The sequence below is a fragment of the Colossoma macropomum genome, unplaced genomic scaffold, assembly GCF_904425465.1.
Source record: "Colossoma macropomum unplaced genomic scaffold, Colossoma_macropomum, whole genome shotgun sequence".
Classification (NCBI taxonomy): domain Eukaryota; kingdom Metazoa; phylum Chordata; class Actinopteri; order Characiformes; family Serrasalmidae; genus Colossoma; species Colossoma macropomum.
In genome coordinates this window covers 40,371,961-40,516,139 of record NW_023494784.1, presented here as the reverse complement: position 1 = coordinate 40,516,139, position 144,179 = coordinate 40,371,961, and the positions used below count along the sequence as shown (strand labels likewise).

General features: G+C 39.8%; 5 protein-coding genes across 7 annotated transcripts in view; 3 read left to right on the top strand and 2 right to left on the bottom strand.

Moving 5' to 3' along the window:
* arhgap20 (Rho GTPase activating protein 20) overlaps positions 1 to 19,247 on the bottom strand; it is a 24,349-nt gene extending 5,102 nt beyond the window's left edge. The window contains exons 1-13 of the mRNA XM_036574395.1: positions 19,175 to 19,247; positions 15,337 to 15,425; positions 13,962 to 14,132; positions 11,532 to 11,681; positions 10,019 to 10,060; positions 9,334 to 9,418; positions 9,160 to 9,237; positions 6,316 to 6,382; positions 5,934 to 6,092; positions 4,809 to 4,987; positions 3,361 to 3,525; positions 2,926 to 3,044; positions 1,144 to 1,324 (exon numbers count right to left, since the gene is read on the bottom strand). Of these exons, the coding sequence (XP_036430288.1) occupies positions 1,144 to 1,324; positions 2,926 to 3,044; positions 3,361 to 3,525; positions 4,809 to 4,987; positions 5,934 to 6,092; positions 6,316 to 6,382; positions 9,160 to 9,237; positions 9,334 to 9,418; positions 10,019 to 10,060; positions 11,532 to 11,681; positions 13,962 to 14,132; positions 15,337 to 15,425; positions 19,175 to 19,225 (1,536 nt within the window). The 5' untranslated portion in view covers positions 19,226 to 19,247. The remainder of the gene's footprint in view (positions 1 to 1,143; positions 1,325 to 2,925; positions 3,045 to 3,360; positions 3,526 to 4,808; positions 4,988 to 5,933; positions 6,093 to 6,315; positions 6,383 to 9,159; positions 9,238 to 9,333; positions 9,419 to 10,018; positions 10,061 to 11,531; positions 11,682 to 13,961; positions 14,133 to 15,336; positions 15,426 to 19,174) is intronic.
* Positions 19,248 to 33,068: 13,821 nt separating this feature from the next.
* rnf17 (ring finger protein 17) lies at positions 33,069 to 69,257 on the top strand. Its single transcript, XM_036575065.1, has 35 exons — positions 33,069 to 33,123; positions 36,057 to 36,172; positions 37,484 to 37,581; positions 38,016 to 38,103; positions 38,227 to 38,307; positions 38,427 to 38,530; positions 40,589 to 40,757; positions 41,300 to 41,376; positions 45,612 to 45,880; positions 46,134 to 46,223; positions 46,791 to 46,952; positions 48,339 to 48,510; positions 49,176 to 49,302; positions 50,215 to 50,393; positions 51,241 to 51,376; positions 51,684 to 51,840; positions 51,935 to 52,050; positions 52,578 to 52,692; positions 52,862 to 52,985; positions 55,526 to 55,756; positions 55,958 to 56,102; positions 56,260 to 56,372; positions 57,604 to 57,694; positions 57,776 to 57,889; positions 59,569 to 59,767; positions 60,718 to 60,881; positions 60,999 to 61,118; positions 61,211 to 61,291; positions 62,599 to 62,721; positions 62,817 to 62,873; positions 63,383 to 63,490; positions 63,582 to 63,702; positions 65,592 to 65,730; positions 66,205 to 66,391; positions 69,080 to 69,257. The coding sequence occupies exons 1-35, from the start codon at positions 33,069 to 33,071 to the stop codon at positions 69,173 to 69,175; spliced, it is 4,524 nt and encodes a 1,507-aa protein (XP_036430958.1). The 3' UTR covers positions 69,176 to 69,257.
* Positions 69,258 to 69,746: 489 nt separating this feature from the next.
* Positions 69,747 to 84,401, bottom strand: cenpj (centromere protein J). 3 transcript variants are annotated; one of them, XM_036571497.1, is made up of 17 exons: positions 84,292 to 84,401; positions 82,621 to 82,971; positions 79,982 to 80,096; positions 79,681 to 79,824; positions 78,802 to 78,952; positions 78,621 to 78,705; positions 76,224 to 77,586; positions 75,044 to 75,167; positions 73,718 to 73,883; positions 72,950 to 73,213; positions 72,741 to 72,849; positions 72,508 to 72,638; positions 71,507 to 71,575; positions 71,286 to 71,426; positions 71,058 to 71,142; positions 70,853 to 70,973; positions 69,747 to 70,162 (listed from the first exon to the last, which is right to left on the bottom strand). In XM_036571497.1, the coding sequence occupies exons 2-17, from the start codon at positions 82,957 to 82,959 to the stop codon at positions 69,970 to 69,972; spliced, it is 3,600 nt and encodes a 1,199-aa protein (XP_036427390.1). In that variant the 5' UTR covers positions 82,960 to 82,971; positions 84,292 to 84,401; the 3' UTR covers positions 69,747 to 69,969. The 3 variants fall into 3 exon arrangements, with proteins under 3 accessions (XP_036427390.1, XP_036427397.1, XP_036427407.1); XM_036571504.1 differs by having other exon boundaries at positions 79,681 to 79,821; XM_036571514.1 differs by lacking the exons at positions 69,747 to 70,162; positions 70,853 to 70,973; positions 71,058 to 71,142; positions 71,286 to 71,426 and adding an exon at positions 72,077 to 72,167 and having other exon boundaries at positions 71,547 to 71,575.
* Positions 84,402 to 87,498: 3,097 nt separating this feature from the next.
* Positions 87,499 to 90,050, top strand: LOC118810902 (serine/threonine-protein kinase pim-1-like). The gene is made up of 8 exons (XM_036575053.1): positions 87,499 to 87,526; positions 87,731 to 87,898; positions 88,351 to 88,512; positions 88,665 to 88,759; positions 88,855 to 88,905; positions 89,013 to 89,391; positions 89,560 to 89,742; positions 89,944 to 90,050. The coding sequence occupies exons 1-8, from the start codon at positions 87,499 to 87,501 to the stop codon at positions 90,048 to 90,050; spliced, it is 1,173 nt and encodes a 390-aa protein (XP_036430946.1).
* Positions 90,051 to 94,108: 4,058 nt separating this feature from the next.
* Positions 94,109 to 143,607, top strand: mcf2lb (mcf.2 cell line derived transforming sequence-like b). Its single transcript, XM_036571486.1, has 31 exons — positions 94,109 to 94,187; positions 105,383 to 105,466; positions 106,523 to 106,637; positions 107,789 to 107,879; positions 110,144 to 110,263; positions 111,542 to 111,658; positions 112,931 to 113,080; positions 114,491 to 114,615; positions 115,667 to 115,781; positions 115,892 to 116,011; positions 118,259 to 118,450; positions 119,364 to 119,555; positions 122,442 to 122,598; positions 124,081 to 124,145; positions 124,740 to 124,819; positions 125,970 to 126,036; positions 126,391 to 126,506; positions 127,353 to 127,422; positions 127,530 to 127,622; positions 129,212 to 129,304; positions 129,959 to 130,084; positions 131,542 to 131,763; positions 132,466 to 132,558; positions 133,632 to 133,710; positions 133,872 to 133,929; positions 135,038 to 135,150; positions 135,860 to 135,925; positions 137,747 to 137,821; positions 139,677 to 139,786; positions 141,164 to 141,258; positions 143,190 to 143,607. The coding sequence occupies exons 1-30, from the start codon at positions 94,112 to 94,114 to the stop codon at positions 141,239 to 141,241; spliced, it is 3,258 nt and encodes a 1,085-aa protein (XP_036427379.1). The 5' UTR covers positions 94,109 to 94,111; the 3' UTR covers positions 141,242 to 141,258; positions 143,190 to 143,607.
* The last annotated feature ends 572 nt before the right edge of the window (positions 143,608 to 144,179 follow it).

The following is a 144,179-nucleotide window of genomic DNA, read 5'->3' as shown; positions in this document are numbered from 1 at the left end:
ATAGTACGATGCTGATAGACACTTATAGTACGTAATAAACCTTTACAACAAGCAGCGTTAACAAATTTGGAAAGGCTGAAATAACTGACTTCCTAGGAGTTTTGTCTGGGATTTGGAGCAGCGGTTGAGCAGTTACTTCGTGTGAGGAAGAGGAACCAAGTAGCTGACATACACATAAATCTGACATATACATCTGATTGGTACTACTGGCAGATCTGACATCACCTGCACCAAATAAAGTCTCACCCAACTCAAATCAAACTGAAGAAAACAAAAGAAAAAAGTCATTTAAAAAAAGTAATTAAGATCTCTCAGATTTTTCATCTAATGATATAAAATGATATAAATGACAGTGATGATATGACGATACAATATAAAACAATGATATAAAAAAAATTATCCCTTCTCTGGCAGTTCATTAGGAAAACATTACAAAACTATAGACAATAGTTAGAACAAAATCATGAAAGTGAGTAGATGATCTTTAAATCCACTCATGGCAGAGAGATAGCTGCAGTGTAATGTGCCAGAAGGTTTCAGATGTTCGCGGTTAAAAGGAGAAAAAGGGGCTTTACTGTTAGAATCACAATCCAGGTTTGTGGTCAATAAACAGGTGTAGGTCAGTTCCAATACTTCGCAACTACACTATGCTAAAGCCCGGGATTAAACCGTCATGGTCATATGACAGACAAGACAGGTGAATCAAGTTAGTATTCTGGTGAAGGAGAGCGCTGATTAGAGTGTGAGGAAAGTTCAGGAGTCACTTGGGTCATGTGATCTCCCAGAGGATTCTGGGAGACGGAGTCCGAGTGTGTCTCAGAGCCGGAGGGATGCGTGACATGCAGGGCTTACTGAGTCAAAGAAAACCTCAGAACTGTTATGTGCAAAAACACAAGAGGACATTAGGTCACTGACACTTCTGATAGCAAATAAAATATCTATTTTAATGTTATGGCTGTATTAGACATTACGACTCCCGGTTCCCATCAGCACCACTGTAAAGAAATCAGAGCTAGTAAGTTTCTCTATGCATCATTTCACTTCAAACCGCTTTGAATGACTTTCTTTCCATCTCAACGAATGAACTAAGCAGAAAAAACCTCCTGCCATTAAGAACAACTTCTCAAGACTCAGCAGGTCTACCTTCTTGGTGTCCTCTTGCAGAGTGAGCAAAGAGCTGCTCCACAGCAGACTCGGGGCGATGCACACAGCCAGGTTAGAAGAGTTCATCTGGTTGTGGTCAGCGCGGCTCTGGACGCAGTGAAGCATTGCTATCACGTGTTTCAGCAACAGACAGTGCTCCTCAGGTAAGAGCTGGATCAGCCTGAGAATAGATAAACAGTCAGGCTTTATGAAGAAAACCCAGCCTTTAAATAATGGGGAGTTGGAAGGAGGGTTGTGGATACAGATAGCAGTGACCAACTGTGAGTATTAGAGCTAAGCCTTTTCAATTCAAGCCATAAATGTCAAAACTCGACCAAAACAACAGGAAATAAACCACCTCTACAACAATGCTAATTTCTGCTAGTGTCCCTAGTAGTTTGTTAGCACTAAGCTAATGTTGTATAGCTAAAGCCTATGATTTATAGGCTCACCCTGCACGAAAATGACCGGTCCAACTGACATGCTGTGACATGGATGCTCACGCTACACGTTAAACGTTAAAGCTCTGTTTGTGACAAAGCAAAAGTACTGAGAAACTGAGCTACAACAGCTTTGCTAACTTGTGCCACACTAAAACCACTGAAACTAAAACCAGGTGTCGATGTCCATGCCAGTCTCGCTACAGCCTATTTCACAAAGATGGTTTTAAAAATCATTCGATTAACCCCTTAAATGGCTATGGCCCAAAGTTTTATTACACATTTCTATAACCTAAGAATAGCTCAACAACATCTGTAGCTGGGAGTCCAAGAGAACACAATTGGCCTCGCTTTCTCTGGCTGGGTAGGGTAGCCCTTTCTGTCCCCTCATCACTCCGCCATGCTAGCCAGCGCAGCGTTTGTTAGCTGATGTAACAGAACTAGCAGTTAGCATTCACCTTCAAGCACGTTCAGCAGTTCGAAAAAATGGTGTGGCTGGCTTCACATGACTTAGAGGAAGCTTGTGTTTGCCGTCACCCTCCTAGCGCTGGTGGTATGGTGTGATTGAGGGAGTCCTAACTACTGGGTGGAATTGGAAATGACTAAATTGGGAAGAAAATTGGAAAAAGTAATAATAAAAGAATAGCTCAGTTTGCATTGAAGTCTCTGTAGTTATTGAATAATAAGCCTTAGTATGCACTAAGCCTGGGATTTTAAGGGGTTAACATTCATTTCAATCAGTCAAACAGAGCAAAATGGGCATATACTTCCTCTGGCACCAACTTTTTTGCCTCTGTTTTGTTAGCCTACATGTGTTTCCCAGAATTGGGGCAGTGGTTGAGTTTGTGTGTGTGGTTTGCCCATGACTTCAAGAAATCAGTTTGTGTGATCTGCTCTTACTGCAAAGCAAGCGATGAACATTTCTGACGTTAGAAATCTATCCAGTGGTCCAACTTCTCAGTCCGAGCTCATTTGGACAGCTAATCTGGCATCTCTTCCCTCCTCACATCGGCAAATAACTGCCGATCAAACTGAAATTCAGCCCAATGCTAAAATTCAGTCAGCTCTGACTAAATAGGGCCTAAAAATAGCCTATAATCGCACAGTGTATGCCTGGCTTAACAGATCTGGACAGATGGAGAGACACCCTCCCCTATGGCTAGAATGTAATCCGAACATTGGGCAAACTTTACTGTGAATATACTCCGGGCACTTTTACAGCAAATGTCTTGAGTAATACCCTAAAAGGCCCATATTCTACAATTCCCTAATATATTATTTTTTCCCCCTGAAATTTGTTTGCATGTTGGTGCAGTTGAGAAAGGACGCTTTCAGAGCTCACCTCTGCACTTCCTGTACACTGCTCTCGTTTCCTCTTTCTGCATTGCACTCCACTGCTTTGAGCCACTGGTCATAGAGATCTTCACACAGCAGACTGCCTGGAATATTCCGCAGGAACTCCTAGTAAACAAATGCACAGTGAGTTAAGGATCAGACTGTCATCAGAGAATCTGGTAGGTTTTATCGCTCAATGTGGCCAAGAACCACCTGCTTTGACAAGAAGAGGCAATGTGACTGATAGTCAAAACCACTAATCACAAATTACTGTTTTGGTGTGACGGCCGAAATGGTCCTACAACAAAAACACATCCGCATAAAACAAAGTGAGAAATGCCTGCCAGCAAACATATGGGGATAAATCATCTACTAGATACTAAATGCTTCTAACAAAATATGAGAATAGCTTTCAAAGACAGGATTCAAAAGCACTGTGTACCTTAAAAACAGCAGCAGTCACAAATACAGATTCTTCGCTCAGGCAGTGGTTGTTGTTACCGGAGTCCAGTTTCATTCTTAATTCCCGGCAAGCCTTGACCCCAGCAGAGCGCCGGAATATTCCACAGGTTGCAGCCCCCTCGATACACAAATACAGCAGCATATCCTGGAATACAGACAGTAGTTTATTACCAATGAGATATGCAGAGGGTGGGCGATGGGTAACATTGTGACACATGGAGACGTTCTGATGATACATCATATGTACCAGCTGTATTTATGTCACTTCCAATCAAAACGGCCACTACATAGAAGTTATCTCTGAAGAGATTAGATATAAGATAATCCACTTGTGCAAGGTAGGAGAAAGTCCAAGGAAATTACGTGAAAAAAACAGGAATTTCTAAAACTGGAGTTCAAAAACCCCTAACAACCATGCAAGACCTGGCAGACCACCAAAACTGTCAGATAAACAGCACTTTCATTTCTGAGAGAGAGGAGAAAATCAAGCTGCTTCAGATCTGAAAACATCCACAGGTGTTTCTGTCCATCCTTCCACTGTGAGAAGACGACTCAGCGCTATGGGTCTGAAAGGATGTGTGGCTGTTCAAGAAGCTCTTACTGAGAAAAGGAAATAGACACATCAAACAAAGAAGCTGCTGGTGTTCTCAGAACAATGGACTGACCACCCCAGAGTCCAGACCTCAACATCAATGAATGTGTTTGGGATTACTTGGATCGTTATAAGCAGGAAGTTCAACCAACTTCTAAGACTGAACTTTGGAAGTGTGGAAAAACATCCCTGCAGATTTCTTTGAAAAACTGAAGGTGAGTCTTCTGAAAAGAATGGAAGCTGTAATAAAGATGAAGAGTAGCCACGACAAATACTGAAAATTGTAATATTTTATTTAGTTATTGCTTCTGTGTAATTTCTGTTAAATACCCTCCAATCGTCCACTTCATTAACTACACCTCATTGTCCATTTTATCAGCTCCACTTTCTATATAGGTGCACTTTGTAGTTCTACAGTTACAGACTGTAGTCCATCTGTTTCTCTGAATACTTTGCTATCCTGTTGTTCAGTGGTCAGGACCCCCCACAGGACCTCCACAGAGCAGGTATTATTTGGGTGGTGGATCATTCTCAGCACTGCAGTAACACTGATGTGGTGGTGGTGTGTTAGTGTGTGTTGTGCTGGTCTGAGTGGATCAGACACAGCAGTGCTGCTGCAGTTCTTAAACACATCAGTGTCACTGCTGGACTGAGAATAGTCCACCAACCAAAAATATCCAGCCGACAACGTCGTGTAGGCAGCGTCCTGTGACCACTAATGAAGAACTAGAGGATGACCAACACAAACTGTGCAGCAGCAGATGAGCTATCGTCTCTGATAAATAATAATAGAGCAAAAAACTGATGTACAAAGTCATATTTATGTTGCTCCTCACCTTGACGGGTGGAGGAAGGGTGTGGTCAACGATTACATCACTGAGTGGCCGTCCAAACAGACATCCAGGAGCGAAGTCAGGAGGGGTTGATGATTGTAGTTGGCTGTCCAGGTCTGTGGTGGAGCTTCGTCTGAATGGCCAAGTAAACAGTGGCACCTTTCTCTTAATCCTGGGTTCATCTGAGAGAAGGAAAAAAGAGAGAGAGATCAAGCAGTGAAGAGAATGAGGAGCAGTCACACACACTACCTTTACTTGTCATATAATAACATTTGTTATTTTAAATATAATAATGACTTACAACTAGAAACTATACTTTGTTAGCCTCCTTTTACCCTGTTCTTCAGTGGTCAGGACCCCCATGGACCCTCACAGAGCGGGTACTATTTGGGTGGTGGATCATTCTCAGCCCTGCAGTAACACTGACGTGGTGGTGGTGTGTTAGTGTGTGTTGCGCTGATCTGAGTGGATCAGACACAGCAGTGCTTCTGGAGTTTTTAAACACCTCAGTGTCACTGCTGGACTGAGAATAGTCCACCAACCAAAATATCCAATATAATACTGTCCTGTGGGCAGCGTCCTGTGACCACTGATGAAGGACTAGGGGATGACCAACACAAACTGTGCAGCAGCAGATGAGCTATCGTCTCTGACTTTACATCTACAAGGTGGACTGACAAGGTAGGAGTGTCTAATAGAGTGGACAGTGAGTGGACTCTGTGAAAAACTCTGCTGTGTCTGATCCACTCGTACCAGCACAACACACACTAACACACCACCACATCAGTGTTACTGCAGTGCTAGGAATGATCCACTACCCAAATAGTACCACCCTGCTCTGTGAGGGTCCATGGGGGTCCTGACCACTGAAGAACAGGGTGAAAGGGGGCTAACAAAGTATGCAGAGAAACAGATGGACTACAGTCTGTAACTGCAGAACTACAAAGTGAACCTATATAGTAAGTGGAGCTGATAAAATGGACAATGAGCGTAGAAACAAACAAAGGTCATAATGTTATGCCTGATCGGTGTGTGTATATATATATATATATATATATATATATGTATATATATATATATATATATATATATACACACACACCAATCATATATATTTTGTGGTGTCACCTGTTACAGTGTGGTTGCAGTTCATTCTACAAGGCCTCAGGATGAACTGACAGCGTGTATCATCAGACAACAGCGCCACCTGGTGGTGAGGAAGCGTCTCTCCGTCTTGCTGCAGCGCCCGTAAGTGGTTCATCTTTATACTGTATGGGAACTCATGACCTAAAGGGGGTCAAATTTCAAATGTCTTACACAAATTTCCCCAAATATTTTGAACCTTACAATGATCTTTAGCTAGTGTTATATGTACTGAAATAGGGTTAAATGCATTATATTCCACTTAATGTTTCTAATTACACTATTTATTACACTATTTATACCATTTATATTGAATTATACTGAATATTTGGTGGAGTATAACTTGTAGTGACTTTGTCGTCCTCACCAATCAGAGGGTACGGAGCCTCATCCTTACTGGAGCTCACCCACAACTGATAGTCCTTCACGGTTCCCTGAATGTGGGCACATAAGGTGAAATCATCAACACTTGTACAACATTTCTGTGCGGTTCCAACCTCTCTTTATCCTTTATAGTTGTTTTTTGCTACTGTGCCTTTAAATATATGGAAATAACCTCTGTTCTAATTGGCTGTATTCAAAAAGCAGTCCGGCCTGAAACACTTCTTATAACTTCAATGTGAATGAGCAGCTAAACTGCCATAGGCTGAACAGGCAGATATGTAAATGTGTTGATTTTTGTGACATCACAAAAGCAATTCATTCGAAAACGGGCTGTTTTACGGCTTAAAGAGACACCAGGCCAGCCTAGGTTTTAAAACTCTTTATGATGATGCAGCTTGAAGGTGAGAGTAACTTCAAAAAAGAGAGAAACTATTTCGGGGTGGATTCTCGGGGGGCCATACAGGAAGCCATTCCCACCTTCTGATACGTCAGTAGAAAGGTATTTTTCTAGTCCGGCTGCAAATGTATATATATGCTGCGTTCCAAAGCCAAGGCTGCATTTCTCGGCCGCTATGTCATAGAAGGCCGTTCCAAAGTGAAGCATCCTTCGTATACAGCCTAGAAATGCAGCCTACGTTCTGAGTGGTTTTGAGGACGCGACAGATGTATCCTTCTAGACTTCCGGTTACCCACAGTTCTCTGCGCACGAACGACGTGAAGAAAAAAAAACACCATGAAAATGGTGGAAAACAAAGCCATTGGAGCAGCTTGTTTTAAAATGTAAGTTGGTCACATTCTTGAATTTGTCTTCATTACGTTATAAAGTGTATAATGAAGAATTTGTCCATATATTGTGTATCATCCACATATCGTATGCCATCCATACATCAGATACTTAAAAGTATTTGTATATATGTAGTTTATCATACTACATAAGAACATTGCGACTAACACAATGCAACTCTATGCTCCATTTTCTCTCACCAGTTCCCTCACAAGTTTCGCGCTGCAATTGCAAGAGATGGGACCTTTCTGGTGACGTCACCACGCAGCCTCGTTAGGACTGTTCCATTTGTGTGACCTAGGGGTGGGAATCTTTAGGCACCTCACGATTCGATTCGATTACGATTCAGAGGCTGCGATGCGATTATAAAACGATTATCGATGCATCTCGATGCATCTTTTTTCTCTACACAGGATTTCTATCTTCCTACTGTCTGAGGACTTGGTAGTTTTAAAGCAAAGTATTTGTAATGATCCATAATGTAAATGCATTACGGATCATTACAAATACTTTGCTTTAAATATCTAAAATATCTTTTATTAATAAATCAAATGGAAGTGATGTGGCAAGTGAACTAGAAGGCTCTCATTCAGAGACGCTGCTGCCACTCATCTGCGATAAAATGCGCTGTTACCCTGAAATAAGATCCAGTGGTAACAGGTGTCCACGTAGTACGTTACAGTACGTTTTTTAGTGATTTTATAACTTTGGTTTTGGTCTCGTTGTAGAGAGTGTGGGTCACATAGGACCGAAAAAACAGAGAACATTGGACTGAAAAAACAGAGATTAAGACGAACATTTGGAGGACTTATTCGCATTTATAAGCAGCGCGGTTGGTTAAATCTGCAACGAGAGACTGTATTTCTCTAAAAAGTCGCGAAAATGAACTCGCTTCTCTTTCGAATTTTCCCGTTCCACCTTAAATGGTACAGCAGTTACATTCGGCGCCTAAGGCAGAACTTAAGGTGGAATGGGAAAATTAGAACGAGAAGCTGGCGAATGAGAAGCGACTTCAGCCTCGTAAAACAGCCGGACGCTGAGACATTTTACAAGAAACTCTTCTAGTTTTGAGGAAAGGTTTTCTGGCGGAGATGGGAGGAAAGCGGCTAAAGCTTAAAGTAGAGCGAAGTAAATCTGCGCTCTCGTTTATATTGTTTAGCCCATACTAGGACATTAACACATACTGAGACATAGTGGACATTAAATGTTGTGGCTCCTAAGGTGGTTTGACTTTGTTGAAAGGACAAAATGGCTCTTCTCATCATTTGTGTTGTGACTCCTGACCTAACCTGGCTTTAATGCAGAGGGAGCCGGTCGGATTTCTCGCTCATCCAGTTGTTTTGTTGTTATGTGCCACCACAGACTGTCCGGGCGCTGCACTTTCCCACTTCCAGTTCCGCCTTTTGCGTTCCGTCAACATTACGCCATAAATTAAATATTTAGAAAATCGATTTTTGACGTTTTTTAATCGATTCAGAATCGTTCACGTCCGCGTCGCGATGCATCTAAGAATCGAGTTTTTCCCGCACCCCTAGTGTGACCAATAAGCTACTAAGGAGGAGTCTTCATAGGACAGTCCTACCGAGAACCCGCACTACCTTGGCTGCAGCCTAGACCCTGGAATGCAGCTATGGACAATATACACTATTGAGTTCTTCATTTATTTCACTTCCAGTCAAAACGGCCATTAAGTACAGGGCAAAAAGCAGAAAAGAAGCAGAAAACATTTACAAGATTTTAGTTTTCAGTATTTAATGTGTCCACTCTTCACCTTTATTACAGCTTCTTTTCAGGAGACTCGTTTTCAGTTTTTCAGAGAAATCTGCAGGGATATTTTTCCACATATTTTCCGAAGTTCAGTCTTAGAAGTTGGTTTAGCATTTTCTGCATCTCACAATCCAAATAATCCCAAACACTTTAGGTGATATTGAGCGGAAATCAAATAAATGAAAGGCAGTCTCTGACTTTTGCACAGCATTGTAGTACGTCAAACTTTTTTCCTAAAAAAATTAAGGAGAATTCAGTTTCCAGTGATATACTTACCTGCAGTCCAAACTGCTGGAGCGCTGTGTTGATAACGTCAGAGGTGCAGTCCGTATTTCTGACAGAGAGAGCTTTTGTCTAACAATTAGAAAAGTACATTTACACACTCATATCACCAATACAGACACACTGTATTCAGAAAAATGCACATAAGACATAAAATCTCCGCCTTACGTAGGCACAGTTCCCAGTATCCTTCACATATATCTTGAGTGGGATGACTTTTGGGTCATCATGCTCTTTCTCCTCTTGTATACAGCTGGATTGAGAGGATTGAGGGAGAAAATGTGGAAAAACAAGTAGAAAGAAGAAGTGACAGAAAGAAACGTTAGAGGAATTTGGTTTCTTTCTATGTTTCTGTGGTTTCTTTGAACACTGTATGTCCAAAAGTCTCCAACAGCCCTTCTAAAAGTACATTCAGCTACTTTATGGTGCACCTATTGCTGACACATGAACTTAAGATCACCTTGCCCAATGCCAGGTGTCAGCTTTAAAGCCCCCAGTATTGGGCTGTGAATCAGTGAAACTGTGTTCTCTGGGGTGATAGAACTGATCATCCAACATCAGTACCTGACCTCACTAATGCTCTTGTGGCTGAATGCAATCAAATCCTCACAGAAATGTTGTTCCAGTATACAGCCTACCCAGAAGAGTAGAGGCTGTTACTGCAGCAAAGCAGAACAAACTCCCTATTAATACCCTTCATTTCAGAAGAAACGTTGGATGAGCAGGTGTCTACAAACTTTTGGACAAATAGGGTTGGTTTCCTGAACATGATTCAAGCTTAGTCTTGGACTAAGCTGCAGTGCCAATCTGAGTCTGACTAACTGGCCCATAGTGCCGTATGAGACTTCATTACCTTTCAAGTAGGGAGAGCCACCTCTCTTTCTGGTAAGCCGTGCTAGAGAGAGAGAAAATAGAGAAACCCCATATCAAACAATCACAAATACATATTCGTCCCATTATTAGTGCAGTTGTGGGTTACACTTTGTTTGGATAGCCCAAAAAAGATGCTTTGTAGATGCTTAAAGGGGAATTCCACTGACTTTTTTTAATTTCTGTGTGATTTGATTATTGAGACATAAACAAACTCATTCAGAGTGGTTTGATACGAAATGCTTCATTGTAGAGAAACAATGTAGTGGTGGTGATGGGAACCAGACATCTGAAGCGTCCACTGACTCTAAAAGCTCCTTCACAGAAAGTTGTCACATGAAGTAGTATTGAATACACTGCCTGCTGCCTGAGACATGGTTTTATGATAGTTTTGAGAAGGTTTTGGCCTAAAATGTATTTTTAAACTCACACTTCATGGTGAAGAGGTACATGCAGGGAGTTGTAAGCAGAGTAGTATCCAATGAAAACATATTTTTTCTGATTTACCAGTATTTAATCATTATCAACATTGCATATAAAAACTTAAAAGACACACAGATTCACTGGTGATGCGGGATAGTAAATAAAATGGCTATCTTCGGGTTGTAGACATCTGCTTCCTATCACCACTATTAAATACATTTCTTTATAATATACAGTCTCACAGCAAGCCACTCTAAATGACCTTGTTTACACCTCAATGACTGAATTCTGCAGTGATATTTTAGAAAATTGGTGGAATTCCCCTTCAACTTGCCTTTAACTTGCGTTTCTAAATTTCTATCAAATCCACCTTTATTTTACCTAACACTCACTCTAACTCTACTCTTAGCCTCCACTTAGAACCGAATTTTAACCCTAACCTTGGTGTTAATCCTAATCCTAACCCTAACACTAATGATAACCACCAGATAATTTGAACATCTGTAGAGCAGCGGCCATCAAAATACAGTGGGACCCCAGCATGTCAGTATTAAAGGGCCAATATCATGCAGAACTAAACGTTCCTCACTTTTCTATGACATACTATGCAAACTTCAACACACGTGCTGTTTACTCATCCATCCATACACTAAGCTGCAAAAACAGGCTGTTTTTGCAATCACTGTATTTGTGATGTCATGAACGTCAACACATTTACATAAAACCGCCTATTCAGCCTGCAGCTTACAGCCATTTAGCCATGTCTATTTAGTCTACAGCAGTTTAGCCCAGCCCACTTAAGCTGAATATATAATGAGTGTTTCAGCTCAGACTGCTTTTTGAATTAGGCCCAATAAAGCATAGTACGTTTACATGTATCAGTCTTAAAAGCACATTAATAAAAACAGGGATAAAGAGAGGTCATGTAAAACGTATTATGACTGTTTGGGTATATAAAAACACAGAAAAATATCATACAAGAAAAATGTAGCATATGTGCCCTTTAATATAATTTATATTATCAAACCTTTAATCCACCTCCACCTGTCATATGTGTTGATGTTGACATGTACCTGAAAGTAGCCACACAGTTGTATGTGGGCCAGCCGATGACAAAGCTCGTGTCTGGACTGGTGGTGCTCTCACACACCTCGTCCAGGCAGCTGGCCGTCCACATCTCACACACACGCACACACGCCTTCTGCTTGACCTGAGAACAGGACCTGAAAGAACACAGGAACAGTGTCAAACACACACACATATAAAAACATAGAATATGACACAGTGTTTATCCAGAGCATTCAAGACATCCGGCATAAACACAACAGTACTGCACAGAGATATTAACATCATGTTAATGAGCCTGAGGCTACTCCTGAGAAAAAGGTCACGTGAGGGTTTTAATACATCATTACTGTAAAATACAAGTCACACAAATTTGTGCACCCCTGTCAAATTACATGTGAAAATAAGTTAACACATCCTTCACAGAGAACACACTTAAATATGGCATTTTCTGATAATTATAGTTTTCTATTTATATTTTTCAGTTTAACATTGAGTGTGTTTACATGCACTCAATAATCTGATCATAATCAGATTTCTGCAGTTATCTGATTAGTTAAATTGTCATGTAAACAGCATACTCCAATTTCTTAGATCAGAGTAATGTCTAGAAATCCAATTAAGAAATATGATAAAGAGAGCTGAATTTTAGCTCAGTAATCAGTGCATGTAGACTCTTACTCTGATTTCTTTCGGATTCCTCAGTCTGAGCATGTGTGAAAACAGCAAGCAGCGTTGCCGCGAGATGCAGCAAAACACTTTTGGAGCGACGCTGAAACCGATTACATTCTCTTCTGACTATCTTGGTGCAATGTAAAAAGTGTGTGGCATGAAGTTTGAGTTTACATTACGTCGCGTCTTTTTCAGTGAGTTTATTGGCTGGTTGCAAAGCAGATATCCGATTACTGCCCGACTCATGTAGACCCGGAGTTTCCCCATTATCTGATTACTCAAGTGCATGTACATGCGATGATCAGATTACTGACAAAATCGGATTTTCTGCAGTTATTGGATTATTAAATGCACGGAATGCATTCACTTTAGGAAAGAATCAGATATTAAAATGTGCCAAAACCTTTGCACAGGCCCTCTCCAATATGTGCAACTCTGAAAATAAACAGTGGTTGTGCATTAAAATGTGCAGAAGTGTGTTCTGTGTAGAGGATGCATTTGTTTATTTTCACTTAGAAAATCAACAAAATGTGAAAAAAAAAACAATTGACCAGTGGCGCACAAACGTTTGCATACGACTGTATACTCAAATGCTTTTGAGTTTTCATCTGACCAAATGTCCTCGTTCAACTCTTCGAATTCATACAAAATATGGTTGCGTTGTCATATTATCACCCTTTTAGTCTACAGCACTTTAGCTCCGCCCATTCCCACTAAAGTGATGTGGAGTGTTGTTACTGCAGGCAAACTCCCTAATAACACCCATGTTTTTAGAAGACATGCTGGATGAGCAGGTGTTGAAAAACTTTTCAACATGTAGTGCCGGCTTCCAGGACATGGACTAAGCCTAACACTGGAAATTCTTTTTAAATCTTGGATTAGTCATAATCTGTTTCGGGGGAAACTACCACATGGTGTACAAATGCCTGTCCATTCAGTCGATGGCAATTTATCGCCCGCCTATTCACATTAAAGTGATGTACAGTGTTGTTCCTGCGGACAGTCTGCAGCAGAGATATTGAATGGAAGATATGAGGAAAATGATGAAACATTGTGCTGTTCCTGGCTGTCAGGAAGCAAGTGGATTACTGCAGCCTTCTAAAGCATCCACATATCTCAAACATAAATGAAAACAACAGTTTGTTCTGTACATTTCAGCCTGGAATGCTATGGAAAGAGGCTCAATACAGGGCAGCTGACCAGGACATAGATTGTTTATACATAATCGTATGCAAAAGTTTGGGCACCCCTGGTTAATTTGCATGTTTTGTTAAAGTGAAAAGAAGTAAGATACTCTACAGAGAACGCACTTCCGCACATTTTAATAAACAAGCATTTATTCGCTCAATTTCAAATAATGGAAAAAAATTACATAAAATGTGGCTGTGCAAAAGTTTAGGCACCTTTAATAATTCATATTTTTTTATGTTAAACTCTTGAAATGGTGCAAAAAAGTGCCATACTTGAGTTTGTTCCCTGTAGAAGATGAACTGATTTTTACAAAATGAGTAATTCGGCCAGGGATGTTCAAACTTTCGCAGGCAATCCTACATCAATCTTAAAGGGATAGTAATAAAAAGTTTATGTGTAAGGAATAAAAAGAGGTTGGAAAATGGCAATATAAAAATAAATTATGAATTATGTTTTTTGTACAAACAAATTTTATAAGCAGACAAAATCTGGGCTCTTTAAAATAAAGTTGTCATCTTTAACTCTATTGCCATTTGCCCGGTTTCCCACACCTCCCTCAATCTCTCTCTGCTTACTTGGCCTTGCCGATGATGAAGACATCGCTGAAGAGGAAGAGGTAGCGCTCCTGAGTCTGAAGCCCCGCCTGCAGCCGCGCGACGCCATGACAAACCAGCGTCCGCCTGGGGCCCAGCAGGGACTGCACCAGGTCACAGGAGGCGGGGCTAACGTCAGACACACACTCACTGCTACACACACACACATGCATGCATAAATACACACAGACATGCGGTCAGACTTTTTCCCGTAAATACTCGCATAATGAACCAAAGAATTCCTCCACTGGTTTTAAATCAGTCCAGCGCTGTGACGCGTCTCCTCTCACACAATTCACTGATTAATTAGTTCCTGTGTTAAACCTAACAAAACCCAGACCCCACAAACACACAGTCTTTGTCTGTTTCTCCCTCACAGATGGATGCACAAGCATTGTGCATACACACAGACGTGCACAGAGACCCCCACCCACCCACCCACCCTGAATCATGAACAGTGAGCTGAAATGTTTCTCATTTACATGATAAAAATTGGTTTAAAGTTAAAAGTTTAGCATTTACACACATACATTAAAACACTTACATTCAGGGAACTGTTCATAGAAAAATTTAACTATTTAAAGGGGAATTACACCACATTTTCTAAATTTCAGTACAGTTAAATCATTAGGATATAAATATTTTTTTCCAGAGCATTTTGGTGTGAAATGCTCCATTTTACAGAAACCTCCTAATTAGGAATTGTTCACAGTGACGGTGAAAGGAAGAAGAGTAGAACATGTAGTGCCATATATAAAAATACTGTAATAATAATACAAATAATAACAGTAATAATAATAAGCAACTACAATAATAAACAACTACAATGACTTTTATTCCTATTTTATAAACTGCAATGCACTATATCAAATTAAACAGGTCTAATTATGCTCACTTTGTAATGAAATACATAGTGAGGGCTCTGTAAGTACTGATGACATCAACAATACGCTCAAAAAAAACATACTGTGAGATAATTTAACATGATAACACTAAAAAATTAGATACATCATTTTTTTAGATATACATGATACATCTATCTATGTCTTTACATATATATATATATATATATATATATATATATATATATATATAAAAAATATATTTTTTGTGTTATTGTGGCACAAACTGAAAATGCCTACTGCTCTTTACATTTCATGATTGCTCTAAATTACTTGGAAAAAAGTCTAGTTACATAGACTTTAAATGCATTCAATAGTACAGCTAAACATCCAATATCTCAGTATACAATGTAAAATAAATGCATAGCAAGACGGCAATAATAGCTCAAGACTTCTAAGGTCTATGAGTGAAAGCCTTTTTATCTGTCGTACTGGAAAAGAAAAGGTCATCATACCTGGCAGTGCTGGCCTTTGTCCTGCTCAGTGCTTTACTGACAATGAGTGAGGGAGCAGACAGCCTGCGCTGAAAGCAGGGCTTCACTTTCTACAGAGAGAGAGAGAGAGAGAGAGAGAGAGAGAGAGAGAGAGAGAGAGAAAGAGTAATTTACTGGGCCCTGCCATTAAACTTCAAAAAAACAAATGTAATGATATTTCAAAACGGTCCAGATCAAGGATCTCAGGGAAAACAACATTCCTTTAGGTTAGGTATGAATAATACTGAATATTCAAACTGTTATAATTATTTAAGTATAAATATAATATAGCATAATCAGTTCTTCTGGAAATTTTAACCTGGCAGTGAATGAACTGAGAGACTAGGCTCACATGGCTTTCTGTGCCATAAAACAACAAACTCCGTTGGAAATTCCAATCAGAATTTGTTAAAAACATTTCCATCAGTCACTGAACCAGTTGCCGTTTATGGTAGTGAAGTGTGGGGCCTGCATACTAATCAGGAATTTAACGAACGGGACAAACGTTCAAATGAGCCGCTGCATGCAGAGCTGTGTAAAATTATTTAAAGGTGCACAAGAATGACAAAAACAATGTATGCAGGGCAGAATTAGGCCGATTTCCATTAGTTATAAAAATACTACAAAGGCCAGTCCAACTGTGGACACATTAACAACACAGTGACCCCCATTCATATCATTAAAAAGCTCTGCAGTACCAAAACAACAGTCCCTTCACTCAGCTGACCCTGAGGCACAGTGCTACACCTACACACACTAACGCCCTACTACCACCCCACTAACACACACTAACACCCCACTGACACTCACTAACACTCTCTAACACACCACTACCACCCCACTAACACTCACTAACACACCTCTACCACCCCACTAACACTCACTAACACTCACTACCACCCCACTAACACACACTAACACTCACTAACACACCACTACCACCCCACTAACACACACTAACACCCCACTAACACTCACTAACACACCACTAACACACTAACACTCACTAACACACCACTACCACCCCACTAACACACACTAACACCCCACTGACACTCACTAATACACCACTACCACCCCACTAACACTCACTAACACACCACTAATACACTAACACTCACTAACACACCACTACCACCCCACTAATACTCACTAACACTCACTAACACACACTAACACTCACTAACACACCTCTACCACCCCACTAACACTCACTAACACTCACTACCACCCCACTAACACACACTAACACTCACTAACACACCACTACCACCCCACTAACACACACTAACACCCCACTAACACTCACTAACACACCACTAACACACTAACACTCACTAACACACCACTACCACCCCACTAACACACACTAACACCCCACTGACACTCACTAACACACCACTACCACCCCACTAACACTCACTAACACACCACTAATACACTAACACTCACTAACACACCACTACCACCCCACTAACACTCACTAACACTCACTAACACACACTAACACTCACTAACACACCACTACCACCCCACTAACACTCACTAACACTCACTACCACCCCACTAACACTCACTAACACACCACTACCACCCCACTAACACCCCACTAACACTCACTACCACCCCACTAACACTCACTAACACACCACTACCACCCCACTAACACACACTAACACTCACTAACACACCACTACCACCCCACTAACACACTCTAACACTCACTAACACACACTAACACTCACTAACACATACTTCAACCCCACTAACACACACTAACACACACTACCACCCCACTAACACTCACTAACACACCACTACCACCCCACTAACACACACTAACACTCACTAACACACACTAACACTCACTAACACATACTACAACCCCACTAACACACACTAACACCCCACTAACACACTCTAACACACACTAACACATACTACAACCCCACCAACACACACCAACACCTTACTAATACTCACTAACACACCACTACCACCCCACTAACACACACTAACACCCCACTAACACTCACCAACACTCACTAACACACCACTACCACCCCACTAACACACACTAACACCCCACTAACACTCACCAACACACCACTACCACCCCACTAACACACACTAACACCCCACTAACACTCACCAACACTCACTAACACACCACTACCACCCCACTAACACTCACTAACACACCACTAACACACCACTAACACCCCACTAACACAAACTAACACTCACTAACACAAACTAACACCCCACTAACACTCTAACACTCACTAACACACAATAACATTCACTAACACACACTAACACATACTACAACCTAACACTCACCAATACCTTACTAACACACACTAACACCCCACTAACACTCACTAACTCTCATTAACACACACTCCAACACACTAACACACCACTACCACCCCACTAACACACACTAACACACCACTACCACCCCATTAACACACACTAACACCCCACTACCTCCCCACTAACACACCACTACCACCCCACTAACACACACTAACACACACTAACAACCCACTAATAACCCACTAACACTCACTAGCACACACTAACACACACTAACACCCCACTAACACACCACTACCTCCCCACTAACACTCACTAACAACCCACTAACACCCCACTAACACTCACTAACACACACTAACACACCACTAACACACTCTAACACTCACTAACACACTCTAACACTCACTAACAACCCACTAACACCCACTAACACTCACTAACAACCCACTAACACCCCACTAACACTCACTAACACACACTAACACTCACTAACACACTCTAACACTCACTAACAACCCACTAACACCCCACTAACACTCACTAACACACACTAACACCCCACTAACACCCCACTAACACTCACTAACAACCCACTAACACCCACTAACACTCACTAACAACCCACTAACACCCCACTAACACTCACTAACACACACTAACACCCCACTAACACCCCACTAACACTCACTAACAACCCACTAACACCCACTAACACTCACTAACAACGCACTAACACCCCACTAACACTCACTAACACACACTAACACCCCACTAACACACTCTAACACTCACTAACACATACTAACACCCCACTAACACTCACTAACAACCCACTAACACCCCACTAACACACTCTAACACTCACCAACACCCCACTAACACACACTAAAACTCCTTCTCTAAGTCTTTAAGTCTTTAAAAAAGCTCTGGCCATAGAAGTGTTAAGATTTGCCATGACAATAAAGCAAACCTTAAATTGAACTAACCTGAAATAAGAGAGAGAGAAACAGAGAAAGAGACAAAGAGAGAGAGAGTGACAGAGAAATAGAGACAAAGAGAGAGAGAGAGAGAGAGAGAGAGAGAGAGAGAGAGAAAGAGAGACAGAGAGAGAGAGAGAGAGAGAGAGAGAGAGAGAGATAAAGAGAGAGATATGGACAGATAATGACGGAAAGAGATAGAGAGACATATTTACAAACTTTAGCTCTAACAAGGAGAGAGAGAAAGTGAAAGAGAGACAGAGGAGGGAACACAGCTGTCTCTCTACACAGTCTGACATCCCTTCTAATGAGGTCCACCTTAAACTGTGCAGCAGTTACTTTCTGGCGCTGACCATTTAAGGTGGAACATTATTATTATTCGTCAAAGAGAAGCCAAACTCCTTGATATGAGAAGAGGAAACGCGGGTGTCAAGCTGGACGTATGAGGTCCTAAAACTGACTGAGTTCTCTAAACCTCGCTATCGCGCCGCTGTCATTAGTCACAGACTCTGCAGTACCGTTAGCTCCGCCCGCCGGTCACCGCTGACCGGCTCTCCGAAGACCTTCATCTCACGCGCCCCTCACACCGTGTGGCTGATAAACGGGTCCTGATGCGAAGCTGCAGTGCGGAGAGGTCCATCTCTGTGTCCAGCCTGAGCTTCACTGAAGCAGCAGCCGCTCAGCAGAGCTCTTTCAGTGAGGAACCTGGAGGAGGAGCCGGCGTGACTGTAATACCGCACAGCGCCTCTAGAGGGCGGAGCTAAACCTCCCCCTCCCCAAACCGCTTACATACACTAAAAGGGGAATTCCACCGATTTTTCAAAATTTCTGCACAATTCAATCGTTGAGATGTAAAGAGTTTTTTTTAAAGCGGTTTTATTCGAAATGCTTCTTTCTAAAGAAACAATCAGTCGACTTTCTTTACAGTGGTGGTGATAGGAACCAGGGGTCACAATGTCTACAACACAAATATAGCCATTTTATTTACTACCCAAAACAGCCAGTGAACCTACAGATGTCTTCTGAGTTTTCATATGTATTGTTGATCATGGAAATATGACAATAAATCTGGCAATAAATCCTTTTGTTTAATAGAAGTACAACTGTGTTATTTGTATTTATCTTTTTTCGTTTGTTTGTTTTTTACAACTAAAGGCAGCTTACTAACTTAATGGTATCCCTTGATTGTACAGCACTTTAACCTGTTGCGTGTATGAAACGTAAATAAAGCACATTATTATTATTATTATTATTATTATTATTATTATTACTACTACTACTACTACTACTACTACTAGTGATGTTTCATTTTATCATGTGGTATCTGGTGCTGGCATTCAATTGAATTCATGCATCCTACATATCATACTTCTGCTCTAATTTATGTTGCCAAAATAGAAGTTGAGAAAGATCAGTGCAGGGGAACCCAGCTTTGGTTCTGAAAGGCCTCAGTGCAGCACAGTTTGGCATGAACGAATGTGGCCCTAACCCCAGTGTGCACTGTCCGGACGCCATGGTAGATTTGGTTGAAAAGGTTAATATTTGCATAGCCTAAAAGGTCACACACAAACAGATGCATGTTCAACTCAACACCCACATGAATGTGAACATGGCCTTTGCTGACTCTGACATCACAGTGAGCTGCCATCACTACAGACTTTAAGATAATGATAATTCTTTCATTGATTAATTCATCAGTTGTTTAATTGACATCCTCATCAGCTAAACCAAACCGTTTTAGGTTTACTGACTGATAACCTGAAATGGCAGGCACCCGGACCCCCGGACCCCTATGATGGCCGTGAGAGCCGGCAGACTTGTGTGCCGTCCCCCTCTCACTCGTGATTCTCTTCTCTTTGACCTCTCTTGGAGTTCAGGCCCCGCCTTCCTGCCGGCTCTCGCGGCCGTCAACAGTGCACGGGGGACGGACGCATGCCATACCTGACTACACAATGACCGACTACAACCTGACTCACAGACTGACTTCTTCCTGACTATTTGAATACAACCTGATGGACTGATTACACCCTGACTGATAGCCTGACCATAAACCGACTGACCGACGAGTGACCGCATCCTGGCTGAAAGACTGACTACACCACGACTGACGGACTACACCATGACTGACGGACTACACCCTGAGTGACCACATCCTGGCTGAGAGACTGACTACTGACTATTGACTACACTTATTTCCATGGTTACACTACACCCATGTCTGTGGTTATGGAACACTCAATTCTATAGTTAAGCTGTATGAACTTCCATGGTTACACTACAACAATTTTCATGATTATATTTCACTCACTTCCATAATTATGTTTCCACAGTTACACCACACCCATTTCTATATTTATGCTACACCCATTTCCATGGTTACTCTACAAACACTTCCATGGTTATACTTCAGCTATTTCCATGGTTATGCAACTCCCATTTCAATCGTTACGCTAGATTAATTTCCATGGTTACTCTATAGACATTTCCATGGTTACACTACACCCAGTTCTATAATTACACTACACCCATTTCCATGGATACTCTACAGATACTTCTGTGGTTATGCTTCAGCTATTTCCATGGTTATGCTACTCCCATTTCAACCGTTATGCTACACTAATTTCCATGGTTACTCTACAGACATTTCCATGGTTACACTACACCCAGTTCTATAGTTACGCTACACCCATTTCCATGGTTATGCTACTCCTATTTCCATCATCGTGCTACACTCATTTCCATGGTTACATTACACTCATTTCCATGGTTACTTTACACTCATTTCCATGGCTACTCTGCAGACATTTCCATGGTTACGCTACACCCTTTTCCATGGTTACTTTACATTACTGTCCATGGTTACTCTGCAGACATTTTCATTGTCATACTTCATCCATTTCAATGATTGTGCTACAACCATTTCCAAGGTTACATTACATTTGTTTCCATGGTTACTTTACACCAATTTCCGTGGTTACTCTGCAGACATTTCCGTGGTTATGCTTTACCTATTCTGAAAACACAAACAGGCGTAACAGTGACTCACACTAGAACTGCAGAATTCTCCACAGCTTCGGGCTCGACTCCTGCGTCCATATACAGGCTCCATGACCAGCAGAACGGTTTTGTCTGTATGGGCGTCCGTCCGTATCGTTTGAATGATCAGATGAGTCCTTCCACAGTCCAGCATCTCTCGTAAGGCCCCCCCTTCTGAAACATGGAAGATTATGTCTGTGTCCCAGGCTGTCCAGGGGAGGGGTGAGGGGTCAGGAGTTCACAAAACAACGGAGTGATATCTGCTGTATGCTCTATGATACTGTACATTGGTTAATGAGCAATTTGATGCACCTGCTAATATAAACATGACCTATTATATGGGTTCATTTCCATAATCCCCTGCTGATATGATGTATCTTACATCTCATATGTGTCCTTAACACTAATAGCACCACCCCCTTTATCCCTCCCTCTCCCCCTCCCTGAGGTGAGTAGATGGTCAGACAAACTTAAGCCTCTTTTCTCACCAGACAGATCACTTTGGCAGACTGACCGTACAGTTTACTCAATCAGACAGCCCGTGATAGAGTAAATTACCACTTATAGGTTTGAAGAAACCTATAATGAAAGTTTTTCATGGTAATCAGTGCTTTGCTGGTCTATAAGAATGTAATATTTCGCCAATAAATAAACATTAATATTAGCAATTAAAGGATCAGTTTAGCAGAAAACTAGAAAACCTGACCACTGAAGAACAGGGTGAAAGGGGGCTAACAAAGTATGCAGAGAAACAGATGGACTACAGTCTGTAACTGTAGAACTACAAAGTGCACCTATATAGTAAGTGGAGCTGATAAAATGGACAATGAGCGTAGAAACAAGGAGGTGGTTTTAATGAAGTGTCTGGTCAGTGTACACCGATCAGGCATAACATTATGACCACCTCTTTGTTTTTATTATCCATTTTATCAGCTCCACTTACTATATAGATGCACTTTGTAGTTCTACAGTTACAGACTGTAGTCCATCTGTTTCTCTGCATACTTTGTTAGCCCCCTTTTACCCTGTTCGTCAGCGGTCAGGACCCCCATGGACCCTCACAGAGCAGGTAGTATTTGGGTGGTGGATCATTCTCAGCACTGCAGTAACACTGATGTGGTGGTGGTGTGTTAGTGTGTGTTGCGCTGGTACGAGTGGATCAGACACAGCAATGCTGCTGGAGTTTTTAAACACTGTGTCCACTCACTGTCCACTCTATTAGACACTCCTACCTTGTCAGTCCACCTTGTAGATGTAAAGTGAGAGACGATAGCTCATCTGCTGCTGCACAGTTTGTGTTGGTCATCCTCTAGTCCTTCATCAGTGGTCACAGGACGCTGCCCACAGGCCGCAGTTGGCTGGATATTTTTGGTTGGTGGACTATTCTCAGTCCAGCAGTGACACTGAGGTCATAATGTTATGCCTGATCTGTGTATAATAGGCTTATCTAATAAATAACTATAAAATATATTGTGTCATTCTTGCTCTATGCAACTTGTTTGTCCATAAGAAGGAAAAAAGAAAATCTAGTTTTAAGAATCATTTAGACAAAGTTGCAAAATGAGAGCAAAATGTCCCACCATGCTGTGCTTAAATAGTAAAAATGTGTTCACTTTACTTTACTATGCCAAATAATTCAGAAATCTTCTGTGCATCTTCTGCACAATATGGGATTTGAGTATGAGAGAAAACAGATGCAGCCCAGCTCAGTGTAACACAGCCCAGCACAGTGCAGATGGAGGAGACCTAAAGGCAGCTGGGTCTGGGGTGGAGCACAGAGAAATAGAGCACATGTAATTCAGCTTCTGAAGACATACACACTGACCTACAAAACACCCTGACTTCTGAGACATTCTGACTGTTAATGAATAGTTATTTCCTTACTCATAAAGTATTTTGATAGTGCGCAATATATGCCTGGTTTGCATACGTACTGTGCAAAAGTCATTCACTATTTAGTATCAGACATTTAACATAAAATTGTACAGTAGCAACAACTAAACAACTAAATATAATAGCATTTTTTTCAGTATTCAGTCCACTTTTCGTCTTTATTACAGCTTCCATTCTTTTCAGGGAACCCGCTTTCAGTTTTTCAAATAAATGTCCATAATTTAAAATAATTTCCAGTCAAAGCAGCCATTAAGTACAAATTATTCATGTTCCAGAGTCAGGAAAAAAGCTTAAAACCAGCATTTAGTGTGTCCACTCTTTGTCTTTATTACAGCTTGCATTCTTTTCAGGAAACTTGCTTTCAGTTTTTCAAAGAATTCTACAGGGATATTTTTCCACACCTCCAAAGTTCAGTCTTAGAAGTTGGTTTCTGTGTCTCATGATCCAAGTAGGCCTAAACACATTTAGTGATGTTGAGGTCTGGACTCTTAGGTGGTCAGTCCATTGTTCTGAGAACACCAGCAGCATTTTACAGATCATCTAATCTTCTCAGAAATATCTCTTGAAAAATCAGTAACTTGTACTTAATGGCTGTTTTGATTAGAAATTAAATAGATGAAGGGGGGTCTTTGGGTTCAAGTACTGTATATATAAGACATACTACACAAGGATAAACATTCTCAACTGTTAATGGAGAAATTATGAATTCCAAGTATTTTTGGATCATTTCTATTAGTGAATTCATCATGAAATTTTGACATGATGTAAAGGACAGCTGGCGATTTCAAACTGTGTCCAAAAAACAACAAAATTGGAGGTACAAGGTTTTGTCCCAATAGTGACGATATCTGGACAAGTGACAAATAAGGCTTTTCTAAAAGACCATGTTTTAAAATCTTATTTAAAGGGGTGTGACATGCATTTTTATTTTTTGTGCATTTTATATCTCAATTATAGTTAGTGTTAAGCCTTTAATTCCTAATTTCAGTTATTAAAACTGTGCTGGTCTGAATGCACCATTTGACCTATCTGGTTGTGCCACCTGACTTTTCAGACTAATTTCAAATTAAACAGGCATCTACTTAGACACCAGTAGAAACCTTTGTCCTTTTTCTCAAGTTTATACTTACATTTTTATAATAACTACGCATTTTCATGGTTCTCCTGAGGTCACACCACCTGACATGGTAAATTGAACCATTCACGACTCAAAAATTATGTTTTTCAAAATCTGAGAAAGGTCTACTGGCCTTGGCATTGCACCATGCAGGTCACTAGGGGTCTTCTTTATGTTGCAATATTCTGGCCCCTTTTTCATAAAAGCAGGTAAAAATAGAATTTTGGAGGCAAAAAGAACCTAGAATGAATTTTATATGGATGCATTTTCACAATTGTTTCATATGAAAAAGGCACAATTGTTTCACATAGAAGAGATATTGTTGAATAATTTGATGTGATATTTGTTAAATTATTTTTTGGAAAAATAATGTACACAAAAATGCATGTCAATGACCTCTGACGTGTGTGTATATATACATATATATATATATATATTTATGTATGTATTTTTTGACTAAAAAATAAAAACATTGAAGTGAAGAATGTGTCTATAAATGTGGCATCTTGGACATACGTGGCTTTATTATGACAGCACATATGCTGTATATACAAATAATTGTATGTTTTTATATGCTATACTTTTATATTCGAATTGTCCTCATGACAAAAATGCGCTCTAAACACAGCTCTCTATTACTGTGATGTAGCTTTTGATGATAAAATCTACACAGCCACACCGAGTTTACAATCAGCTACAAACACACACACCCACACAGATAATACACGCGAATGTTTCTCTTTGCTATTATGTTACATAAAGTATTTTGCTACATAATCATGTAATTATGTTATTTCAAACACAAACATCCTCTCATTTTCATTCCTTATTCAGCCAGCGACCCACTCTGCCCTCTCAGATATGCCCTGATAAAAGGTTTATCTATAAATAGGCAGAGAGGCTGGCATGTGTCTATGTGGGAACGGAAGGGCACCAGTGGAATGTTAATCCTGCTAAATAAATCAGTGATTGAATAAATACAAAACATCCTGATGTGTGTTTAAAACTTTTTTTTGTTTTTTTTTAAATCTTCATTGCATTTCCTTGGACACATACACTAAAAGCCCCGACGTTATTTATACTTAAATATTCACATTATAATGACTTATTTTCTTGCAGTTAGTTGTTTTCACTCAACGCAGGCCGGTTGTTCGGACTGTCTGGCTGAAAACTCAGGTGTACTTATTTTTGTGAGAAGAACAAACTTAACAAGACGAGCAATAAGAGAGTACAGGGCAGAGTTACCCAGAATTCTATCAATTATAAACACTATTAATATCCGACAGTAAGTTTTAATGTTATTATTATTCCTCCCATTTTTTGTCTGGCCTTCTTGTCCTGTAGTTTTCAAGATATCGACTCCAAACCACGTTTGATTCGTGCGCCCTGCTCCTGAATGGTGTGCTTCTATACCCCTTCTGGAAATGTGCACTCCTCCATTCATAGAATCCCATTCATTTTTTTTACAGCATGCCCATCTACTGTACTTCTGCTCAACTGAAAGACACTGTTTCGCATAGACTATCTCAGGATGGGCCCCTGAGCACGAATTCAATATTGTTCTGACCTGCACTCATCTGTTTGTTCTTTTTCTCACCCCTTTTTCCTCCCATAGAGTCCCATTTTCACCCCCACACTAGTCCTATTCTTTTTTTGCACCAAACTGCACATGCACTTAGACAGAGCAGGTCCCCAAGCTCTAATCCAAAGCCATGCTAGCCTGCACTCTTCTATATGTTGTTTTTTCATCTCTCATTCCCATTGGCTCTCAATTTTATTTTTGTAATAGTCTTTCCTCAGTACTTCAGAGTGAGGAGGAGTAATTTTACTTTCATATTTGTGCTATTGAAGTGACCTCGGTGAAGCAGTAAGATGTAAATGGGAGCAGAGAGAATATAAATGTGACCTCAAATGTCAAAGCCTGCCATGGAAATACTGGAATGTATATGCAAATGAGCAGACTGTCACTGAATTAACACACAGAGCTTGTTTGCGTTTATGTGTGACCACAGCATGTAAATATCACAGTATTCAATGTCTCAGATCACACTGCTTATTAAAAAGTACCTTTTATTACATTTCTTTAAAGCAAAATACACATATAGAAAGTAAATTTGGACACTCTGTACTACACTGACTTTAAAATGTATTATAAGCTAGATTGACACTTAAGTCTGCATGACAATAAAGTCAAATAAAACAGACACCTGCATTTTGTTCATATCATTGATCGGGTTGACATATGCTGTCACTCAGCATGGTCAAGGAGTAAGCTTACAGAAAGCACTATTAAAGGAGAATTTCACCAATTTTTCAAAATTTCTATTCAGTTCAGTGGTTGAGGTGTAAACAAAGTCATCCAGAGTGGTTTTGTGTGAAATAGTTCATTGTAGAGACTCAGATATCTGTACAGTGGTGGTGATAGGAACCAGGAGTCACCACAACAGAAATATAGCCACCAGTGAACCCACATATATCTTCTTATTTGGGTACAATATTCCATTACAATGCCCTTAAAAATGCATTTTGGTTAAATCTATTCTCAAATCTCAAAACTGTATGTCTGTATATTAAACTCTTTAGATGTCTGTTCCCATCACTACTGTGAACAATTCTGAGTATGTTTCTTTCAAGCAGAACATTTTACATTAAACCACTCAGAATGACTTTGTTTACATTTTAACCTATTTATACAGAAATTTTGAAAAATCTGTGGAAATCCCCTTTAACTTCACAGGCCCTATATCCCACATTTGCCTTGTATTTTGTATTTGTCCACTAATAAGTCCACCTATAATGTTTGTGTGATTTTATGCACCAAAAACAGTCAAGACCGTTTTTAACCTCTCTTTGTCTTTTAAAATTAAAAATTAATTAACTGCTTTTGTTGCCTTCAATGGCACGGTGGCGCAGTGGGTAGCGCTGTTGCGTCACAGCAAGAAGGGCCTGGGTTCGATTCCCGGCCGGGCGACCAGGGTCGTTTCTGTGTGGAGTTTGCCTGTTCTCCCCGTGTCTGCGTGGGTTTCCTCCGGGTACTCCGGTTTCCTCCCACAGTCCAAAAACATGCAGTCAGGCTGATTGGACATGCTGAATTGCCTCTAGGTGTGAATGTGTATGTCTGTCTGTCTGTCTGCTCTGCGATGGACTGGCAACCTGTCCAGGGTGTATCCTGCCTTCCGCCCAATGACAGCTGGGATAGACTCCAGCACCCCACCGCAACCCAGAAGGATAAGCGGTTTAGATGATGTATGTATGTATGTATGTTGCCTTCAAGACTAATATATGTAAATGAGCTATATTCTGATTGGCTGCCCTGTATTGTGTCTCATTCAAAAAAGCAGCCTGTGGTTAAACACCCCTTATAGCTTTAGCATTAATAGACAAGGTTAAACTGCTCTAGGCTGAATATATGAACATATGTAAGTGTGTTGTTTTTCTCGTGACATCACAAAAACAATTCATTCAAAAGTTGTTTTGAATTGTATTGTATTGTGCACTCATATCTGTATACTTTCATATTAGGTAGAGAGAAACTGGACTACGCTGCTGCGGTAACATGCCCTCTGTAAGGTTCGTCCACTCCCAACACCCCTCAACCCCCAAGCTGCCACAGATTAAAGAGCTCAGTGTTCAGGTCAGTGGGTGTTTCTAAACCTGGGGCACTGCAGAGTGTGATATGGTGATTAACCTGGGATAATCTCAAAACTCCACCCCCACCTTACAATACTGTCCAAAATTTAGACTCTCCTGTCAAATTAAAGGGCCCATATCATGGAAAACTGAACATTCCTCACTTTTTTTTACATAAAAGAGCTTGAAGTAGACTGTAAACATTGTTTCATCTGTGGAAACTAAGCTGCAAAAACAGCCTGTTTTGAAAGTACTGTTTTTGTGATATCACAGAAACCACAGCATTCACATATATCAGCTTATTTATTCCTGTCCACACTGAAATTGTTGCGAATATTTTAGTCTGGACTGCTTTTTGAATGAGATTCAATACAGTTCAGCCAAACAGAACAGAGCTTATTTACATATATCAGTCTTAAAGGATAAAAGCAGCCTGTTTAAAGGGCCCACATCCTACATTTTTATTGGATTTGTTTTTTTTCCCTTATACACTCATGACTTATGAAGTCAAAATATTTTTTTACATAAACATTTTTTACCGTCCTTTCAAATCAAACAGGCTGTTTTTTACCTTGTCTGACATATGTAAATGAGCTCTGCTCTGATTGGCTGCCATGTATTGTGTCTGAGTTAAAAAAGCAGCCTGGGTTGAAACACTCTGTATAACTTCAATGCGAATGGGCGGAGCTAAACTGATGTAGGCTGAATTGGTGGATATACATACATTATAAAAAAAACAATACATTCAAAACAGGTCATTTTTGCAGCTTAATTTCCATGTATGGACTGTTGGGGGTGAACAACATGATTTGAAACTTTAATAGTGTTTACACTATTTTATTAAATAAAAAAGTGATAGAAATTTGTTTTTCAATGATATGGGCCCTTTAATTCTAAGACATAAAGAGAGTTTGGAAAAAGGGGTCATGTAAAAATGACTAGATAAGTTGTAAAGGGATCTCAATAGGAAAAAATAAAATAGCAGAAACACATAGGATGTGGGCTCTTTAATACAAGCAGGATAAACAGAAACCTAGTTAAACTGACCAGCAGTGCTGTGTTGAACACTTGTAACAGTGCGGTAGAGCTGAAGGATGTGAATGAGGCTAAGACTGTATGCACTGTTTATGGTTTAATGAGGCTTCATCAGGACACTCCCTGGGGTGCAGTTGACAATGGGGTGAGGGGAGACCCATATCTTTCGGCTGAAATGTAGGTCAGTAGCCTTCCTCAGGTCAACTCAGTCACATTCCTCCTTTTCCTCAACCACACACACAGGTTACAGGGAATAGAGCTGCTTTCATGACTGTTTATGTCATTCTATCTGGACACTGGGAGAGTCAGAGTGCCGGACTGCGCTTGTTTGGCCCTCAGGCAATATGTCTGGCTGTAAAAGAGCAAATGAACAAAGGGTGGTCCCTCTACCTTTTCTTTGCCCCCCACAAACAAGCAGAAGAAAGAGAACATGCACAATATGAGTGCACATGTATGTTGATGTATGACCTATAAAACATATTAATTTTTATGTTTTATTTATATTTTATTTATTAATCTAGTACAGAAATGCACAGTATTTGCACATATTTATTGTGCTTATACATATAAGTGATGCTATTCAGAAATGAGCAGCTTTTATTCCATTTTATTTACAGTGCAAATGTTTAGGCACTGTTTACAGTGCAAATGTTTAGTCCAATTACATAATTTTTTGAAACACATTAATTCAGCCTCTATAGGGAATAAAAAATAATTATATTTAATTGCTGTATTTAATATACTGGAAATAATATAAAAAAAAACAATAAAACATAAATGCAGTTTGGGCACATGCAAATAAATTAATATTGAGCACTAACATTTGCAGAAATATGCCATATTTAAATTTAGTCACTGTAGAACACGTGTGAACATATTTGCACCTAGAGAAGCAATAAAACAAGTTATTTGACCGGGGTGCCAAAACTTTTGCACAAACTCCTCTCAGCAAGGGGACTTCACCTGTAGTGTACACTAATGTATGTATACATTAACAAACTTACACTAACAACATTCCAAACTTGCCATATTTATATACAGTATTATAAATATATATATTATATCGTGTATAAAATAGCCTAATTTTTGCTACATTGTATGTAGTATATATATAAAATAGCTTCATTTTTGCTAGTTTATATACAATAATAACTTATACAATGTGGATTTAAATTCTACAAACTATCCACCAAAAGACATTTTAGATGCTTTTTGTAGCATTTCTAAAATTCTCTGAACTATAAGTGAATAAGATGAATAATATAGTCATTATCTATGTTTACGGCATTTGGCAGACACTCCTATCCAGAGTGACTTACAATTTGATCATTTCTACACAGGTAGGTGAAGGTAGTGTTAGGAGTCTTGCCCAAGGACTCTTATTGGTATAGTGTAGGGTGTTCTTGGACCCCAGTCTACAGCATAGAAGGCTGAGGTGTTACCCACTTCACTGTACCAACCACAAATATCTATTAACATTCATTTTTTGTCAAGTTATCTGGTTTGACTTTTGAATTCTTTTTTTAGAACTTTCTACAGCTCTGGTCATCATTCTGGACATATCTAACATTTCTTCATGTTTATATTTTCATAGTGACCATTTTCACTTCATAACAATAGCACTTACAGTTGGCTGAGGCAGCTCTAGCAGGGCAGGAATTTGATGCATGCCAGTGTTTGTCTATGGCGACTGCATTGCTGTATGCTTGATTTGATGCAGGCTAAAACAGTTAAACACCAGAGCATCAGTGAGGTCACTTCTGCTGGCATTTTAAAGGTGGATTCTGGCCTAAAACTAGCTTTTAATATGTTGTTGGTCATTTCATGTAACATTCTGTAGTGCAGCGTCATATCCCTCAGCCTCATGGATTTGACAGACATGGTTTGACATTGGGAATGCCCCCCACTATGCTAAAGAATCCTGACTGCTAGTGTAGCCATTGATGCAGAGGCTAATACAGATGTGATATTTGACTTCTAAGTGGTAAAGTTAGTTATTTGGCTTCCTTCTGCATTAACCAGCTAACATTTCAAGCATCCCACCCTCATGTGTCCACCCTAAAAACAGCTGTAGTTTTTGAAAAGTTACTCCCACTTTCAAGATACATCATTAGCTGTATTGTTAGAGTTTAGATCTAGAGACTTTTGGGGCAGCACTGTAGGAGGCAAGTGGGCATGTTTACAACAGATGAAGCAAGGGTTAAATTTTTTTATTTTAGCTGGAGTGCCCCTTTAAATGTTGCCTGCTAAGTAATTAAACCTGCATTAACACCAAAAGCGAGGATGTAGGTCTATTGGTCACTCAGTAAACTGGACGAAATGTGTTTTTTTCCTCTTGGCAAGTGTTCTTTGTCTTTTTTCATTATATCTGCTCAGAAAGTAGCCCAGGAACGGCGTGTCTGAAAGGTGTTAAAGGTGCTGTGCGCTGCATGTTCAGAGCTCAGCTGACTTTATTCTGATTTAGCCTGTCAGGCTGGGTGCTCTGAGCTTGAGGGGAGATCACTCTGTCCAGCAGTGTTACGTGGCATTGGTATCACCTAACAAAATAAATAAATAAAAGAAATAACAGTCAGGTCGGCTTAAAATCATAAGGCAACTTACTTCACAGTTTTTTTTTTTGTTTTTTTTTACGAGATCTCAGCTTCAGGAAAACAATAAATCTTCTTTTTCAATGTAACTGTTACAACATTTTGGAGGTCTTAGATCTTATATGAATAATGGACTTTTGGATAGTAAATAAAACAGCTATCTTGGTTTTGTATACATGGTGACCCCGGTTCCTATCACCACCACTGTAAAGAAATCTGAGTGTCTACAATGAACCATGTCACATCAAACCATTCTAAGATGAAACGATTAGTTATGCAGAGATTTTGAAAAATGGGTGGAGTTCTCCTTTAATCTTCATGATGGGACCAGTTTGAGGTTTAAAAGTGTAAAAACGTAGCCTAATAATAATAATGCTATTTGTATAGTCATTCGAAGTGATTTACAGACAATGTACACAAATGAAAACAATCAAACTGAAAACTAAACTTTGCCTTTTTAATTGTCAGACATATCCATCGTGAGACCTGGTAATTCATTTTTGTCCTCTGTGGTGGACATGAGTCCCCAAAGGATATTTCAAAAACCATATAAGCTACAGTGCTGAAACCTGGTGTGCCATGTAGAGACATCCTGGCCTTTCCAATGATATATCATTTGTTGGGGTCTGTCATTCACAACAGGAGTTCTGCCTTTGCAGAATGGCTGCCATCTCAGCAACCACATTTTATGGGTGCAAGAGAAGTAAGCAGTTGAAAAATATGCATTTATGATGAGATGATTAAGTCGTGGCCACAACTTAGTAAGGCGTGGGGACGAGATCACGGCCACGCATTAGGATCTCGTCCCCACGCTTTACTAAGTCGTGGCCACGACTTAATCATCTCATTCCCACACCTTACTAAGTCGTGGACGCGCATTATTTTTATTTATACAGGATGTCACCAGCGGGGCTCCGCATATTTTACCCTAAAATTACCGAAAATCTCAAACTTACATGTTTCTGGGTCTCAGGAGGTTGTGGGGATTTTTTTGGAGGGAAATCCACAACCTCTTCAGCGAGGGCAGCTCTGATTGGATGATTTGTATCACCCAATTAACCAATGAGAGCAAAGCTTTCACCCGGCTGTGAACGGTGAGGGAGAAGAGAGAAAATGACGGACGCGGCGGTGACCTGCAATAACTGCGGCTTACCTTACACTTTACCCGGTAAACTCGGGGAAAACGGGCACAGCTGTTATCGGGGTGACTTACTGTTAGTTGTAGCTTCACTTTAGAGCGAATTTAGAGAGAAAACGTTGCTAGCCGGATACACGAACTTAACCGTTATGATAGCTGATGCTGGAAGCATTAGCTCTGCTAATGTTAGCCGGGACCAAGCTAAAAGTTGGCTTCATGTTCGAATTTTACCGTTCCACCTTAAATGGTGCAGCAGGTAGTATAACGCCTCAGATGCTAGAATGTAACTGCTGCACCATTTAAGGTGGAACGGAAAAATTCGAACGAGAAGCTGACTTCAGCCTCGTGTAGCGCGGTGACCTAGCTGGTGAGTTAGGAAAAGTCTAACGGTACATTTCTTAGGAAAGGTCTACGTTTCTGGACATATTTCCATATTTATTTCGACAGAAATAAATGTATTTAACGTCAAATGCACAGAAATCACTGGATTGAGGTTGGCTGAGAACACAAGTGGCGAAATTTGTCGTCTCTGTGGTTTTGTCTGCGTAAGTTGATCGTCAAAGCTAACGCTACCGTAACTGTCGACTTCTTTCAACGGTTCAGTTAGACGATAAAAACGGAGATATTAGCAACCGTAAACTTTAAAAGGGGAACCTCACCGATTTTCAAAAATTCTGCATGATTAAATGGTTGAGATGAAAACAAAGTAATTCAGAGTGGTTTGGTGTGAAATGCTCTGTTGTAGAGAAAGAGTCAGAATTGTTCACAGTGGTGGTGATAGGAACCAGACGTCCACCTCTAAAAGCTCCCTCACAGGAAGTTATTACGTAAAATGATTAGATATATGCTTTCTGATGTCTGATACACTGTTTTACGGTAGTTTTGTGATGATTAAAATGTATTTGAATCCATTTCACTTGATGAAATCTTTGCGGACAGATACATGCAGGGCTTTTTAAGGCAAAATGGTCCCCAAAGAAAGCTTATTTTTTCACATTTGTGACTATTTTACCATCGTCAATGTTGCATATATTAAAAAGGTTTTGGATAGTAATTAAAATGGCTATATTAGTGTTGGAGACAGGGCGAACCCTGGTTCCTATCACCACCACTGTAAAGTTAAAAATTCTGTCAGTTTCTCTACAAATGAAGTATTTCACATCAAACCACTCTGAATGACTCTTGTTTACGTCTCAAGGACTGAGTTATTCACAAAAATTGGTGGAATTCCCATTTAAGACTGGGTCCCTGACAAGACCTAATAAATGCAGTCAGTTATATTGTTTTTCTCTGTTAAAGAGGAATTCCACTGATTTTATCAGTTTTTCGGCCCATACTGTCCTCTTCATGACACCCAGGAAGGGCTCCACAATTGCTATTCCTTTCTTTTTCTTTTCGTAACACAAACCTGCCCACATCACACACAACGCTTCTGATTGACAGTTTCTTGACCCTCCCCCCCGACCACCTGTGAACTCATGCAAGAACGTGAACGATGGTTGGTCCGCATCAAACTTGTAGTGTTGCCAGTCTCTTGACCAAGACACGGCACAGATTTATGCCACTATGATTGCCTAATCTGACTTGGTGACCTTCGTATAAGACAAAAATATTGTGTGATCCTGCCATTAGACACATTAAGTGCTTTGGATGTCTGGTTCCTATCACCACACTTAATGATGAAATTATGCAGAAATTTGGAAAAATCAGTGGAATCTCCTCTGTAACTCAGGTGTAGATACTACAGGATACTAGGATTTAACCTTTATTTGTCAGGAACAGAAAACTTACAGATATTGCTATGGGTACAAAAAACACACATTGTTCACACGGCATTAAATTCTTTGATTTTGTTAAGTGTCTTTAGTGCTTTCTGGGTTTTTGAATATGGTATAAGCATAACATATTACTTGAAATCTTCCAAAAAGTGCTTGATGATACGTTTAAAGAGACCGTTTTGCTTGATGAATATTATGCTTAGATTAATTCTTGTGTGTGCGGCACAGGAAAGCCTGACATATATGATGAACAGCCAGTTATGTGAAACATTAGAAGCCTATAAAAGAAATCATGCTTCGTAACTATGTAAGCAGCAAAACATTTATAATGGTAAAAGCAACACTGTCAGCACTGACACTGTTAGTGCTTATCAGTGTTGTAAATGCTTTTTGTATTATATTTTTGCATGATTTGTCTTCTGAAAAGAGAGATTTTCATGCGATTATTGCCACAGAGAAAAAAAGTGACCCCAAAAGCACTGTCAGAAGGCTGTCTGATTGGTTCAAGAGCTGTTGACTATCCATATTCCTGAACTTAACCTGCCTTAAAGCAGTTTAAGTGTGCAGCATAAGTTGCCATGACACTGTAGCTGTTAAAAAGAGATCTACCATCGTGAGACAGAAAATCCGGGGTAAGATTGGGACTAAGCTTAAAGTTAGCTGACCAAGCAAGAAATCCTGCTTTGTTAGATGGGCCCCAGGTGTGCTCCTGCTTTGTTAGAATGAAAATCTGCAATCATCAGCCCTTTGTGCGTTGGCTCTTTGTAAGATTGGATACCTCTGTTTTAGTGTTTTCCCTGCTTCAAAATACCTGATTCAACCAATCAGCTAATTAACAACGCCCGTCCTGAGCTGAAGGGTGTGTTAACTGAAATGTTTAGGAGAAGGACCCTTCAGGACTAGGATTGCTGTCATAACTTGATATTTCTTCTAAAATAAGAATTAGTTTTGCTTGGTTTAATGTTAAAATAATACATTATATATTGTGGAAATCTTGTTCCTTGCTTACAAGGTCACGCTAAATATGTTTCAGTAATAATAGGAATAATAAAAATATCTGATGAATATTCACAGATGATTGAGATTTCTGAGTGCTGGATTTCTATGAAGTTAGATTCTACTGTATTTGAAATTATATGTCTGTGTGTGTGAACTCTTACTACTTTTCTATGTCTTTGTGTTCAGAGGATGAAGTGGTGGGAAATGTTCCCCATGTCCTGCATTGTGGTCACATCTTCTGCACAGTGTGCCTTCGTACGCTGGAGTCTCCACGTGGCTTCATCGCCTGCCCTGAGTGCAAGGTGACTAATAAAGAGACTGTTCATGCACAGTAATCCCCTGATTACAAATCAATAAGGCAGTAATTTGATGTGTTTGCATGCACAGCAAAAACACATGAAATCCCCTCTTTCCACGGCATTGGCAGATATAGTTATAGTCTGCATTGTTTTGTTTGATCTAGAGTGATTGGCCAGTGCTGTTTGTATGTATGTACATAAATGCCTTTTTTCATGCTGATTACGAGTAATTTTTTTAGTACTTGCTGATCTAGAGTCGGATACCATATCATAACCTTCATAGAATTAAGCCACTGTTAGTGTGAGTTCAACATACCTTAACATTTAACTCATCTGATTTTAAATGACGTGCATTAGGTAGCTATGCTACATGATAAACTTGGATTGAGTAGTGCTGCAGTGGAGAACAGCGGGTTTTGTTCGACATCAGAAAAGCACTTCTGCACAGCTGTATGTAAAGTATGTTTCATAGTTCTGATGGTCATCTGTCTCTTTCAACAACACAGTGTAGCAGTGTGTCAGCAGGAATCACGTGAGGCTAATCTGAGGAGCCCTCTTGTTTAGTTTGTCTTGAAGTTTTTGATTGGCTGTTTGAGCTGTACTGTGTGTAAATATAGAGGTTTGTGTATTTTTACGTGGTGGTGTGTTAGTTTGTGTTGTGCTGGTCTGAGTGGATCAGACACAGCAGGGCTGCTGGAGTTATTAAACACCTCAGTGTCACTGCTGGACTGAGAATAGTCCACCAACCAAAAATATCCAGCCAACAGCGTCCTGTGGGCAGTGATGAAGGACTAGAGGATGACCAACACAAACTGTGCAGCAGCAGATGAGCTATCGTCTCTGACTTTACATCTACAGGGTGGACTAACAAGGTAGGAGTGTCTAACAGAGTGGACAGTGAGTGGACACAGTGTTTAAAAACTCCAGCAGCACTGCTGTGTCTGATCCACTCGTACCAGCGCAACACACACTGAACAGGGTACAAGGGGGCTAACAAAGTATGCAGAGAAACAGATGGACTACAGTCTGTAATTGTAGAACTACAAAGTGCACCTATATAGTAAGTGGAGCTGATCAAATGGACAACGAGCATAGAAACAAGGAGGTGGTCATAATGTTATGCCTGATCGTTGTGTGTATGTATATATATATATTAGAGTGAATGTTGAAACTTAAACCATGTTTACATATTACCTCAGTTATTTCAAAAATGTTATTTGTCTTTGCATGATATGGTCCTTTAAATTAATACGCTGACATTCATTCCTACCCACTATTTGCTATTTTTTAAAGTTTTTAAATTCATTTTTGCAGATGGGTACCAACGTTGGTGAGGAAGGGGTGGATGGCCTGCAGGTGGACAGCAGAATAATAGGACTTATCTATACTGCCAAGATGAACACCAAGAAAAGGTAGTGACACTAGTAACAGTGGTCTGTGACATTAACACACAGTGATCCTGCTTTTAAGTTTCAGCAATATATTTGATACACAGTGGGCATGAATTGTTGTCTGTTGGTATGTTGTGATATTGACAGACCATGATATTGTGCTTAAATTTGAGCAGTTTTTGTGATATATTTTGCTTGATAATGAGCATTATGTAAATGTACCCATAAAATGGTGGTGTCCCAGTTGCTAGGTAGGACGGTAAACTGCAGTGTAATTTGAATTTTTGATATTGAATTGTCCCCAGTACTGCCCAGCACTAATCACACACTTTCATCACTCACTAAATATTAAAGTAACTTTGTTTTTTTTTTTAAAAAAAAGGTATAAATGTTATTTAATTAAATGATTTAAAGAAATTGTCTAACTTTTAAATGCGCGCACACACCCTCTGCAGACACCGTGAAGGAGATAAGCAGAGAGCTCGCCGATTTAGGAGTCCTTCAGCATCTCCACCTGACCAGAAGCAGCAGAGCACTGAAGTGGTACAGATCCAGTTCACAAATAATCGTTTATAAGGCCAAATCATGGCATTAGTGCTATGATCTGACTGAAAAATCACTTTTATTCAGCTGACAGCATAATACTGGAGATGTATGTGTGTCTAGAGTCCGGATGTGTTGGAGGTTCTAGATGAAGCTCTGTCTAAAGCAACAGAAAACCTTAATACTCTAGATAGCCTGCACCAGGTAAGAGGCCTAGATTACAACCACTACATTATATTGTCTCTCTAGGTGGTCTTACCTAATGTACCTGATGCTTGCATTGATCAAAAGTGTTGTTTTAATTTTTTTTTCCTTTCTACAAGACTTTTGTTACAGGCATACAGGCTCAGATGACAAAGGAGAAGTCTCGGATCACAAAGGAAATTGAGGATTGCGTAGAAAAGGCAGTTGGCGTACTACATAGAAGGTGGGCACAAAAAGACTACTAAGCAAGCAAAGTTTATTTATACAGCGCTTTTTACAACAGGTGTTGTCACAAAGCAGCTTTACAAGGAAGTCAGCATTACAGAAAGAAATCCGGGTCCCAGCCCCCATGAGCAAGCCAGAGGCGACAGTGGCAAGGAAAAACTCACTAAGTGAAACAGGAAGAAACCTTAAGAATAGAGCAGATATGATGAATGATAATAAATACCTTGTAGTAAAAATTGATATGAGCAACTGATCATTTTCCTTTTTTTTTTTTTTATTTTAAAACAAATTCATGCTGTAATGCATGTTTGTTTGGTGTGCCTAAACAGGTTAAATATGTGTCATTTGTTGATTTTACGTAGCCATGACAGCAAAATTAGATATGATTATTACAAACATGTATATGATTTAATGCAAATTGCTGTTGTCGGAAGAAAACCTCCAAAATGGTAACTTTACAGGAGAAGGAAAAAACATACTTTACATTAAATGTAGGTCAAAGGAACCAAACTTTTTTCCAAGTGATTTTGGGTCTTTTTTTTTGTTCCATTCGTCATGAAATTTACAAACAGTGTAAACAGCAACAGGTAATTTCAAATGATGTCAAAAACAGAAAAAGGATAAAAATGGAGATACGACAGCAGCAAAATAATCTACATTGTTTATCAGATTTCTAGAGTTTCAGTCTTCAGTACTTGGTTATCGTTCAAAGTGCCAGTATGTGAGTACTGAAATCACAATTCGGGTATTCGTTACATTTCGTCCCAGGAAGACAGAGAAAATATACAGACCAACAATTCAGTGATGCTGAATTTATGTTTTTACAAAACTGCAAAATGTTTTGTGCGTGTTTGTGAGTAAACATGTTATGTTACGCTTTTCTGAAACCTGAGTGCCTGAATGTAGCTGTGTTAGGCAAGGACACATTGTTAAGGACAGAAAGCAGAAACAGTGTAGCTTTTATTGCTAAATAGGCTACGCTGATATTGCGTCCAGAAACAGTTTAAAAAAAGTTCTGACAAACGTCCGCTGAAGAGAAAAAACGTATGTAGAAGATGACAATTCCTTGTCAGCATCCAGTGCTTATACCTGTCAGCTGTATTTTTAGCTTATTAGCTCGTCTGATAAGCCTAGTTTACTTCACCAACACAGAAACCTGCACATTTTACTTTGGCTATTTTTGTATAATGAAAATTTTAAGTATATTCTTGCGTGCAATGCCAGTGCCGGCCCCCCAGAACGGTATGCAACCGTTAACCTCAGATGAAATAGATTTTTACCTTTTTTTTTCTATTAGTTTTTTTAATATGGTTACCCAGATATATGTTTGTGAATACTTTTTAAAACGACTGGCGAATTTAGCGTGATTAGTGATTATTATTGGTATAGCAGTGTGTGTATACAGTGTTTTCTCTAGATTTTTTTCCAGGATGGGTGGTAGATCCATCCAATCTGTCAGAGCTGGTTAAGCTTGAGTTTAACGTAATTTATTACCATTTATTGAACATCTTGTTTCAATAAACCCACCTGTAATAAAATGCAGAGAAGCTTTGCTTATTTAAGGATCAAGAAATGTATGATCAAAGCTTACTGTGACTAACTTAGACGGTAGAAGACTATAGTTAGATGAGGCATCTCCAGCACAAGACAGGTCCTCTCTGCCACACACAAACCAAGCGATGTGCAGTTGGGCAGGCTGTTCGGCTTATTTTACACTCGGGAAAACACTGGTATAAACACACATTGGCATATTGGATATTTTTATCGTGGTCATGAACACAACGTTAAGTGCTTAGCATGTGATGACTCTTCTCACTCAGTGTTGTGTGTAAAATGCATAGACTGTGTTGCAAAATGTATGAAGCAGTAACGGCAACAGATCTGCATTAAAATGAGCCTTCTAACTAATTCCATGTATAATTATTCATTTTTGCATTATTTTTAACCTCTTTGGTATAGATGTGTATGTGATTGTCGACCGCCTATACACTGTGCACCCCTGGTATAGAAGTGTGATGTAATAATCTATGGGATCTGTGTATGAATGGATGTGAAGGCGCGGCATGCTGATGTCCGAACTGGGCTCTCTGGAGCAGCTCTTCTCGGCCGGATGGGATGAGTGTCAGAGAGTGGAGGACAGACGGAAGGAGCTGCACACAGCCATCCAGAAAGCTAGACATGTTCGTCAAGTCCCTTCGCTAGGAACTTACTGCCATCTGGACGAGGTACGTCTGCGAAGTATCAGTATTTCACTGCTTATAGTCGACCTGCATGGTTAACTGTGTTTATAATATTATTTATGTTTTTATTCTTGTCACAGTGTCCTAGCCAAAACATTGAGACATAGAACAGCTTATGAATTGAAATAAAGGAAACCCAAGTAAAAGATATTATGTCCTCGCTTCTTATTTACTAAAATAACTACCCATTGCTTATTGACACATTTGAGCAATTTACAGTGATGGAAAGATTACATTTGTCTCTGTAACCAGATAATGTTTCTCTTGAATGTTGCACATTCTGGTGACCAAGAAAAAAGATTTATTTTGTATTTGATCAAAATGTGTTCAGACTGCCTTGGAACAGCCCCAAGGAGATAAAGTAACATCTTAAATGATTGTTACAGTACGTAAACAAGTTGAATGTACAGTGTGCAAAACTTCATTTGTAAATTGCAGTATGTGTATGTGCATCATTTGTTTATATTTAAAGTATGAACCTTTATTACATAGAACTAAATGTTGTTTGTCTGCATGTGTAATTTTAGATTCTGAAGACTTTGCAGACTCCAGTAGATGCTGAATCGTATGATATGAGCTGCCTGACTTTGTGTTCAGAACTAAGGTAAGATTGTTAATAAGCTGAAAGAGGTGCAAAAAATGAAATTAATAGGGGTGCAAGAATATTTAAGTATTTACTGAAATTCATTAGATCCAGAGTTTAATGTCTAAAATGGTAAAATCATCCAAATAATTAATACTTTTACAAAGAATGAAGTATATGTTGATTTCTATCTGTTTTAGAGCTCTAATTTGAAGCTTTAATATCGGTATTAAGTTTCAGTCCAGAGCGGTTTCGTACCTTTAGTTAGCCAGGATGGTCTGAGCTGCCTTTATTTCTGAGAATAAGGACATGCTAGCTAAGCTGTTCGGAGCAGAAAGAAAGACCGACACTGAGTTTAACTTATGCTTTGTTAGAAAGGAGGTTTTGGCTGATGTAAACTTTGATTGTATGTACAAAGGTAATTAGTAGCAATGAATTTGATTTGCTTTTTTCAGCTATTAAAACAAACCAGTGTTAGACAGTTGTAAATGTATGTTTACAGTTTTGCAGTTTATACTAGTTTAAATAATAATTAGAACATATTTCTGTGTTTTCTATAGACATATATAAGAAATGCTTATAACTCTTTAAAGAGTAACTGCACCCCACTACTTTCAGCAACTCCACCCCTGGCTTAACTTTGAAAAATGCTCAAAAATGGGAGGGGCACGTTGAGAGGGGCACTGCAATGATCTACGGGTTTGGAGGTGGGGCTGCGAGGGAAACCGGGTGGGCTGGGCTGCTGTGTTTTTAGATCTAGCGTATGTTAGCTACCAGAAAATATGGAGAGAGACAGAATCAAATGGCACTTTTGCAACTGAGAGGTTTTACGAGGTTGACTGACTCAAGCCACTGACTCCAGCCGCCAAAGAGGTAACATAGTGCAGAGGCGTCCGATGGTAAAACATTCTCTAAAACCGTGACAGCTTGCTTCTAATTATCTGTTCAGCAGCTCCATATTCGACATAACCTGATACCTGATTTCTTAGACGCACTGAATTCGGAATGAATAAAGTGGACTTCTTTGAACACTGTCTGAGTTTCATTCAGTGTGACATCAAGATTGCAGACTGCATCACCGGTCAGTCAGTGTTTGCTGCAGTGGCCCTAAATCCTTTCGTTCTGCAAGCTGTTCATGCCACGGTGTTACATGCGATTCAGTTCCCACTCAAAATGACGTTCCCCTGTATAAACCGAACACTGGGCGCACTCACTGAACAGAAATCAATGGCAAGCAACACTGGAACTCCGGAAAGCAGGAAAACAGTTTGAGAAAACCTTTGACCCGTACAGCCTGACACAGTCGGTAACAATGGCCATTTAAGGTTAACCTTTCCTGAACTGTTTTGCTTTCCGTAGTTCCAGTGTTGCTTGCCGTTGATGTCTGTTCAGCGAGTACGGCGCCCGAGGGTCCGAGTTGTGAAGGGAAACATGAATTGGACGCAAGACCGGCAGCTTTATGGAGACTCGCAAGAACCCTCACTTAATCAGTCCAACATCTTTATTATAAACTAAGCTTAGATTAACTGGGTTATTTACAGTCACTACAGACAGCACGAGTAGGGCGTCAACAGGGGCGCGATAATGCTGGTTGACTGATTTGCGTAGTGTGACGTGTCTTTGTACTTCAGTACGAAGACACGTCATCCGCGCCTGTAGCAGAGTTGAACCGCAGGGGCGCTGCAGAGGCGTGACTGACCACGATAAAAATTATATTTTTACAGTTTGGAAAGATGTGTTCACATTTTAAGCAAGGCTCATATATTTTATTATTACAGGGCAGTGCATTTCAGCTGTTAATGAAAGAAAAAAGGGCTTGGGGTGAAGTTACTCTTTAAACCAACACTAAATATTGTTTGGACTGTCAAGACCCAAGGTCCAAATACTGAATAACTGCGTTTGATTATTATGACTTGAAGAATACTATAGGGAGTTAATTGCTTATGTCTTCAGACACTCAGGAGGGAGAGCTCTCGCTGGTTTTACTTGCCGATAAAAGAGCAAAGAACGCGTGACACACAAAAACCAAAATCTGTGAAGCAAGTATTAGCCTGACTGCCAGGGGCATCCTAATGTCTGTATCTCGTCCAAGCTGGGCAGCACGAGTGTTTAGTCCAGTAGGCAACGTGCCTTATTTGATGGTAGTAAAAACATTAAATGTTCTAATATTTAAAATATTTGAAAAAGTTTAGTCATTAAAGCAGTAAATTAATGTAACTTGAGAGCCCTTTTCTCTTAGTGCTGCAAACTCCGTTCTCCTTTAACGGAAAAAAACATATTTTTAATGTTTGTTTGTGTGTAGGTGCGTTTTCCATATGGACCGTCTGACTGAAGGTGTGAAAAACTTTCTCTATATCATGGATGGCAACGTTAAGCTGTGAGTCCTAAAAATTATTTCAGTGTATGGAACAGTGTGATGTTTTGCGTGTACATTTATTGTTCCCACGTATCCATAAAAAGGCTTTTAAAGTCTTAAAATAGATATTGAAAATGTAAGGTTATAAAATGTCTGAATTTTTTTATTTATTTATTTTTTTTTTACTATTAAAAGAATAAAATTTAGGGATGTCCTATGTATTTTAATGGATTGGATATTGGCTAAAATAAACTAGATACAGTTCTGTTTTGGCAGTCTGTTTACTCCAGTAAAGCAAAGAGCAAATAGCCTTCCAAACACAGTATTCAGCAGACAGCAACCCTGTGGTTGGAAGACATTTAAGTCATGCCATTTTTGTCCGTGTGCCTTATGTAGTGGAAATGGTATTAATTTTGCTATGTTGAGGTTTTAAAAAGCATTGAACTGGATTTGCTGTATCCTTTTGGAAACCTAGATTTGGTCTATTAGAGAGGGTACATCATCTTTTTTATTAAATGTAACACCTGACCTATACAGTGTGGTCAGACAAGCAGCCTATGAGTGATTTTTAAAGACAGTGTTCATTAAATCGCTTGCCAAACTTGAGTGTATGGAATTTGCTTGAGATAATCATGCACTTTAGACAGCTGTACTGTCTGACACAAAGATTTTGAAAAAGTCAATCTGAATAAATTTAAAATTAATGTGAAATGACATATGAAAATCATTGCTGCAAAGTGAGCGCAGTATGTCTTAGTGTATTAGTGTAGTGTAGACCTTCAGCACTGATGAAACATGACAAATTTAGTATTACATGGTTCCAGAATGTTTGTATCTTAGCTTATTGCAGCAAGTTTTGTTGATATTTGTGAAATATTACATATAATTACACTCTCCAGGTACTTGAATCAGTCTTAATCAGTAGGGTCTTTATCTTCTAAAGCAGTAGGGTGACGTGTTAAGGCTACATGGCCCTCCAAACAGAGGTTTCTCAGAGGCACACTCCAAACAGTGCTATAAGGAAACAAAGAAAAACAGGCAAGATGGCTGTGCAAGCGACCAAAGAAACCAACAAATGTAAGTATTTTCTCAGTTAAAAATCATGATAACCATTGGTTTATCTTAATGTCGTTTCAGTGTATTATGGTCCTTTTCGTAACACGCATAAAAAATCACTAGTAGTATGCTGATGTCTCGGTAGCTGGCTAGCTAAATTTCACATTTCATCTTAAATGGTGCAGCAGTTACATTCGGGCACCTCAAATTTAGCTAGCTACCGAGACATCAGCATACCGCCAGCAAATTTTTATGCTTGTTATGAAGAAAAAGACCATAATACACTGAAATGACATTAAACTAAGATAATATAATGGTTATCGTAATTTTTTAACAGAGAAAATATCCCCCCTCTTTGAAATCATAAGATGCCCTAAATGTAACTAAAGCCCAGCAGTGAGGAGCTGAACTTTACCCTCCTCTGCTGTCACTGCAGACTGGCAGGGTCGCCTACAGAGCAGCGCTAGTAGCTGTTAATGAAGTAATGCTCTTTTTTACTTGAGGGTCCCATTTTGTAGGGATTTCAACCACTACCCTTTCTTACTCGGTTCCAAAGGGGCAAAGTGACACTCGAAAACAAGGGGTAGAGGTAAAAATAAGAAATGGGATTGGGCCTTAATATATCGGTCTTAAAGGCATTATAACGAAAACACCCTGCTTAATTCTAAGGGAAAAAAGGAAGTTGAAAAAACATGTAAAGTTGCTTTAGAACTGGTTTTTGGTATGTAAGCCAACAAAAATGTCATGACTGAACCTCAGGGGAAAAAAATGTCTGACATGGACTCTTTGAAGGAAACGTGCAGATGTAGTAAGTTGTAAGAGATGGTGTGATGATTTATTTCAGTATGTCTAAGGAGATGCCGGGGCCTCCACCAGCAGAGCGGGTATGTAGACGGCCGGTGAGAGGGGGAGGGGAGAGATCCGGGGAGCGTAGAGGTGGCCGGTCCAGCCTTCGAGCACCCGGCTCCCATCGAACAGCTCGGGCTTCATCAGGCCTGCTGAAGCTGCCTGGTGCAGGATCCACCCCAAAACAGTACAGCGCCTTTAGCCCAAATGTTATTATAGAGGAAATCATTGAGGAGTCGGACAGTGGTGCAGAGAGAGACGGAATGGGTGGGTACACACTCACTTAACTCTGAGTCTCTTGCAACTGTTTATTGGCATGAATGGTATTATGAAAGAGGATGGTCATTTGAACCTTCTTCACAATAACCAGTTTCATTTTATTTTTTTAGTGTTAAACTGCACATGCCTAATTCAAAAGGCTGATTAAGTACATGAAAACTGGGCTGAGTTAGTGTATCTGTGTATAAGAAAAACCATACCCATCCTTACTTCTTACTGATGTTTCTATTGTGGTTCTCAGCTCTGGAGCTCAAGCACACACAGAGACAGAAGGTGCAGCGGAGGAACCGCAAGACAGTACAGGACAGGACACCTGTTCCACAACCAAAAGGTAGCTTAGTGTGTGCAGCTAATAAACAACACATTCATACAGACTGTCACTAGGCTGTTACGCTGGTATCAAACCACAATATTGTTTTTATGTTTTTAATGTGTATGTCTCTGTCACATTCAGTTATCCCTGCAAATTGCTCAGTTTGTTAAATGTAGCCTGTTTAGTAAAGTCTCTTGTAAAAGTTTGTCTACTTCACATCTACCAAATATATAAAAATGAAAGGACAGTGTTTTTTTGGATGTTGATTTTCTACTTCAATTCTGTTACGCTTACTTTGAGGAATAATTTGCAGTCAGACCTCATATATTAAAATACTTATGTTACATCTTATAATGTCAAAGTAGAATTTTATCATGACTCAAATGTGATACTGTATCCTGGGTACTGTGATTCCCTTCACTGTGATATACTGTTACATTTACAAAATATCATAATATTGAGTTATTAATACCTCCCAGCACTAAGGCTCTGCCTAAAAAGAAGGGTCGAGCATTTCTTTAGTCCGTTGTTTCACCCGAGAATAACCATTGTTTTGACTGTTTGTGTGTGTGTTGGGGGATACAGCGCTGCAGGAGTGGGTTGTGCTGACCCACGTAATCAACCCAACACACTTCTATGTGCGACATGTCTCAGAGCACAAAGCTGGAACGGTGCTGGCCAGAAAGATCAACAGACTGTGCTCTGGAGAGCAAAGCCACTTCACTGTTGAAGACGAAATCAAGACAGGTGAGAGTGTGGAGAATCGCCACACATAAGATTAAGAATGTTTTTTTGTTTTTTTTTTATTGCCACAGGTAGTGTCACTTCAGCTGAGTGCACACTACATGATTTTAACCCAATTTTTCTCAGGTATAGACACTTTTTTTTGGGATCAGCAACAAACCACCCTGCTTGGTGCCATATTATTGCACTCCCCTGTAACAACTGCTTGTGTAGAGTTAACGAGTCAACAGCACGTTTTTCTCAGTCTCCGAGCATGTTTGTAATTATCTGTCATGAATCTAGTACTGTGACCAACACGTACTAGGTGCAGAGATGAGTGGTAGCCAGTGACTGCATGAGAAACTCGGGAAGTGAGGGCAAGGAACTAAAACATGGAGAAGATTCGCAGATATTGACTCAGGCTGCTGCTAATTGCTGCCGCAGTTACATTTGGAGCATCCTCTAGGTTAAAATTCATTGCAGCTTTTTCCTCTTATGAAGCGGCGAAAGCTATTTTACTGCTAATGGCGCACCTGGTAGAGAACTCGTCGTGTCCAAAACGTGAGTTCCGTGAGGTGCTTCAGTTTGAAAACAGTCAGGATTCACTGATCAGCTTTTTCTATTAATGTTTGCAGTTAGGCTACAAATAGGAATCATATATGTTTTCATTTTTAATGTAGGCCTACAAAAGTGTGTGTGTATATGTATAGTGTGCACACCACATGTCAACTTACTACAGGTCTGTAGTAAAGACACACAGTCTCTGCTATCTCTGCTAATATGCTATTTTTAAAAATATGTATTTGTATTATCTGTAAATACATAAAATATTCTAAATAAGACAAACTATGTGGTATTTCTTTTACTTTGGCTATTGCAAGATTTATCTAATGCCTGTCCAATGTGGAGCCCCAAGTTGTGTCTCTGCTGCTTGGGGAGTTTTTGCTGCATACCTGTGCTTGGATAGCATACGATGATTCACTTACAGCAAACCATTTTCAGTTTTGAATTTTGACTCCTGCCTCACACATCTAGCATTGTTGCATAGCAACATGTCATAATTTTTTTCGGTTAAATTTTGTTCACAATGTCACAAGTATATCAAATCAGAAGCCTGTTATCATGAATTGTGTTGTAATACTCCCAAGTAATTTTCAGCTTGAATGTCAACAAGTGGGCGTTAGAGCATTAATATTCAAGCGCGCTTGATTGAATTGAATTGTTGAAATTGTAAGTCAGCTTTGAGTCTCATGTCTGCCCAGGGTGGAGTCCTAGATTGTCTCTCCTGCCTATCTGGGAAGTGTTTGCTGCCTATCTGTGCTTGGATAGCATGCAGCAATTCACCTACAACAAACCAGCTGTTTTTAATTTGAATTTGGACCCTGTCTAACTGTTTTTGTGTGTATGTAGGTGTGCTGGTGTTTGTGAGGTGGAAAGATGATGCCTGGTGCAGGGCGATGGTGTGTGAGCTGTTCCAGAAGGGCTGTTTGGAGAGTGTGAGTCAGTGTCCTGCTGCTGAGGTTGCTCGCCTGCGAGTTTTCTTCCAGGATTATGGTTTCTCTAAAGGACTTACCTTCTCAGGGTGAGGACAGAATGTGTATGTGTGTGTGTGTGTGTGTACTTATTTTCATTTTCAAGACAAAAATATCCTGACTTTGTTGGAAAGCTAGTGAAATAACAGGACTTATGTACAGGACCAAGAAAATGGTCCTGACTTTTCGCTTTTTATAAAATCTCTTCTTCTTTTCATTGAAAAGGGGCAATGCATCACCGAGAATGGACATATAATAATTTTGCCATTTAAACACTGTTTTTCAGTCAGCCAGCATCTGCATATTCATATGCCACATTCCTGCCTCGCAGCTCTAGCATTGTAAGTTGCACAGCAACATAACGGTCATAATTTTTCTTCATTCAGTTTTTGTTCAGAATGTCACAAGCATATCAAGTCAGGAAGCTGGTATCATGAATTGAGTGTGTTGTAATACTCCAAGTAATCTTCAGCTTGAGTGCCAAAAAATGTTAGAGCTTTGATATTCAAGCATACTTGATTGAATTGTTGAAACTGTTAAAGTATTTTGCAGTCAGCGTTGTCACGTCTGTTCAAGGTGGAGCCCTAAGTTGCGTGTCTCTGCTGCCTATCTGGGAAGTGTTTGAGATTGAAATGTAGTAAATACTTTCTCCCCAAAGAGCCATAACAAGAAAGTTGTTTTTTCCTCCCTCCCTCTCTGTCTGTCTGTCTCTCAGTGAAGGAGGTCTGAGTGGGCTGAATGAGTGTTTGCGGAAGGCTGATGTTGCTACCAAGGCAGAGCTGCATCGCTGGGCCCCTCAGGCCATCAAGTGTTCCCTCAAAGATATCATTCCCTCAGACCTGGTGCGAATTCATACTGTGAACATAGCAATAGCTCACTCTAGGTTGTACGTTACATTGATTTTACCATGGTTAAGGCACTGGACAAACCTCCCTAACCTTGTGAAATTACTGCAACTCTCAACCTGTGTGGCTTTTATAAAACTGACTGTTCAATAAATGGTTTCATTTATTATTAATAACCACAATTAACAGTTTTTTGCCAAGCTGTGTAGTTTGTTAACAGTGAAGGGGTGCACTGATATGAGAGTTGCGGACTGGTGCCAGTATCCAGTATTTTCCATGTATACCTCTGTCAATGCTGATACCAGTCCCATACATAAATTTCTAAAAAATCTGTAAATATAAATATGGGATTGAAATGTTGGTCAAATCTAAACATCTGTTTAATGCTGAATGCAAGTATTTGTCAGTACCGTATTAGTCTGATATTATTGTGCATCCCTAGTTGCCAAGCAACATGAGACAGAGATTATTTAATGAAACCACAGTGATTTTCAGTAACTAATAATGTGCACTAACACGATTGGTTTGAACGCAGTATTTGACATTTGGCTTAGAATGGCTCTGCTTACTTTTGGTTTTTGGAATTCCTGTTATAATAAACAATATAATGCAGAGTATCAGTAATCAGGTAAACTTCACTGTGCTTTGATAACATTGTTTATGGTAATGTCAGCGAACTGTTAAGTTGTATTAAGTTGAAAAAAATGATTACGCTCTTTTATGTAGTCTAGATTTGCTGTTTAGACATTTTGTGGTGTTTATGACATTTATCATCTAAACAGACTTGCATTGTGTGTTATTTTTGACCACATTAGCCCATCAGAGATTCATTTTAGTCGTCCGACATTAAATAAAAGTCCAGTTCCATAAATTATGGATTTATGATTATGGTGTTTATATGTGTATCAGGTGAACGGCTGGAGCAGGGAGGCGTGTGACGAGATGAGGCGTGTGATTGGCTCGAGTGCTGTGGAGATGCAGGTGTTTGGTGAGGACAGAGACACTCTGCTGGTGGATCTGAAGAAAGCGTCCGTAGACGACACTCTGCTTTCTCTAAGAGAACATCTTGTGTTCATGGAGCTTGCCAGGTACGATGTGCGACCATTGTTATCTAGGGCTGTCACTGCTGATTATATTCTGCCAGTTAGGGATGTGCGTTCCAAATTTGATATTGAAGTATCTATAAGAGGAAGAAAAAGAAGGGAAAGTTGTGCAGTCGTGCTATGGGGTCGCCTCAGAGCAGTGGCACTAACCATTCTCCTAGATATTTCCTTCTAAAGAGTTCACTCTAACTTTTAACAAACTCAAGTCAAATTTATTTATATAGCGCCTTTTACAACAGATGTTGTCACAAAGCAGCTTTACAAAGAATCCGGGTCCACGCCCCCAGTGAGCAAGCCTTGGCAACAGTGGCAAGGAAAAACTCCCTCAACAGGAGGAAGAAACCTTGAGAGGTTTCTGATCCAGATTATCAGTACATTTAATAAGCTGGGCTGGAGCTGAGTTCTGCAGGAACATGATCTCCAGGAACCCGGTTGGTGACCACTGCCTTAGAGAGAAGGGTAAATCAATGCAAAGAAACCTTTTCTGAGGGTTTTCTCTTGTAATAGCCAGACCTAATTAAACATAAAACCTCTAATCCATATACCGTTTATGTACACACAGTCTGTAACTGCAAACATAAATTTGTGAGACCTTGCCAGTGTGAGTTTCTTTCCCTTGAGTGAAACTGAAAGGGAAAGAAAGTGATGAGTTTTAAAAGTGATGAGTTTTAATAGCTCATTCCCCTTGTGGATTGTTTTTGCTTGCAGCTTTTTTATAACTTACAGGTACCCCAGTTATCCTTCATGTAAAATGTGGTTTGTGTGTGTGTGTGTGTGTGTGTGTGTGTGTGTGCGCATGTGTGCGCGTGTTTGTGTGGATGCACATGGGCAGGTTCTATTCCCCTCTGGCGGCCCCCGGAGGCAGTAAACCACTACAGTTTTATCCGCCTGTGTATCCCAAACTGAACACAGAACTGCCTGCTGTGGTTTCCCATGTCAACACACCATCAGACTTCTACATACAGCTAGTGAGTTCACTGCACTTTTGCAATATTATTTCAAATGTAATAAATGTTCGCCTGGTATAGAGATAATTTCTATGTTTTAAGGTGTGCATAACATATTGGTGGCCAATGTAATATTTAAAATAATGTAAAAAAAAAAAAAGTGTACACATACTCAGCACTTTATCAGGACCACTATACTAATATTGGATAGGGCCTCCCTCTCAAAACAGCCTCAATTCTTTGTGGATTCTACAAGATGGAAATTTTGAGTATAGTTCATAGTGTAGTTTATTTATAGTATAATTATTTTGTGCTTCTTTTCATGCAGGTGGACAATATGGAGTTCCTGCTTCTGAACTCAAAACTGCAAGACTGTTATGGGTCTCCTGGGAGCGATAGTGAGCTGCAGATTTACTGTCCCGTTCAGGGCCAGGCCTGCGTTGCCCTCTACGACGACAAAGACTGGTGCAGGGCTCAAGTCACTGGTGTGTGTGTGTGGGTTGTGCATGTATTGTGTTGTGTTGGCCTGAAGTGTCTTGTAGAGGTCACTCTGTCACTCTGAGTGTGTGTCTCTCTCAGGTTTTCCTGGTGGACGAATGGTGGAGGTCCAATATGTAGATTTTGGCAACAGAAAAACTATCTCTGTGAACGACCTCAGACAGATAAAGGATGAGTTCTTTGCCTTGCCGGCCATGGTAAGAGTCCTGTATGCACTGGTGTCACAACTCTGTAACTAGGGCCCAATTGGTATGAAACTTTTGTGGCTGATATGGATTTAAGGGTCTAATAATAATTTTAAAGAAAATAATAATAAAATCTGCCAATAGTTTCTGTTAAACAGTGCTTTGCTGACTGGTATAACTGTCATTTCTTAGTGGTCATGCTTACAAACTGTTATACCAGGGAATCTCACAGTCTTAAATAATATATTGGTTTTGGTTTCTGTTAATCACCTTTTATTGTTTCATTTTTCATTAGTTCTCTTTATTAAACAAAGTTTTTCTCTGTGTATTATGACACATTATTCTGATATTAAAGGTATCATCTGAAGTTCAAATCATCCTATCAGTGGCTCCACCAAAAAGAAAAAAAAAAACAATAGAAAAGACCAAAAGTCACTAATACAGGCCGATATTAATGGCCAGCAGATTTATCGAGCAGACCTGTAACTTCAAGTTGGCTATGTCTTTCTATCTCCTAAACTCTTTTCCCCCCTCTTCAGGCAGTGTGGTGTTCTCTGGCAGAGGTGTTGAGTGCGGGAGACACCTGGAGTGACGAAAGCATTCAGGTGTTCAGCAAACTGACAGAACAGAAGTTGGTCACTGTGGTGGTAACAAGTGAGAGCATACAGTCTTGACCAATAGCACTGGTTTCAAAAATACCTGTAATAGTTAAGAACTTTTTTTCCTCCTATACACGTCCCATTTTAGAAATACAAGGTTTTGTTGCACCAGCATGTCTTAAATCCATATGATATTGCAGCATTGTTTGTGTTTTCCCCTGCAGAGCTTGTGCCTCAATCCACAGCCTTACCTGTTCGTCTGTTTGAGGTCAGCGAGAGTTTCCCTGAGCTTCAGGCCAGCATTGGAGAGATCCTGGTCAGACAAGGACTGGCGTCTTTAAGTAAACAGTATGTGCATAATATTACATCTTCTAGGAGAAATCTGTCTCTCTCTGAAGATTTGTAACATTTAGACAGAGGGCTGCGTCTAACCACGTCTTCCAGCACAGGCACAGTGCAAAATACACCTTGATGCAGCCGCAGTGTGCACTTGTATGCAGCCCTACCTGTACTATGCCTATGAGGCACAGCCTTCAGTATTCTACACTATATTCAGTAACATAGTGGTGATGTCAGCAAACAAAAGACAAAGGCAAAATACAAGTTAAGCGATAACAGTATTAATAAATAAAATACTTTCCCAGCAAAATAAGGAAACAAGAACAGGGAACGTCAAAGCCATAGGAGTCACAAGGCAAACTCTGGAGAAGTCCTGAGAGTTAAAATAGTGTTATTGTGTTGTGTTAATGTTATTGTGTTGTAAAAGTGTTATTCTGTTGGTAAATATTGTTTCAGCATGTTTTAAAGGCCTTTGCCTGCATCTAGCCATGGTATCAGGAAGTCTCCCAAAAATACAGATTGGAATCTAATGTACATACTTCTAGTTTGTGCCTGATTTTAAAAGGAGGAAAAATTGCATGCCATTCTGGCCAGCAGTAGTTGAAAAAACTTAAATAAATCATAATTAAATAAAATTAGAATATTTAATCAGCTGCATTATCACTACTCCACTACTAATCTCCACCCTTTTTCTAATGATCCTTCACATTCTGCACAGTCCTCCCTCAAAGTGTTTATGTATTAGAAATCAAAACACATTTCATGTTTTTCCCCTGTCCAGTATTCATGTTTCATGCACATTTAGGCTTGTATGCCAGTTCTATAAGTAATACACATCCTCGCTTACACTTATTTACGTTATATTAATGTTTTTGTTCATTTTAACTAAAATGTCTACATATTATGTGTTATTAAACAAATGTTTTTTTTTTTTCGTTGATTAGGTTAAAACTGAACAGGTCATGCGCTGTTCAGCTGCTTATGGCGAACACAGTGCTTCTTATAGCGCCAAACACGGAGAGAAGAAACTAAAAACTTAAAACACAGCGCTCTGCTCTACTCCGGGAAACCCACTACTCCACTCGAATTCAGGCTGTTCATCATAAAAGTCTTTTTACAAATGGATCCAAAACAGCCCAACATAAACATTTCTTGTCTTTAAAAATCTGGGCTACTTACATCGCAACGTGGCCATGCCACAATAATTTTTGTTAGCACGTTCTTGTCCTATATTTATATTTTTTAATTATGCTGTTAAAATGTGAAATATGTACCTTCTCGGCTTGAGCACCTGATATCCGGCTCACTCACTGCAGTGAACGTTGCGCTATTGCAGTGGTAGGCAGCATGTTTTCTCAGGGCTGCTGCATACAGTGTCTCGCTGTACTTGACTCTTACTAGGGCTGTGATGTTTGCCTTTTGTACCTCGACTTAGACCGCCTCTGTGAAGTGCTGGTTAACCTGTGCATGCACTGTGCTGTTACCCTCTAGCCAGCTGCTAAGAGAGGCTAGCGGGGCAGGTAGATGGACCACAGCTGTGCTGTAAGCGCCATACTGCAGCTACATTAAGATGTGATGAGCTGACTGCTGAGGTGCATCCACTGATTTGATTTTATACAGTCTTTGTTGTACTCAGGGTGCTCAGAGATGTGAACTGACTCTTGTTACATCTTGCACCTAAATAGTGTAAAAATGACATTAGAAGTCACAGACATTGTGTATTTGAACAGGACTAAAATCACTGAAAACTTTGGTAGCCTAATAAGTACATTACATACCCACACCTAGTAAAGCAAGTTCCAGTCATTCCTTTTAAACTGCATTTTGACTTGCTAGCCAATAATATGTAAATATTTATTTAGTGTTTAGATAATGTAGGTCTCTTTTCCTCTCAGAACAGCTGTCTGTATGTTAAATTAGTGCTGGGCAGTTCCTCATAAGATTCAATATCATTGTATTTTTCACACATTTCACAGTATAATGCAGTCAGATGATATTAAAGTTTAACGAATTTAATGAACTTATGCTTCCTGAGTTTCCTTATTTTTATGGATTTTAAAAAAATTAGTTAAATGTAAATCAAGGACTGTATACCATGTGTAAAGTACACAAAGTTAAATGATTCTAATGTATTAAATATGTTGCTAAACATATTGCTAAAATATCACTAAAACAAGAAATAGTATGTCAGTATCATAGTATACTGGTATAGATGATATATTGCCCAGCGCTGTGCTAAATGTTTGACGTGGAAATTTCATTTTATGTCATGGAAAAGTCATGTAATTCCATTTTAAAAGTGTACGAACACTAGCTTAGAGATTCATATTTTACAGCAGATGAAGCTGAGAATGTGCTTTCAATACGGCCTTCGGATGCAGATTTTCTGAATGACTCTCTCAGTCTTAGGCTCCCCTAGCAGGGCAAAGTTTTGACTGGTTGCTGTTGATTACTGCTGAAGCTCTGGAGCCAAAAATATGGTATTCTGGACATCCCTTGTAGCTGCAGTGTTGGTACATCTGACCCTCATTTTGTCATCTTCTGCCCAGAGCCCAGCTAAAAGAACCTCCCCCACTGGAGGCTGCAGTATGGGACCCCCCACTTGATGAGGTGGCTTCGTCTCCAGCCGAGCCGGCGCCCCATACTGACAGTCCTTCAGAGTTGCAGCTTAACTTGACTCTGCCCGCCTGTCTTAAGGACCTGAGGGTGAGGGTCACCCATGTGACTTCACCTGGACACATCTGTGTACAGCTGCTGCAGTTTGATGCCCAGCTGAAGAGGTACTGACCTTTATGTCTGAATGATTGACATGCAGAATAAGTAACTAGTTGAAGTTGGTATTTTGTTGTTTCTGTATTTTGTACATCCACAATAAGGATATGCTCACCTTATTGCCTCATAACTTATACAATAACTAGTGTTATTGTGCAGTTTTTGGTGGTTTTTGTGCTCATAGCTTTGATAAATGTGATTCTTATTAGGGTTCATGACTTGCTGAAGAGAGAGTATTCAAAGTCTGATCTGCAGGAGGTTGATTGGAAGGTGGACATGCCCTGTGCTGCCAATGTGAATGGAGTTTGGGAGAGAGGAAAGGTGTGCAGTGTGTCCTCAAGCAATGTTTCTGAGGTAAACACACAGACAGACACTATTTATACCCAGTTAAGAGTATTTTATCAGTATTACAAATATATCAATGCTGAGTATTTTTATAGACATACTACCAGCGTAAGATTTCAGAGTACTAAAAATAACACTGCCTTTGGTAAATGCTTGGTGTCCACAGGTGCTGCGTTGTGACTTCGGTAATACTGTAAAGGTCCACACTAGTAACCTGAGGCCTCTTCTCCCTGAGCTTGTTGGCTCCTTGCTACTAGAGTGTTGCCTCAGTGACATAAGGTAAAAAACAGTGATGCGCTGGTCTGATTTACAGGATCAGTTCTGGTAGACACTGACCTTATTAAACAAATATGGACATTATATTCCCTATACTAGACCCAGGAGCCGGACTCGGCATTCAGTCCTGTTTCATAGTCGTAGTCATGAAATCAACAATGCAAATATAAACCTTCCAGAACAATTAAATAATTGCACCTTCCAATAAGGATTGTTGGGGCATGACTGTTAGAAAATACTGGTATTTTGATATTGAATGTTCATTTGCTTGCTGTCATTGCTAAATTTGTGAGAGAATCAAACTTTTGCCTAGTAAGTAAGTTTTATTTATAAAGCACTTTTAAAACAAGAGTTGACCAAAGTGCTATACATTAAATAAGCACACATAAACAACCAAACAAGCAGGAAATTAAAACATAGAAATGAGATGTTATATAAAACAGAGAGGGGAAAAAATGAATAAAAGAGGTAAAAATACAGATACGATGTTGAGTAGAAAAGATATAAAGCACAGACTTGCATGTATAATTACCACAGCCCCTCACTATTTAGATGTGATTTTGTATGAGTATGTTTTTATTTAAAAACGCCGATTGAAAGTGCTTGGCGAATAGTGGTAGGTAGAATGTTCCAGTCTCTGAACATAGACTGCAAACGCACGATAACCTTTAATCTTCAAACACGCCCTAGGAACAGCCAGCAAGTTCTGCAAGGATGACCTCAAAGCTCGCTGTGTGATAGAGGAAGCGAGCATACTGCCAACATACAAGGGGGCTTGACCATTAAGTGCTTTAAAAATAAATAAATGCACTTTGAACTGTATCCTGAACTGGACAGGTAGCCAATGAAGTGAAGCCAGGACTGGAGTAATATGGTCTCTTTATTTCTTGGTACTAGTCAGTAACCTAGCTGCTGCATTTTGGACTGAATACTACATACATACTGCATTTTGGACCTAATTACCAGTTAGAATGCTACCCACAAGAATCAGTCTAGCTTACACTGTACAGCGTCACTTTGCTGCCATGATAAACAAGTTCCTTAACAGAACCCTGGTGTCAGATTGGTACTCTGTGTCGGCCGGTATCCTGACTTCATTTATCAGAATTAGTATTGAAAGAAAAAGTTGCATCTTTAGTAACACACCATGTTTTATGTGGGTTTTGCTGCCATTGTGCTGTTTTACTTTTATTATCTTTCCTAAAACTTTTGCTTAAATATTATTGTCTATCAGGCCAGCAGGTGGTCGCTCCACATGGACGGCTACAGCCTGTGACTTCATCTCCTACTACCTCACTGGAGCCACGGCCGTAATGACCATTAAGGTGAGTGCTTACTGCGTTAAACCACTCGAATGAGTGTGAGCTCTTCATCAATCTGTATGTGTGCTTGTGTGATGTCTGTAGGATCCCTCTGCCAGGCCAGCGCCAGTGTCTCTGTTCTGCTCCAACCGATCAGGTCAAGATGTCAGCATCGCAGACTTCCTCATCAGTGAAGGACTTGCTTTAAGAGAGAGGAGTGTCAAGTACGACAGTTTCTAATGTTTGATAGAGAGAAGTACACTGTGGCTGTGTTCACTTTACATGGTTGAAGTGGAACATATGGGTATCACTATCATACAAGTGTTCTCCGCAGAGTTGTGTTCAGACTAGCAACCCAAGTAGATCACTTCCAAAAGCAAATGTGAGTCGTGTAGTATGCTTGAGCAGATAGTATCCGGAATTAAACAGGTAGATTGCATCTGTCGTGATGGCCATCGAGCCAGTTTAAAGCTCAGAAAGCGCACTGTCCACGGCTTTCAGATGCAGAACTGGAAAGTGTATGTGTTTTATAGTCTGTGTTTTCTTCTAACCTCTTTAACTCAGTGGAACCACCAGTGATTCCAAAACACACTTGGTCATATTCTTTACTTCATAACTTTCATATTTCATAAGCTCCATTGAAAAGGTGGGTGTCGAATGAGAGCTGTAACTGTCTTCTTTCAAGTCAAATAGATGGGTGATGTAATTTTAAAACCTTTATAATAAAAGAAGCTGAACTCATAATTTTTTTTTTCTACTAAAAATTGACCCCCCCCACAAATCTGAGCTATAAACTGGATCTCAGATGGCGTCTCTTCAGTGATATGCAAAAAAAAATTTATAAAAAAAATTCAAAGAACGTCCAAGATTTTTGGCTTTCAGCAGTAAATTGTAAGTATATGACATTATGTTTATGATCATAAAACACATTTTCTGTTAATTTGATATTTGATAAATCTTGATATTTTATCTTGACTAGAAAGGGGTGAACATTTTATCTTAAAAAAATTAAATTGTAACAATATGCTTTTGCGGGCACATGGTAGATATCAAACATACTTAATAAAATCAGTATGCCAAGAGTTTTTGATGGCAGTTAAATGTGGCACTATTACTGCTTTTTGTCTGTGTCAGAATATTTAGATACATATCGTGAATCATCAGAATGTCTTTCGGTATTGTGATGTGGTATTTTTTCGATATCACCCACCCGTGTCTTGCTTCAGAACATTCTATATTATCTTTTTTTCTAACCGTCGTCCTTCTTAAGTTAAAGCCATGCTGCAGCCTACCATGCACCGAAAGCCTTGTATCACAAAACATGAATGAGGGCTCATCAATGGATCCATCAAAGCTATTAAAAATGAAAATACCTTTTCATGTATCTCAGCCTAGTCACAATAGTAGGCTAATATAGTAAGCGTAAGCCATTTTAATAAGAGGTTTTATGGGCTGTAGAAGTGTGATTGAACCAAACCATACCAAACGAAGTTAGCTTAGCAAGTTAGCAAGTTTCTGACTGGGGAACTTGCTCTGGTTTGAACAGGCTTCTCTTCTCCATGGCATTATTGCTGTGCTGTAAGTTATTGGCCTGTAGGTTAATAGTAGCCTCTCAGGCAATGTTTTCGATGTGGCTCTCGTATGCAGCTTTTTTTTCTCTGACACTATTTTTCTGATGACTTAAGTCACATTAGTCACATTGCTTAAGTGCATGTAGACACATTTGATTATTGCCTTGGTTTATTATTTTGTACATGTAAACCTGTGCTGTGTCTTACAGAGTACCTCCTGCACTCAAACCAGCCTCTGCTGAATGTGAAGAATCCAACCCTGAGTCAGGGGTGACTCTGCTGGTGCAGGACGAGTGTGTGCCAGCCCTGGAAGATAGTGTGTGTGAGGAAGGCAGTGTGATGAATGAAACACCGACTCCCTCACGCTCCTGTCCTCCCAGACCTGCCCCCCGCACTGCACCACCTCCGGAGAGAGTGAAAACACAGGCCTATCTGCCCCCAGAGTTGCCACCCTGTGGACACACACGCATGAGCATCTCTGCAGTCTCTGATGACGGAGTCATCTTCGCCATGACCCCGCAGGCAGGTGCGCAAGAGAACAGTTTGATGAAATAGTTTGTTGAAGAAATTTAACAATTTTACACTTACCTCAGATGCAGTCAGTCAACTAAGGATGTATTTGATGTCCATGTTTTGCTGCTTTAGTTTACCGCTGAACCTATGAAGCTAATGTTGCTTCCAAACACTAGAAGTCAGTAGTCACGTAATTTTTTATTTAAAAAAAAATATATCTTTGGAACTTCTTTCTACCCTCTTAAACCTTATCCCAGTCTTCATTAAGCTTGCACAGACTTTCCAAAGTGTTTTAGGACACGGTATCACTGTGTGGTTGAACACTGCAGCAGGCACTTTTAGCAAGAGTTTGTGCTTTATTCCGACTCCGCTTCACGTGTTACGTATAACTGTTAATTTTGAATTTTTAACCTCAAGGTTTATGTTCATTACAGAAACAACAGAAATCCCAAATGTAATCTGGTGTCCAAATGTCTGCGACGGGATGTATTTATTTATTTCTATTAGCAACATTTACCCTGTAGCTCCAGCGCTAAACTGAACAGCAAACATGTCTTTGCTGATTTACGCTCCTGGGGTAAGTGGACAGTTGTGTGCTGTGTATTTTTTTGCCACACCATGCAATCAAGTTGTCTTCAGATGTAAGAATGCTGCTAGGTCTGTAAACAGTAGAAATGTCTGTGATTGTAATGATCATTAACCAAATTGAAACTTTAAACCTTAATTCAGATGGATTTTAAAGCTAGAGAGCTAGAATTAAACCTTTCTGCCTGATCAGGACTGTGTGTGCCTTTCAGATATTATTATTATTATTATTATTATTATTATTATGAAAGATAATGGAATCATGTTGAATTCCTGTTTAGTGATCTAATATTTCAACATTTTCTTTGTAACCTTGGAGGAATGCAGGGCCAAAATTACATCATGAATGTGAGTATTTGTGTGTCTTTGTGAGAGCAGAGTGCGAGTTTGAGCGTTTGAGGGAGTGCCTGCAGCAGCACATTAAAACGCTGCCCCGACAGAAGCACTACAACTGGAAGAGTGTGCTTGGCTGTGCCGTCATGGGCTCGGACATGCTCTGGTACCGAGGGCAGGTGCTGGAGGTCATTGGAGGCCATGTGAAGGTTGATCTTATTGCTGCAAATCTTGGCCGTCTAAAATTTATAACTTACTTTTATAGTTTTTTTTTTAAATGCAGCTTTACCACTGAGACTTTCACCTGTGATTACTGTGTATTAAAGGTGCGGTACGTGGATCAGGGTATAGTGGAGAACATTCCAGTGTGCCACGTGTATCCAGTGGTGCTGTGTGAGGATGTTCCTCAGCTGTGTGTGCCTTGTCAGTTAAATGGAGTCGTTCCGGTAAGTAGATGTTATGGCGTCATTTGGAATTAGTTGACGTTAAAAGATGATTGCTTCATCTACATTGTGCCTCCCGTCTGCTTTGAGTGTAGGTAGGCAGTGCGTGGCAGTGGGATGCAGTGGCGCTCATGAAAGATCTGCTGCTTGGCCGCTCAGTCAGAGTTCAAGTCATGGTAAATAAACATACAATGACACTTCAGGCACTGATCCAGAATTTTTATAGCCAAATATAACATCATTTGCACTAAATGCACTAAATATAATAATATACTAAATACTATAATAATAATGCACTAAATGTTAAATAGTAAGTGGTGCCGCCTATGGAAATGCAGCGTGTAAGTATTTAGCAGGCTCATGCTATATACACTCTAAATACAAAAGTATTGGGACACACCTTTTAATCATGTTTCATTCAGTCCCATTGCCACAGGTGGGTAAAATCAAGTACCTAGCCATGCAGTCTGCCTTTACAGACATTTGTGAAAGAATGAGTCGTTCTGTAGTAGGATGCCACCATTGCAACAGGTCAGTTTGTGAAACGTCTTTCCTCCTAGATATTCCACGATCAACTGTGAGTGGCATTATTGAAAAGTAGAAGCATTTAGGAAACAAAGTTACAGAGCGGGTCGCAGTGCGCTGAGGAGCATAGTGCATAAAAGTCTCCAACGCTATGCTGACTCAGTAACTGCAGAGGTCCAAACCTCCTCTGGCTTTAACATCAGCACAAAAACTGTGCACCGGGAGATTCATGGTATGGGTTTCCATGGCTGAGCAGCTGCATGCAGGCCTTACATCACCTAGGACAATGCCAAAAATGCGACTGGAGTGGCTTCAGCAAACCAAAAACACTTTGGACAATTGTATGCTTCCAACTTTCCAAGTTTGAAGAAGGCCCTTTTCTGTTCCAGCATGACTGAGCCCCAGTGCACAAAGCAAGGTCCATAAAGACATGACTGGGTGAGTTTGGTGGGGAAGAACTTGACTGGCCCACACAGAACCCTGACCTCAACCCCATCAAACACCTTTGGGATTAACTAGAACAGAGATTGAAAGTCAGGCCCTCTCGTCCAACATCAGTGTCTGACCTCACAAATGCTCTTCTGGATGAATGGGCAAAAATTCCCACTGACACTCTCCAACATCTTGTAGAAAGCTTCCCAGAAGAGTGGAAGCTGTTATAGTTGCAAAGGGGGACCAACTCCATATTTATTCCTATGGATTTAGAATGGGATGTAATAAAAGCTTCCATTGGTGTCAGTACTTTTGTCCATATAGTGTGTGTGTGTGTGTGTGTGTGTGTGTGTGTGTGTGTGTGTGTGTGTCACATTATATATAATCATAAAGTGCAACACGGGTGGAAAATTGCAAATAAGTCAGCCTGGTGATAGCATGCTTTTTGACTGTGTAACCCTAATATTAACTACTCAGTATTTAAATACACCTCTGTATAATCAACGTCCTTTCTGTCATTTCTTAGGAACTGCCAGAAAATCTGCGAGGCATGGTTACCGTGGAGATAATGCTGGACGGAATGGCACTGAGCAGAATCATGGTGCACCATCAGCATGCTACCATGGACCCACCCATCAGCAGCCATGAGGTCTGATAGTGGGTTTGGTAAGGTCATTTTAGATTTTGTGAATTATTAAAGTGATTAAAGATAAGCGCGTATGTGCTTCTGTGTGTGTACGACAGGATTACGTGGTGAAACCCCCGGCACCTGATTTGGACGACTGGGACTTAAACACAGAGGTAGAGCTGCTGTACTTGCCTCAGTCGTTACAGCTTGTGTTAGTCTGGTTGTGTTTTATGATTGAGCTTTATCACTGAGCTTGCCAGTTGTTGGTGAAGTAGCCAAGCAATGAATGTTTATTCAAGCTTCTGTTTTTCCTGAAAGGAGAGCATATTGTCATAATTTTCAGAGACCCCCCAGAATTTTGATTGAGACATTCAAGGGGTCCAAGAGGTCAATTACGGGGGCCCCAGCGCCCCTAGGACGTATTTGGTTTAAAACTCCTACTTACATTCCCTTAGCACCTTTTCTGCAGTCTAGCACTTGTTTATTCAGGGGTTATTATTGTAATAGTCCCATTTTTTTTCTCCTCTCAGTAACATTTCAGGGCTGCTTTGTCCACCAAACCTGGCACAATTGAGTATTTTAATTCGACTGAACATCAAAATTCCTTTGCCATATATCCTAATTAAAGTGCCAGATCAACTCCCAGGGCAAACACCAGTGAACTGACACTTTCTTCCGACAGGGCTTGGAGGAGCCCCAGACCGTTTTAGGTGTGTACACCAACCCCAGACTTCCAGATAAAGGGAAACACTTCCGAGTCACGATCAAGCACATCCGTACCCCTAATGAGGTAGTGCAAAAATACGTTTTCAGTGTGCGCTTTTGTGCAAAATGGCATTCAGATGTAATATTCTCTCACTCCTGTTTTGTGCTGTTTGCAGGTGTTCCTGAGTTTGCTGGAGATGGCAGTTTCTGAGCAGGAGCAGGAGCCTCTGGTGGAAGCCTTACAACGAGTGAACAGGGACATAGACTCGTTGACCCAGTTGACAGACTTCCCCATTGGTACTGTTACTATCACCATTTCTACAATGGATCCATCAAGATATGTTTGGTGTCTAAGTGTCTTTAGTTAGGATTGGAGCTACTAGGCTAACAGTGCTAACAAACACACAAAGTAAATAGTTACCAAAACACAAATACATGCCCCAATATTCAGATATTTGCTGTAAATTGCTGTGCTTTGTAAACTTGTTTAGAGAATTTTGGTCAAATGGCATAGACATACATTTACACAGTTAAGCGAAAGTTGGAACTACGTGATCATCCACATTTTCCGGTACCATTCCTTCTTCAAACTCTGGGAGGATGTAGTGCAGGGGCTTGTTGTAAAACGTCACTGCCCAGGTACGTAGCGTTAGACAGTTCTAAACTGAAACAGCTGATTGACTGCATTGTGGGTAAGTAGTTAATCATGTAAATTAAACTGTTGCTTAATTTTTCTGTAACCTTTTGAAATGTCGCCCTGTGGATATTTTTCAGAATAAGTGTTTCTTTTCTGATGGGAATGTGAATATGGATAACAGAATATGCCATGCATGAGCGGAATCTTTTTTTTTTCCATGTCTCATTTAAATTGATAATGTAATGATTAATGTTTAAGTCATGTAAAACATGGTGCTCTTGCTGGTTTTGAGTGGCAGATGCTGGTATGGAGTGCAGCTTGGCACAGGCATCTGATTATATATGTTTGTCTTGCGTGAAATGTATTTATTATATATGTATATATATTGTGTGTGTATACAATATATATATCCATCCAACATCTAAACCGCTTATCCTTCTGGGTCGCGGTGGGGTGCTGGAGCCTATCCCAGCTGTCATTGGGCGGAAGGCAGGATACACCCTGGACAGGTCGTCAGTCTGCCACAGGGCATATATATATATATATATATATATATATATATATATATATATATATATATATAGCACATTTTAAGGTATACTAAGTGTAGTTAATTAGCTACAACCTTTTATTTAGCAGCTAACTAGCTCACAGTGATCACAAAAAACTGCAGGCTAGCAGTGCAACTGGCTAAGTAATATGCTAACATAGCCAGCTTTGTTCATTTGAAGAAAAATGGCAGAAGCATTCTTAGTAATGCTAAATGGTAGTTGAACATAAAATTAGATTTAATATGTAGAGCTGGGCACTATGATGATAATTATTATCATGATATGATTCACTATGTACATTTCTGAGCATATTGTGTAGGTCGTCAGTGCTTGTAGAACGCCTGACTAATGCATGTTTCATTACAGACAGCACAATTATTACTGTTGAATTTAGTATTATCAAAGTTTTTGATAGTGTTCTTTAAAGGTGGCACTATGGGTTCTTTTTTGTCCGTTCCAGTTAATCAGATGCCTGAAAGAACAGCTATCATGACAATTTCTTCAATTTGAAATCAGTTTCAAATTGATTAGGTCTGATCATCTCAACAGGGAATAAAGGAAGCTTATGGTCAGCCAGATTGTTCTGACCTTTCAATCAGCCGTGGTTTGTTCTGAATGTATTTTACAGTTGAATACATGAAAGAAAGCAACAGATTTCATAGAAAGTTACAATCCTTTACTTACTTTGCTGTTGTTGCTACCAGCAGTGCAGCAAATAGAAAGGCATCTCGTTAGCTTAGCGCAGCCCCCTATTCGGTCTTCACAATGGCAGCAATTAGACACTAATTGGAAGTATATTCCACTACTGTGTAATCAGTTCTTCCAGTGTGTTCAGTGTATTTGTAAGAATTCTGAAATCTGATTATAGGATCAGAACAATCAAATGAGATTTCATGATGCTTTGGATGAAGAAATGGGTTAAAGATTTGGTTAAAGGTTTTCACCCCTAACTATGCCAGCTACATTTACAGACCTTGGACTTGTGTCTCTGTCTGTAGAGGGTCCGTGTCTGGCTGAATACAGTGATGGTAAATATTACCGCGCCAAGCTGCTGGGCTTTGCCGAGCTCAACCCCCGCGTCAAGATTCTTGTGAGACATGTGGACTTCGGCTCAGACGACATCCTGCCACCATGCAAGTATGATCTCTTGCAAGCGTGTAGGCACACATGAAGAAAATGCTTTATTCATACAGAAGTTCTGAAAACGCAACCACACAGTCTGCTGGTTTAACTTGAATACATCAGGTGTGTCAATATAGGATATTATATTATCGTTGCAATAAATTATATCACACTAAACTTTTCTGAGCACATTGTGGATCCAGTCAGTACTTCTGGAACATGGTAGCAATTCATTGAATGTAGTCATGCACAACAAGCAGTTTTGCTGGTGCATTTGGTCTCTTTCAACTTGATCACACACGTCAAATCTAAAATATTGTGATGTATTATGTGCATCATGAAAATGAGAAAGTATTGCTGTGGTATTTATTCCGGTGAAAAAAAAAAAAAAACACCAGATAGAACTTATGTTGTATCCTTGTTGCGTCTCAGGAATGTTTGTCCTGGATTGGAGTGTTTATACATTTTCTGTGCTCTTCTGTATGTCAGATTGCGTTGTCTCCCGCCGGCACTCCTCCGATTCCCATGCGAGGCAGTGTGTGTTCGGCTGGCGGGCTTCAAGCCACCACGTGTGTGTGTTGAGCTGGAGCGCATTTCCTACCGGCCAGAGTGGAGCATGAAGTCCATGTTAGAGATGATTGACTTGTTGCATGGCAAACTCAGCGCTGTGGTAACGGTAGGCCTCTACCCATCAGAACGTGTTTTCATTGTTGGTTATTAAAGGGGAATTCCACTGATTTTCCTAAGTATTTGCATAATTCACTGATCGAGATGTAAAGTCAGAGTGGTTTGGTGTTAAATGGTCTACAATATGTAATGTTGATAACGGTAAAAGCGTTTTCTTTCTTTACTGTCTTGCCTCACAACACCCTTACATGTACCTCTCTGTCATAAATGGATTTTTAAAAATTTGTTTTATGCTAAAACCTTCTTAAAACCATCATAAAACAGTATCAGGCAGCATATTTGTAAACATTTCTTGCAAAATACTTAAGTGAGGAATTAAATGTTTGACATCTGGGGCTGTATTACAGAGACATCCTAACTCTGAAATCTCTGACATCTGAAGGACTGAATTTAGGACAAAAGCTATTACAGAACAACAGTTACTAAGTTCACGATCTTATCATTAACTCCAGATAAGAAAACAGTATTACTACGGAGGTGTTTTAGGGCCAATATTAATAAAAATAAAAATTGTTGACTTCCAGAATAAAGTCGTACTGTTTTGAGGGAAAAAGTCATAATATTTCGAGGATTAAGTGAGGTAACTTTAGGGGGGCTGCCATAATGTGTTGGGGTCTCGGTTGTTGTACTGGCGCCGGAGTCCCACTCACTCCTGTCTCTTTGTGGATCAATCATTTTGATTATCATTCTCACTGTGAAACTTCATGCCCTCTTCAAATGGCACAGAGATGTAGCCCCGATAGTCGTGTAGACGACCCTGCCTGAGATTCTCCTTCAACAAAACAGAGACAGTTTCCTCCGAGTCCGTCTGGCTCTTTATTCTAAATAAACACGGTTTCCTGCTCAGCCGTTTCAGCTGTTTCTTATACTACTAAAAGGCTGGTGCTGATGTGCAGGAGAGACAGGGAGGCTGAGTGTTTCTTTATGGGTGAAATTGATATGAAAGTAAAACTCCACCAACTCCTCACTGCCCCTCATTTAACACGAGGAGGTGCTGCCTTCCCTTCGCAAAGCCTTTGGCCACAATATTGTGACCTTTCCTGGCATTAATGCCACTTTCATGTGGTAATTCTACGACTTTTTTCTTGAAATATTACGACTTTAGTCTCGAAGTCTACTATTTTTATTTTTATTAACAGTGGCCCTAAAATGCTGTCGTAGTTATTACAGAAACATCCTAACTAGACTAAATCTCCTAAATACTGTCCTGCCTCTAGGACAACCCCAGTGTCCTAACTTCTGTTTTAACCATCGTTTATATTGTTTTTAGTCAGCTGTCAGGCAGCACAGTTCACTACCAGCGTAACAATGTTACATTTATTCATATTGCAAAACGGTAGTTTCAATTGTGTTTTTTATTTTTTTTATTTTTTTTTTTTTAAAAATCTGACACTGCAGACACGGTGATCTCCACCGCCCCTCTTAATGCCTTTGTGTGTTATTGTTGATAAAAAATGATGAGATAAAATGTTACAGTGATGGTGGTGAATAATGAGGAGACAGAGCTGAACAGGTGTCTGTTTATTAGGAGGAATAACGTTAGCGTGCTCGGCCGAAGCGTTTGGGAAACTGAAACTGATGAGCGGCAACTCTCTGATAAACAGTAGGGGGCGCTCTCAGAATGTTCTTATAGTTTATTGCACTTCTGTTTTGACACTTTTTACTGTATCCGATCTGTATCTGTAGCTGTCTGGCTAACTAACTCACTTCTTTTAAACATTGTTTCTCAGCTCTATGTAGATCGTTTTAGTAATAGACATAATGATGATCGATCTTGATCGAGTAGTTCAGAATTTCCTAACTTAATATACTGCAAGAAGGGATAAAATTCCTAGATTTGCTTCTGTAATACAAATTTGTGAAAAATCTTATCTTGACCTGTCAGATCTCAACTTAGGACTGAAGATGGGAAGTTTCTGTAATACGACCCGGTTACTTTAGAATGACATTTCGCACTGAACCACTCTGAATGACTTTGTTTCCAGTGGAATGATTTGCTTGTGCATAAATTTTTAAAAACTTGTGCAGTTCCCTTTGATGCCCTCTACATCATAACAGTGGGTAAGTTAGAAGCAGCAGCAGTTAATCCTTGCTTTATTTTGCTCCATGAACAGAGTACAAAAAAAATCTGTACTACAAGCACTACAGTGGCAAAATACAGGGAGATTCACTCGAAAGAGGCCCCGAACATTCTGTTGTAACTCCCCTTAGGATGAAGCAACCTGAACCAAAAAAATACACTACATATCTTGACATATGTATAAACGATTGCATTACATGTGGTGCTGGAAGTGATCTCCATTTTCTGCCAGACACATGAAGGGGTACGAGGGGTTTGCACCTGGAAGTTGCAAACGGAGGTTAAACATTGCAACGACTGTCTGGCACCTACCTCATCGCTCCAACGCAGGGGCATCCCGGCTTGTTCAAAGCTCCGTATACTGAGGAGCTCATTGCACACAGTTTCGTTCAGATTGCTTTGTCCTAGAGAGAGTTATTACGGAATATTCGGGGCCTCTTTCGAGTGAATCTCCCTGTACATTGACATTCCTTTATCAAGGCCACTTTGAATCCACTATACTACCAGCTCTACAGCTGCTCAGATTCCCTCAGAACAGTTATAATGCCTGAAATCTGAGCCACTTCAGTGATTAATGTGATGGTAATGATGTTTCAGGCTGTAGAGCCACAGCTGACGGTGATCCTGTACAACGCAGATGGGACTCTGGTTCATCTGCCTCTTGTAGAGAAAGGTCTAGCTGACTTTGAGTGAGGAAACAGATTATGGTAAGTTAGCAGGCTATTCTGACCAGTTTTGCAAATTGGTCAGTCACATCGAGAACTGTAGTTCCTAATCCTGGTCCTGCATGACCACTGCGCTGACTGTGTAGTGTTTTCTCTGCTCAGTACAGCACAAAGTAGAACGTCACCATTGTGGCTGACCTAATGTTTGTATATAGCACTCTCAACTCTTGGTTAAGCCTATAGTAAATAATTATGCTAGCATAGCAGGTGTGTTCTAGCTTGTAAGAGGTTCTGTTTGGATGCATGCAGGTCTTAAGAACATGAACTAATTTTTTTTTTTTTGCTCTACAGGTTGTACCAGTGTTGCACTACTTGCATGCATTGGTTGGATTAGAAGCTGTCAAGTCTCTGTTAGACAGTATTTTTAGGTTTGTTCTATATTGCCACAGCTTTTATGTTTTAAGTTTTCTTATTTAAGTATGATGTTTTAGTTAGAGTTTTTCTTATTTAAGGCTTCGGACTCGTATGGCCTATACCGTTTGTGTTATTGCTGTACCTATGTTAATGTCCAGAGTTTATTCAGCTTGTCTGTGTGACAGTATAAGTAAATTCCTGCTCTTAATATGCTGACTCGTGTTAATGTTCACACCGAATCATAAAAATATTTATTTTACAAAACTGTACATTCCAAATAAATACTTAACAATTATGTTTAAACCACACAAAATGGACATACACATTCACAGCACTCAAAGAGAACTCTTTTTTTCCTCTCCACTTTCTCTACAAATCCAGCATTTGACTAAAAAGGTCCACATTAGATCACGTCTTGGTGTCCATGACTACCCGTCCTTGAGGGTCTTTGAGCCTCACGCGACCGCTGGGGTAGCGCGTTTCCTGACGTCCATCAGAGTAAACTGTTTTAACCGTGCCGTCAGGATATTCTCGCCGTTTGAAGTCCGCGGTGTGAAGCTCACGTTGACCTGTGTTAAACTGGATCTCCTTACTGCCATCCCTGAGAAAGACCAAGAAAGATCATGTAACGTGTTACTCTCACTCCACGAGCCAGATGTCTATGATATTAGTGCTGAGTGAATATCATGCTTCACATCTATAGCCCCGTTAGAGGTGGATTAGTTTCAGCTGTGGAGGTTCTGTAAATTCAGTGATTATCGATAAGATTGGAAACTTTACTCTAGCATGTATCTGCAGTGTTTTTTTTTTGTTTTTTTTTTAGCAGTCCAAATAGTAATAATTTTAATAAGTTAACCTTTATTAATCCCACAACGGGGAAATTCACGTCAGCATGTAACCCATCTGTGCAGTGAAACACCCACATACACACTAGTGAACGTACACACACTAGGGGGCAGTGAGCAGCCCTATCCACAGCACCCAGGGAGCAGTTTGGTGGTTAGGTGCCTTGCTCAAGGGCACTTCAGTCATGTCCTGTCAGCTCAGGGGATCAAACTAGCAACCTTCTTGTCACAAGGCTGGTTCCCTAACCTCCAGCCCACGAGTGCCCCCTAAATCCGGTATGAATCAGCATCATAGTTTTGTAGTCCAACTACTGCTCTGCAGTGAATTTTACATTCTGACAGCTGGTTGTGATATTACCAACCTCTTTCAAATGACATCAGACATTGTGTCAGTCTTGAAACCGACCCACAGCTTATTTAACACAAATTCATCAATTTGTACTTACGGGTTCTGCTGTATTATTGTGCCGTCGGCCATTACGCTCTCCTCCCTCCCATCAGGGTAGAGGTTTTTAACTGTTTGATCAGGGAAGGTGATTTCCTTACGTCCGTCAGGAAAGTGTTTTTCTGTGATGCAGAACCAGCAAAACTTAAGAAAAATAAAATTACTTTTTTATGGAGCAGCAGTTTCTGAAAGGACTGGGAACGTACCTATTTGGTTGTTTGGGAACTGGAGCACTTCCATGCCATCAGGGTAGGTAGTATGTGTGGTCTGAGCTCCTGCATAGTAATAAATCTACAAAACGGAGGACAAACCTTGATAAGTATTAGACACAGTACCTCAGTAATGTAGGCCAGTTTCTAAGCCAACAGTGATGTATAGTGTGCAAACTTTATCACTACTTTAATTAACAAGGTTGCAATTAGGCCCTCTCTCACCACTCTTTGATCTGGCATGATGTGTTTGATGTCTCCGTTGAAAAAAGTGACTTTGATCGACAGCCCGTCTGCAGACAACTCTTTTCTCGTGCCGTTTGGGAAAACGATGAGTCGTCCTCCATCAGGAAGCACCTTCTCAATCTGGGACAGGGATGAACATTTTTGTGATTGCGCTACATAAAAGACTAGAAATGCATTAATACAAAGGGCTTTTTCTGCACCTTGCCATCCATGTGTGTGATCTCTTCCTGTTCCATCTGTGATTGTTCTGCTCCAGGACTGTCCACTTCCTGAGAAAAAAACACATCAAGAAATCAATATGAAAATGAATTCAGTGAGGTTGAATTCCGTTCAAAAATTTACAAAAAGTCCATATTATGAAGAACTAAATTAATTTTAAACGGAGTTAAACTGGTGCTGTTCACCCCTGACCAAATATGCAGTAAAGCCTTAACAATAAAATAACATTTGTAAAACAGCTACAAATTTTACATTGAACAAAACCAGCCCATCTTTGATGTTAAGCCCTTTCCCAGTGATGCCATAAAGCAGGGGTTTTAATTAAAACTCAATAAGGTCCAGTTAGAGAAAATATCTTCAAGCAAAAGTCCGGAACATCATAATGTCTAAGTTGCATCATGATTCAGTGCCATATACTGAAGCAGCCTAGTAGTTATATCAACATCTTATACAGGCAACAACTGAAGTACAATCCAGTAATATTTAAACGAAATTTACTGTAAGTTTTCTCTTTTTAGAGCACGTTGTGAAATAACTTCCCTCTGACTCACTTTCTCCTGCTGTTTCTTGCCTCGTCCCTCACCTGTGTCGAGTCTCAGTGCTCATCGTAATGCACAGATCTGATTGGCTGAGTAACGTCACCTGTGATATTTACAACACATGCGATTGGTCTGTGAGTCTCCCGGGCCACTAAAGCTACCGTAAAGGCTAGAAAAGTTATGCCAATTAAAACAGGACCACCCTGCTGAAATTAAATAAATTCTCCATAGTTTATCAGTGTTGGGTCCAGACAGCGTCTGGGTCCGGACTCGGACCACGGCCCGCCTATTAGTGACCTCTGCTATAAAGAGACACTACACCAGAAAGCCCGTTTTAAGGGGTAAAAATGTTGAAAACTGGACAAAAATGCAAGATATGGGTCTTTCAAACAATATTTAAGTCTGCTTAATCTTTTAATGTTCTTTTGAATGTTTTTACTCACTGAAGATGATTCGGCGTTTGAGTCATGGCTCCTCCCCTCAGGCACAATTTGTCCATCTGAGATGGGGAACAGATCAGCAACCGGGCAGGGTTCTTTGTGACTCTGCATAGTCTGAAGCTTTGAGTTACAAGCTAAAGGAAAAGAAGTTTCAGTGTTGCAAGTTAAATTAGATCACTGAAATAAACACGTTCAAAAGAAAAAAATTCACACCAGTGTACATATGAAGTACAAACCGGCAGAACGTGCACTTGAGGACGAGACTGCAGCTTTGGGAGGATTCTGAAGTTCTGGGCTTTCCATTCTATTATTGGTGCTGCTACTCTTGATGCTGCAGGAAGGACTCTAGAAGCCACCAGGATATTAATTAATAAATAAATAAATAAATGACACCTATATTTTTGAAAAAGGAGAACTGGCAGGTTTGGATGACTGTTTTCTCTACCTTAGATCGTGTCCTTGTCTGTGCTGTGGTGCTGCTACTAGACACGGCAGGCCTCCCCCTCTCTTTCTCTCTTTCATGCACACCCTCAGCGTTTTTCCAAGAAGTCAGGCGAAGCTTCTCCATCATGCGGACCTGGTCTCGGAGAGTCGTGTTCTCGGCGCTGAGGGTGTCTATCTGCTGCCGGAGGCGGTGGTGGGTGCTGGTCCAGCGAGCCTCACGTTTCCTTAAATCCTCTTGCAAAGTGTTCAGTTGCAGCTTTAGAGACTGTCACAGAAAAACTCAAGGTTTAGACCATCTATACACAGAGTTGACAGTTTATTAGGTCCACTGTGGGTCCAAAAGTGTCCAGCCTGCCCCTCTATTGAATGAATTTAGCTTCTTTAACCTTTGTGTGGTGTTCAGGTCTGTGGGACCCATTTTCAATGTTTACCAAAAGAAAAAATGATGCTATTTATTATTATTTCAACCCCAGATTCCATTTTCTGTGAAGAACATATAAAATAACACATTTTCAGTGTCTTCACTCTGTTCACCCCCCACACATTTATATTACACGTGGTGTTGGGGTGAACACGCGGGGAACTAAACTCCAATCGAACACGTAGGTTGGTGCGAAGAACTGTCTTAAATATCTCTTAAAGACCTAAAACAGTGGTGGGGTGTGCTTAAGTAAGAAGATCACCAAACTGTGCAAGAATCTGACCCTCCAGGACTGCAGTTCCCCACCCCAGACCTAGAAGGTATTGGGATGAAACCAAAGACGGATACCTGGATCTCATCTCGTTCTTGTTTGTCAGGTCTTGCCCTGACAGCTGCCGCATGCTTCTCGAACAGCTTCTTGTCGCGCTGCAGCTTCCTGTTTTCCTCGCGCTTAAACTCCTCCCACTTAGCGAGTTCATCTGCCATCTTCTGCTGGAACTCAGCTCTTTCTTTACTACAGGGAAAACGTGAAGTCCTCATTTTAAACAAACATTGAGTGAAAAGCCAAATTTACACAGTTGTCCTCTTAACCCAGACAGTCCATCAGCCAAAAGTTTCCAAACTTTGTTTCTTTAGTGGAGCTAAAAGGCTACCGAAGCTCATACCCCACAAATTAGCTTCGTGAAAACTAAATCATCACACACTTCTCTCAAACTGCATGTAGTCATATAAACTCTGCTGTTTGGTTTCGGACACTGAATGAAGTACTGTAATCTATACAAATGGACAAAAGTATATTGCATAGTTAATAAAAAAACACTGCAACATATTAAAGGCTAAATTTTTTTCATACTTAGTCTTACAGTGTCAGTATCCACACAAGCAAATCTATTTGAGATTACTTAAAAAGTTGGTGCAGTTTGAGGCGAATGTGTGATGTCTTAGGTGGGCATCTTCCAAAATGTTAACTGGAGGGCTATACGCTTCCATTATTTGTTAAAAGCCACTTTTTATTAAATTAGCCTCATAACTTCAGAGCAAAACTAAAAAAGGAAAATTTAGACATTAAATATGTATTGTCTGGTCATCTATACTTGAGGCAAAGGTAAATACTGTGTGATTCACAACCGTGAGGCGCCTATGAACCAATCACAATCCAATTGAAAAAGGGGGTCATAGAGTTCCTGACTGTCAGTGGATGATGGCTCCCTTCAGCCTGCGAGGAGATGAGACCCCTGAGCAGAAAGTGTTCTGCGTTCTCCACTTCAATAAGAGTGAATCCGTCATAAATGTGCAGCTCAGAGCGTTCGGCGTTGGTTCCACAACACTGGATGATCTCCGAAATCGCACTGAAAGAGCCGTGAGTGCAGCGACACCCGACATGCTCAATCCAGTATGGGATGAATTTGACTATGGTGTTGATGTTGTCTGTACAGCTGGAGGAGGTTCATATTGAGCACTTGTACAATTACATAATAAACTTTATGCTCATTTAAACCATTTACAGTTTACTGCACTGATCTGTAACGATTTACAAGTGAAATTAATCATTTTGAAATCAGATGAATCTTTCTGAATCACCCTGTATGTGAACATTTTTACTAAATTGTTCCATTTATGGCTGTAAAACTGACCAACAGAGTTACTGCATAAGAGTTTTTATGATTTACATACCGCAGGTTTTCTCTGATGCCCTCATTTTCCTGTCTGAGCCGACTCAACACTGCATTTTCTGTCTTGAAACGTTCAATTTCAGTCTCCAGCTCCACCAAACGCTCACGGAGTAACCTTGACTGGGCTGGATTACACCACAATTACACAAAAGAAAGCAAGAAATCACATTTTTAAGATGATACAACATAACTCATTTGACTGATCATACGACTGACAGTGATCATGCTACTTTATAATGACCATTTTTGATATACAGCTATACTGAATTCTCTCCTAAAATGTAATTGATCAGCTAAAGCATGTTAGGGAGACCAGCAAAACAAACACAACAAATATATTCAGGCCTCAGGATAGCTGCTACTAATGATTTTAGGTATGTGACATGCTTTTGTCCATATTTAAAGATATTTGGAGACATTTATAGATAGCAGTGATCCACCGATTTGTTACAATTTCAGCATATTTCAGTCATTCATAGTGGTTTGATGTGATAGTTCATTGTAGAGCAGATGACTTTACTGTGGTGGTGACAGGAACCAGGGGGCGTCATGACTACAACACAAATATAGGCATTTTATTTACTATCCAAAATCACCTGTGAACCCACACAAGTAATACTGACAATAGTAAAGCAGGGGTAAACCTCAAACAAAAGGAAGAAGAAGGAAAAAAGTTCATTTCCTTTGAGTATTTTTGCCTGTCGCCATAAATGGATGTTAAAAAACAAGTTTTAGGCCAAAACCTCCAGAATAAAAATCGCCAAACTACTGCAAAATAACGTGTCATTCGTCCGTAACCATTTCATGTACACTTTCGGTGAGGCCGCTGATAGAGGCAATAAATACTTTGGACATTACGTTCCTATGACTACCAGTGTGAACAAATCTGACTCCATACGTTTCTCTAGAATGAAGTATTTCACACCAATGACTGAATGACTTTTACATCTCAACCATTTAATTGTGCAGAAATGTTGAAGTGCCGGTGGAATTAATTCACTTTTAACAAATACACAGTTTGAGATAACTGTACGGTGACCTGCTAACTGGTGGATTATAAGTTTGTACTGACTCAAAACCGAAGAGGCAAATGTTGTGTCAGATCAACTACATCAACTACAACAAAACTGCGCAAGTTTCATTTTTGGCCAAAGCACTACTTGAAATATTGTTCCCATCACCTGTGGCTTGTTCGTTGTGCTTATCCTGCGCTACTGGTGGAGGTGGAGGGCTGGGTTTCGGCTTGAGGGCTGGGAACAGCTTGGCTACCAACTGGCATGTGGGCGGGGGCTCTGGCTCATGGTCCAAAGAACTAGCAGAGGAAGGGTCAGGCTCCGCTCCCTTCGAGACTGCAACTTTCCTCTTCAGTGCCCTACCTGCTTGATCGTCAGTCTTGGTGGAAACGCAGGGCAAATCCTCAGGCTCGTTCCAGGTGTCATCATCGTCAAAGTCTACGTGACCTTTGACGTCAACCAGAGTAGAATCTCCGCTGTTCTCCTCTTCGTCTTCTTGACTGGCAGCTCTGTCTCTATCTTGGTAGGAGTGTTTATTGTAGGGAAGAGCTTGAGAAACTTGGAAGCAGTGGCTGAAAGGTTGGCTTGGTCCAAAAGCAGTTTGGTGAAACTCTGAGCTGCTACAAAGAGAAACATCTGAACCTTCCTCATCTATTTTATCCTCATCCTCAGAGCTCTCGTTGATCACTACATCCTGCTTCATGCTCACTGCCACCCTGTCTACAGGAAGGTCTGGAAGACTCTGCTGAACGTTGCTGCCACTTTGCTGCACTGGGCTGGTAGAGTTGTCTTGACGACGGCCAGGCAACGTGGGTTGTTGAGGTGATTTGACCGGTGTGGAGGACAGACGTCTACGATCTCTCCGAAGAAGAGTGCAAATGAAGGAAGAGTTGCTGGAGAACGACAGTTCATCTGCTGCTCTCTCCAGCAGCTCAAACTCACCAAGCTCCACACATTCACGCTGATGTTCTTTATCCCAACGCTCACCACGCTCTGTAAGCCACACCTCAAACGAATTTTCCGCAACACGCGCACTAGGATCCACCATGTTCTCAACATGCCTTAATGATTTTCCCTTACTGACATCATCCATGGCATCAGAGATGATCTTCTGCTGAGGGTCAGGCCTCCTATAGCTCTTGCTGAGATGTTGGAGAGCTCCAGCACTCACATTCTGACCCTGGTGGGCTCCAAGAGCAGGAGCTTTAGCAGTCTTGGTTGCTTTGGTTGGTACTACAACCTTGTTCTGAGGCAAGTTCTCTTTGTTCAGAACAGCTGTTTTCCGCTGGATCACAACATTCGTTGAGGCTGTTGATTTAGGAGAAGGCCTCTTTGGCTCTGAGCTTTGCTGGTGGGATCTAGTGGCTTGGCCCTGAGAGGTGGGAGGGTCCAGACATAAAGTGGGCTTGGTGCTTGAATGAGCTGTTCTCTCTCTGGAAGGTCCAGCAGCTTTTCCTCTTGTGAATCTGGACAAGCCTTCCCCTCGCCTCAAAAATGGCCTCTTTACCTTCACCGTCTCAGCAGGAACGCTCTGAAAGGATAACGTGAGGATATAAGTCATGGCTCAAGCCACAAAAAGACCTCTGATCGGCATGAATGACATGGCAGTAACTGCTACAGCTTGCATTTGTTTACCCTCAGCAGTTTTCTAGCCTGTGTTTGGGCAGTCGCTTCAAGCTTTCACCTTCTGAAAAAAGCCAGTGTAAAATGTTTAACTAGTTGCTTATTTAATAACGGCCATAAATTACAGAATTAACGAAATTAAGCGTGTAGCGCCTTATTAAAAATTAAATATTTTGAGAATAAATCATATGGAGTAGTCACAAAAGGGAGTTTTCTCTAATGTGTGAGCGAAGAGCGGGAACAGAAAGCTTGGAGGGGAACTGGAGAGAGTGATCACTCACATTCTCTGGTCATGTGTCCATGGAAGTTCACATGTGGATTTAATGCTGGTTCAAACTTTAAATCCTTATTTAAATCTTCTTGCTCACTGTTTCATAACATAAATGTTTCTCAGTACAAATTATGACTCTCGTTGCAGTTCAGATTGTTAATCATTTCTGAACAGTTACTTCATTCTCAAGTTGACATATTGAGTGATTTACAGTTAAAACGTTTGTTTATTCCACAGAAAACGTAGATTTTTATCAAAGTTGCAAGTGACTTGCAGTGGACAACTAGGAAAGACCGTACCCGTGACCATGCCAATACAGCTACAACCCCACCAAATGAAACGGAAAAGGAAAATGAACCTGACTGCCTGCAGCTAGAGGTTAAGAGGTTATTTGTACCTGACCGTTTTGTTGATTTAGCGCTTTACCTTTGTGTTTTAGACCTATGTGAATTTTGACCTTTTTTTAGACACATTAATTTCAATCTGAACTACAAATACCTTATTAGAGATCAGTATATTATTATACTAATATTTCAGTAATCAGGCCATCCTTAAAATAGCATAACAATGAAAACAGAGATAGAAAAATGCCATTATTATGCCCAGCATACAAATTTTAAACATATCTGACAAACAGCCATGATTATGACAGGATGCATATGTGATCTCACCTTGTTCTGCCTGTCGTTCTCCAGTTTCAGCTGCTCTTCAAGCATCTCTTCAAATGTCTTCCCACTGTTAGCTGATCTGATAGGCCTTCAATCAAAAATGTCATGTTATACAAAACACACAATTACACAATTACACTGTAGCAGTGCTCGTTCGTATTTGTCCAACACAGACGAGACATACCTGTCTTGCTGTTCAGTTATGCTGTCTTGTCCAGGCATACTTTGGTCCTCAGTAATGGACTGCAGTGATTCTTCATGACTCGCATCTTCATCATCGTCGTGTCCAGATCTTGACTGCTCCACACTTGGTTGATGATCCCACATGCTTGACACTACCAGGCCACATTTCTTGAATTTTAATTACCATTTTTCTTGAAGAATTACAATAATTTGAATGACAAGAATAAAGAAATTACATAGTATTGTAATTTGAGTTAATTTCTAGGACACTGAACAACGGCTTGTACGCTGTAAGTTCAAAACTATCCAGACACCAGTTTTAACTAGTGAATTCTGTACTTTAAGGTGCACCCATTGCTTGGAATGGGATGCTCTGGATTAGCTGCTTATGAGCCGAAGGTCACCATGCCCAATGCCACATTTTGGCTAAGGGGTATAAAGCTGCCAGCATTGGGCTGTGGAGTAGTGAAATTCCTTTCTTTGGAATGATGGAGCTCCATCCAATAACTATGGGATGAGCTGGAGTGATCCAGTACGATAACAACAGCCAGTGTACAGTAACATATATACTGCATAGGAACAAGTGGCAAATTGGATGGTCAGCCCATTACGCACTTATCTTATTATGTTTACCAGTTGTTTGATTTTGCCTCTTGTTCCTTCGTAAAGAGTCTAGCTTTGCTAACTCTGTATTAAAAACAATAATTGTATACAAAAGTTTGTTTCTAAATCTCATAAAAATTAAATGATTTAGTTTGGGGGAAAAAATTAGATTGCAATACATATCATACTCTGAGAACGCTGCATATTGTGATGTACATTTTTGCCATTTCTACAGATTGTTCACTGTGATAAAACAACGAAATGCTGAGTAATTTACCAAGTGCCCTTGCCGCTTCTTGCTGGTGTGTGATCTGGGCCCATGGAACACTGCACTGAGGGTTTGAGAGCGTAGATGCTGTTTGGAGTGGCTGCAACACGTTTGTGGTTTTGTTGTATGGCTGTTTTTCTTGGCTGTATTCTGCTGAAAATGGGAAAAAAAAGCAGAGTTTGCACATAAAATAAAAAAAAAGTACTAAAGGTTGGCTTTCATCAGTTTTTTTGAATAAAATATTATTTTTGAAATCATTTTGAAATCTGAACAAAACTATGGTAGAATCTGCCAAAAAAGGTGACGTTACCTGTGCCAGTCTGTACCATCCCCAGGAGCTTTTGCTGTTCAGTCTGCAATTTTTGCAACTGCTCCTGCTGATGCGCCTTCAGCTGCTCCTGCATGCGCTGCTGCAGCTGCTTCAGCTAGAAAAATACATTTTGCATATTTCAATGCTACACACCGATTGCCCATAAAACTTGCATGCAAGAGTTAAAGCACTCACACCATGGAGAAACTGGACGTTCCTACCTTTTTATTTTTTTGAATAATAAAGCCTGATGTAGCATGTAAACGCTGTTAAGTTCACAAAACAATGTCCAAACAGTTCATATATGGAAATCAAGCTGTTTTGAATTCAGTTTTTTGATGTCACACAAACAAATTGCATTTACGTTTATCTGCCTATTCAGTCTGCTGTAGCATAGCGTCGATCATTCATGCTGAAATTAAAAAGATCGTTTTAATTTGGACGGCTTTTTGATTGAGGGCAGCCGATCAGAACAGACCTCATATATCAGTCTTAAAGGCACAGTAGCAAAAAAGCCTGTTTAAAGAAGGTCAAGGCCAAAAAATAGTCATGTTAAAATAACCTGTGACTGTTTTTGGTACATTGAATCACACAAACATTACAAGCGGAAATAGATCACTCAGGACGTCCTGTGCTTTCTGTGAAAGGCTCAGTATAATTTAATGGTAGGGTCTCCAATCCTATCCACAGAAGGCCAGTATGGCTTCCAAACAAACAGGAGCATCCATCAACACAAAGTTAGGAAGCAGCTACAATGCCATTCAAACGTTTGGGGCATCAATGTTTTCAGTATTGCAAAACCAAATAATTCTAAAATAATAGTTTTATGCAGCTTTATTAAAGGAAGCTGAAAAAAATGCCATGTCATTGCTTAAGCACTAGGACTGTCTATTGGCATGAACCTGGCAATATGATACATATCATGATAAACGGGTTACGATCCAAAATATTGCGATATGTTGCCATACTGTCAGTAAGGCAGTATTGCTATTTTAACGTAATTTTAGGAAAACAGTCATACTATAACAAAACTCACCGAGATATGCATAAAATCTGAGTAAGAAAAGTGGCTGAAGATACACAAGATTACAACACTGCAATCTACAGTCTGGGGATTAAACACAAGGCAAAATTAAACACTGTCTGCCCCAAATCTTTGCATGTAAACTATTAGAAATTAAAAATCGATATAGTATATTTGAGAATCATTATAGTATCACAAAATATTATATTGCAATACTAAATTGTATCGATATTTTCTAACACCTCTATTAGGCGCCAGTGTTTACAAGCAAACAGCATGCTCATTAGCAAGCTGTGTAACAATGTGGATTATTTTTTTAATATAAATTTTGTTCAAAATTTCACACAATAGGAATGGTATTGTGGGTTCAGTGCACCGTTACACCTCAATTATTTTACAAAAACATCCACTTATTCAACCTACTCTCTCCAGTTGAGGTGAAGTTATAAGGAGTGTTTCAGCCTGGACTGCTTTTGAATGAGATGCAATATAGGGCAGCTGATCAGAACAGTACTACAGCCTATCAGAGGGTCTTATTTAGAAGCTGTGAAAACAGCAGATGTTTTTATGTGCTCTGGCATGGGGAGACATTACATTGTTGAGTTTTATGACTGACAGGAGAAACTTAGGTTTCGTTCACATTACCAGGTTGAAGTGGCGCAAATCTGATTTTTGCCCTAATGTGACTCAGATCTGATGTTTTCAGGGCTGTGTGGACACACAAATCTGATCTTTTGAAATCCGACCTAAGTCACTTTCATATGTGGTCCTAGATCAGATACATATCTGATTCATGGCTATGCAACGTTAACGTGAACGTTCGGATCGGAATTCATGTCCTTTTTTTCCACTGCGCGTGCGCCGTCACTCAGCGTTACCATGGCAGCAGCGGCGAACTGAAGTTAAAGCCTGTAAACAGTGGAAAAGAAACATCTCACCTTTTTCTCCTTTGTCTCGCTCTATTAATGAAGCTGAGAGCTGATCAGAGTTAATTATCTTCTCAGTGAAGCTCGTTCTGACCGTTTGTTTGCTGAGGACCCACGTGAGGCACGCGATTCATTCACGTGATGTTATTGAGTAGGATGTGCGCATGAGGGTCATTTCAGGACGCCGGTTCGTTCGCATTAATGACAGATTTGAATCACTTACCTAAACAAGTGTGAACCATCGTGTCAGAGAGATCGGATTTGAGCAAAAAATCGGATTTGAGAAATGAGGCTTGTAATGTGAACGTAACTATAGTTTGGTTGGTTCTGTGATTACACACTTTTCCTACAACTAACACAGTGTACAAACCATCATCGGGGCAAAAGTGGTTAATGTTAAATGTCCAAAAACAAAGATACGAGCTAGACCGTGTCCGACCACAATTTAAATAAAATAAATAAATAAATAAATAAAAATTAAAAAAAAAAAGAAAAAAGGAAATGCGATATGACTCTGATATCATCATGCACCCCTAAAGCTATGACCAAGAGGCAAATCGAACACACTGCGCTTTCAGCCAAGCATGACATCTAGTCACGAGTGAAACCTGAGATTCGAAACTTCAGTGTTAAAATACTAACATGACAAGTGATTCCAAACTTTTGAACGGAAGTGTTCCTGTATTTACCTGCTCCAGCTTCTCAATCAGTGGAAGCCCTTGTGCCTTTTTCAGAATGTTGTGGACACCATCAAGCTCACTGCTGGAAGGTTCAGCCTCTGGGTCTGCTTCAGACACTTTGGGGACGACTGAGTCCAGACTGCTGCTGCAGGACACGGGCAGGGGGGCGAACTGGGAGCAGAACGAATCATCCAGCGAGACCTCCTGAGCCACAGAACTGCAGCTGCTCTGGAGTGAGCTGACCTCTCCAGGAGAGCCGCTGAGGAAGACGCCAGCCCGGGAGCTGCTCGGGATCCAGCGGGACAGGAAGCGAGACTGGGACGGCTGCGGTCCAGTTGGAGATGACATGACTGCGGTACACTGCAGAATGAAAGGTTACAGCAATATCTGACATTAGAGTGACGATCATCACAACATCACATCACATTCTATCAACATTTCTTGCTGTGAGTACTGAAAGCAGCCAACATCTCATGAAGATATCACTGATGACTCTGCTCCCAAAACAATGAAGAAAGCAGAAACATGACACTTAATCAGGAACTGTAACTTATTTATACTGTTTATGGCTTTGCTGTCCACTGTATATAGTAAATTATTGTTTTATTGTGTTATACAAAAATAACACACAAAATATTGGGGTGAGTGGGATGTCAATCCCCAAAATATTCAGAAATGGCCCCCTAATTAATGTTGCAAAGCGAAAAGTTATTAATATACAACTGATTAATATCAAGACAGCTGAGATAGGTTAGATAACCTGACTTAACATTGTTAAAGGAGAATTTAATTTATGGAGAAAAAAGGAGAATTTGATTTAAGAATCAAAATTTAATTAATTCACTTAATTAAGTCCCTGAGAAGTAAGCAGAGCCATTCAGAGCGGTTTGGTGTGAAATGGTTCATTGTTGAGAAACCTAAACGCTCAGATTTCTTCACAGTGGTGGTGATAGGAACCAGGGGTCACAATGTCTACAACACAAAATATAACCATTATATTTACTATGCAAAGCAACCAGTGAACCTACGCGTCTCTTCTAAAATCAATGTTATACTGATTAGGGTAAAATAGTTTTAAATCTGAAAAAAGGCCCTGCATGAACCCCTCTGCTATAAAATGATTTAATTACATTTAAAGTCAAAACTTTATCAGAAATCTATCATTAACAATGTGGCACCATATATCTAACCATTTCATGCAAAAACTTTCTGTAAGGGAGCTTTTAGACGTGGATGTCTGGTTCCTATCACCACCACTGTGATCAATTCTGACTCTGTCAGTTCCTCTAGAACAGAGCATTTCACACCAAACCACTCTGAATGACTCTGTTTACGTCTCAACCGTTTAATCACGTAGCGAGAATTTTGGAAAAATTGGTGGAATTCCCCTTTAACACTGTTAACATAGTTAAGTCTTGAAAAAACGCCACGTTTACAGTTATATCACATTAAACCGCTCATAAAACATTCATATAACGCGAATATTGTGTACTTTAGGTGAAGAAAGTCACTAAAACATCAACGCTGTGTGGCTGAAGAGTCAAAGCTAAACAGAAGGTCGCCACCGAGAGGCAGAGCAACAAGTTTCCACCCCCTGAAAGAACCGAGAGAAAACGAGTTTTTCAGTTACTGCCACCGTGTAATGGCTGTACACCGACAGTGATGTGTTCATCCTCCTACCTGAGCTTGTTTTCTGACTTGTGTATTTAAAGTCGGGCTGTGATTTGGACATTTAAAGTTTTCTCCTCTTCAGCTCCACATCGACTCTCCAAACAAACCGCCATAACAACAGGAAGCCCGCGAGACTCCGCGCTGAGCATTATGGGCACTGTAGTCACAGCGCGGAGAGTGGCTGGTCACCATGGAAACACCGAAACGCCGCCATACTGTTGTTCAAATCGTACAAAGTGTAATATCTTTATTATTACATTAGTCATATTATTTATATATTAGGATCCCACATCACAATTTTATTGATTTAGACAACCGATGAAAAGTTTTCTCAGTTAACTGACCTAAGTTACATTTCACTGACACTGTGGATTTAACTCACTTACTGACATATTTCACTCAGATATCGCAGATTTACCTCAGTTTACTGACATTTTTCACTCAGATATCGCAGATTTACCTCAGTTTACTGACATTTTTCACTCACATATTGCAGATTTACCTCAGTTTACTGACATATTTCACTCACATATTGCAGATTTACTTCGGTTTACTGACATATTTCACTCACATTGCAGATTTACTTCAGTTTACTGACATATTTCACTCACATATTGCAGATTTACCTCAGTTTACTGACATATTTCACTCACATATTGCAGATTTACTTCTGTTTACTGACATATTTCACTCACATATTGCAGATTTACCTCAGTTTACTGACACATTTCCAGAGGTGTAACTAACGAATTACATTTACTGTCGTTACTGTAATTGAGTACAGTTTTCCCTGTAACGGGACTTTTTTTGAGTAGAATTAAATCATAGTACTTTTACTCTTACTTGAGTTCATTTTTAATGAAAAACTTTTAACTTCGCTACTCTAATTTTCATAACGTTACAGAGTCAAAATAAACGATGAGCGTATCAGTTCAAACACCAACACGAGCGACGCGCGGTTAAATTTAAAAGATTCACCAATCAAAAAACAGCAGCTCCGGCAGGAAAAACACCACAGAGATGTCCTGTTTACTGGAGAAGAACAGATGAGAACTGAACCAGCACACACGAGGAACGGACCGCGACCAAACGGTCATCTGTGTTCATTTAACATGAACTAAAGAAAACGGCGATATTATCAGCGGCCGAACACGAAACCGGCCGAGATCCGCTCTCACAGCTCGACTCCAGCCTGAGGCAGCGTTAGCCGTGCTAGCTGATCCGAGCTAAACAGGTACCGTGTTTACGGTTTTCTTCTTTCTTTTATAGCTAATGTTTCTGGTTATTACACTGGAAATCTGTTGCGTATGTTTTATTACAGTGCTTGTCAAACGCTTTAGTTAACAGGTGTCGCCCACAGCCGACAGTTTACCGTTTATACAGCCTAGTTTAGCTGCTGTTTCGGAGATAAACGGTCGTTTACGGCTGTGAGACCAGAAATCCAGTCAAATACAGGATCTTCATAAACTCTGGACAGTGACTGTCGCGCTGTCGCTCTTTAAGCTGACTGGCCTGATCTGATCCCTCCCATCCCTCCCTCTTTCCCTCCCTCCCTCTCTCTTTCCCTCCCTCCCTCTTTCCCTCTCTCCCTCTCTCTCTCTCTCTCTCTCTCTTTCTCTCTCTCTCTCCTTCTCTCTCTTCCCCTCTCTTTATCTCTTTGTCTCTCTCTTCATTTCTCTCTCTCTCTCTCTCTCCCTCCCTCTCCTTCTCTCTCTTCCCCTCTCTTTATCTCCGTCTCTCTCTCTTCCTCTCTCTGTCTCCCCCCTCTCTCTTTGTCTCTCTCTTCATTTCTCTATTCCTCTGTCTCTCTTCTCTCTCTCTCTCTCTCTCTCTCTCTCTCTCTCCCTCCCTCCTCCTCTCTCTCTCTCTGTATTGGTGTTTGTCTTTAACTGTGAGAGGCTGTGTAGCTGTTTAACTGTCTAATGCAGTAATAATGTCTGGTTCTGTATGAAGTGATCAGCATGATTAGTGAAACATATTTCAGTAAGATCAAAGCTGGGTAATTTGCTGATGTTGCTGCTGATTTTAATGTTGTGAATGTTCTGAACTGATATCAGTGAAAATACACAGTGTGAAGGCTGTGAATGTGTTTACCTAATTAAACAGTAAGCAGCTCCGCTCAGTCTTTCAGAGATTCTAAAATACTGCATTGGAAACAGATAAACTAGGACGTCTTATATAATCATCCAACCATGAAACGCATGCGATATAATGTAAACCTTGTTCTTTACACAGCGCACAGAAAGGTGTGTAGATGTGCTCTAGCAGAGCAAACTGTGATCAGTCTCAGCTCTCAGAACTTTAGCTTTAGTGTTTTTCTGTACAGATTATTTCCAGTGATGTAGCCAAGTCAGCTCAGACATATGTTCAGGTTGTGACAACTAAGTCACTCGGTACTTAAGTAGTTTTTCAACGAACTACTTATTTACTCTTACTTGAGTAATTCTATTTATTAATACTTTTACTTGTACTTCTAAATTATCACTACAGTAACAGTACTTGTACTTGAGCAGGGATTTTCAATACTCTTTCCACCCCTGGTTTTGTGACAGTTTTGTGGTAAAGTTTTGGTTTAAAATGTATTTTAATCCATTTATTTAATCCATTGCCCTGCGATGGACTGGCGACCTGTCCAAGGAGTGTCCTGCTTTCCGCCCAATGACAGCTGGGATAGGCTCCAGCACCCCACCGTGACCCAGAAGGATAAGCGGTTTAGATGATGTGTGTGTGTGTGTGTGTATGTATGTGTATGTGTGTGTGTGTGTGTGTATTTAATCCATTCGTGGTGGAAGAATACATGCAGTGCATTGCAAGAAAAAATAGCCTTAACTTTTTAACTTCTTTCCTAATTAAAAAGAAAAAATAAATAAATAAATAAATAATAAAATATATATATAAATACATAAATTATATATATATATATATATATATATATATATATATATATATATATATATATATGTATGTATATATGTGTATATATATATATATGTATATATATATTCTGCATATAAGCATATATTTGTATATGTATATTCACACACTGAAGAGGTGCATTCAAGCAGAACACTTTAGTTATGATGTCATAAAGAATAAGTGATGTCACAACCTTCTGTACTCAGTGTTCTTATTTCTGATGAGAAACAGCGAAGCAGCAGCTCACGTTTGTTGTAAACTGTAATCTAGTTTAGTGGAAGGAATTCAATACAGCAGAAGATGATGGAGCAGAACTCTGCAGCGACAGGTTCCACACATTCCTGTTTGAGTTTATTTATTTTTATTTTTTAGTGTTTTTTTAAATCGAGCACATTTAGATATGACTGCATTCCTTAATAACAATATAGAATATAATGCAATGTAACAGCGCAGAACTGTCATTACTACAGATATATTCAGCTCATTTTCCATGAAATAATATTAAATATTCAAATTATCATCCTGTACTCAGACACTCCACGAGGAAAGAGGAAGAGAGCAGAGGAGGGATACAGCCAGAGTGCCGAAGAGGGAACAAGCAATGTTCCCAACACTGAAGCCCCGGCAGGGAAGAAAAGGAAGGGGGCAGTGAGCTGGCCCGAAACATCGACTCAGGGACAGAAGAAGGCCTCCGAGTCAGGTTGGTCCACTCAACCCCATACTGTAAAATGATACGCTATCACTGAGGAAATATGATTTGATCATTTTAGATATAACTATTTTATATCATATTTTAATAATATTTGAGAGGTAATGCACAGCCTAAAGTATTGGTGGTTGAGAAGAGGAGCAAAGTGTTTTTTAGACACTGGCTCTAAAAAACAAAGAAAAAGATGAAAGAAAACTGCTAAACCGAGAAAACGGAAGAAACTCATAAGAAATTTAGAGGATCACTTTTTAAAAAAAATAGTCTACATTCAGAACAAAGTATTCTACAGTAAGTTTTATCGTAGATGCTTTGTTTTCCTACAACTGAACAGTTCTGATCTGGTCACTCTGGTGGGTCTGTTGACAGGTCCAGTTGTGGGTCAAGATGTGTGTAATGTGACAGGTCCAGAACACTAAATATTCAGTACTTATCTTGTACTTTAGAAGCTCCTCATGGAAAGAGGAAGAGGTCTGAAGAGGAATGCAGCCAGGGTGAGGGACCAAGCAAGGTTCCCATCACTGAAGCTCCGGCAGTGAAGAAGAGAAAAGAAGCAGTGAACCAGCCCGAGACGTCAACTAAGAGCCAGAGCAACGCCACCGAGCCAGGTCAGTCCAATTGCCAGACAACTGTGTAAGAGAACTGAGTACACACAAAGTAGATTCCACTGCATCCTTCATAATCAGTAGGTTTGATTGGTAAACCCCTGATCAGTGATCTAAAGGGGGCTGATGCTCATTTGTAATTTTGCTTTCCATAGACACCTTTGAATCCCGCTATGTGGTTGGAGACAAACTGGGCGAAGGAAGCTTTGGTTCGGTCTTCGAAGGAAGACGCGTTTCCGATGGCCTACAGGTTCTGCTCACACCTCAGATTTCATTCTAATGGTCATCATTTCCCTTTCTCTCTTTTCACCGCTAATAATCTTAATATCTTTTGTCTTTGTGTAGGTGGCCATCAAATTTGTCTCAAAACGGGAAAGAGACCTGTATCTGCAAAGCGTAAGTTCACCTACTTAACACGGAACACATAATGGTCCCAAACCAACCCAGTGAGTTTCTTCCCATGTTCTTCACTCCTCACCATCTAACTGTCCACTGTCTTGCAGCCTGTTGAGTCCAAGGCCGTGCCAGTGGAAGTGGCTCTGATGCAGATAATGAGCCAGCCGCCGGTCTGCAAGAACATAATACAGCTGATCGAGTGGTTTGACGAGCCTAAGAGATACATCCTGATCTTGGAGCGCCCTGACCCTTCCGTGGACTTAAGAAGTTTCCTGAATAATCATGGAAACTGTGTGGATGAAGAGACGGTCCGAGCCATAATGATCCAAGTAGTGGAGGCAGCGAGCCAGTGCCGCATGCGAGGTGTCCTGCATCGTGACATCAAAGAGACAAACTTGCTGATCAACACGGACACCTCAGAGGTCAAGCTTATTGACTTCGGCTGTGGTGACCTGATCAAGATCACGGAGTATGACAAATATACAGGTATGATTTCAACACTCGCCCTTGTGGAGAGTCTTCATTTAAAGCTGAAGGAGTTGAGCTTCACATCTTAACACGTGATCTTGAGAGGAAAACCTTGTACTACAGCCACTTAGTCGGTAAATGAATTACTGTGCTCAGCTGTGCTCTTTCTCTTTGTTATGCTCTCAGGCACGGCTCATTACTGCCCTCCTGAGTTTTTTGCGACGGGGAAGTATCGCGCTGATCCTGCAACAGTGTGGTCACTAGGTGTCCTGCTGTTCAGGATGGTTGGTGGATACCGATACCGTCCCTTCGCTAACAAAGTAGATACCGTGTTAGGGATTTGCAAGGTGAAGGACGGCCTGTCTACAGGTAAGTTAAATGGGAACGTCTGGGTAAACAAGGCATCCCTTTGACCTGGCAAATAAGTAGAGAGAAAGGAAAACCGATCACATAATCAATAGTTAGAAGACGATTTTGCAGTAGAGGCCAGATGCCCCTAAATGTATACCTAAATGTATAAATTTAGTGATTAAGCGTCTCTCTCCCATCCAATCCCATCACTGTGCACAGAATGCTGTAATCTGATTCGTTGGTGCTTGGAGCGGATCCCATCCTGGAGGCCTAGTTTGCAGCAGATCATGCAGCATAAGTGGTTCCAGCGCACCATCCAGGACTAGGATTAGGTTAGCCAGGGAGGCTAGTAGAAGAAGCAGTAAGCCTAAAATATCTAGTGACAGTTGAGGAGATCCTGTGGTGTACATACATTCCATAAGTAAACTGGAAATGACGATTAAGATTAAAGGTCTCAAGATTTCTAAGCTTGGGAGTCTAATGCATGGTCTTTTGGTGTATGTTTCAGGTTATGAAGGGCTGTTAAGAAGTATAAAAGTAATGTAAAAAGAACAACGGCGGTGGAAGAAGGACAACAACCAAGGAAAAAGAGGGACAGTGACAATGCAAATAGAACAGTGACAGTGAAAAAGTACAACAGTGGTGAAAAAAGGACAATGACACTGAAAAAAGGACAATGACATGGACAACAGGAGATAAAAGATAACAACTATGGCGCCACATCAATGTCAAAACTAGAGGGCGCAAAAACACAAGGTGAAAAATTTAAACCTGCACAAATTTCAGCAATTTGCGGGTGTAAATATCCCTCTCGCAAGCGCAAATGTGAAACTCATGAGCACAGAAAGAAGTATTGTGTGTGCATATATCATTACATTGCGCTCAAAACGTCTTTAGCGCTCAAACCGGCTTGGGGGTGGTTTTGACAGTTTGGGGGAGGGCTCATTGCCCACTTCTGTCCTCGAATGCTATTGGCTGATGGCTCATGGTTTTGTGGCTGACTCTAAAGTATTAAAAGCCTTTCTCCAGAACACAAAGATGGACGACGAAGTCAAATGGTTAAAATATTAAAAGCAAAGAAAAAAATGTTCACAGTGGTGGTGATAGGAACCAGACATCTGAAGATCTTAATGGCTCTTAAAGCTCCCTCACTGAAAGTTATTACATGACATGGTTATGAATGCACTGCCTGATGCCTGAGACATTGTTTTCCGACAGTTGTGAGATAAAGTTTTGGCCTAAAACTTATTTTGATACATTTGTTTGAATCCATTCATAATAGAGGGACATAAGCAGGGCGTTATGGGGCAAAACAGTCCCCAAAGAAAACATATTATTTCAGATTTATGACTACCATCATCAACACTGCATATAAAACTCAGAATACGTGTAGGTTCACTGGTGGTTTTGGAGAGTAAATGAGTAAATAAAAAGGCTGTGTTTGGATTGTAGTCATCCTGACCCCTGGTTCCTATCACCGCCACAGTACAGAAATATGAGTTGGTAAGTTTCTCTCGATCAGTGCATTTCACATCAATCCAGTATGAATGACTTTATTTACATCTCAAACATTTATTCATGTAGAATTTGTGGAGCTGCCCTTTATGGCAGAATAACTTGTAGGTATGGTGTCAACAGACAATCAGACGCATATCATCTTGTAAAAAAGATACTGTTTTATCTCTGACCTGCCCTGGTCTAGCTGACTCAAGTCAAACTGCATATCAAGCAAATCAACTATACACTGAAGCCAATGTAGCGCCATGTATTACAGATATAGAAAGAAAAAAAAATACCCTTTTACACAATCTAAGTTGCCAATAACTTGTTGTTAATTCCACTTAACGTTAACTATTAGCTAAACTAACGTTACACTTCGTACAGATTAAGTTTGAACTAAATGGATAATGTTAGCACTAAAACAGTTAAAGATGTTAAGCTGGACTATTAAAATATTATTGTAAATTAAATAAACCGAAGTGCCCTTTTTCTACCTTACCTGTCACCGTTCGTCTTCGTCCTCCATCTTTGTGTTCTGGAGAAAGGCTTTTCGTGCTTTGCAGTCAGTCACAAAACCTGGAGCCATCAGCCAACAGCATTCACAGACAGAATCGGGCCATGAGCCCTCCCCCAAATACTTCTTTCTGTGCTCACAAGTTTCAAATTTGCACTCACGAGAGGAATATTTACACCTGCGGATTGTTAAAAGTTGCAGGTTTATATTTTTCATCCTGTGTTTTTGCGCTCTCTAGTTTTAGCATTGATGAGCTGCCATAAACGAGTGGATAAAAGACAATGACTGAAAAAAGGACGAAGACAGTGAAAAAAGGACAACGACAGTGGATAAAGGACGATCACAGTGAAAAAAAGGACAATAACCATGGATAAAGGACAGCAACAGAGGATAAAGGACAGCGACAGTGTATAAATGCTGCTGCATAAACTCAAACTATCTAATTAACCATTGCACCGCCTGTTTTTCCCCGTTTCTGTATTTTAATATTTTATACTAATGCTGTTTGCTATCCGGTGTCGACCAGAGGAGGATGGGTTCCCCTTTTGAGTCTTGGTTCCTCTCAGGGTTTCTTCCTCTTGTTCTTAGGGAGTTTTTCCTTGCCACTGTCGCCATCGGCCTGCTCATGGGGGCTTGGACCCGGATTTTTCTGTAAAGCTGCTTTGTGAGAACAGCTGTTGTAAAAAGCGTTATATAAATAAACTTTGACTTGACTTGACTTGACTTGATAAAGGACAACGACAGTGAAAAAAGGACAACAGCAATGAAAAAAGGACAACAACAGTGAATAAAGGACAATGGCAGTGAAAAAAGGACAACAACAGTGGATAAAGGACGATCACAGTGAAAAAACGGCAATGAAAAATGATTTGGTTAAATTAAATATGAAGAAATAAAAACACTGCTTGATTCCATCCTTTTGACCATTCTTTTGGCCTGTTGGGCCCATATCCTTCATCTTTGTATCCTATGTTTTTGTTTCTCCTTGATCCTCTTTGGTCCACTTTCATGTTCTAAATACCAAAAACAGTGTTAATTCACTTCTACATGACGACTTCATCCCTTAGAATTCGACAGGCTGTTGTTCTTAGTGCACCTTTAAAACAGATATATGCAAACGTGCTCTGTTTTGTTTGGCTGTCACTTGAATCAGTAAGTAGTTAAGAGTGAAGATGTCTACCTACATACAATATCAAGTGACCAAAGAAACCCACAAATGTGAGAATTTTCTCCGTTAAAAAAATTACAATAACCACTGTATTATCTTAGTTTAATGTCATTTCAATGTATTATGGTCCTTTTCTTCATAACAAGCATAAAAACTTGCTAGTATTATGCGGAAATCTCGGTAGCTAGTGTAGCTAGTGCAGCTAGCTTCAGCTTCATATCACCAAATAATTAGGGGTGGGCGATAATGAATACTTGCCGAACCCCCCTCTTCGAAGGCATATGATGCCCTAAATTAACTAAAGCCCAGCAGTGAGGAGCTGAAATTTACCCTCCTCTGCTGTCACTGCAGACTGGCAGGGTCGCCTACAGAGCAGAGCTAGTAGCTGTTAATGAAGTAAAGTTCTTTTTATTTGAGGGTCCCATTTTACAGAGGAAGATTTCAACCACTACCCCTTGTAACACCAAGGGAGGGGTAAAAATAAGAAATGGGATTGGGCCCTTCTGTTTGCTAACTTGACCACATAGCCATTTTGATGCATTTTCAGCCTATTGCTACTCTAGAAGTTTATGATGAACAGACATTTTGGGGTCTTCTGGGGAAGCATGCTCCCAGACCACCTTAGTAAAGGCTTAGACCCCCATCCATAAAAATCTAGTGACACCCCAGTTTCTTTTGCTGTACTGACAAGGATGTTTAAGGCCTTTGCTGTGGCTCTGTAGCTTTTCCCATTCGAGTGTTTCTTAAGAAAATTGTCCCTGAGAACTTTAGGAAGCTTCTTCTGTACTTTGTTGCTGTCCACTACTGGTTAGAGGAAGGAAACCCCCTGGAATTACCTTCATTTTCGTCCTATCTTGGGTTTGTCTTGGTGCAGTAGCACCAACTCTGCTGTAGGTGTCGCCAAAGCACAACTCAGGTGCTTGAACTCATGCGCTCATGCGTGTGTTTGCCTGTATGTGTTCCCATGTAGTCTGCATACATGCGTAGATTGGGTCTCTCTCTCTCTCTCTCTCTCTCTCTCTCTCTCTCTCTCTTTCTCTCTCTCTCTCACACACCCCTCCCCCTTCTCTCTCTCTCTCTCTCTCCTGTGGATAGCTATGTGATGCAGAATTGCCGGTAAAACTAGGACACGTCTGACCGCATCTTCTTCTCCTTTACCACTCTCTCCATCCCTTCCTCTCTCTCTCTCTATCTGGAGGATGGCGATGGTGTGGGTGAAGATGGAGAAGGACGTTGTGCAAGAGCTGCTGCGCAGGCTGAGCAGTGTCGGTCAGAATGTTGGTAAGGAGTCTGTGTCCATGTATGTGGGACAAAACATCACATTTGTGTGTCTGTCTTTCTGTCTCAGTTGGTCTGTTGCTGTCAGGTCATCGTCCACAGCTCCATCTGTGAACGGAAAGCAGGATGAGGAATGAGCTTAAAAAGGCAATGCATTCATATTTACGTCTTGTATGTATTTATATACATTCTATCAGCTGTAATATTTCTTCAGGTCAAATGATTGATGTTCATGTAAGACAGTTGTGGGTATATTTGCTAGACATGACTGACATAACACATAAAACATGGACATACAATCTTAAATTCAGGAAAATTTTCCCTCTGTTGTGTGATTACAGCATGTTTTTTACTTATATACTGCCTGTCATATCATATATCTTATATATTATTTTGTCCTTAAAGAGGCAAAAGAGAAAGACAGTGTAGGACAATTAAGGGAACTTGATGTTATTACATAGCTATTATACTGGGCTATTAATAAAGCCTGAGTTCCAGTATGATGTAACCAGCACATAAATATTCTGAAGCATCTTGAGGGAATCACAGCAGTGAGGTTAATCGTTGGTACCCACTGCGCTTTCCTTCATCAACAGCGCCTCTTATGAAAGACGAGGTCATTGGGGACGCGCTTCCCATTTTCCATTTTTAGAATCAGAGTCTTTTTTTATTCGCCAAGTACAAGATGCACAGGGAGTTTCTCCTGGCGCAGCTGTGAGCAGAAATTCTAATAAAAATATCATAAATAGAGGGAGTGCTGTGCAAAAGCAAGAGACCACCCTGCATTTATTTAAAAGACTATAAGGTTTAAGATATTCATTTTCAGAGATCCACTTGCATAAAGAAAGTGAAAGGAGAATTTTGGAGTTTCCAAAACTGGAGTTCAAAAAAAATAATTAACAGCTACAGAGAAAACGGGACTCCTAACAACCACCTGGAAGACCTGGTAGACACCAAAACTGTCCCCATCAGATAATCAGCACTTAAAGCTTTCATCTTTGAGAGAGAGGAGAAAATCAAGCTGCTTCAGATCTGAAAACATCCACAGGTGTTTCTTCCATACAATCATCCGATCATCATCAGATTTATTTGATTATTCAAATGGTCATGTGAACAGCATACTCCAGTTTCTTAGACTGGAGTGAGGTCTAGAAATCGGATTAAGAAATCTGATAAAGAGAGCTGGATTTTAGCACAGTAATCAGATTCCTCAGTGCACGTAAACTCTTACTCTGATTTCTTTCGGATTTCCCACATCTTATTTTGTGAGTTTTGTGAGAGGAAATTAGCAGATACACATTAATTTTATTGACCATTTATTGTTAAAACTGTGTTAGAATGATCAGCAGAGCTTTATATTACCGCAAAGGAGGATTATTTTATTTTTACTTAAAAATCTAATTCTGCTGTGGGGCCACAACCGGACAGTAAAAGAGCAGCTGCATGTTGCCGACCACTGGTCTGGTGCAATCATTGTGCATTGTCGTACCAAGTTTCAAATTGTGTTTCAATCTGTAGTATAAAATATGGATTGTCAAGCCCTGTTTACAGTAACTGGCCAATCAGCATTGAAGTAATAGGTGCATTATCTGGTGAAGCCACTGTGTACCTTAAAAGGCCAATGGAGACCAGAGCATCTGAGAAGTTCCACTAAAACTTTGTGTTAAACTCTTAAATTCTCAATAGAATGTTGAATAATTATCCATCCTTCATTATTGATTATCCATTCATTTTCATCCATCCATACATGTCCACTTTTCAACCCTTGTCCATGACTTTTTGTCTTCCATTCACCTCTTTATAAGTCAAAATCGCATGTTTTGGGTTTGGAAAATGTTTGAAGAAGAGGGGAGCCACATGCGTTATTTTAGCCCTGTAGCTTCCTGTGGGACCCCTGCTGGAGGTACCTCGAAGATGTGTGTGTATGTGTTTGGCAGGACTCACAGCTGAGTACAAAACCAGATAGCCAAAAGAACGTTAGCAAGGCAGAGGCTTTTCCACAGCAGTTCTTCAGCAATGTTAATGCTAGCAGCTGGAGCTTTAGATGGACAGTCGGCGGTAGCTTAGTTTTAGCCCTAATACTTGACAACTTGAAGGTCCAGTACTGAAGTTTAGCTGGTTTGGAGTGTGTATAGTGAGATTAGTCCAGCTCGAGGGGAAAGACATGCTGAGGAAGCTCAGAAAGAAGAGGGTCAAACAGGGCAGCGATGGTGGGCAGCTTGTGCCCCTTGTGCCACTAAAAGAAGGTCTGGGTGAGTCTGAGCACAAAGTCTGATCATTTTACTACTGACCATTCTAAATCTCTTTTCATTTCACTGTTTACCTTCGTACATTCGAAAAAAGTTGCTGTTTTAATGTAAAAAGTTACTTTTATGTTAAGTGAACTTCAAATAATACACTGACAGAGTGTGAGATACAGATTGTTGTTCTTGTTCTATTAGAAATTCAATTAACTCAAAATTTTTAATAATGTTCATTGTTTCATTTCACCAATGATAACTGTCGTTTTCATTTTGACCACTGTAAATTATGTATTTTTCCACTGACCATTATGCATGTCTTGTTCACTTCACTGTAAGTCATTGTATGTCTCTTTTTTATTACTCTGTTTACTGGTGTAAATATCTCATCTTTTGTTGACCACTGTAAATCTCTTATTCATTTCCCCACTGACCGCTGTAAATCTCTTCTTTATTTCACCACTGACCACTACAAATCTCTTATTTTTGGTCTGTTGACCACTGTTACCTTCTTGTTCATTTCATCATTGATGGCTGTAAATATCTAATTCTTTGTTCTGCTGACCACTGTAAAGTTCTAAATTATTTCAGCGCTGACCACTGTAAATGTCTTATTAATGTCGCCCTGGAGCACTGTAAATCTATTATTTTTGTTCTGTTGGCCACTGTAAATATCTTTTGTTCAACCACTGACCATTTTAAACCTCTTATTTATTTCACCAATGACCACTATAAGTCTTTTGTTCAATTGGCCACTGACCACTGCAAATCTCTTATTCTTTTTACCATTGATCACTGTAAATCTCTTGTTTATTTCACTATCAACCGCTGTAAATCTCTTATTCATTTAACCACTGACCACTGTAAACCTCTTATTTCACAAATGACCACTATAAGTCTCTTGTTCATTTCAGTACTGATCACTGCAAGTATCTTATTCTTTTTACCATTGATCACTGTAAATATCTTGTTCATTTCATCACTGACCACTATAAATCTCTAATTTTTGGCCTGTTGACAACTTTAAATTTCTTATTTTTGTTCTGTTAGCCACTGTAAATATCTTTTGTTTTACCACTGACCATTGTAAACCTCTTATATATTTCACCAACGACCACTGTAAGTCTCTTGTTCATTTGACCACTGACCACTGCAAATCTCTTATTCTTTTTACCATTGGTCACTGTAAATCTCTTGTTTATTTCATTACTGACCACTGTAAATTTCCTATTCATCTCACTGTTGACCATTATAAATCTCTTATTCAATTTCCATCAATCACTGTACATCTCATTAATTTCACCACTGACCGTTGTTGTTCATTTTACTCTGGACCACTGTAAATCTCTTCTTAATTTCACCATTGACCACATTCATTACTTGTACATTTCTCTGTTGACCCCTATAAATCTCCTAATCATTTTTCTTTTGATTATTGTAAATCTCTTTTTCATTAAACCACTAAAAATATCTTCATGTCAACATTCACTACTGTAAATCTCACTGACCATTGTAAACATTGGATCTGTCAGTGATTCCATTTGATTACAATTCTTTTGGAAACCGTTAAATGCATCATGAAATCATGAAAAATAGATACACAGTAGTGAAATATAAAAACAATACTATTATTATAAATATTAAGTGCTGTGAAGTTGTTTCTGGCTCCTGGTGACCATATGGACAGTGCATCTCCAGACTATCCTGTCTTGTGTTTGGGCCTTCAGGCTTCTGAATGGCTGGTTCATGATCCCTCTTGTAGTTCCTGCTCTTCATTTTCTCTTCCAAGCATAATGGTCTTTTCCAGTGAACCGGTTCTTCTCAGAATATGTCCAAAGTAAGAGCTTCAGTTTGGGTATCTGGGCTTCCTGTGAGGGGTGAGGCTTGAATTGGTCGAGGATCCATTCACTTAACGTCTTTGCCGTTCAAGGTACTCTGAAAAGTCTTCACCAGGACCGAAGTTCAAAGGCATCTCTATTTTTCCTGTCCTGCTTATTTATTGACCAGCTTTCACATCCATAAAGAACCACAGAAAATCAATTCGATTTTAAAAAAATCATAGCCTGGAGAATTACACCAAGCTTTACGTTCCACATCCAATCCAAACTGCTATTGATTATAATCTAACATTCCAATATTGATGCAGTTGGATCAACACATTCAGATCAATACGTCATGATGCTTCACAACACACACAATGCCGTCTCAAACTCATAAACCAGTGAGTCAGTGATTATTGATGGGTTCATAATAAACTCTAAATCATTTGCTGCTCTAAAGACTAATGAACTCCTATAACGTTGATTGATAAGTCGCTCGCAGTAGCATTTATTTGGCCTTGCTTCAGTTGCACTGATATCTCTCGCTCTCTCTCTCGTTGCTTTTCTGGCAGAGATTTTTGGCAGAGATGCAGAGAAATCAATCAACAGTCATAATCAGATAATGTCCTACAAGAAATAACATGAATATGGAATAATTCTTCACTTTATATTTTGTAGAATAGCTTCATGAGAACAGGCCCTCGTCTGTTATGTTCATAGCGTTGCTCAAAAATAGCACAAAATAGCACTTGGCAGCAATATCAGCTCCCTTAGCTGAATGCCTGAGAGAGAGAGAGAGAGAGAGAGAGACAGAGAGAGAGAGACAGAGAGAGAGAGAGAGGGGGGGGTGGGTGTTGAGCTGCTGTATCTAAATGCTATGTTGGATCATTTGAATGTCCTTTGAATGTTCAGATCTGAATCCATCCTTTGTTATCAACACTCAGCCCTATCAGATCAACACACACACACACACACCTCACACACCTCCCCCACCCCCACACACAGAGTGCCATTCATTACTGGATAAAGGCAGGAGTTCCTTACTGGAGGTGAACTCAAGTAGGAGAGAAAGAATGAGAGAGAGAGAGAGAGAGAGAGAGAGAGTGAGAGAGAGAGCTGGAAAAAAGCATAGAGAGCTACGAAGAGAAAGAGGGCGAGCAAATTAAGGAGAGAGAAAGATATTTATCATTGCCCCTTTGTCAGGTAGCCGGTTCTCACACAGGTTAGATTAGACTGGAAAGAGAGAGAGAGAGAGAGAGGGAGTGAGAGAGAGAGAGAGAGAGAAGGGGGAATGAGCCCAGAGAGCTACAGAGAGAGCAGCCAAGCTAAGGAGAGAGAGTTATTAGTGCACCTGTCGCAGGTAGTCGAGGTAGTTGGAACTCAAACAGGTTAGCTCAGACTAAAACAGCAGAGAGAAAAAGAGAGAGTAAAAGAAAGTGAGACAGAGAGAGAGAGTGAAAGAAAGAGAGTGAGAGAGAAAGAAAGTGAAGGAGAGAGAGAGATGAGTGGACAGAACGGAGGAGGATTTGTGCGCATTCCGCTTAAAGAGGCAGAAAAATACTCGCGTCTCAGCCGCTGCTGCCACACACTGTACAGTAAGTTACAGACACAAACTCAGACGGACGGCTCTGTGTGTGTGTGTGTGTGTGTGTGTGGGTTGGGGGGGGGGTGATGTTGGTGTTTTAGTACTTTTTCAGAACAAAAATGTTTAAACCAGTGACAAACAGTTTCAACTTAAAGGTCCAACAAAACGCTCTTGACTTAGTAAAAGCTCCATGGTTTATTATTTTTTTTAAAGAGCCCATATCCTGCATTCTTCTTGTGCTTGAGATCTGTTTATGATATTTTGCGTGGATTTATACACCAAAAACAGCCATAATTCATTTTTATATAGTCATTTTCCAGCCTCTGTTTATTCCTTAAATTAAACTGGTTGTTTTGTTACTCTCACTTTAAGACTGATATATGTAAATGAGCTCAGGGAATCATGTTTGTGTATTTGATGTTTGTTAATAACCCCTTCCTGCCTTCCGCCCCCTTTTAATGCTGGGATAGGCTCCAGCCCCCCCCCCGTGACCCAGAAGGATAAGCGGCATAGAAAATGTGTGTGTGTGTGTGTGTGTGTGTGTGTGTGTAATAACACCTTTAGAGGGCAGCGGTGAGTAACGTTTGTTTATTTGATGTTTGTTAATAACTCCTTTAAATACAGAAATCCTGAGAGAGAGTTTCTTCTGAATTGAAGGGTATTAATAGGGAGTTTGCCCCCCCTTTGCTGCATTAACAGTCTCTACTCTTCTGTGAAGGCTTTACTCTAGATATTGTAACATTGCTGTGAGGATTTGATTGCATTCATCCACAAGAGCATTAGTGAGGTTGGATGGTCAGTTCTGGACCTCCACCTTATCCCATTACTCCACAGAATGCCGTTCCACTGCTCCACAGCCCAATGCTGGGGGGCTTTATACCTCTCTAGCTGACGCTTGGCATTGAGCATGATGGTCTTAGGCTCATGTGTGGCTGTTCTAGAGTGTCTCATTATAATATTCTATTCTAGTAAGGATGCACTGCTGTATGAGAATCCACTCGAAACTTTGACTCTCTACTATGTGCCTCTACTAATGCCCTGAGGGTATGAACCTGACTCCAAAAGCCCAACACAGTCCTTCTTTCTCATGGCCATCTACCTCTCCACTACTTATATGGAGTGTTGACAGTGGAATCGTTATTTACTTTGTATTTGTGTGTGTGTGTGTGTGTATGTATGTACAGTACTGTGTAAAAGTCAGAGACCACCCTAAATTTATGCAATTTCCAGTCAAAACAACCATTACATACTATTAAGTTATTCATTTTTGCAAGAGATATTTGTGAGGGCATTAGATATAAGCAGAAGATGCAACCAACTTCTAAGACTGAACTTTGGAGGTGTGGAAAAATATCCCTGCAGATTTCTTTGGGAAACTGAAAGCAAGACTCCTGAAAAGAATAGAAGCTGTACAAAGGCAACTGGACACATTAAATGATGAAAAAATATGATGTGCAAGATACATCTTCTGGATGTGCTGGGACGCATCGTCAGTGATGTATCCTGGGATCCTCGGGTGTTTCGGGTCTTTCAACATCAGACACCCTTGCCCAGGCGACCCAGCCGGGGTTGATCAGGCCCCGACTTGTGTCCCAGCAGCAACTGCCCACGAATCAGCCCTCTTGATCCAAAGCCACCTGGTGGCTTTCTCTGCAGCTTCACTCGCAGATCGAACAGCCCTCCTCTTTGACACCCCCCGTAATGCCCAGTTGGTTGAGGACTTTACAGAGTGAGCGTCCTGCAAAGCCTCTACAGCCCACCTCTATAGGCTCGTAGTATGTCTTCCAGCCTCTGTCCTTGCACTTTTCCACCAGCTCCTGGTACTTGGCGCATTTCCTCTCATTTGCTTCCTCAATACGCTCTTCCCAGGGCACTGTGAGTTCCAGCATGATCAGTTGTTTTGTCACTTCAGAGGTGACTATCATGTCTGGCTGAAATGATGTTACTACAATATGTTGTGGGAATTTAAGCTGCTTGCCCAGATCAGCTTGCAGCTGCCAGTCAGAGGCTGTGTAGAGGAGGCCTGCCCTTGTTTCAGGCTGTGGGCAGGGTTTCTCTCCGGCACTGATGAAGGAGATCAACTTCCTTGGGGCGTGGTGGTGTCTGCTAGAACTAATAGCTGTGGCTATACTCTCAGCAACCGCCTTAAGCACCTGGTCATGCCGCCAACGATAGCGGCCTTCTCCCAGGGCCTTTGGGCAGCTGCTGAGGAGATGTTCTAGGGTTCCTCTGCCAGAGCACAGGGGGCAGGAAGGTGTCTCACTCTTGCCCCAAACGTGAAGGTTTGCTAGGCTTGGTAGGGCATCGTAGACAGCTTGCACAAGGAAGGGTCCTTTCTGTGTGGAGTTTGCATGTTCTCCTCGTGTCTGTGTGGGTTTCCTCCGGGTTCTCCGGTTTCCTCCCACAGTCCAAAGACATGCAGTCAGGCTAATTGGACATGCTGAATTGCCCCTAGGTGTGAATGTGTGTGTGATTGTGTGTGTGATTGTATATGTCTGTCTGTCTGCCCTGTGATGGACTACTCCAGGGTGTATCCTGCCTTCCGCCCAATGACAGCTGGGATAGGCTCCAGCACCTCCCCGTGACCCAGAAGGATAAGCGGTTTAGATGATGTGTGTGTGTGTGTGTGTGTGTAAAAATCACTCTCCTTTTATTTATACTGTTAAATAAATGGAGGGTGCTCTGACTTTTGCACAGTCCCCAGAAAGAGGTATAGCACACATTTTGTCATTGTGGGGACACTGGGAGGAAAAACACTTCTTCAGAAACTGCAGCTTTTATTAGTTAAAGTAAAAGATGTCAAATCTAATCTTGCTGTTGTTAAAGGGGAACTACACAGATTTTCCAAAAATTCTGCATAATTAAAGAGTTACGATGCAAACAGAGTCATTCAGAGCAGTTTGGTGTGAAAACACTTAAAAAGAAACTTAAAAAGTCAGAATTGTTCACAGTGGTAGGAACCAGATGTCCACCTCTGAAAACTCCCTCACATGAAGTTATTATATGAAATGTAATGTCTAAGACATTGTTTTATGATAGTTCTGTGAAAAAAACACAAAATATAATACATTCACGGTGGAGGGGTACAGGCAGGGTGAGGCAACGTAGTGGCCAAAGAAACTTGTTTTTTCAGATTTATGTCTGTTTTACCATGATCAGCAATACATTTAAAAACTTCGAAGACGTGTAGGTGATCTCAAGTGAATTACTGGTTTTTGGATTTTGGACAGTAAATAAAATGGTTCCTATCATCACCATTATACAGAAATCTGAGCTGCTAAGTTTCTCTACAATGAACCATTTCACATCAAACCTCTCTGAAAGTCTTTGTTCACCTCTCAACTATTGAATTATGCAGAAACTTTGAAAAATTGTTGGAGTTGCTCTTTAAGCTTAGGGCTGGGGTACATGGAGAACAGCAGTCATTTCAAAGAACATGGAAACTCTACACTCTCAGACTGTCCTGGGGTGAAGGTGGGGTGCTAGTCGGAGATGAAAGGAGGCGTGGGAGCCCCTCTGGGCAAAACTCACTCACACCAGTCTGGGATCTCTACTGCAGAGCTTCATTTATAGCAGATCTCTTCACCAAATTAGCTCATTTCATTTCATTTCTCTGTGCTTCTTTCGGTCATGTAGAATTGTACTGAACGGTCAGTCATGAACTAGACAATCACTCTTTTAGGAGAAATTACATGCAATTAAAAGTTACATACAATTAAAGTAATTACATGCACTTTTAGCATAAAGACAGTAAACAAATATCTGCTTGTGCAACATTAACATTACAGAATGACCTGCTTAAAAGGCCCATCCATTTTATTTTTCCCTTTAAAGTCCACCTATAATGTTTGTGTGGTTTTATATACCAAATAAAAAAATATCATAATTTGCTTTTATCTGACCATTTTCCAACTTCTCTTAATCCCTTAGAATCAAACAGGCTGTTTTTGTTATCATGCCTTTAAGACTGGTATATGTTAATGAGCTCTGCTCTGATTGGCTGTGCATTTTGCCTCATTCAAAAAAGTACTCCAGGCTGACACTCTTCTTATAGCTAAAGCACTATAGGCTAAATAGGCAGATATATGCAAGTCGATTCTTGTGACATCACAAAAACGATTAATTTTAAAACAGGCTTTTTTTCAGTTTCCATATATAGAATGGACTGGAGAGTGAAACTTAAAAGATGTTTACATATTACTTTAAGCTTTGTTTAACAAATAAAAGTGGGGGAAATTCAGTTTTCCATGATACAGAGCCGTTAATCATCATGGCAGGGACATATCGGGTAATGCATTCACATGTAATCTTGAAGGTACGAATAGCATGTTGTTAAAAAAGACCCTTGGTAAATAAAAACAGCTAAAAGAAACAACAACAACAAAACTGCAAGCTGGAAGCTCCGCCCTCATTTTTATTAAAGGGGAATTCCAAGAAATGTTCAGAACTTAAATGGTTGAGATGCAAACAAAGTCATTCAGAGTGGTTTGGTGTGAAACACTCCAATCTAGAGAAACATAGTCAGAATTGTTCACAGTGGTGGTGATAGGAACCAGACGTCTGAAGAGTTTAATGCCACTGCAAACGTCCTTATAAGAAGTTTCCTTATAAGAACTTCCTTATTTTACCATCATCAACATTACATACAAAAGCTCAGAAGACTCGCGTAGATTCACTGGTGGTTTTGGACAGTAAATAAAATGGCAATTTTTGTGTTGTAGACATTGTGACGTCTGGTTCCTATCACCACCATTATAAATAAATTTCAGTCAGTAGGTTTTTCGGTCACACTTTATTTGGATGTTCCCCTACAGATGCTCTAAAAGATGCCTAAATCACTAACAAACTTTCTAGTGATATTCAGTTGATTATCAACAACAGTATGGTTATGGTTAGGGTTAGGAATAGGTGTAGGTTTTGCCTTGAGGTTAAGGTTAGGGTTAGGTTTAGGGTTAGGAATAGATTTAATAAAATCTTTCATACTGAACTTGAAGTTCTGTTTTATTTAATAGATATTTAGTTGAATGTTACTTAAAGACAGACTGAGCATTTACAAAGCATCTACAGTGAACCATCCAAATAAAGTGTTACCGGCTTTTCTACAGTGAAGTGTAGATTCACATCGAACCACTCTGAATGACTTTGTTTACATTTCAATGATTGAATTACAGAGAAATTTTTAAAAGTCTGTGAAATCTCCCTTTAACATGCTGGCCATACAAACACAGCTCAGCATGTTAAATTGACCTCTGAAAAATCAGTACTTTTCTTGTAAAAACACTTTTACTGTAACTTTTACTGTAATTTTATTGTGTTTGTGAAACTGATTAAATGACTACTCAGTGTTGTTGCTGTGTTGCATTTCACTGCCCATCATCATCATTATCATCATCATCATCGTCGTTAACTGCTTAGTCCAGTTAGAGTCGTGGTATTTCACCGCCCAGTGTTTTCAATATGAAAATCATTCCAGTCAGTTGTTATCTATCTCGCCCCAGGCCTTATCCTGGTCTGTTCACTGACGTACTTGTGTATGTTTGTGTATGCGTGCAGATGAGATCATGCAGCAGGAGACGAGTCCTCTCTGCGCTGCTGACATCATCAGTGAGCTGAAGAAGAAGTTTGCCTTCCTGTCAGGTGATGATTGGAACTCATAAATGCTTTGTTGTTTGACCCTGACCATACACGCACTGCTGCTGGAGTTTTAAACACCTCAGTGTCACTGCTGGACTGAGAATAGTCCACCAACCAAAAACATCCTGCCAACAGCGTCCTGTGGGCAGCGTCCTGTGACCACTGATGAAGGACTAGAGGATGACCAACACAAACTGTGCAGCAGCAGATGAGCTATCGTCTCTGACTTTACATCTACAAGGTGGACTGAGAAGGTAGGAGTGTCTAATAGAGTGGACAGTGAGTGGACACAGTGTTTAAAAACTCCAGCAGCACTGCTGTGTCTGATCCACTCGTATCAGCACAACACACACTAACACACCATCAGCGTGAAATGTGTGTGTGTGTGTGTGTGTGTGTGTGTATATATATATATATATATATATATATACATACACACAGAGCAGACCAGACTAAACGATCACCGCACTGTCTCTGCCTTGTTGTCATGGAGACAGGGAGAACAGGCATGACTAGCCAGATTTATGTTTTGATCACATGGGGCACTTATAATCCAACTGCACTCTCTCTCTCTCTTGATCTCTCTCTCTCTTTCTTTATCTCTATCTCTCTCTCTTTCTTTCTGTCTCTCTCTATCTTTTTTCTATTTTTCTCCTTTTCTCTTTCTTTTTCTTTTTTGTCTTTTTCTTTTTCTTATTCTCTGTCTCTGCACTCCCTCTTTCTTTCTGTCTGTCTCCTTTTCTCTTTCTTACTCTCCCTTTCTTTCTCTATATTTTTCTTTTTTGTCTTTTTCTCTTTCTTTCTCTCCTTTTTTCTTTCTTTCTTTCTTTCTTTCTTTCTCCTTTTCCTCTTTCTTATTCTGTCTCTGTACTCCCTCTTTCTTTCTCTCTCGCTTCTCATTCCCTCTCTCTCTCTCTCTCTCTCTCTCAGACTCCATCGCTCTCTGTATGTCTTTCTCTCTGTTGTTTTCTTTGCAGTGTTTCCTGAGTGTAGATCGCCCTCTGCTGTTTACAGTCAGGCTGACAGCTGACTCTGTTGTCTCTTTCTGTGTAACTGTAGGGGGCAGAGGGCAGGACGGCAGTCCAATCATTATCTTCCCAGAGTTCCCTTCATTTGGTGAGATTGGAGAGCAAGAGTTCCACAACGTTCTCACCTACCTGACGAGTGTTCCCAGGTAAACACACACCAGCAGACATCTGTAATCAAGCTGACAAGCAGGCATGTCAAACTGGGGACTTTCCAGGCCAAAGTGCTGCAGAGATGTCCGTTTACTCTCATCTAATGCTCTGAATTCAGTTCATGAAGGCCTTGCTAATCAGCTGATGAGCTGAATCAGGTGTGTTTAATGAGGCAGTGAGCTGAAGTCTGCAGTGTTTAGGCCCGCAAGGACTGACACATGTACTTTAAAGTGATAGTTTGGTGAAAAATCTGCCAAAAATCTACCAATCTTCCCTCCTACCCCAAGTGTGGTCAACCAGCAAAAGCATATTTGGTGCTCTTTTGGTTTTGCACTTAAGCTACGAGGCTAATGTAGCTAATATGTAATGGAAGCTTATAGCCACCCAGTTAGCACAAAACTGAGTACCTAAATTGTCAAGCTTACCTCAAACTTGTGAAGTAACTTCAAACAAGGAGAGAACATTTGATTTTTGACGATTTTGAAAAGATATCACGCATATTTTAAAGGGCCCATACCCTTTGTTTCCATTGTATTTTATTTTATCATTTTTATTTTAGTTTATGCACCAAAACCATTCACAATTCATATTTACATGACCATTTTCTAGCCTCTATCTATCTTAGAAACAGGCTGTTTAATGTCTGTGCCTTTACGACTGCTATCTATAAATATATCTCTATGCTGATTGGTCACCCTGGATTGTGCCTCATTCAAGAAAGCAGCCTAGGCTGAAACACTCCATATAACTTCAGCATGAAAGGGCGGGGCTAAACTGCTGTGGGCTGAATAGGTGGAGTGTTGATTTTCGTGACAGCACAAAAACAAAGAATTCAAAACAGCTGATTTTGCATCTTAGTTTCCGTATATGGACTTTTTGGGCTGGAGAGTGAACAGCATGTTTTTAAGTGTTTGAAATTCATTTATTTCAGAAAAGTAAGGAAAATTCAGTGTTACATGATATGGGCCCTTTAACGTCCGTAGTAATGTTAACTTTAATTTTATATGTTACGTTTTTCTCTCCAAGTCTTCTGCTCATCTACTGCACCTACGTCACCTTTTGCTGAACACAAAAGCTCCTGTGTGTGTAAAGAATGCATAGTGTTAAAAAGTCTGAATAATATATGTGTGTTTCATGTTTCCTCCAGTTTGAGTGCAGCAGGGGTGGGTTTTATCCTGGTGATTGACAGGCGTCAGGACCGGTGGGCCTGCATGAAGGGAACGCTACTCCGTATCTCGGTGAGTGTGTATATTTGTATTATTTAACCACCACCAGTGATAATCAGTGACACAGAAGCACCACATGTGATGTATTTGGATGTAACCTCAAAGAGTACCCCACCCCTTTTAAGCTAGCAGCGTCAATGGACAGCTCGACGCGCTTATGCTAACTGCTAATTCTGTTACGTCAACTAACAGACACTCATGTTGGCTATCACTGCACGGGGGGAAGAGGGAGAACAGTTGTGCTTTCTTGGACTCATGGCCACAGATGGCTGTGAGGACCAAGCTGCGGGGATGGCTGTGGGGGTCAATGCTTAGACATGTTCACCAATTGGAAACAGTGTTGGCGATAACATGGTACAAAGTAACGTATTACTGTAAAGCAGTTATCTTTTCCTATAATTAAGTAGAGTAACACAGTGTAACACATTGCAATCAAATTACATTCACATAACAGACCCCAACAGAGAAATACTGATTATAAACAATGCATATATGTCATACATTTCCTCTATATAGATTATCTGTGCCTGTTCCTCTATGTAATATGCGCACGACTGTGCTACCTGCAACAGCTGGTTTTGTGTCTTTGATAGAATGTGAGCAGAGCGGCTCTGTAAACTCTGTCGAAGCATCACGCTAATATGAAACTGATGGATAAAGATCCTAATGGTGACCCAACCTCAACTAGCTAAACAGTACTTAGCTCAGATGTGCATCTGTGTTTAGCTGTGAGTGTCCTGTGTTTGGGCAGAAGCTTGATCAAGTCTGGCCTGTTTATAGGTTGGGTTGATCGCTTCTTCATCATTAAGATTTTAATCCATACCCCCCCACAAAAAACTCCTCCCAAACTGTACCATAACGCACATATTTAGCTGTGCCACTATAGTCTATTTGTTATCTGTAGCTGTGTTCACTACCAAAAGTAGCTAGCAACGTAACTACCTAAACAGAAAAATAATACTTAGCCTAGATGTCCATCTATGTTTAGCTGTGTCATTTGTATGGACAAAAGCTTGATCCAGTCTGGCCTAGTTAAGGTATGTCGCTAGCAACTTTTGTAACTGAGACAGCTAGAGATAACAAGCAAGGCTTGCTAGAGTACAGCGGCACAGCTGAGTATTGTAGGTCGAAATAGAAGAAGACGAGGAAAACATAGCGCATATAGGTGACACTTCAGTAACAGGCTAACCCAACTAGTGACTCTGGGAGGTGGTAATGTGGGAGGACACAACATACAAGGAGGGTGGACACTTCTAACCAGTAGTTACAAAACAAAGCCCACCCTCTGACACAATTACTCTAATAAACACAACTACAATGACAACTAAACCACACAACAACAACAACAGCAGCAGCAGTATCTGTTTAACCTGGGAGCTTGGCACCTCCCACGAGCTGCTTTGCATGGCCACCCACCTAAGTTCCTCACAGCAGGGTGGCCCATGGTGGACTCCACGTTATCAGTTTGGAAGGTGTTTTTTTGGGGGAGGGATTTTAACGCAGTTTTTCATGGCCAGTTCCATTTCACGTGATGCAGCCAAGCTAAGGCTAGCATGTGCTTCCTTGGAGACGTAAGGAGCCCCACTGCATCTTTCAAACCGCCACTATCACAACATCAGTGGACAGCTCAACACGCTTGGAGGAGAACGCTAACTGTCAATTCTGCTATGCCATCTAACAAACGCACCAGTTCAGTGGATTAGCTCAGCGTTACTGTGTTGGGCTAACTTCTAATTCTGTTATGTCAGCTGACAGACGCTTTCATTGGCTGAGTGCTTACATTGTAGCATTGTTCTGAGACCTGAGAGAACAAGGACAGTTATGCTTGGACTGCTGGCCACAACTGGCCAAGCTAGCTCGACGTGGGTTTTACGGTTTGTTGGAGCTTTCATGTCTCTTCAGTGTTGTAAGGCCACTCCAATGTGCACTCACACTCTTAGACTTCTCTCCTACAGAATAAAGCTAGTGCTTTGCTTCTTGTTCACATATAGCCTATCAGCAGTGAGGACAGGAAAGAGGTTCCTGATGCAATCTGAAATTTTCTTCATAAAATAAAATACATTTTTAGTTTCTGAATACAGTCGTCAAATCATTTTGATTCCTCAGAGTGTGTTTGTAAGTGATAGCTATCGGCATGTAAAGACAGTTTAGACGCAAAACTCTTAATCAAATCTATTACATCAGCTGTAATTGCATTAGTGTGCCATTTCCTGTCATCTATCAGGAACAGCTATGAGTTGCCCACCCAAGTTACTACATGCGTATGTTTTGTATAGGGTCACTTCCCAGGGAACCTGCGGCTGGTTCTGGTGCTGCGGCCCAGCGCTCTCTTCCAGCGCACTCTTTCGGACGTCCTCTTCAAACTCCACAGAGACGACTTCAAGATGAAGGTGCCGGTAAGTGCGCTTCTGTACATTTTGTGTATTTGTGCATTTTCAAATCCTGACCAAAAAAAAGAGGCTAACCAACAGGGTCTGACTTTGTACAGTGCTTTTAAACAAAAGCTCCATGTTTCACTTTAAACTAAAATAGCAAAACTATTTATTTTAGGTCACTGAGATTAAATTAGGAGGGTTAAGATTAGAAATTATTATTACATATAGATACTTAAATAGCATTGCTATTGTGCAAAAAAAAAAAAAAAAATCCATCACCATTTTTTGCATTATTTAAAAAGTTACCATTTACATTGTGTTAAAATTTCATGATGAATGGACCAACAGAAATAGTCCAAAATTATTTGGAAGGAAATTTTGTTACATTAACTTCCATTATATGTAAAGAATGTTTTTCCTTCTCCTGTAAAGTTACCATTTTGGAGATACAGCGATGATGTATATTGATGTAGGATGAGCAATATGAAACAAAGAAAGAACAAGATCAAAAACTATCAGAGCTAACAGTAACTAAAATTAATATACAGGGAGTATTTCATAAAGCAGGATTTCTCAGTTAGCCTGATAACTTAGGCCAACAAAACGAGCGTGTCGCCATCTTTCCCACCAGCCCGTGGTGAGTGCTTCTCTCTTTATCACAAACATTTGTGTTCATTTGTGTTATTTGCTTTAAATGTGCAAATAAATCAGGCCACACAAGTCTATCCAATAGGAGAAGTGTTAAAGAACATTCCCATTGGATGGACCTCAACTTTTGGCTTAAGTTATCCAGCTTAGTGGGAAATGCTGCTCTGTGAACTACCCCCCAGGGCTACCAATGAACAAACGATGCCAAGCAAGGAGCTAGACAAAGACATGAGGTATATATGCTGGGAAAAAACAAACCTGAAACACCTGGGAACAATTACAGAGCAGGGTTACAGACAAGACACAGGTGAGTGGCATGACAAAAGGGCAGAGCAAGGGAGGAGCAGGAAACCCACATGGCCGGAGGCACAAGTGAAGCGGTTAAAAAGTTAATGTACATATATACTACATATATAATACGTTGGGGACCTGTTATTACATTTAAGTCCTTCATACTTCTTTCTCTTTTTCAGCCTGGCTAGTTATGTGAAACCTATGAAACTGCACATGATTAGCATCATATAAGAATAATTTCATATCTTTATAAAATTGCGTTTATAAGCAGTGATCCCAAACTTTTGAACAGTAGTGAAATGTGACTTGTAGAAAGCCGTGTGTGTGTGTGTGTGTGTGTGTGTGTGTGTGTTGTAGGTGATCATGCTGAGCTCAGTGGCTGAGCTGCATACTTATATAGAGCAGAGTCAGCTGACTCAAGAACTGGGAGGCACTCAGCAATACTGCCATAAGACCTGGATCTCCCACCGCACAGTGAGAACCTGCACCCAACACAGGCAGCACAACACAACCACAATGCAGCCATAGCACAATAACATAACTCAACACAACCACATCACAGCCATAGCACAACACAACATAGCTACAACACAGCCCTAACACAGTACTGCAACACAGCCATAACACAGTAACATGGCCACAACACAGCCATAATACAGTAACGCAACACAACACAGCCATAGCAAAGTAACACAACACAACACAAAACAGCCATAACACAATAACACAACACAACCACAACATAGCTATAGCACAAAATGACGTGACCCAGCTGTAACACAGTAACACAACACAGCCATAACACAATAACACAACCACAACACAGCTGTAACACAGTAACACAACACAACACAGCCATAATCCAGTAACGCAACACAACCACAACACAGCCATAACACAGTAACACAACAGAACCACATCACAGCTATGGCACAACACGATGTGACACAACTATAACTCAGTAACACAACACAACACAGCCATAACACAGTAACGCAACACAACTCAGCCCTAATACAGTAATGCAACACAACCACAACACAGCCATAACACAGTAACACAACACAACCACATCACAGCTATAGCACAACACGGTGTGATACAACTATAACACAGTAACACAACACAGCCACAATACAGTAACGCAACACAACTCAGCGCTAATACAGTAATGCAACACAACCACAACACAGCCATAACACAGTGACACAACACATCCACAACACAGTAACACAGCACAGGCACAACACAGTAAAACAACACAATGCAACAACGAAACACCAAAACTGCCCTTTACTTTTCTGTAAAACCCCATTTCTTTTTTCTGCAACAAAACAACCGTAATTATGGCAAATGGTTCACTTCTGCTAACACCTGGAACATCTGTAGAAGATAGGTGGAAGTATTTTCCCCTCACAAGTTATCTAGTGGGAGCCAGAATGCTTTTCTGTCCCACTTTAAACAAAATATACACAACCACCACACCATACAATTGGTAACTGTTCAAAGCACACCATATTTCAGTCATCTGACCTCATAAACTATGGGCTTGTTATTCAGTTATTAATGTTACAACTTATTATTAAGTATGACACTTATATAATAAGTTGTGGTTATGAGACTGAGCAATGTAAGTCAGGATCTGCTGAACAGTTGAAGGGCTTAGCACTCAGCCTGACTTAGTGTTTTCATACTCAAACCCTGAGGGCATTATTAGCATTAGCATGTCTGTGTCTGTGTCTAAAGGACATAGAAGGCTTTGCTGTCTTAGTGAAGAGGATGGCGCAGAGACTGCAGGCTTTTGGCAGGGAACTGGCGGAGACGGATCTGCCGAACTCCCCCCTAGCAACCAGCAATCTGCTCAACACACACTGCAGCAAGAGAGACAACATGAAGGTAAGCTCGAACGCTCAGCCAAAAATGTCCATTCACTCTCGCAATACCTTGGCAGTGTCATTCAGTGCCAAGTTGTAACACCTGAAATGAAATTGACCTGAAGTGCGATGTTGGACAAGCTTTGCTGAATGCTGGCAAAAATCCTATTGAACCTCATTCATTCAATCCCATACAATGGGTGATTGTAGCACCCAACACCCAGCTTATTTCAAGGCTAGCTAGACAGGGACTTCATAGTAAGCTTGCTCATAAGCTCAAGATTATATTATATTTTTTAAGAAATAATTGACATTGTTTTGAGGCCCTCATTTATAACATTGTTATGAAGCATCAATCCCAAGTAATTAAATGTATTAAGGACATCAACATTTTTCAAAGAGCTAATGTATTTTCCTTTTATATTGAACTTATACGTTTAGTTACTTGGGAAAGATGCTGTTAGGAAGCTTTATTTCTAAGTAATTCAACATATTACACTGCAAAAATGGGATCTTGTCAAGTAAAATGATCTTAAATATGGTCAATAAATCTAATATGTCTCCTGTTGAGATTATTTACCTTATTAACTAGACATTAACTAGACATTTTTACTTATTTTTTTGATTTTATTAAGTAAAATTATCTCACTATTTTGGCAGATAGTTTTGCTTGTTTTAAGAAATGTTCTCGAAACCAGCAAAATTATCTGCCAGTATAGTGAGATCATTTTACTTAATAAAATTACTTAAAACAAGTAATACATTTCTAGAAATAAGATAGAACATCTTATAATAATAATAATAATAATTGCACAACCATCTCAAAATGGGAAATATTAGATATACTGACCAGATTTAAGATCATTTCACTTGACAAGACACTATTTTTTAAAGTGTAGGGTTGATGCAAGTACTTTCTCTTACAGACAGGATTTTTGTACAGGAGTATGTATATTGGTACATATGGGAAAAAAATGTATGAGAATAATAATTTAAGTCTAAAGGCATCAAAACTGATATACTGTGATTTTACTTTGGTCATATAAGTTCATTCACCTGGGAACAACGCTTTATAAAAGTGTTGGCCTTATAGTTTAAGAGTCTTTATGTCAATACAATGCCAGTTACTCCATACAACATATGCCATCTTGCAGTTGCTAACATAAAAGTCCTGCTATATAAATACAGTATTCACCGTTTATGTATGTGTTATGAAGTTCCTATGTATGTAACCTTCACATAAAGTGGTACCCTCAAATAGTATTTGTTTTGGGGGGGGGTGGCGGTGTAAGGTAGTGTCATTAGATGTAGCACAGTATGGTAAAAATTAAGCATTTGCAGTTGAATCATCTCCTACAGAGACTTTGTATATCTTACCATTTTTTGTTGGAATCTAAAGATTTCTACATCCATTTGTCTCTAATCATCACAGGAGGAGATTGCAGGAGCTCTAGGACAGGGACGTAAGATCTTGGAGAACATTCGGGAGCCGGTACGCAGGGACCCAGACAGCAGCCTGAACCCAGACCAGCTGGAGAACCTGGCCACTGTCCACAGGTCAATCTACAGCTTCAAATTTACTTCCTTACATTATTTACTTAGAATGTGGAACAACACATCATACACTTTATTAGACACTCCCACCTTGTTCTTCCAGCCACTGCTCACATTATGAAGTCCACTATATGCACCATCATTCACAAGGCTGGAACCACTGTATTCAATAATCATAAAAGCAATTTAATTGCAGGTAAATGTATGAAGTTATTTGAATATCATGCTACTCTACAGCTTCATAAATGTCAAGTAATCTGCTGGAAATGGTCAGAAATTTAGACTGGAATGATAAACAGAGCTGTACAGCAAACCTGACAGCAGTATTGAGGATTAAATTATAATAAAATGAACATCCAGAATGTCCATTAATGTCTAATTCTAAAATTTTATAATATTTCATGTTTTTATTAAATAAACATGACTAAAAGTGAATTCAGTTCATGAAGGCCTTGCTAATTAGCTGATGAGCTGAGTCAGGTGTGTTTAATGAAGCAGTGTGCTGAAGTCTGCAGTATTTTGGCCTGCGAGGACTGGAGCCTGACACATGTGCTGTAGAAGATGTGTTAACTTACTTTCACTTAAAAAATCAACAAAACTTGTAATTTGACCAGGGTTGTTGAAACGTTTGCAAACTATTGTGTTAATTTGTCTGGTATAAGCTTCAAATAAAGCATGTCTGCTTCAAGCTTCTGATGTCCGTGTTTAATCTAGAACATCAAAAAAAGGTTCATGTGAATTGCTGTCAGCTTAGCGCTAACATACTACTGAAATCCCATAGGGGTGCTAGAAATCAGCATTATTGTACAGATGGTTTTTCCTTGTTTTTGACATTTATGGCACAAACTGAAGACCTAACTCTTATAGTCAAGGTTCGGCACTGGCTACACTTTATGTAGTTATACAAGGGAGTGGTTTCTGATCATCTGACCAGTGTGTGGAGCCCTACACTAGGCCACATTTAACTTTAGAGGGACAGTTTTTGCCAGACATGAGCTACACAATTTGACATTTGTGCTTCTTTTCCTCATTTTTCTTCCTTTCTCTTTCTCAGGTTGTTGTCTCAGTTGAACGAGAGCTCAACTGCGTTTGATGACTTCTGGGTGCAGCATCACAATAAGCTGGAAATGTGTCTGAGACTGTGCCAATTCGAGCACAACTTTCAGCAGGTCTCGCCCAACCAATGCTGCTAAACCGCTGACTGCTAAAACATTATGTCACAATTGCACAACATCTGAGCTGAGCCGGCTGTAGTTAAGGCATTCTGTTTTCTTTGCAGGTGTGGGAGGAGCTAGAGCAAACAACCACTAGAGTGACGGCTTTCTCGCATGTAGGAATGAGCCCCACCCACACAGAACACCTCCTCAGAGAGCTGAGCAGCCAAGAAGAGAAAGCATGTGTACGTCTCCTCCCTCCACATACACGTGATCATGATTGACCCACTGTTAGATTTTGAGGGATGTTTAATGAGGTTTCAGGAGTGCTTGACCCACTCGTGTACTGGGGATGGGCATCGATTCCAAAAGAGTTGATTCTTTGACTCCAGAGTCAAAATGCTTGGAGGGGACTCTTCAGTACAAGTTTGTTTACCAGGCTTCAAACCTGTTTACCAAGTTTCCATTCCACCTTAAATGGTGCTGCAGTTACATTCTGACACCAGCAAACCACCATAGGTAAATGCTGCATCATTGATTTGAGGTGGAATGGAAAATTCTAAGGAGCTGATGAATAAAAAAGCCAACTTAATATCCAATTAACTGGTTCATTTTCAAAGAATTATGACTACAGTAAAGATCAGTACATCACTCTCAGAATGCACTTGTCCTGCGCGCTGCTCCCTTCAACAGCCTTACTATGTGAAATAAAGAATAATTAATCTCATAGTAAGACGTGTTCAGTTATAAGTGAGCCGTAATCACTTGTCAAGCTACATGATATTACCTGGTATAAGCTACGAATTTTCATCATATCACTATGATCTGCTGCTGTACTGGTTAAAGGCGCAGTGTGAAAGATTAGGTGGCATCTAGTGGCGAGGTTGCAGATTGCAACCAACTAAATACACTCCCTCACCCCTCCCATTCCAAGCGTGTAGTATAACCTACGGTGGACATAAGGTAGATTGGTACGCCAAATTGCCGGTCCAGCAGAAAACTTCGCCGTCACTCTGAAAACATTTGTCCCTCATCAGCAATTTCCGTCTGAGAAAGGCCACACTATTGTTTATCCTTGTTTTCTGCCATAGTCTACACCAATTTCGCTTTGCTTCTTCATGACTTTCATTTCTGGGCTACTGTAGAAACATGATGGCGCAACATGTTTTTTGATTGAGGCAATAGAGGCTTTAGGCGAAATACAACTAAAAACAAGTTGAATTAAATTAAATAAGTTTAGATTTAAATGCTTCAGCTTTTGTCAGTTGCAAAACTTTTTTTTAAATGTATTCCTAATGCACTGAACCTATTATAAATACTTCAGATGTTTTATGCAGGCAGCCATTGACCACAGATGGCATCACTGGGATTTGAACTTACAACCTCCTGGTGCTGGGGGAACCATTAGATGCTGTTAATTTAATGTTGTTGGCTGTTGTTTCCCTGGGGTTTTCTGCAAACTGACATTAAAATAATCATTTATTACTGTGAATTATCAGTCATCATCTGAATAGCTGAGTAGAAGTGTAGTTAATATTGTATATAAACACAGGAAAATAATTGGAAAATAAAGGAATTTATGAATGCAGCGATAGCTATGGTAGTAGTTCACTGGCAACGGTGCTGCCATGTTATTTGTCCCATGAAAGCACAGCAACCTTTCAACATCCTGCAAAATGTGTAGCAGTAATGTTAGCATTTTACCACCACTTAACCAAAAATTGTTGCCATAAACAGATCTTTAAAATCTAAGAATTGAATAATAACCCTATTAAATATTTAACCATTGTGATAATGTATGTTGAGGAAATAATCTATATATGAATATCTTATATGGGCAAAAACAAACTAAAATACACTTGAATTCTGATAATTAACAGCAGTTGCCAGTTTTTTTCACATATATATTTTATTGCTCTTTTTTACAAGATGAATTGTGTAATTTGACCTGTATTTTCCCAAACAGAACAAAAACCATATAAAATTTGTAGTAAGAGCATTTTCACTGTGGTATTGTACATGATAAATGAGGTAAGTGACTGCCTCATACAGTGCCCTCCACAAAATATTAGCACCCTGTGTAAACCTTGTAAACCTGAGCAAACAGGCTGTGAAAAAACATAATTTCTATGGTGTTCAGGTCAAGAGACTGGAATGGCCATGGCAAAACCTTGATTCTGTGGTCAGTGAACCACTTTTGCAATGATTTTGAGGTGTGTTTAGGATCATTGTCTTGCTGAAAGATCCAACCATGGCCCAGTTTAAGCTTCCTGGCTGAGGCAATCAGATTTTGATTTAATATCGGCTGGTACTCCATGATACCAGGTATCTGAAGTTGTCCAGGGCCTTTGGAAAAAACATGACTCTTTCAAATGGTTTAACATCTATAGTCTATGACTATGATAGTTCTAATAGAGAACCTCTTTTCTTTTCATTAGATCATTCTCATCATATCTCCTTCCGTTCTTTCCCCCTCTCTTTCTCCCCCGTAGGAGCTGCTGGACAGGTCAAGGGCCCTGGTTGTCGAGGGCGAGGGTTTGGTTGACAGCTGTGAGTTTGCTGATGACGGTGTGAAGGTGAGGTGTGATGAGCTGCGGAGAGCCGGAGAGAAACTCCCACAGCAGCTCCAAACCAAGAGAGATCTACTACTGCAGGCCATGGAGCTCCACCAGAGACTGCAGAGCGTGAGAGGCCTCACCACACACACACATAACCACACAATCATAATAAATATGCTTATATATTCCATACACTATCCACCGAATTTGGATGTAAACAAGTCTGCATTTTGAGCTCCTATCCATTATTTTATTTAAACTCCAATATGCTGTGGTAGGCACTAAAATAACAATAACTTTATTATGGGCCTGACTGTATATATATATATATATATATATATATATCACTGCTGTTGGAACAAAACCTCATATCTCCATTTGTGTTGTTTTGTCCTTTTTTTTTAACAGAATTTAAATAACCAGCTGCCCTTTACAACGTGCTAAAATTTCATGATGAATTGAGTTATTAAAAAGCTCTGAAATTGTTACATAAAATAAAAAGAAATGATAAAATATTTTAAAAATCTAGTTCCATTAACTTCCATTCAAAGATAGTGTTTATGAGTGTTTTTTTCCTTCTCCTGTAAAGTTACCATGGAGACATGAGGTTTTGTTCCGACAGCAGTGATACGTATATATCCCCGAATTAAAGTCTTTCATCAGATTAGGATGTAAATAATTTTTTTTTTTTTTTGGTACCACCCCAATATTTAATCAAAATAGTCGCTTATACTATATATATATATACAAAACGCTGTATCTCCAAAATAGTAACTTTACAGGAGGAGGAAAAAGCATACTAGTCAATTTGGGTCATTTCTTTTGGCCCATTCATCATGAAATTTACACACAGTTTAAACGACAACAGACATTTTCAAATTATGTAAAAAACTGAAAAACAACAAAAACGGAGATATGAGGTTTTCTTCTGACAGCAGCAATATCTATCTATCTATCTATCTATCTATCTATATATATATATATATATATATATATATATATATATATTCTCTTTCTTTTGTCCCTCTTGTTCTCTTAGGTGTGTAAATGGTGTGAAGATGGCATTTACTTGCTGGCCTCTCAGCCGCTTGACAGGTGTCAGTCACAGGAGGGGGCGGAGTCTGCATTGCAGGAGCTGGAGGGTTACCTAGAGACAGCCAATGAGAGGCAGGAGTGGGACATGGACGCGGTCTGGAGAGAGTATGAGAGTGTGCTGAATGAAGAGCTGAAGGTGAGGAGCCCTCATGACCATTTGTCAAGCTATATATCACCACCGTTGGCACAAAACCTCGCAACTCCTGTCCTGCAACTTTTGTTGTGTTTAATGTTTTACGTAATTTGGAAATTCCAGCTGCTGTTCTGACAGCAATGATATGTATAGGGCCATCTCTGCTTTGGGGCCCCAACCATACCCCTAACATTCATCATGAAGGAAAAATGCTGATTTCCAGTGGACATATGTAAGACCATTCAACACTAACTTTAATCAGGATAAAACAACCTGGATCAATAGTCATGTAAACCCATTGTTTGCTTTCTTGATTTTCACTTATGGCACGAGTTTTTGTATTTTGTTTGCCATCTTACTACAGTTAAGATTAGGCTAAATAAATTGGGGAAAGCTAGCAGGGGTAACTAGCAATGTCTGTGACAGTTTGCAAGTCATTAAGGTGACAGTAAGTGCTGGAAAAACAAACCTACCTGTATAAATATATATCATTTAAAAGGACAAATCTCCATCAATAATGTAATAATAAGTATAGGAATATTTTTATTTACAGAGCACTTTTCATCAGCTTAGAATGCTTTACAGACAGGTGATAAAGCTTAAAGGTACTAGAAGAAACTTTGAGTATTAATTTAAAAATCATATAAGACAATGGCACAGATCAAATTAAAAAGACAAACATTAAAGTTTTTTTTTATATTAAAGAATTTTAATAAAACATTAACTTAAAGAGATATGATTTCAAATATTTCTTAAAAGTGAGCCCTGAGCTTGACTGTCTAATAAAAGGTGGAATTGAGTTCCACAGTTTAGAAGCACAATAACTGAATCAGTCCATGTTATCTGTATTTTATGGAAGGTGTTTGCAGAAGGTCAGTATCTGCAGATCTAAGATCACATGCTAAAATATAAACAGGCACATGCTGTGAGGCAAGTAGTGCTTTAAGGTCATTTAGAGCCTTAAAAATTAGTAGCAGAACCTTAAAATTTATCCTAAAAGATACAGGTAGCCAGTTCTTTTTGTTTTCTTAGGAAGCCCAGTAAGAAGAGCATTACAGTGATGAATTCTGCTGTAACAAGTTTCTCTAAGATAGAAAAGGCTGAACTTTATCATTTGAGAAATATGGCTAAAAAGCTACTTTAGTGATTGTGTTTACCTACAGTATAAAACAGAGCTCAGAGTCTAAGATCACACCCAGGTTTCATACTTCAGGTTTGGTATGTGAAGCTGAAGAGCTGAGCTTCTCATAAAGCATTTTGAGGTCATGTTTGATATTTAATTATATATATGTATATATATATATATTTATATATATATTTTTGTATCGGAAAATAGAGATGCTTAATGTCTATATGTATCACAGTCAAAGCAATAATAATAAACCTTACTTGATATGCATTTCTCGTTATTAACATCAGCTTGTGCTGCAGGAACGATAAACAATTAAAACAGGCAGATTGTGCTGAGCACAGTGCTGTCAAAGTAGAAAAGCAAGCACTGATGATGAATTCCCTCATGTGGTGCGGTCAGCCGTACAAGAAGCCAACTGAACCAGGGGTCATTTGGAAGCGAACTGAGACCTGCAAGGTTTGGTGGACCGAGGTTCATTTGTTTAGTGTGGACCCGAGTACGGGTGGATCTGACAAAATAGATCGAACTAAAAAACTAAGATAACATTAAACTGCAGATTCTATCAAAGTTCAGCAAATCTGAATCTGAAAAGTAAAATCAGTAAAGAAATAAATAATAATAATGATAATAATAAAAAGAACTTAAATAATAAAACTAGAAAAGTGCAGAGTGATTGCGCAACTTAAGCAGTTCCCAGGTGGTTGTTAGGGTGTTGCCAAACAGTTACCATGGTATTTTAGGTGGGCACTAAGGTGTTGATAAGTGGTTGCTATAATATCCCAGGTGGTTACTAATGCGTTGCTAGGTGGTTGCTATGGTATCCCAGGTGGTTGCTGGGGTGTTGCTATGGTTAATAGGATGTTACTAATGGAATTATATCAACATGACATACTTTGGGTCCGCAAACTTTTGCTCCCCATTCATTCTTATTGGAAAAAATATTCTCATTTAACATTGATTGTATGACAACTGTACATCCGTTCACATCCATACAAGCACACCATTTCCAATAAGACTGAACATTCTGGAGTTGGACCAGCATCAGTATCTCAAAAACTACGGGACGAGTTAACGGTCAAAAACCTGACAGATAATAATAGAAATAAAAACTAGAAAAGTGCATTTCTTGAAAAAAAAATACAGAGTGATTGCGCAGCTTAAGCAGCTGCTAGGCCTGGTTTTAAGGATAATGCTGAACGGTTACGATGGTATTTTAGATTGCAAAGGTGTTGATAAGTGGTTGCAGTGGTATCCCAGATGGTTGCTAAGGTGGTTGCTAGGTGGTTGCTGCAGTATCCCAGGTGGTTGCTAGGGCGTTGCTAGGAGGTTACTATGGGTTCCCACGTGGTTACTCGTATGATACTAATGGAATTGTAACAACATGACACACCATTCATTCCTAAGGAAAAAAACAATTCCCATTTAACGATGACTGAAAACCATACATCCAATCAAAAAGCTGCGTACAAGCACACCATTCCCAATCAGGCCGAACATTCCGGTGTTGGAACACTGTCAATATCTCAAAAACTGTGAGCCAGTGGTCAAAACTCTGGCAGAAAAAATTTAAACAATAATAATAAAAAAAAATAATAAGAAGATACAGTTGGATAACAATAGTGCTGCACATTGTTTTGTAATGCGCAATCACTAATAATCACATCTTCATCTGACACGACTTGATTTGTAAACAAGGAGGCAAACGTCTATGTCTGTATGACCGTGAGGCTAACGTGTCTTCTCAACGTGTGTGACAGGAACAGGTAAAGCGAGTGTTTGAGAAGAGGACCATGCTGCAGGAGATGTTTGAGAAAAGGAGAGTCAGTCTGAAGAAGCTAGCCGCCAAGCAGACTCGTCCAGTCCAGCCAGTAGCCCCCACGCCTGAAGCTATCAAATCACCTCCTTCCTCTCCAGGTCAGTGCCTGTCTGACACAAGAGTTTTGGTCCTTCCTCAAGAACACATTTAAGAAAAAGATATTAGTGAATGAGGCCCAAAGTTATTAGCTGACATTTAAACCATGATAATTGGCCATAGTATTCTCGTCCAGGTGTGTTCAGCTGTCTGATGATGTAGCGTAATGCCTGGCCCACACTAGAGGATAATCGGGCTGATTTTGAGGCCAATTTGCTCCTCCCGACAAACGCAAAAGGCCTCCCGATATCAGGCTGTTTGTTTGAATCTGAAGTCACGTTAGTTTGCGAGAAATCCCGCGAGGCTTTGAGGATCGGAACTGTTGGTCAGGGCTCTTGTCTATGTGCGCGATCTGAAAGTGTGCGGTGTTTCATTCAGGGCAGATCGTTTGGTGTGGGGACTTTGATGACTAACAACGATCAAGGACAGAACATTGAAATTTACCGTTATGTGTGGGGTCTCTCACGTTTTCAACATAGGTTCGGAGGAAGCTTGTGTTTGTGTTGCATTGTGTTGTGTTTGGTAGCACGTGAATGGGGAGGTAAGTGGAATTGGTGGAAATATTGAAAGTTTTAAGTGAGTTGCATGATGTCTTACATTGTACAAAATACTGTTACTGAAATTGGTAACACTTTCTATGAATGTCGCCTTTGTAAGCATCTATAAACACATTTATAACATGTTATAATGTATTCATAAGGCATTATAAATGTGGTTATAAATATTTATAGAAAAGAATTACACTGAATTACACTTTATAGCCATGTTTATTATACATTATGAATTGTTTATATAATGCATTATAAATAGTGTTAATAACATGTTATAATGTCAGTGCCAAAGAAGTCAGTCCCAGCTTGGAGAGCGTAAAGTAAAGACAAATACCAAGCTAACGGTGGTGAACATTACCTTTCCCACATTGGGTAAAACACTGATGGCAGCTCTAGTTTAAACTCTGACATTTGAAGCCTGTAATGAGCTTTACTGTGTATGTTTTAGTGTTTCAGTAAATCCTTCAGTAAATACTTCAACTTGAAGCCTCACTCTTAACACTGGAGGAGGCTTTAGTACAGTACGCTTCACTTTACTTAGAGCGGACAAATACAACTTATGAGCTCTTATAATTTGTTATGATCAGTGCTTATAATGTATTAACAATTCATAAAGCATAATAAACACGGCTATAACATATAGTACATTTTAATATTTATAGCTATGTTTATAATGTCTTATGAATGCATTATAACATGTTATGAATGTATTTATAGATGCTTACAAAGGTGACATTCATAGAAAGTGTTACCCTGAAATTTAGGTTCACTGTGTCCAACCAGCCTACAGGTTCCCTTCATTCAAACAAAACAGCCCAGTCCGTTAAATGAACAATGACAGTCTCTTTCTACAGGCTTTGTTTCTGCAAAAGTAATATCTCTCTCTCATTCTCTCTCTCTATGTCTCTCTCTCTATGTCACTCTCTCTCTCAGCTCTTAGGAATCGTGAAAAGAGCTGTGCTAATAAAGACTCAGAGGGAAGCAGTAACAACAATGAAGTAAGACTTTTTAATATATTTTTTTGCACAGTTTTATTTGTTTACACCATTTATAATTTCTAGGTTCCATTAACAGGAAAAATTGACCAACAGAAATAATTCAAACTTACTTGTAATCCTGTTACACTTAATGAAGGACTACTTTTTAAAATAATTTTCTGTAAAGTTATTGTTTTAGGAATATATGTTTTTGTCACAGTAATGACTATAAAGAACTGTGTACTACTACACTCATCTGGTCAGTGGAGACATATTACACTAACTGAAACCCCCAAAAATGCTACAAAAAAACACAACAAGCTCACCTGTCAGTTTTGATTGGCTGTTGATGGGATTGGTTTAGATTTGAGTCACTAAGCAACAAAAACTACTAGACTACATTCAGATTCCAGTGGGAAAAAAACTCCAACTGGCCTGAAACTAGATTGGCAGGCGGGACATTTTTCTCAACTTTCTGTACCAACTGTCCACTCCAGCTGCCCCAAAATCTGCACACTAGGACCATCACAGAGTGTGACTGTGAATCAGGGCTGTAATCGGGGTAAAAGTCATAAAACAAATCCCGTCTTCAGTAGTGCTCCTCTCTGTGTGTAGGTGTGCTCTGAGCAGAACGGGGGGAGCAGCCGTACCGCCTCCGTGTCCGACGAGGAGGAAAACCTGGCTGTCCTTCGCAGGTCAGTCAGGAGCCTTAAACGTCAATATGATTTGATTTGATTACTTCAAGTATCATTTTATAAAATACTCTGCACAACTGTTACATGAGGAACTACTTACACAGTAGTGGAATAATGAGCAATGAAGATAAAATACACCAAGCTTTCTTTTAGACTTTTGTTATGGAAATTAATTCCCAACAGGTAAAGGAAAAAAAGGAGAAAAAAATTGCAGTCATTTGTTCTTTTTATCCTTATCTGTTTCTGGCAGAAATATGTCAAAATCAATTTGTTAATGATTGAAGTCAAATTTCTCAAAATTGCTTATTGTCTCTACATTTAGAGTTAAGATGAAATTATGACCTGCTGTGTCAAAAATAATAAGTTATTCTATTTCAAGAAAGTCAGTAACTATATCTCAATAATTAGTCGTAATATAGACACACTTAGTAATAATTTCAAGAAAATAAGTAGTTATTTCAGGATATTAATCAATATTTTTAAAAGTAAGTCATTACTTCAACATAAGTCAAATTTTTTTCAGAAAATAAGTCATTACTTCAAGATACTAAATCAATAGTGTGTCAATATTTAAATCATTATTTCAACATTTTATGTCACAATATTGAGAAAATAAGTCATTATTTTAATTACTTATAAATTAATTACTCATAAAATAAGTTAAAATCCTGAGAGAATAAGTGATCAGCCATTAATTTGACACAGTGAGTCAATAGTTTGAGAAAATGCATTATGTCAAGATACTAATTCCGTGTTTTAGGAAAATAAGTCAATATTTTTAGGAAATATGTTACAAATTGACATAAGTTAAAATCTTGAGAGAATAAATCATTATTTTAGGAAAGTCATTACTCAAGACATTATTTTGACACAGTAAGCAAAACTTTGTGAAAAGAAGTCATTATTTCAAGATACTAAGTCAAAATTTTGACTGTCATAGGCATTTTTTTTCTCCTCTATATGGCAGGAAAGGGCTTACATAGATGTATATATATGTGTAGATACACTATTAAAATTTATCAGAATTTAGTTTTTTAATGTTAAATTCAAATTCTAATGCTCCAAAATTGATACAGCTGAATTGCCAACTTCACACTAATGCATCAATGCACTTGTACACCCCTACTTACTGAGACTTGTGTGTTTGCAGGCATGTGATGAATGAGTTGCTGGAAACAGAGAGAGCATATGTGGAAGAACTGCTGTGTGTTCTACAGGTACAAAACCCTTAAGTCTCACACTTCAGCTCTGACTTTAAAAACAACACCTTTAATTATAAAAGTATTTATTATGTACTGAATTTATCTCACAATAGTAAAGGCAGAGAGTGCCAGAAGTCATTCAGGATCAGATGATATAGAACAGGGGTACTCCTGGTCCTAGAGATCTACCACTCTGGAGAGTTTAGAGCCAACACACCTGGCTCTAACATTCAGGTGTCTCTGAAGACCTTCATTACCTGGATCAGGTGTGCTAGATTAGGGTAGGAGCTAAACTCTACAGGGTGGTAGATCTCCAGGACCAGGATTGGGCACCCCTGGTATAGATGAATGTGTTAATGTGCTCCACAGGGCTATGCTGCTGAGATGGAAAACCCTGCCATGGCTCCCCTCATCCCTGCCGTCCTGCAAAACAAGAAGGATGTGCTGTTTGGCAACATGCAGGAGATCTACCACTTTCACAAAACGTGAGTCCCATCTACTGGAGAGGAGCTTTGTTTTCTGGTGCTGGAATTCATTATTAGTGTTACTGTTTGTCAGTGCTTTGTACTGTGAGTGAATGGCTAGACTTCTTCCTCTCTAGTGAGTAAAAGGCAAACATAATGCCAACTATAGTGCTTTTCCTTGTATGGTACCATACTAATCTGAATCCAGAACTGTCCGTACCCTGCTCGAGTACCTGCGTTTGTTTCCCACCACACAATGTTCCCGTGAAGAAGATGAGGTTGTGTAGTGGCCATCTGATTTGCCACGTGATGTTAGTTTTAACAGCAAACACTAAAATCAGCAGCAACAATGAATGAGCTTTGAATTCTAAGTGTATTTTAGCTTATTGTCCTTATTAAAGAAAACATTATTGGAATATGAATCAAAATCAGTTTAGAATCCAGCACTAAGAGTAAGTACTAAATTAAAATTAAACCTAAATTAAATTAAAGATTGTAGATGTACTACTTTTTTGAATGACTAGTGAACTTGTTATTTAAAAAATGTGTGAATTTGTGTTTGGAATATCTATGAAAAGTGTTTTGTTTGTAGTGTTTTGTTTGTAGTGTTTTGTTTGTAGCTTGCTAATAGGGGCTGGTTGCTGCAGTTTGAGTGCGATGTGCACTGAAGAAAAATATATTTCTGTAGTTATTTCAGTAAATTTCAGTCTCAGGCACTCTGCACATACAAGTACACGGCCTGTCTGATGTAAACTGCATGCTAAAATCACCACAGCTTTCACAAACTCACCTCAATGTATTAGTCGAATAGTCTATGCAACCCCTAATTTAAACACTACCATCCATCTATCTCTCATTCTCTTCCAGGACATTTCTGAGGGAGTTGGAGACTTACACAGATTGTCCCGAGCTCGTGGGTCGCTGTTTTCTGGAGAGGGTGGGTGGTGACGAGTAATAAGTACAGATGGAGTAAAGCTGTTACCAGTGAGGCCAGCTGGTTGGTGATTTGGCAGTTTGGTAATGCCGTTCTGCTGTTTTCTGTAGATGGGAGACCTGCAGATTTATGAGAAATACTGCCATAATAAACCTCGATCTGAGAGCCTCTGGAGACAGTGCTCAGACTGTGCTTTCTTCCAGGTAATACACGCATAAAGTATGGCAAGAATATCACAATAGTATATAATATGTATCAGAGTGTTTAATATTGTTTTGCAGACAAGTTAGAACTGATATCAGCAAAAAGAAGTAATTCCATATGTGAAAAAGGCTATGAAAAACTATGAGTACAGTGATTTAGGTACAACTATTAGAGGTTAACATAAATTAATATGGGGTTCCCAAGTGGCGGAACCATGTAAGCGTTGGCCGTATCATCAGGAGATGATGGATGATGCTACAGTAATCCTTGGTCAGGAGTCCAAGAGAGCACAATTGGCCTCACTCTCTTTGGGTGGGTAGGATGACCCCCCCCCCCATCACTCAGCACGATGCTCGTCAGCGCATTTACCTGACGTAACAAAACCAGCGGTTGGCTCTTTCCTCCAAGCATATTCAGCTGTCCAATGATGTTGCATAAGAGGCAATTCGAAAAGATCTGATGGCGCTTCACAGGTCTCAGAGGAAGCCTGCGCTAGCTTTCGCCCTCCTAGCGCTGGTGGTATTGTGTGATTTGGGGAGTCCTAACTAGTAGGTGGAATTGGGTTCAACTAAATTTGGGGAGAAAATTGGGAAAAATAAAAAAAAGGAATATAAGATAATTATAGGTGAATATAATATGTTATAAGAATATAAGTGACTATACACTAGTTGTTGTTGTTTACAGCTTCTTGATCGAAATCCGTCACTTTATGATCCATTTTATACCACTGAACATAATCTTAATAAAACCCTTTTTGACAATGGTTGAAAAATAAGCTTATTAATGCTTATTAAATGGGTCATAAACCCCATAAAACATTAATAAACCTAACACATCAATAGAAAGGGCAATAGTGACTTGACGCTTGCTTAATAGTGAGCTCACATTCACCTATACTCTTAATCTTTATCTTACTGTGTGTTACTTTGTCTTTGCCATCAGTCAGTGTTAAACCTGTCAGATACTCATTCATCAGATGTAACAGATCACTGGTGCCCTTTTTTTATTTATTCAAAATGTGTTTATGACCTAATTAATTGTCACTGTAATAATAAACATTTATAACCTAGTTTTAAAACATTAATAAACCTTTTATAAGTGTAGCATTATTGTAAAGCCATTGTTGTTCAGTGCTCTAGAACTGCTAACCACAGTCTTAAAAAAAGATGGTTCTCCAAGGGTGCTTTAGTAAAGGGAGTGGTTCTATGTAGCACCAAAAAGGGTTCTTCATTTCACAAGCCTGATATTGTAACAGCCGAACCCTTTTTGGTGCTACATAGAACCATTCTCAACCATGCGACCATACGCAACACATTCTCCATCAGTTTGAAGAACCATTTTACCATGCAAAGAACCATTTAAGCATGAAATACTTCTATGTAGAACTCATGGTTCTAAATAGAATCATTCCCTAAAGTACCCTTGAAGAACCATCTTTATTAAGGGTGCAGACCCTTGATTATCTCAGGACAGTGCATTGTAACATAATTAATTGTGATGACGATAACATCTCATCCACTCCTAATGTGAATACTAACTTTGTGTGTGTGTTTTGTGTGTGTGTGTGTGTGTGTATGTGTGCTAATAGGAATGTCAGAAGAAACTGGAGCACAAGCTGGGCTTGGATTCTTACCTGCTGAAGCCTGTTCAGAGAATTACTAAGTACCAGCTCCTACTGAAGGTACCCCAATATGTGTGTCTGTGGGTTTTATATATATATATATATATATATATATATATATATATATAGTATATTTATATATACTCTTTAATAATACCCCTGATTTTAGGAGAAACGCTGGATGAGCAGGTGTCTCCAAATGTTTGGACATATAGTGTACTTACATACAAGCCATACATGCATTTGTGAGCTCCTGCTGGTGTGGGTTTCCTTTCTTTCAATGATGCAACATATTGTTATTACATACACATACATACATATTGTTGGTGTTGGAACGTAACCTTGCATCTCCAAAATGGTAACTTTATAAGAGAATGGAGAAAGTAAATGTAACGAGATTGTTTTTCCAGGTATTTTAATCATTTCTGTTGGTCTGTTCATCACGGAATTTTAACACAAGTCAAAGGCAAAAGGCCAAAACTGGACAGCGGCAATATATATAATACATATGGTGCATACTGTTCTTACGTTTACCATCATCTAGCTAGATTTTGTTGGTGATGATGCATGAAAATGTATCACTGAACTTTTTGTTCGGTCTTGCCTGATGGAAAACGTTGATAAAAGTAGACAAAGCTATACAGATATGAGCTTTTGGAGTTTATTGCATTAAAACTTTGTGTGTGTGTGTGTCTGTGTGTGTGTGTGTTCTAGGAGCTGATTAAGTACAGCAAAGGCCGTGAAGGTTCAGTGGAGCTGCAGGCAGCTCTGTCCTCCTTGCTGGGCATTCTGAAGGCCGTAAATGACTCAATGCACCTCATCGCTATCACAGGATATGAGGTGAGATAGACACACACTGTGCAGTGCGATGCGCAAAGAGAAATGAATCCTGTCCAAATGCAAAAGAGATCACAGTTGTACACTCTGTACACTAACACTTACATCAGGGTTACACAACAGTCACACAAAAGACAAGTGAATGGAAATAACCTACTAGTCTGCCGTCAAGGGTTATAATAATAACTGCTGCACCATTTAACATGGAATGGGAGAATTCTAATAGGAAGCCAAGTGAAGTTGTATGCCTCCATACTTTTGTATGGTTTCATCTGTTTTCTTGATTAGAGGATGAGGCAGCTGCTATGTCTACTGCCTTGATAGCAGGCAAGTCTTTCAATTCTGTGGAAAAATCGCTCCTCTTCATTACATAAGGATCACGTCCAACATATGCTGTGCTAGTGGATGGTTGTGGCGAGAGCTGTTTCACGTCTCGTCTTAAAGGCACAAACTCCTGCCCCACAACGAGGTGGAAGCCAATGATGTAGCAGAAATTTCTAGGAGGCATCTGAGGTAGTCAGTCAGATTTCAGGCAAGGCAAGGCCCTGGTCACACTGGCCACCCCTTTAAAGCCATGCATGTTTTGAAATTTGTGACTGCAGCCTTACATGCATTCGTGAGCTCCTGCTGGTGTGGGTTTCCTTTCTTTCAATGATGTGCACAAAAGTGCCCTCGGTGCTAATAGTGCCACCTTGTGGAGAATCTGAGTTGTGAAGAAAATGAATAAACTGTTTATTTCACCAAATTAATGTTTAAGTTCAAATCTTTTTACAGTTAAAATCACAAATTGTTCCACACTTTTGGATGAACACATTTTAGAAGTAGTATTATGGAAGTTATTTCTCAGTGCGGCACTGTTTTAATTTGTGTTACAACACTTGCGAGTTTTGCAGCACCAGCGCTACCTGCTCAAAAAGGTTACATACAGCCCTGCAGTGATGTCTTCATCTGGTGGGTGAAACACTGTTACTGATCGAGTGATATCAGGGGAGAAGAGATGTAGGCTAGTGCACAGTTCACATGTTTGAGAACTTCAAATTCTGTATTTGAAATTTTGAAATATTTCGTTCCAAAACGCTACAGACCAATTTCAAGAATTTTCCTTTTTTTTCATGACAGTACTATATTATGATAATCAGTGCTATATTATGATTAATATCACCTTTTTTAGAGAAATAAAAAATGTGTTTTCCATTATAGGTTAACTATTATTATTTTTAAAACTCATTCACACTTGTACAGCATTTTGAAATGAAACTCTTCATATATTTTTTTTAACTTCTAGATAATATTGACACAGTGTGAAGAGACTTGATGAGAAACTATTAAAACAGAAGACTTTTTGATCTGAAATCTGCTTTCCATTGTTACTCAAAACGATAGAATGCGTCACAAACTGAAGATTCCTCTTCCCATTCCAACCAAGTCCAAGTGTGGTTTTGATCTTTGACACCTGGCAGGGTAACCTGGGTGACCTGGGCCGGCTGCTGATGCAGGGCTCGTTCAGCGTGTGGGCGGAGCACAAGCGTGGCCATGTGAAGATGATGGAGTTGGCGCGCTTTAAGCCCATGCAGAGGCACCTGTTCCTGCACGAGAAAGCTCTGCTCTTCTGCAAGCGGCGTGAGGAGAGCGGCGAGGGCTACGAGAAAGCGCCGTCCTACAGTTTCAAACAGGAGCTGAGCGTGAGTGTGCACCAGCGGGGGCTTCTTAAATTTGGAATTACTTGTCATAATCAATTTTGTTAATTCTGCCCACAGGACACAATTGGCTGGATATTTTTGGTTGGTGGACTATTCTCAGTCCAGCAGTGACACTGAGGTGTTTAAAAAAAACTCCAGCAGCACTGCTGTGTCTGATCCACTCAGACCAGCACAACACACATTAACACACCACCACCACGTCAGTGTTACTGCAGTGCTGAGAATGATCCACCACCCAAATAGTACCTGCTCTATGGTGGTCCTGTGGGGGTCCTGACCATTTAAGAACAGGGTGAAAGGGGGCTAACAAAGTATGCAGAGAAACAGATGGACTACAGTCTGTAATTGTAGAACTACAAAGTGCACCTGTATGGTCAGTGCATCACAAGCAGTTGCATAGTTGTTGCATGTATTGTTAATGTGTAACTACACAGTTATTAGAGACACTTACTATAAAGTGGGACCCAGATAAACTGACTGGCTGAAGGTAATTGTGCCTTTTCCATAATTTATTTTGCCACATTACTTGGTTAATCCTTCAACTTAATCTGCCCTGTCAGCAACAAGAGCTTGTTTATAACTGTGAATACAAAAAGTCCATCATTTTGAAGTCCATCACCTTCAAAACTGTATAAATAACCCAGAGTGTAGAGGACCGTTCTTTATTCTTCTTTTCTCTGTTAGATGCGTGCTATTGGAATCACTGAACATGCCAAAGGAGACAATAAGAAGTTTGAAATCTGGTCCAGCTCCAGGGATGAGGTGTACACTGTGCAGGTGTGTTTGTCTATGTGTGTATATTTTTCTTCTGCTTGATGTGTCTCTATTAAATGGCCACAAATCAAATTTCCCCAGAAAAGTCAAGGGCCTGACTAATACAAGCACTGTGTGGCCGATACCAAGGTTATGAATTCTTATAACCAATCGGCCAATATAATTTTAAATTTAATTTATAGCCATAGACTTTAATTTGATACTTTTGTACTAAAGCTGCACTATGTAAGTTTTGCTGAATTTTGGAGACCTCTGTGGTGGAAATGTGCAATTGCACACAAAGTAAAGAAGTTTTGCAATGTGAGTTGTGCTTCGGCCCCCTTCCCCGAGCAGATGAATCTGATTATTGTAAGAGAATTCAAAGAGAACTCAGTCAAAACTTGTTGAAGGATGTGTCTTCTGAGGATGTGAGTGGATTATCTACTAATGTCACTATTATTATCTACATCATCATAACATTGATTTGCAATTGAGGCCTAAACATCGAGCCGGACCTTTTTTGAGCCTGTGCATGTGACATTAATATGTAAGGATGTACGACATGGTCAGAAAAACTCCATGCCTATGACTTTTAAGTTGTTTTAGGCATTATAGCGTGGCTCACAGCAGCGTATTCACACCATATTTTATGCTTTTTTCTCCTGCTACTTCTTTCAGTTTTAACAGAAAATCTGACATAGTGCTGCTTTAACCAGTACTTTTGTGACTGACATGATTGTCAGTTCTCAATTATCACACTTCTTTAAATCAAAAAACAGCAGATGATCCTAAATACATTGTAGCACTGGAGGTGGAGCTGGTTCTTTGCAGTTCCAGTTTCCGTTAATTAACCAATAAATGAATATTTATACATTAGTTCTCTTCATAAAAAAACGATTATTGTGTTATAACATGTTATTTCCATGTTAAAGCTACGCAATTCACACAAGTCTATTTGAGATCACTCAACAGTTTGATGCAGTTTCAGGCTAACGTGTGATGATTTAGGTAGTCGGGTCTGTAGTGGTAAGATTGTTTGTGGCTAAACGATCACTTTAAGGCAGGCTTTAATATCTGTTTGTACTTATGTTGCACAGGCAGCGTCTGAGGAGACTAAAACTATCTGGGTGAGAGAAATTCGGAAACTTCTAACAGGACAGCTGGAGGCCTGCAGAGGTAAAAGGGGAGCGACAACATGAGTTATTTAGATAAGAAGGGTTTGTTAGTAATACTCTTTTGACTAATTTGACTGGGATCAATGTATGTAAGGAATCCATGTAACACACCAGTATGTGGTCAAATAAAAAGCCAAGCGAGTTCATTCATTTGTTTTACAGAAGCCAGCCAGCAGAGGACTACTGATCAGTTAACCTCAGAGAACAATTCACTTGACAGGTGAACATGCACACACACACTCACACTCGTTGTCTCATATAAGCTTGTGATCCATATGTATATGTAGGTATTTACACCAATCAGCCATAATATTAAAACCACCTCCTTGTTTCTGAGCTCATTGTCCATTTTATCAGCTCCACTTACTATATAGGTGCACTTTGTAGTTCTACAGTTACAGACTGTAGTCCAGATAGTCTACAGTCTGTAATTGTACAACTGTAAAATGATAAAATGGACAGTGAAGTGTAAAAACAAGGATTTTAATGTTATGGCTGATCGGTGTATATGCAATAATTATATTTTAAAACATTTGGTTATGAAAATATACAAATACATACTTTTCCTCTTGGAATGTTGGAATACGTTTAAATGTAAGGTGCACAGTGGGATCTTAAGACTATTGTTGTACTTTTGAGGGTACCTTTGTATTGTTTGTACCTCGATGATCAAAAATGTACCTGCACAGTACCTTTTTACTGACAGTGTATATGCAATAATAATATGTCTAATTTATCATTTATATGTAACGAATGCTCACCAGTCATGGTGATCTGCTGCCTGGAGAGTTTAGTTCCAACTCGTCTGGCTTGAATATTCAGATGTTTCTAAAGACCTTGGTTACCTGAATCAGGTGTGTTAGAATAGGGTTGGAACTAAACTCTCCAAGGAAGAAGATCGCCAGGACTGGACTTGGGCACCACTGATATATATCGCTGCTGTCAGAACAAAACCTCTATCTCCAAAGTGGTAACTTTATAGGAGAAGGAAAAACACACTTTACTTTTAATGTAAGTCAATGGAACCAGACATTTTTCCAAGTAATTTTGGGCCGTTTCTTTTGCTCCATCCTTCATGAAATTTACACACAGTGTAAAGACTAACGGGAATTTTCAAATTATATTAAAAACTGAAAACCAACAAAAATGCAGATACAAGGCTTTGTTCAGAGAGCAGCGATATGTAAGTACCTTTATGTAATAACAGGCTTCATATGTAATTAGCTATATTTAATTATAACATGTTCCATGTTATGTACAAGTACACACACATGCAAATACAGTAGCAATACACAGAACTAATTAATCCCTGTACTATATATTCACAGACTCATGAGGGATGGGCAGAGCAGTATGAGGAACACAGAGATGGAGAAGAAAGAAGAAGAAAGCAGCAATGAACCAGGCAGCCCAGATGGCAAGAAAACAGAGAAAGCAATGGGTGGGTACAAAGATAAACGAGTGAGTGTTTAACCTCCTTCCTTCATTGAATGTTTACATGCACTCAATAATCTGACCATACTCGAATTTCTGCAGTTTCTGATTATTCAAATGGTCATGTAAACAGCGTACTCAGATTTCTTAGATCGGAGTAAGGTCTAGAAATCTGATTAAGAAATCCGATAAAGAGAGCTGGATTTTAGGTCAGTCATCAGATTTCCACGCATAGAAACTCTTACTCAGATTTGAGTCTGCACATGTATGAAAACAGACCGCAGTACCGGAAATAAACAAGCTGCGTTGACGTGAGGCAGCAAAACACTTTAGGAGCAGTGCTGAAACCGATTGCATGCTTGATGAAATGAAGGATTTAAATATTATCTTCTAGATGATTTATGTTCATATTTTCAGGTAAAGTGGTTCGATGTATAAAAAAAAGCCGTGACATGAAGTTTGAGTTTTACGTTACGTTTACGTCACGTCTTCTTCTGTGAGTTTATTGGCTGGTTGTAAAGCAGAAATCTGATTACTGTCTGACTCATGTAGACCCAGAATTTCCCCCTTATCTGATTACCCAAGTGGATGTAAATGCGTTGATTGGATTACTGACAAAATCTGATTTTCTGCAGTTATTGGATTATTAAGTGCATGTAAACACACTGAGTGTTGAAATAGTCTTGATTTATCCGCTTCTTTTTTGTGCACCACAGGTACTTTCCCCAGCAGTGAGACCAAAGCCAAGCGGCAAGAGATCAAAAGTGACCCAACTCCATTAGGTACCGTATCCACACCTGCACACGCTGACTTCTCTTACTAACAGGGTCTGATCTATTGCACATTGGCTGTAAGTTTTGCCGTCAGAGCTCTGCTTATGAATGAGGAGGTTACTGGTGTTCAGGCCCAATTGGCCTTAAGCAACATCATACTTGGTGGACCCCCATCCACCCCTGTCCTATTATTTTGTATGCCAAAAGGAAAAAGAATGACATAAGTAAAAAATCTGTGGGCTCGTTGTGCTTTTTAACAAACTACTTTAAAAAGTGGTCCTAACCAAGAAAGTATGTGGCTGGTGTTTTTAAATTTAGACAGTTTTCCTCACCCTAAATGTTGTTATTCAGCCAAGATACTGTTGGCCTCCGAAGTTTGCTTCTTTAGTTTTGCACTGGAGCTACAAGGCTAATGTAGCTAACAAGTTAAGCTTATTAGCAATCATTATTAGCATTGTGCAAACTGCTTCCATAAGGCAAGACACTACAGGTGAATAGCGTAACTTTTTAAATTAATGCCACAATTAATCTTTGCCAGTTCATTACTGATATTCTTATGATTAATTCTTATGATATAAATGTTTTGTATTTGATTTTTTTTTCAAAGAAATAACATTAATAAATGCAAATGAGACCTTATCTAATTAAATATGCATGAAGACACACTCCAGAGAAAGGATTTTACAGAACAGATTGTAAAATTTAATTGCTTTATTGTCAAGAAAACAATATTCACTGTTATTGTAGAATATTTTCTATAAGGTAATTTATAGTAGCATAAATCCAGGTATGAGCAATATAGTAAGAACTCCTTTGGTAATATCCTTCAGAATAGGTTTAACAAAGGATATGCCAAATTTCATTAAGGTAAGTATTCTAGACATTGAAATTTTTGGTTCTAAATGTAGAGAAGAGCTCATTTTGAGAAAAAAACGACTTTAAGAATCAGCCTTAGAACTGTATTGCCCAGTGAGATCTCAGAAAACAAGCACCACTGGTGGAAATGTTGTTGCTGGTACGAAGCAAACAGACAAATTAGGATATTCTAGTTAGTCATTCTAGTCATCATTTCTCCCAGTAGTGTCTTGCCTTCAGTCATCACATATTTGCCTCAAACTACGTCGACTTGTTAAGTAATCTCAAATAGACTTGGTATATCACTGTTGTCGGAGCAAAACCTTGTGTCTCCACTTTTGTTTGTTGTTTGTCATTTTCGTTTTTCAGTTTTTAACAGGATTTGAAAGTACCTGTTACTCTTTACATTGTGTGTAAATTTCATGATGAATGGACCAAAAGAAACGGCCCAAAATGACTTGGAAAAAAGTCTGGTTCCATTGACTTACATTAAAAGTAAAGTATGTTTTTTCCTTCTCCTGTAAAGTTGTCATTTTGGATATACAAGGTTTTGTTCTGGCAACTTTGATATACTTTCTGGCACTGTATGACATACTGTTAAGTATAAAAATGGACAAAATGACATTGCATAGCTAAAAACAAGAGCAGAAGCCACACTTAAGTCTGAATTTCGTCCATTCTTTTGTGAATTTTATTGATAACAGTATATCATGCAGTAGCATTGCTTATGTCTTGTTTGATCGTCTACATCTCAGGTAAGGGGAAAATTGTGCAAATTTGATTTTGGGTCAGCCTGTCACTCTAAAGTTCTTCGAGCTGGAACCTGAGGTGTGGTAAGCAATGAAATCAAGTAATCCAGACATACTGAAGTGTGATGCAGGCAAAGCTTTATTTTTGGTACTATGAGGACCTGAAAGACAGCTTGTGTGCTATGATAAGTCATGATGGCACTCTGATTGGTCATTCTCCTGTCAGAAACAGGGACACACCCCCATTTGGGCGGAGTCAGGCGGTTAAGTACATCCAGCCTGTTTCCGAATCGTAGGAGAGGTACTCGTTCAATCGACGAAAAGTCACTCTCGCACACACATGCACGCTCGTACATTTCGGATGGTATCGGGGTAGCATGTGCTTGTAGGTCTGTATGTAGTGTGTGAGTTCTTTTCTCCACTCTGAGGTCCTCACTGAATTAGCACGCTACAACTCTTAGCATGCTGTGTGTATTACACTGGTTACCTGCCACATGGTCACTGTTATGTCTCTTGCCTCTGACTGTTACAGTGAGGGTTTGGTAGTAAGCAGGGGTTAAACTGGGACTGCGTAGTTCTCAGCATTGATAGCATGGAAATATGATACTCACTATATGACCAAAAGTATAAGTACACCCCTCCTAATGATTGAGTTCAGGTGTTTCAGCCACACCCATCGCTAACAGGTGGATAAAATCAAGCACATAGCCATGCAGTCTACATAGACAAACACTGGCAGTAGCATGGGTCGCACTGACGAGCTCAGCGACAGTGTCATAGAGATGCCACCTTTGCCATAGACAACGCAAACTCACAGAGCAGGGCCACCGAATGCTGAAGTGCGAATTCCAAACTGACTCCGCAAGCGACATCAGCACAATAGCTGTGCATCTGGAGCTTCAAGAAATGGGTTTCCATGGCCGAGCAGCTGCACACATACCTAATAATACTATGCACAATGCCAAACGTCACTGGACTCTTCGGAGTGATGAATCATGCTTCACTATCTGGCAGTCTAATGGACAAATGTGGGTTTGGTGGACGCCAGGAGAACACTACCTACCAGAATGCATAGTGCCAACAGTAAAGTTTGGTGGAGGAGGGATAATGGGCTGGGGCTGTTTTTCAGCCCCTTAGATCCAGTGAAGGGTGATGTTAATGCTACAGCACACAAAGACGTTTCAAGCAATTATATGCTTCTGTGTGGCAACAGTTTAGGGAAGGACCTTTCCTGTTTCATGATATATGCACAGTCCTCCTTTGGAAAGAATGGTAATGTCGGCTGTGAGCCAGACCTTTTTGTCCAACGTCAGTGCATGACCTTACAAATGCTCTTTTGACTGAACCAGCACAGATTCCTACAGACACACTCTAAACTCCTGTGGGAAGCTTTCTCAGAATAGTGGAGGCTGTTATGGCTGCAAAGGGGGTGGCGGTGGAGGAGTGCAACTACATATTAATGGCTGTGTCTTTGGAATGGGATGTCCAACAAATTCATATAGGGGTGCTGCTCATGTGTCCACATACTTTTGGCCATATAGTGTATCTGTGGAGGGGAGTTTACAAAATTCTATAAACATGCAAAAAAAACAAAAAAACAAAAAACAAAAGATGGACCAGTTTAACCCCTGTTATTAAACGTTCTCTCCACCTGTCGACTGTACCATCATGCTTTCGCCTTCTTCTACACTATTACACTTAAAAAGATGGTTCTTCAAGGGTTCTTTAGTAAAGGCAATGGTACTATACAAAACAATTTCATGCTTAAATGGCTCTTTGCATGCTAAAATGTGTCTTCAGATTGATGGAGAATCTGTTGTATATGGTTCTATGTAGAACCTTTTTGAAAATGGTTCTATATAGCACTGGAAGGGGTTGTTCTATTGTTACAAGCTTGACATTGTAACAATAGCAGAACCCTTTTTGGTGCCATCTAGAACCATTTTCAAAGAAGAGTCATATACAACGTATTCTTCATCAATCTGAAGAACCATTTCACCATGCAAAGAGCCATTTCAGCATGAAATTATGTATAGAACTTGTGGTTCCAAATAGAACCACTGCTTTTACTAAAGAACCCTTAAACAACTATCTTTTTTAAGAATGTAGACCATCACGTTCTCTAATGATGCTCTTACTTTTGTCCCCTCTCTCAGGATGGAATAAAGGCTCGCTCTCATTGGATGCCTCTGTGGAGCAAGATGGCTATTTCAGTGCCGAGGATCATGTGACCTCTGACCCCGAAGAGGAACAAGAAAAGAAACTGGTGTGACCACGTCACCATGTCATTTTGTGTGTGTGTTTGTGTCAATGGACAGTGGAAGGTATTTTGGTATAGGGGTTCCTGTCTGTACAATTAAAGGAACAGTTTGGCGAAAAAATCAAATTTACACGATTTTCTAGTCATCCAACGATCGGCCTAGACATGTTTAGTGTCCAACTTTTGCTTTAGTTTAGAATAGGAATCGCCATGCTAACAATGCTAACAAACACTGGAAGTCAGTAGTCACCCAAACCGTTTCCACAAATAAATGCCAAAGTTTTTATATATTTGCTTCAAATTACATCAATAAGCTATGTAAACTTAAAAAAGAAGTTTAGTAAAATGATACGAATATATATCTATATATCTCTATATATATATATATATATATGTATATGTGTATATATATATATATATATATATATATATATATATGAATATCTTATTTTGAACAGAACTTTAACTGGAACTATATCTATCTATCTATCTATCTATCTATCTATCTATATATATATATATATATATATATATATATGTATATATATATATATACACATTATCATCCACTTTCCTGTACTATTCCGCCTACAAACTCTGGGAGGCCAGGGTGTAGGGGTAGTTTGTATAATGTCACTATGAACTGTCTGGGCGTGGCCTAAAATTCTGATGAGGGCTTGTGATTGACAGCTTTCGGTCCAACAGTTCCAGTCTGCTACATCACTGAAGCAGAACCAAACACAACAGTCTGAGTGCTGAGAAATAAAACGGGCTCTGTATTTTCGGGTGGTGTTGTGGAACTTGCCCTGTCCACTCACTAAAAACAACATCCAGCTTTTATTTCGAGACGTCATAAAGAAGGTTCTTATTCACCTTCCTGCTGGATGCCCATCCAGGGAATGCTGGTGTGGCCAGTTGACCAAACAAACGAACGAATGGACAGTCTGTCAGTTATAGCTCAGTTATGCTTGCTAGGTTAGCTTTCGCTTGTTTGTTAGCTTTCTCATGGTGCATTTCTTGGAACAGAGAGAAGTAGACCATTGTTTTGTTAAAGCTGTCTTGAAATCAGTGAGCATACTGCTTATATATGCAGAGCCCAAGATTAGGACCAATCACGTTACATCAAAGGAGGAGAATATTGGCAAAATACCTCCGTCATTTGTGGGGCATTGTTATTCACAGGACATACTTTGTACATTGTGTGCCCGCAAGAGCAAGATTAGCTTACTCAGAAAGAAAGAACAAGCAAATTCAGGTTCCGCGGGGCTTTGAACCTCTTTTTATCTGATTATTACCTTTATTGAAGGAGCCAGTTTCCTCTCTTTCAATGATGCACACAAAACCTACTTGGCCCAAGGTTACTGAAACTCTTTTCTCTCTCAGTCTGTAGAAGGAGCCGAGTTTGTGAGAACCGACGAAGAACCCAAACAGCCTGCAGAATCTGAAGATGGACACCACTGAGAAGAACTTGGCAACATGTAAGATCATATGTCTTAAGGCTGTAGACCTCACAAAACTGCAGGGACGCAAAACGGTGTTTTGAGTTAGGGTTTACAGACGTACACATTAATGGCATGCATTTCCTTTTTATTTTAATTTGGATCATTCACATCAGTTAGACCTTGTCACGTGTTATAACGTGTTGAAACATGCACAAATAACTCGCACACGAACCTGCTGATGCTCTCCCCGCTCACTCTACTATCCTTTATGCAAATGTGCTGAGCAGCTGCCAATCAGATTGTTGATGTGTGGTGCAGAAACCAGTTGTGTCACACTCATAGTCAGGCTACATGCTGTGAAATGTTTTCAAAAAGTAGGACATTATTGTTTTAATGGATTTTTTAAAATTAAAAAATAACAATATTACTAATAATATTAAGCCACTTTGGGGCTCAGAACTGGCCTATAACTCTACATATACTTCATTCCAGGGGTTTTTGTGACATGCCCCCAAAACAGCCAGCAGTGGGGAACACTTGCTGTAACGAAAGGCAGAATTAACTTTAACAGTGCATGGCTACTGCAGATTAGCGTAAAGACACAGGTCAGACTGTTATTTTACAAACCCTATTCCAAAGAAGTAGAGACAGTAGGTGACATTCCAATACAGAAAGCGTTGAGTAGTAAATTCTTTTTGATCTCCATTTAATTGAAAACAGTACAAAACCACAATTTTTGATGTTTTACTTCATGAACTTTTTTTAAAATAAAAAAAGGCTCATTCCAAATATGATGCGTGCAACATGTTCCAAAAAGTTGGGACAGGAGCATGTTTACCTCTGTGTTACATCATCTTTATTTTTAACAGCACTTAAAATCGTTTAGGGACTAAACACACAAACTCATCCAGTTCTGAAAGCCAAATTTTTTGCCATTCTTCATACAGGTGTTCAGCTGCGTAACCATATGGGGCTTTTGTTGTTGTATTTTGCACTTAATCCAAAATGCACCACACTTTTTCAGAAGACAGGCAGGCCAGTCTGGCACCTACACTCTGTGATTGCACAGCCATGTTGTTGTAACATGTGCAGGAAGTGTTTTTCCGTTGTCATGCTAAAATTAGCGTGGATGTCAATGAAAAAGACGGCATCTAAAAGGCAGCATATGTTGCTCCAAAATTTGCATATATCTACGTTTTAATGTTGCTTTCACAGATGTGCAATACACCTCCATACCATGACAGATCCTGGCTTTTGAACTTTACACTGGTAACAGTCTGGATGCTGCTTGACCAGGGGAACACAATGTCCATTATTTTTATAAATGATCTGAAAGGTGGACTCGTGAGCCCATGTGGTGATGGTCAGAAGCATGCCTCTTTTTAATGCTGTGCCACCTCAGGGATCAAAGGTCAAGGGCATTCAGTTGTTGTTTTTGGCCTTGTCCTTTACGCACAGAGATTTTTCCGGATTCCCTGAACCTTTTGATGATGTGATGCACTGTAGAGGGTGAAATACCAAAAATCTTTGCAAACGCTTGTTGAGGAACATTGTGATTAAACAGGTGGACTATTTGCTGATGCATTTTCTGGCAAAGTCTTGACTTATCCTTGCTCGTAAAGATCTAGACCTTTCCTGGATGCTGCTTTTATACCCTAGCATGATTGGATTACCTCTACTAAAATGTTTTTTTGAACATTTAACGATGTTTCTAGTCGTGACGTTTTTTGGAATTGGGTTTGTACATTATTTTAAGCAGTTACAGCTAAACACTCCTGGAATCTGAAGGTGCTGCATCCCCCTTGGCACCCACACTTCCCTCCTTTACTGTAGATCCGTGTGACACAGTTGAACTAATTCATGTATTTGTAAGGCATTATAACCCAGTAATTACATTAAAGTAAGTATAACCCAATCATGTGTGTTCATGACTTTTAATTTATGTTTATCTCTTTATCTCTTTACAGAATACCATGATCCCAAGAGCCTCTATCGAGAACACAAAGGAACTGCACTAGTCTTGGATAAGCACCTGCCATTTATACTGTCGTCCTCCCTCACCGGTCAAACAGCACAAAATGTGACCCATTTCGTCCAGCAGCCTGAGCCAAAACTTGTACACATGTTGCTGTAATAGAAGGTTCATATCCCTTTAACTGGTGTGCAACTTTATAGTGGTTAAGTCTAAAGCTCTTCGTAGTGAACACCTGTCCATGTTCCGTTTGCATGAGTACAGTCTTAACCTCTGTGTGAAATTTAGCATATCATATATGCAGATATTACTGTACTGGCTGTGACTGCACTGGTTCACTGTGTGTAAAGTCTGTTATTGTCCACAGCTGTTCTTGTTCATATGTGTATTTAAAGTATACATAAAATCCAAAAGCTGAAGTCCGTCCTCGTTATTTTTTTACTTTTGTAAAGTTTGTAACTTGCAGGTTTCTGACTGAAAGCTTTTCAATGAATCCACTCCACCGATGCCATTAACTTTAAAAGCTGCTGCCTTTTCCAGGGCCTTGCAAATGAAAAAGACAACATGACGAAATGATGAAATGAGAAAATGATGCCTAAATTATGAAAAGAAGAAAAAGGGCTAAATATAATGTCCTTTTTTAGTATTTAATGTGTTCACCTTTATTACAGCTTTCGTTCTTTTCACGAGACTCACTTTCATTTTCTCAAAGAAATCTGTGGGGATAGAGAGAGAGCATTTGTTTATGTGAGGTGATGCAGCTCTGTACAGCTTCATACTCCACCAGCAGTCTGATCAGATCAGTAGCCACGTTTACATGCGGATTGGTAATCCATTAATAATCCGAGTAATAGCTCAATCGGAATAGAAGAATTGAAGTCCATGTCTACACCTCAATAATAGAACAGACTCGACCGATTGAGGCCATTCCGAATGTAATTTCCATCCGTTTGAATGAGGCGTGTAATCCTGTAAATAATCCATT

Bases quoted from the DNA above. Each gene is read 5' to 3' on its own strand.
- LOC118810902 (XM_036575053.1), top strand. From the start codon at position 87,499: ATGATGGAGCAGAACTCTGCAGCGACAG. The intron at 87,527-87,730 runs GTTCCACACATT...TCCTGTACTCAG, and splicing joins GCAGAACTCTGCAGCGACAG to ACACTCCACGAGGAAAGAGG. The intron at 88,760-88,854 runs GTTCTGCTCACA...GTCTTTGTGTAG, and splicing joins GCGTTTCCGATGGCCTACAG to GTGGCCATCAAATTTGTCTC.
- rnf17 (XM_036575065.1), top strand. From the start codon at position 33,069: ATGACGGACGCGGCGGTGACCTGCAATAACTGCGGCTTACCTTACACT. The intron at 40,758-41,299 runs GTACGTCTGCGA...GTGTAATTTTAG, and splicing joins CTTACTGCCATCTGGACGAG to ATTCTGAAGACTTTGCAGAC. The intron at 45,881-46,133 runs GTGGGTACACAC...TGTGGTTCTCAG, and splicing joins TGCAGAGAGAGACGGAATGG to CTCTGGAGCTCAAGCACACA.
- mcf2lb (XM_036571486.1), top strand. From the start codon at position 94,112: ATGGTGTGGGTGAAGATGGAGAAGGACGTTGTGCAAGAGCTGCTGCGC. The intron at 118,451-119,363 runs GTGAGAGGCCTC...TTGTTCTCTTAG, and splicing joins TCCACCAGAGACTGCAGAGC to GTGTGTAAATGGTGTGAAGA. The intron at 126,037-126,390 runs GTACAAAACCCT...TGTGCTCCACAG, and splicing joins AACTGCTGTGTGTTCTACAG to GGCTATGCTGCTGAGATGGA.
- cenpj (XM_036571497.1), bottom strand. From the start codon at position 82,959: ATGTCATCTCCAACTGGACCGCAGCCGTCCCAGTCTCGCTTCCTGTCC. The intron at 78,706-78,801 runs GTATGTCTCGTC...TTTTGATTGAAG, and splicing joins ATAACTGAACAGCAAGACAG to GCCTATCAGATCAGCTAACA. The intron at 70,163-70,852 runs GTAAGTACAAAT...GGTCTTTCTCAG, and splicing joins ACAATAATACAGCAGAACCC to GGATGGCAGTAAGGAGATCC.